Source organism: Equus quagga, chromosome 10, assembly GCF_021613505.1.
Source record: "Equus quagga isolate Etosha38 chromosome 10, UCLA_HA_Equagga_1.0, whole genome shotgun sequence".
Lineage (NCBI taxonomy): Eukaryota > Metazoa > Chordata > Mammalia > Perissodactyla > Equidae > Equus > Equus quagga.
The window spans coordinates 29,947,139-30,091,317 of NC_060276.1; positions in this window are offsets into that span (position 1 = coordinate 29,947,139).

Below are 144,179 nucleotides of genomic sequence, written 5' to 3' on the forward strand. Positions count from 1 at the left end.
ACCTAGAGTCCTAGAAAATCTGGTTTCTGCTTTGATTTTGTTCACTGATTTTTAAGTCCAAGTAGGGTCTCACACAGCCTCTTTCCCTATTCTGCTTCGCCATCGATTCTGACTCAAACAGCGTGACTTATGCTCTGAAAGAAACTATCAGGACTTTCTCAAGGTTCTGTGCACACATCCACTCCCGGGCAGTTTCTGAGTATGGAAGTTGCCTGAGCTGTCTTATTCATAACTATGTCCCCAAGACTAATGACAATGCCTGGCAGAAAATGAACAATAAATATTCGCTGAATGAATAGAAATGAGTGGTTTATCTCCACTGACACACATATTTCCTTTAGTTCATGTCCTTCCCTTCTCTGTTGCCCAACTTTGTGCTTAATTTTCTTCTCTTTTACTCTTTTAGTGAACTTATTACCACTCAGTCTCTCCACTAATAGTGATTTGTCCAACGTTTCTTTAATTGCCCTCTTTAGTACTGAACGTTGTTAGAACTGTTCATGCCCAGAAATCCTATTTCTACCCAAGAAGATTCCATCAGCATCTCCAAAGCTTGGTTTGCCATGTACACAATTAACATACTAAAGAAACTCTCAATTGTGTCGACACAAATAATCCATAACCAATCTATAAATGAAAATTTTGGTGAGTTTATTATGAGCCAAAATGTGAGGACCATGGCCCAGGGCCTTTCTTCCCCAAGGAAGGAAGGACACCAAAGAAGTAGAGTTTACAGAGTGATTATATGCCCTCAAAGAGGATGTTTCACATATGATTGAAATGTCTCTTTTACAATAGTCACGAGACTGCTCTGTGGGCACAGCGATTGATGGACACAGCGGGTAGGTCTGTCTCAGTGGACACAGCAGGGTGGCAGGTCTGTTATCTCAAGCTGGGTGGTCACAGGTGAGCTGGGTGGTCACAGGTGAGTGCAGCAGTCAGTTCCCAGCCTAGGGAAAGAGGCTTATCCTTAAGGAAATGCTGATGTGGGGGGAAGTTGCACCTTTATCTTAAGGGCATTTGTTCTTCCCACAGCAAATGCTTAAAGCAGACATACAATGCATGCTCAATGGCCATGTCAGGCCCTTTTGGAAAAACAAAGTCAGGCCGAATTAGATTTACACGAAATGGCTTCCTCATATACCCTGATATATCCTATTGCTTGCCATTTCTATTTGTCAATTGGTGCACTACACTTTAATTCCAGGCCAAGTTATCTATTTATAACCAGGCTAAAATCCATTATGACCCTTAGGGAAAGGATATTTATTACAGAAGGCAACTCCATGATGAACAATTGCTATCTTTGTCTCAAGTCCCTATTTGCCTATCAACCCATAATGCAAAAAACATTATCTCATTAATACTTAATGATCAGTATCCCAAGTAATGGAGGGAAATGCCAATACAATTGTATGGAGGACAAAGCCAGATTTGGGACACACTGGATGACATTAAATAAGAAAGTAACTGGAAGCTGCAGAGCAGTTTTTTAGGTGTTTCACATGACAGGTTGGTGGAGAGCCTCAGTTTGTGTCTTGAGGAAAAAGAGCAGCTAATAAGTGTCACATGGAGTCAGACAGGAGATTCATCCCATCCAATACTGAATCTCTGAAGTCTTATGGGGAATTGCCTTCAATGGATAGGCCCAGTCCCAAATTAGTGGGCCAGAATACCCTGCAGAGGCTTCAGAAAAAGGGTACTCAGCTTAGATGGCAGAGGTGGCATGAGTGGAGATTTCCACTGACTACTCATAAAGCAGATTTGACCAGATTTACTTATTCATCTAACATTTCCGTGTGGGTTACCTATAATGCCAAATCTTTTTTTTTCTTTCCAAAAGTTCTTGCTTTTTTATAGTCTAGATAGTTTAAAACATCTTCTGTAACTTTGATGAGGCATTACATTCCTTTTTTAGAAAGTGAAATTGCTGTTCTCAAATGGAAACAAATTTTACATCAAAGAGCTTGAATTCAATGCAGAGGGGAAAAAAGCCAAATATGTAAAGCATTCTAGCAGCTGGCACTGATACTGGCAAAGGCTGTCTCTAAACACGCAAAGTGAAGAGATATGAGGTGGTTTTTAAATAATTCCAGAAATTTCACGCCTTCATGGTAATTATGTGAACATTCAAAGTAAGGTGTATCTTAGCCCACGTGACATGGAGACCTAAGTCAAACTTCGCCTTAACTTTAGAGAAAGGCAGACCCTATCTGTGATACTACACACCCAGATGTTTAGAAAAATCTAGATAATTGATCGTATTTTTGTTTCTTCATCCAGATGGAGCCAAGACTAAGGCCAGTCAGAATATTTGTAATCTTTTCCAAAGGGCACAGAAAATTGTTCTCAAAATATTTTGTGATGAGAGAGAAAGAATGAGGTGGTGCCCGCCTAATACAATTACAGAGGTAGGGTACCAAGAGGCATAAAGCTGCCTGGATACCCAGAGCCTCAGTGAACTCTTAGAGATGCAGCTAAGATCCTCTTACTATGCTCTGTAATTACTGTGGCTACCTCTTTGTCAGCAAATATTAGCTCGGTTAGAAGGTCACATTTTGCGTAAAAGATGATTAGCAAAATGAAAGGGGTATTAGCAATGTTTCTTGAAAAATTGCCTAAATTCTCATGAAAGCAGAAAAATAGGAAGCTGTAGCTTTTTAGAATTAAACTCTGACTTGATAACTGAAAGAAAAAAAACCAGACCCTGATTCAGTAGGCAATGAGATTCTCAAAGCATTCAATCTCAACATTCCCCATGACTAACTCTACTGATATTGTTTCTACGCGTAAGTGATTGCATAGGAGGACACAGAGGGAGAAGCAGGGCCATGAGAGAGTGAGAGGAAGGAAGGGAGGGGTGGGAATGGGAAGGAAGAGAAAGAGAGGCCAACAGAGTGACAGAAAGAAAATGTTCATTCAAACAGGAAGACCTCCATTTCAGTATGGCAGAGAAAACCAGTTTAGGTATTTTCAGGTAGCTCAGGCTTTCTGTTAGGGCTGTCTGCTTGTGGTTGGGTGTAATTAATAGATATGTCTGGCTCCCATCCTCACCCAGACAGGGTTGCTATGGGGAAGGGAGGCCTGGAAGGATCTACCCTTCTCCAAATATGGGTTGGCTAGCCAGCCCTTTTCTGCAAGTTGATGGCAGTCTCCAGGAGTCCAGTCAACTGAATCAACCACTCCCATTGTGCAGACGGCCACCCACCAAAGCACTAATTTGACCCAAAAGTCTTTTTTTTTTGGTTGCTAAGGAAATGAGTGCCATAAAATGCCTCCTTCATATGGACAAGATTCTCATAGCTGAGCAGGAATGAGGGGCAGACTGTATCTTTTCATTTTTCATAGGGAAACAATGAGACTTCATTGGTAAGGATGAAACAGAACTCTTTGCCAGTGATGTAACAGCCAATGTAGTTGAGAAAGGGTATCTGATAATAGAGAAGGAAAGAAATAAATTAAAGAAAATGAGACTACCAGCACAGGATCGGAGTAAGAGTTCAAATTAATGTTGGCAGAATGGAAGAAATAGCAGAAACCTGTGTGACAAACCACATCTATAACAGACTTTGAATAGTCTTTTACGTAAAAATGTTTGGGTGCATAATTTCCCTGTCAAACCAGCTATTCAAAATTCTAAACCAAGATTTTTCTGGTGTGTGAAAATGTAGTTTTCTATTTCCTTTGTGACAACATATATTTGACAGATGGATTAACTCAATAAGACATTTTATTTGGGCAGTTTTTATTCTTTTTTTTGTTCTCTTACTAACAGGATACAGATTAGGGAACCATGAATAATTGTGACCTCAGCCCCATTATTTAAAAATGTAATCCTTGTGATTTCTTTCTGGTTCCATAGGTTATTGGAAAGGAAACAAACTGGTCTTTTTCATGTGGTTTTTAGTTTGAGAAAATGTCTTAAATATAACAATTATGTCTCTTAGAAAAACACTTAATCCATGAACTCTTCAGTCCAGCCACCCAAAAGAAACATTGGGTTAGTTTATTGCTATGCCAAGCACACAAGCTTGTTGAATTTCTTTCTTTTGATCTGCCCATCTGAAAGTCTGTCTTACTTAGAAATCTCCAAGGTGAAGTTTCTTTGATCTCATATGACCATGAGAACTCAGGTTCTCTTTATTTCTGGAAATCTCTTGCAAACAAACTTTTTATAAGGCTTTGTCTATAGGACACTGTCAGAAAAACATAAAAAGGAAGAGCTGTTTAGGCCACACTAAGATACTTCACATCCATGTATTCAATTGTACTTGTTCAAACAAACAAACAAGCTGTGCTGAATGATAAATGCTAATGAGTTTGGCCTAACGCTTCCTCCATACATTGCATCTAGAAAATAATAAGCAATGAATTGATAATGAGATATAGGATGATTGATTTGCTTGGGCACAGAATGATCAACCCTCAGAAATAATAATTAATCACTACGAAGCATGCAGGTGTTATATAGTAAAGATGTTTTTTAAAGAGGAATAGAGGGAGGCAATGCATATCGTGGATCTTCGACAGAGAAACATGTTTTATGCTTTGGCTTGAGAACATCAGTTCATTTAAATTCAAGTGAGTTGACTCTTAAATATAATTGTATAATTCCTAGAAATTTAAAGACTTTAGACTGTCCACTGGGAAAAAACCAATACTGCTCTCTTTGAAATCATAGAAATCTTGCCTCTGTTCAAGAATGTGAAATAGCTTTGAAATTGATGTGTTCGGTCATTAAGCACGAATGCTTGACAAAGCTTCTTTGATTTCATAGATAGCAAATCCCTGCAATGCTGCAAGAAGCCATTTATGAAATTGAGCTATTGATTGTGCTAATCTATACAGTGATTACTAGTGGCAGCCTAATGAGTAGGTGCTGCCTGTATAGTGTGCTTAAGAGGCACCATACAGGGCTACCGTCAAAAAGTTTGTTCCTTTTGAGTGCTGGCCAGGTGACGCAGTGGTTAAGTTCACATGTTCCGCTTCGGCAGCCCGGGGTTCGCCAGTTTGGATCCTGGGTGTGGACCTATGCACTGCTTGTCAAGCCATGCTGTGGCAGGCGTCCCACATATAAAAAGTAGAGGAAGATGAGCACAGATGTTAGCTCAGGGCCAGTCTTCCTCAGCAGAAAAAGAGGAGGATTGGCAGCAGATGTTAGCTCAGGGCTAATCTCCCTCAAAAAAGACCCATTTTTTTTTTTTCCTTTGGGCCTGAGCATTCTGATCTGCCCCAGTTACTTATTAAAATAGCAATCTTCTCCTGTAGGGCCACATCCTAAAACATTTTCTATTCATTAATTTATTCATTTTCAAAAATAAATATATTGAGTTTCTACTAGGCACAATGTACTTTGAGAGGGTTCAAAAGTGAATATGATCTGATCCCTACTTTCAAGAACCTCGTAACCTTGGGAAAGGAAATATGATACGCATACATGTAAGTATGAATTAAATAGAATGGGCAGGGATTAGCTGGCAATTAAGAGGAAGAATGAAAACCAGATTAGGCACCTGGTAGGAAGACAGGCTTAGAAACAGGCATCTCCAAAAAGATGTAAGAGGAAACTGAGAGGAGAGGGAACTAACACATCTTAACTTTGCACATCATAATTATGTTCTTTAATTTTTACTTCCTTGAGTCAGCCAGAAAGATGTGAGAAGGTAGAAAACCAGTTCGGCTTTAAGCATGACCAGCTACTCCTAAGGAAGGCTGTGGGAATAGTGAGAGGACTAACCATGCAGTACAGCTGACAAAAACATCAGCATGGAGGGATGCCATTACAGACATACAAATGAGCAGCTTAGGGCTAGAACTGTTATTGTAATCTGTGTTTATTCCTTAACAGTCTATAAGAGGGAAGCAAAATGAACTGATATGACAAACACATGTAACTTGAAAGAATTGTAAATGAGCCCTAGGTGCAAAAGATGTAATCAGAATTCAGTTTGAAATTCAAACTATACCAGGAATTTACTGTTTTCCATTTCTGTCTTGATAAGACTTTCAATATGTGGGTGTTTGTGACTCAAAGTTCCTCTTTTACAAAACTGCAATATCCACAGAATTTGGCTAAAGGAAGAAATTTAGGAGTTCCTAACAACAGTGACGCCATAACTCAGTAATACTCCAAAGGAAATTATTGTAATGATACCAGGAGAATAATAGCCATCAACATCCTTATGCAGATAGATGATGATGATGATGATTCATAATTCCAAAAAAGGCTTCTTGGAAAGCATTGGCGTAATGTGAAAGATATTCAAATTTATCTACTTTAGCTATAAGATGTGCATCTTTCTTAGATGTAATATCATCTATATACTTGGAAGTTTCCTACAAACAAATATTTCAGCGAGTAGGTCCCTAGGTGGATTGGCTACATTGAGAAGAGCATTACACAGTTCCTAATCTGCAGTCTTAATATATGTACTTTATAGCCAATGTCTAGAATGAACTCCTTCTGGTAGAAAAAAATAGAGGTATTAGATAATAATAATAATTGTTGTTGTTGTTGTTGTTATTATTCCAGGAAACTTTTTTTCTTTTATTTGCCCCTTCGAGGAATTAAAGATTTTCTCAAGGTTTTTGACCTCTGGCTTCCTAACATGCAGTCATCACCCATTGGTCTCGATCACAGGAACTATTATGGATAGTTCTTTCAGGTACTGCAAATTACTGAACAGTGGAAGAAAAGCACTACATAACTGTATTTTTAAAAAATATTATTTGCTTTTGTTTCTTAGAAAATACATTGAAAATTACTTCAGGAGGTGGGGAAGGCAACACCTCAGTGAGTAGCAGTTTGCTTCTGAATAGAAAGCGTGCACCATGCATATAAGGCGGATCTTACTAGGGATTTAGGAAACTGCCTATTCTCTGCCTACGTGTAGTAGATCTAAGCCACCTCACTGAGTGCTACCTGCCCCTTCCTCATTACATGTGTACAATTAATTGTCTAATGGGTAGCCATTTTGTTTCCTTCACATACTCCCATAAAATATCTACTAAACCTCCTCCCAGTCGTGAAAACTCTGTGGTTGGATTTCACTGCCCCAGTCACCCAGAGGCAGTGTTTGTTATTTGTTGATCGAGGTTACAACCTTTTAACAACCTCAACCCTACTGTGCAATCCAAGGTACCAAATCCCAGAATAAAATACTCCAGATCCATGTAAAACATCCCATCCCAATATCCAACACTCCTCTCTCTCCTCATGACCGCCTCACTCCCGTACTCTCACCCACTCCCGCAGCCCCATGTCACAACGCTAGCGATCACAGCTTTGTGCCTGGGGGCAGAATTCATGAAGGGCTTCACAGAGGAGGCTGCATTTAAGCTGAGTTCTGAAGAGTAGGCAACAATATGGACAAAAAGAATGGATAGTTATGTGATAAAAAATGTAGTGCTAGGTGTTCTGTAAACATCATCTCTGTGTTTCTCAGAATGTAGTGGTTTTTAAATATGAAAATTTCTGAGCTCAGCACTAGCTCCAATGGAAAAGAACCCCCTGCATTTTAAGGACATCTCTCAGGAGATTCTGATGTACCTCAGGAGTCTATAATATAGACTCTATAAGGTTAGCCTTGCAAAATCAAAGTCATAAAATTTTGCATGCTCTCAGACATAATGACTCATGATTGCAGTTATGGTGGAAATATATCAACTGGCTCCCACCATTTCTAAGGAAAAGTTGCCTACTCTAATATTTTCCCTGTGTTTTCAAGACATATTTGAGGAAGACAACTTTATGTGCAGTTGAAAAATAAAGGAGGTTGGAAGACGACCGCAAAAGGAGATAAAAATGAATAGTCTTTCAAAGTAGCGTAAGGGGATGGTGAAAACATTTGAAAGACTAGTTTTGGATAGAGAATTTGGTGTAACTTAATTTAATGCTCAAGCTTTGATCTGAGTATGAACATTTACATTGCATATTCCCAATTTGTTTTGGAAGGACCTGTGGCAAAATGACATTAAATAGAAATTCACTATATTTACATAGAATTTGAGATAAATGAAAATTAATTGCCCTTTCAGCTAATTCATAGTGGACTCATAAAAATGCTTTTTTATTCTGTAAGGCCCTTCAATATTCAAATTCCTCCAGCACACCATCTGTTCAGTCTTTCAGTGCATCTGCACGTTCCATCTCAGTGACAGAGGGATCGGAGAGCTGTACAGCTTTAGAATATTTTAAAAAGATTGAAGTATACTACTACTGAAAAGTATCATCATGCTTGTTCCTTAAAATATGGCAATTTGAGTCAATAAAATAAAGTAATATTTGTGCAGCCAATGCAGGCTTTGTCGATGTCATTTGTCTTGATTCAGAAATCAAGGTGGCTACTTTTCTTCATCAGACAGTCTAGTCGAAATTATTGACATACCTTACAGACATCACTGTGGATTTCATCAAAGTTTATAAACTATTAATCAAAAAATCCCAAATATGAGTTGATCTCATGCTCTTATTTGGGGCAGATTCCTTTTCCAATTTTAGATGCCAGTAGAATTTATTTCAATGAATTTCATCATTACGTATAATAGTTCATTAGATATTCAGGAAGCTTTTACAGTTTCAAGTTTAAATGTTCACGTCAGTATTTAGAATCTCTTTTCTTTCCCTCAGAAAAAGGAGAGTATGTTTTTTCAGGAATTAAAAATTCCTCCTAAGGTTTAAATTAATCTGAATCAGAGAAAAGTCTAGATTCTTAAAATCTATTCTCACAAGCTATCTTACTAAGAATTGCAAGTTGTAAAAGTCCCATGACATTTCTCTATATTATGACAACTACAGAATAATTTAATGACAAACAGTAAAACCTATTTTAGCACAACCAGAAGGACCCACAACTAGGCTATACAACTATGTACTGGGGGCTTTGGGGAGAAGAAGAAGAAAAAACAAGACCAAACCTATTTTATTGTTAAAAGTTCAATATTGCAGAACTGACTTATCTATTTATTTACTGATCCTTAATACTAAAACAAAGATGACATCAAGATTGTGTGACACGTACATTTCTTTTCTCCTTGGTGACACCAAGGGAAGACATGCAAATATAATATTCTGGGATTTAAAAGGTGACTTGAGACTCTGTGCTTAGCACAATACAAAAAGGTGAACTCAGGAACTTCATTGCTGCTTCTACTAATTGTTGACCTAATTTATATCGGTTAGTGAAATGAATAGATGTCAATCTTCTTGATCAATGTGATGAATAGAACCCGTGTGTTTCAAAGAACACCTTCTTACAGGAAGGTCAGCAAATTCTTAAGGGAAAATGTTTGATAGATGCTATTAAATGTACAAGGCCTGGGTGTATTGCTTATTGACATGTTCTTAAACTAAATGATTTTCACTCATGCTTGAAGGTCAAACCAGCCACCCTTTGATAAAGCACCCGCGACAAGATCATTCTTGATGAAATGCTGAGCTTTTGGACAGAAAATTAAGAGTTCTTTATAAGGTTAAAATAGGTCTGAGGGCAGAGGAGTGAGAGAAAACAAAAGGATTCCTAGGGAGCTAGAGAGAGAAGTAGTTTCTATATACAGTTGTTTTTCTTCTGGACAATAAAGCAGGAAATGCCTCTCATGGCCACCTAAAGAGGGTATGACAGACTCCAGCCTTCCTAATTTGCATATTCAGACATCATGGCAGTAGTACAGAGCATCACGGTGCTCAAACATCTCCCTGGTAGCTGAATGAGGGTTTCAAAGTGTCCTTGGATCCCAAACAGCTAAAAAGGCATTTGTGAGCAGATGGCAATTGTGTGATGAAAAGTCTAATTGTATTTGCCTTCTCTAATGGAGAGACAGCCAGGACAGTCAGGCAGGTCAAAGCATGTGGGCAGGACTAACATATTGTGTGTGAAGAGAAAACTTGGAAAGCTCAGTTGGAGAGCTAATGAGACAACTTACAGGCCCCCAAGCTGATTCTGTGTCTGCAAAATGATGAAGGAAAGGCAAGAATTGAAGCACTAACCCAGAAAATTCAGGCCCCCGAGCCTCCTGAGCATTTCATAGAACACAGGAGCGTTGAAACCAGACGGAACAGTGGTCTTGAATCCTATCTACGCCATCTAAAAACTGTGTGACACCAGACAGACTAAGTCACCTCTCTAAGCCTTAGCCTTCTCATCTACAAAGTGATGATAATCATAAGCCTGTCATAGATTGCTGTGAGGATTATGTGAAATAATATAAATACAAATAGCACTTAGCATAGCGTTTGGTTCAATATGAGCTCAGTAAATATTATCAATTATTTTTAGCAATTAGATAAATGACGAAGGCAAAAAGTATTTGGGGGACTTTATTATGTTGGGTCCCCTAGAAGCAGAGCCTGAGATAGGGGTTACTTGGAACTAAATACCAGTGGCAATTTCAGGACGACCTCCCCCCATGTTTTAGCAGAATCAGTCAACACTGATCTCAAAAGTGGGTTGTGCACATCTCTTCCCAACTCTGTGTTCAGGGATGTTATGTTGGTAGTTTAAAATCAGCCATGGGAATGGGAGTGTTTATACCATAGCAATCAGCAAATGCTATAATCAGCTTCCCTCACTCCACTCCCTCCAGCTAGTTGTTAAACATTTATCAGCACACCATTGTTTGTAACTAAATAACGGAAAGATTTTTTCAAATGTGATCCCCACATATGATTTCTAAGGTGAGGTAAAGGCTGAACTAGGAAAGGTCCCAAATGTCTAGAAACAGCCAAGATGTTTCCAGATAATGGTTTTGCTTGTACACAAAAATATTCTCCTATATATCTAATTTCATCAACGTTATCACTTTCCGCCATTTCTGTTTTCTTTACTCACACTTTCCCAACTCTCTGCTGATAAATAATCTGGCTCTAGCAACGGAATGAACTACTACAATAACGTGACTCTAATAATAGACCGGGAAGATTCAGCAGGACAAATACACATCACTGAGTCACTTAGCAACCTGAAGTCACTCAGAGGGACAATGCAGTCATTTGCACCACAGTTGATTTCCCCAAAAGGATGCTATATCCTGACCCAAATAGACAGTTTAAAGTTTGTGGTACTACTTCCCAAAACAAGTAATCGAATTCGCTAGAAATGCTTAAGCCATGCCTAGGATCCCTGCAGATCAGTCCACCTCCCCGTCTTGTGGACAGCAGCTATACAGGAACAACTGTAACCTGGCTCAGACTCAGAATGCAGCCAAACGCGGCCCCAAGGACGCCTTTCAGGGCTGGGACACAATAATTTGAAGAAGTTCTCTCCAATCCCCAATCATCGTCTCACCCTTTGGGAAAAACAAAAATGAAGCAAAAGGAAAAAACATTGAAACTTATTTTCCAAATTCACATGTGTTTCTTTAGGGAGTTAAGAGGCATTTAGAAAAAAGGGTTTGATGTCCCCCTGAAGATACCACCCCACCCCACCCCAACTACATGCCAGGCATTCGAAGAGTAAGAAGCTGCCTAGCTTCATCCAACAGTACGTGGTATTGATGGATTGCACTGCCAGGTATCCTAAATCTAATATAAAAAACCCTAAGGAGCAGCTTTTTCAAGTTCCCCTAAAACTTGGGGAGGAACACATCCCGGGCCCACAGACAATCTAACATTTGGATGGGTCCTTAGGTTTACCCATGACATTAGAAAATGGCATCATTATTACACCTTAGAACAATAAATACTGAAGATAAAATAACAAGTATAGTGGGGTTATATTTGTTAATAACTCATTGGTTAAAGATACTTTTAATTATATAAATATAGGCCCACGCTTAAAAAAATTCACGCCGTACAAACAGTTATAATATTCTTGAATTATTCTCATGGCTAGCCATTTCCCGTTCTGTAGGACGCAGCTTCAGTGAGGGAGGCCTTCCTTTTCTAAAGCAGCCCTTTCTGTTTCTCTTGTTCATTCTATCGGTTCCCTTTTTTTTTTGTTTTTTTTGTCTTTATTACACACTATAATTTATGATTATTCACCTATGTAACTTGTAAAACCTAAAACGATATTGTTACAAACTATTATTTTACAAATTAAATTGATACAGTGCTTTCTTATCATATGAATTTTACAATGCTCCCTCTATAATGTGAACTTCATGGGGGCAGGGACCACGTCTGTCTTTATTATTATTGGATTTTCAGTGCCAGCACAATGCCAGGCTCAATAAGTGTTTACTTAATGAATAAATCAGATCATGTTAATCATACTGCTCTGAATCTTCCCAAAGCAGTGCATAGTGATTGTTTTCTTTTTAACAGCTTAATATTATTCCATTGTATTTAGTTAATAACTTGTTTTTTGATGGTCATTAACAATGTTTCCAATTTTACTGCTATTAATGTTCAGTGAACATCTGGTACACACAAATTTGGGTTATTGTGTAAGAATATTTTTAAGATAAATTCATAGAGGTGGAATTATTGGGCCAGATGTGTATGCATTTTTAATTTGGATATATATTGCCAAATACAGGATTTTGTTTCTGTTTTTGAACACACAGCATAGAAGAGACGTTCCGGTAAGAATTATGATTTGAGTCATCTATTTGGAAGAACATCCTTCTCCCGTTATAATTTTTTTACCTATATGTGGGTCCCAACTGGCAACTATTGCTCTAGATTTCTTAGAGACTTGCTCCAATATGTTCTAAGTTTCAGAAATGTCTCTGCCTTGGAGGAGACTAGATAACTCCCACCCCCTTCAGTCTATCCTGCACACCATCACCAGATTAATTTACCCTAAATACTCTTTTAATCATGTTAATCTCTTGTTGGAAAATCTGCATTGGTCTGGAATTAGGTACAATTTTTATGTTCTTCATACTTTTCTATGTTTTCCAAATGTCCTAAAATATATACATATTGTTTTTATAATTGAAGAATGTTATAAGTAAATGGAAGAAAGCAGCAGTCTCTGTTTCTTGAAAACCATTAGCAAATCAACATAAATGTATTTACTTCTCTAAGCAGAAAAATGAAAATACTAAACCCCATGTTTTTTTAATTCCAATGGCTGCCCACTCTGCATAAATTTGTAATCTCAGTCTGGTAATTTGAGGCTGTCTATGATCTGTCCTCAACCTAAATTCTCAAAGTTGTCATTGATCAGTCACCTTTTCGAACTCTTTTTTAAAGATCTTAATCTAAGCATGATCTCTGGAAAATGCTTTCTGTTGTGGCTTTGCTCATATCATTTGCTCACCACTTACAATCTCTGCTCCTTTTCCTCATTGCAAACTCTAAAATTCCCCCAAGGCCAAATCAAATCCTACTTCTTTGGAAAAGACTTCTCTTTCATGAGCTTACTGTGAGAGCTATTTTTTTTTCACTGAGGAAGATTCACCCTGAGCTAACATCTGTGCCGATCTTCCTCTATCTTTTAGTATGTGAGCCACCAGCACAGCATGGCTGCTAACAGAGTGGTGTAGGTCCACACCTAGGAACTGAACCTGCACCACTGAAGCAGAACACACTTTACTTAACCACTAGGCCACCAGGGCTGGGCCCTGAAAGCTATTGTTTTTTATCATGTGAGACGATACTAAGTTGACAACTATTTTAAGCTGATGAATTATTAGTCAGCTTTTCATACATATATATAGTCAAAACAAATAATTTTAGGAACCTAGAATGGCACTGTTCAATAGAGTAGACACAAATGATTATTTAGGTTTAAATTTAAATTAATGTAATTTATTTTAAATTAAACTTATTCGCTGATCACTAAGCTAACCAGAGACTTCAGTAGCCACACATGACAAAAAATGCAGACTTCACAAGATTAGTTCAGAAATACCACTAAATAAACAAACAGCAACAAACAGCAATAACAACAAGCCCTTGGAAGCAGGGAGAATCTGATTTCCAGAGCTGCCACATTATATTATTTAAAATGTCCTATTTTCAACGAAAAATTGGGAGACATCCAAGAAAACAAGAAACTATTGCCCACACATAGGAAATCAATCAGTCAACAGATACTATCCTTTAGGAAGCCCAGACTTTAGACTCACTAGACAAAGATTCTAAATCAGCTATTTTAAATATGGTCAAAGAAGTGAAGGAGATCATGTTTAAAGAACGAAAGGAAAGTATGAAAATAACGTCTTACCAAATAAAGAATATCAAAAAAGAGATAGAAATTATTTTAAAAAGAACCAAGTAGAAATTAAATTCTAGAGTTGAAAAGTATAACAACTGAAGCGAACAATTCACCAGATGAGCCTCAACAGTAGATTTGAGCAATCAGAAGAAAGAAAGTCATCTAGTAAATAAGTGACAGATCTGGAGTTTTAACCAGATTCATGTGGCTTCAGAATCCATGTCACTTCTATCAATCTATATGATCTACATCAGTCCTTTCCATCTTAATGCCATTAACCAAATCAGCCTGGTCTAAATATGACAATGCTTGCCACAGAACCTTGCACATAGTAGGGATAAATACATATTTGATGGGGTTATGCAAATAGTGATTCTTCATACGAAAAATTAAAAAATGTGCATGCAATAAGTCTTAATTTCTCAGTTTCAGGTATGGACGTCCTGTGTGCGGTATAAATACCATCGGAACCAAGAAAGGAAAAAATCAGGAAGCAACATAGGGCCAGGAAGAAGGGAACCCCCTGAGTCAAGCTAAGCACAACCAATAATAAAGACAAAGAGTATTGTTATTTTTATTATTAAAAATATTAGTGCTATTAATTTTGAAAGGTGATAAGCTTCCACTTATTGAGTGGTGAATATATCTCAAAAATTATTGTAAGTTCTTTACATATATTATTTGATTTAATCTCCCCACATTGAAATGTAGGTTAGTCAGTCATTATCACCTTTTTCAAAATGAAAGCTCAAGTACCTTGACCACAGTCAGAGAATAACTCTAGGATTTCTGTAAAGAAGGGGTTTAGGAGTGTTAATAAAGGGAAAAGCCACGGGACTTGTCTTGAAGTTTTGTTGGCTGTGTAAACCGTTATCTTAGATTACGGGGGTGGTTTCAGTGAGTGGTTCATGGGAATTATGGGTGGGGGGAAAGCAGTGATAAAGACACTGCCACCACCAAGCCAGGAAATTGTGTGCTGGGATTTGAATATAGATTGTCTGAATCCAAACTCAGAACAAGAGCACCACTGTATTCCCACTTAAATCTGCATTCCGAACAGGGACTCCAACACTCTGCTCTGGGAGGTGGGCCCTGGGATCTGATCAGGGATTTATCTTCAAGGAACAGATTATTTCAGGAGGAACTTCATCTGGAGTTTCTGTGTTTTAATAAAGCAGTGGGTTTTTTGTTTTTGTTTTTTTCAAAACAATTGACAAGGTCTTTCAGATTTATGTTTGGAAAGATTTTAGGTCATGGTATGCAATGGTTTTTCTTGGCTGCCCACAGGCAGTGAGTGATCTTTGAGGAGGTCTTTCTTGATTCATCCATCAGTGTGACTTATTTCCTGTCTCCTAAGAACATCCAGCCAACCGATAACCTCCACAATGCACGTGATTTCTGTATCTATCAAGAGAACTCAGCAAAAGAAGCGTGAGGCGGCTGCTAAGTTTCTTGATAACTGACCAAATCGCCCATCAATAGTGTCACCTCTCAAGGCAACTATCGAAGAGGACAAATGATGAGAATTTGGAAAAGTTCCTAAGGACAAAAGATACTTGAAGTCCCTAGCTACAGTGATTGTCTCAATTTTCTCTCATCTTACAGACCTGGTGTTCTGTGAGAAGTACCAATGTCCTTAGTGAGCAAGTTATTGTGCAAGGTCTGCCCATTAGCTGATTGCTGAACAAGTAACACAGAACTCCTGTGGGTTTTGGAACTGTGCTGATTTCAGCCTGCCTTTGCACTATAGGACTCAACCTAAAAAAGGCACATGATGACTCAGGTCATATATTAATTTTTATTTTTATATTCACTGCTTACCCAAACATAGAAAAAGCAAATGTGCAAACTCATGCCGCCTGCTTGTGTACCACTGTTGTAAAGCCCAATCAGTATCTACAAAGAGGTGCTACTGCTTAAGGAGGAAGCCCAGAGGATTCAAACTTAGATGGATGCCAATCAATGTTCTAATACGTAATTCAAAGTCTCTTCCTGAAATGTCTGTGGCTCTTAGTGATTCACAATAAGAGAAAGCCACAGCCCCCCTTCAGCAGCTGTTCCTGTTTGGGGAAAGCTAGAGGGCCACAAATCTGCTGTAGAGGAGTGCTTTCACCGAGGTAGAGGGCTTTGTGCTTCCCTGGTGGCTTCTGAGCAGTGTTCACTGTCAGAATGAATGTATAGCCTTTTAGGTCACAAAGGGCCCAGTTGAACAAATCCTGAGTTGTTTATTGAAGGGTACCATGATGACCTAAAAGATCTAGTCATTCTCAAGCATAGATGTCTAGATCCAAAGGAATATTATGGAATCTGGATGATAATTACAGAATAACAGGACTTCCAGACAAAGGGAGGCCTTCTTCAGGCTTCCTTCCTGTGTGAAAAGGATTTGCACTAGACTGGGAAAGCAGGCTTTTTACCCCACAATGTTGCCTCTGCTTCTCTCAGTTTCTCAAAGCTGAGTTTTATGGGTGCTTCCACCAGGCCCAGGTATGCCTCAGCTCCTGACTGAGACGGTTTATCAGTAATCTCAACCACAACAGGCAGTGGGGCTTAGAAGTAAGCTACCAACCCTAGGCTGAATTCCAGTCACAAGTTAGGGGCCCCTAAATTGTTTCCTAGTTCTACATGGCTGTCAAATATGCCTGTGATTTTGTGCCTAAAGACACCTAGATCCCTGACTTGCCCTCAGATTGCAGCTTTCCCTTGCCACGGCCATCCCAGTACTGAGTCCATAGTTTTTGCTTTGGTTCTTAAAGTTTAAGAGCTTGGGATCTAGAATCATAGTTCACGGTTCATATCCTAACTGTGTCACTGACTTGCTATGAAACTTTGTACAAACAACTCAATCCAATGCACAATTCCATGCAGATATGCATGCTTGTAAGGGTATGCATACACTCACACTAAAAGTGAGAGATTAATAGAGATGGTACGTGCAAATGAAAGGGCAGGGAGATGGGGCAGGAAGAGGCAAGGTGAGATGAGGTAGAACTAATGAGAAATTTTTAAATTATGGTTGCTGAAAAATAAAGGCAATGAAATCAAGTGAACAGGGACTGACATAAGGAGAAATGAAATGTCACAGAGCAAAGGAATTAGAACAACCTACAATTTCACACAAACACGTCATAGAGAAACAAGTTAAAGCTTCACCCTAATATATTAATGTTTTGGATATTAAGACATGTTCGATTAAAAGGGCGAGTTCTTCTCCATGTTGACGAATACCATTGGCAGTGCCACAATCTAGCCCAATGGTGTCACTATTTCTAGATAGATAGGTCTATGTGGTTGTGGAAAGAAGAGATTCTTATTAAAAAAATGTATTACTCAACCAAAGATAATGATCACAGAATTCTTTCTGCAACATTTCTGAAAATCACCACTCAACATTTCGAAAATGATGCAAAAGTTGGGTATAAAAATGTATGCAGTGAAAAGTCTGCCCCTCATACCTCTTTTGTTTCCACTCAATTTCCAACCCAGCTTCCAAACAGGTAAATGCTCTTTTTAGTTTCCTGTGTAGCTGCCTGGTGGTTATTTAGGCACATACAAATATCAATAATTATTCTTTTTGCTCTCTTTTTATAAAAATGGCAGCATACTAAACACAATTTTCTGAATCTTTTTTCCCCCTCATTTAACTATATATCTTGGAGATCTTTATCAGTAAATACAGAGCTTCCTCATTCATTTTTTTACAGCTATTTAATAGTCCATTGTATGGATATACCACAATTTATTTAGTCACACCCCCCAATGGTGGACATTTGCATTGCTTTTGGTATTACAAACAATGGTGCAATCAGTAAACAGGTAACATATATCAATACATATTTTATTCTGCACATTGTAAGAGTATATGCATCGATTTTTGAGAAGTAAATGCATTTGAATATTGAGGGATATCACCAGATTGGACTTCATACAGATTGTGCCATTTTGCACTCCCATGAGCAATATGTGAGAGTTCCTGTTTCCCCATGCCACAGTTTAACTAGCCTTTGGATTCATTTCAATCTGAAAGGTGATAAATGGCATCTCAATATAACTTTAATTAGGTCTTTTATAAGTGAATAAGATTAAATCAAACACAAAGGCCGTATGTACTTATTTTTCTGCCAACTATCTGCTCATATCCTTTGTCTACTTTTCTATTAGCTTACTTTTTCCTTATTCATTTGAGGATGTTCTTTATATATTGGAGTGATTAATCCTTTGTATACGAGTTGTCTCATGTCGTCTGGTATGCACTGGGCTATCCATTTCTTACTTCAAAGCTTTTATTACCAACTCTTGCTTTTATGTATACACTCACTCAAACTAGAAATGTTTAGTATTGAGTTTTTTATCTATTTATTTCTAAGGGCAGCTTTGCCTCTACATATGCTCAACAAGGAGGTGCCTATAGCTGCATGATGCTGCAGCTCTGTGTCTCTTTAATCCACATGTGACATGTCTTCAGTCTCTGCAGACTAAATATTCTTCTGTCACTGTGGTGATGGTGGTGTATTATAAACCACTTTTAAGGAGAAAAGTCACTTTTCTTTAGAATATGAGCTGAAAATGGAATCCCTTCTTTACAGAAAAACATGTGAGAATTATGACATTCCCTGTGACACAACATTAAAAATCCACCCTCTATATCATCATCACTGATAGCAGTTGAATATTTTGTACATAACATCACAGATAGTATTGCCGGATAAAATTCAGGATAATCAGTTATATTTGACTTTCAGATAAACAATGAATTTTTTTTAGTATAAGTACATCCCAAATATTACATGGGATAAAAATATACTTAAACATTATTCTTTTTTTATCTGAAATTCAAATTTAACTGGACTTCCTGCATTTTTATTTGGTAAATCTGACAATGCTTATTATATTTTTATATTTTTCTGAGACCAAGATCCCATAGCTATGGTTTGCTGATTTTGAAGCATGTTCCTGACTAATAATACATGAAATTTTGAAACATGATGATAAAAATCTCCAGGATGGCTAAGAATTTTTTTAAGATCATCAAATTCAGCCACACATTTTAAGTGTAAATGCTACCTACAATGTCCTCCACAAGAAGTCATCCATCTTATAACTGGATACTTTCAATAGCAGGAAATTCTCACTACCTAAAAGACAGCTCATTTGATGTCTGCCTCGATCATTTAGTAAACCTTTTCTAAAATTAAGCAAATTCTCTTTTTTTGACACTTTTTTTCTATTCATCCTAGTCTTAGCAGCCACTGAAAAGAAGTTAAATCCCTCTTTCATATGTCAACCCTTCAAATATCTGAAGACAGTAGGCCACTCGAGATTATTTTTTCTCTTTGATAAATATTTTCAGTTCCTTCAACTGCTTTTTATAAAACATTGTTTCAAGTCATCTTGCCCACTACCAAATATTGATTTTTGTACCTTCTATGTGCCAGGCACTGTGCTAGGTGAAATGGCACTGCGATTAACAGTATAAAATTCCCCATCCCTCAGGACACTCTTAGTCCAATGGGGGAAAATGGCAAACATTTACAAACCTCTCTGACAAGTGCTATAATAAAATTATGAACAGAATTCTTTGAGGACACAGAGAAGGGAGTGTCTAAATCTACCTGGAAGGGAGAGGGGAGAATGGGTGACAAGGGAAAGGTTCAGAGAAGGCTTAGCATGTGATGCCTGGGCAGAGTCTTGAAAGTTCCATAGGAATTTTCGATTTGAACAAGGGGATAAGGAGCAGAAGTTGCTGAAATCAATCTATATTTTAACATCTTTATTCTGTGGGAACTTTCTGCCACATCAGAGAAGTTGATCAGTTCCTTCTTGAAACACTAAGTTCCTATTACACCGCACTCTGCTCTAGCCATTCCTTTTCCCTTTCATAGGCTCCTTCTGGTCCTGCCTCTTCCCCTTCAGTGTTGTTCTTCTCCAGGGTTCTGTTCTCTGTACACTGCTCTTCTTATTCTCTCTATATATTTATCTCTAGCAATTTCATTTACTTTTGTGGTTTCCATTACCATGTTAAATGGTGATTATTTCCAAACATATATATATATATATATGCATCCTGGATCTCTCCCCTAGGATTCACACATCCGTGTGAAATGGCTACTTGACACTTCTATCTGAATGAACCACAAGCACTCCTCAAACTCAACATATCCAAACCAAATTCCTCCTCCCGTGTTCATTACTTGGAAGGAACTAGCTCTATCTACAATCACCTATATTAGAACCTAGGGTGGTGTTGTTGCCTTCTCTCCCTTGTTCCACTCATACAATCAGCAAATCCTCCATATTCAATCTCCTCCATCTCGCTCTCAAATCTCTCAAACCATTATCTTTGTCCAGGCTCTCATTATCTGTATCTTGGACTATGTAACAACTGACTCCAGTTGTTTTCATCACCCATCAACTCTACCCACAGCTACCAAAATGGTCCATATCAAATACCAGTCAGGGGGGTTGGCTTCTGGCATGACAGCTTGAGGAGCTCTAGTGATGCACTTGTTAGTGAAACTGGTGAGAAATATAAACAAAAAATATGTATTTAAAGCCTCTGAAAATGGTCCTAAGGGACAAAACAGCAAATGATGAAAAATCTATTCAAGAATATCTATGAAAATTCAGTAAGAAAAGCAAGAGACTGTGGTATTTGAACCAAGATTACATCTTCCCTCTCCATCCCACTCAGCAAGGCAGAGACTCCACTCTAGACTTTTAACCAAGAACACAGGACTCCCTCTCTACCCAGCATCCTGACAGAGGGTCTTCTTCGTGGGAGGAGCAGCATATCAGTGTTTTTCATCCTGTTCCCAGCTACCTGATACTGAAACTAAGTCCCAGGCAAGTGTGGTTAAGAGGTTGGGCTCCCTTCTGCCTGACCCCCACTCGTGGAACAGAGACCCTACCTTGCGTACAGCACACAGAGCTATTGGGCCCTGCCCACTCTTGCTTTAACGTGTGATGTGGTAGTTCCATGCCAGGAGAAGCAAGTTGAAGGAACCTAAGGCTGCTATGCACCCTCTCCACTGATTAGGGATATCACTCAGAAAGAAGCTTGCCATTGTCCCAGCTCCAGAACACTGACTCAGAGATTTAGCCTGGGGGAAGAAACAGGTCATGAAACAGATAACTCCTAATCTCTTTCCAAAGGAATTGACTTCATTCTAAGAGAGAATGAAGATTTTTCAAGTCTAAAAGCACTTTCAAGCACAAAGGAGTCTGTGGTGAAGGGCAACTGAGAGGAGATTAGAAATATAGACTAAACTGGAGGCCAGCTAGTTTGCAGGATAGAATCAAAGAATCAAACATCTAGGGAGAGCCCTCCTCAGGTCTTTATGGTGTCCTTTGAAGCACAAAAGTTTTTAATGTTGATGAAGTCCAACTTATCTATTTTTTCTATTTTTGCTTGTGCTTTTGGTATGCTTTTTTCATAGCAGTTACAATTAATAATACTTACCGAGTAGGGTATATAATAACTCAGGGACATGAAATAATGAGTGACTAGAGTGAGTTTGATCAAGAAAAACTTCTTGGAGGAGGTGAGTTTTAATTTTTTTATAATAATTGTATTATTGATGTACAACCTGGTTTTTTTTAAGATTTTTTTTCTTCTTCTCCCCAAAGCCCCCCAGTACATAGTTGTAGATTCCAGTTGTGAGTCCTCCTGGTTGTGCCATCTGAGACGCAGCCTCAGCATGGCCTGATGAGCAGTGCCATGTGCGCACCCAGGATCTGAACTGGCGAAACCCTGGGCCACCAAGCCGGAGCGTGCAAACTCAACCACTCGGCCACAGGGCTGGCCCCAACTTGATGTTTTGATATACATAGTGAAATGATTACTACAATCAAGCTAATTAACATATCCATCCCTTTACATAGTTACCTTTGTGTGTGTGTGTGTGTTTGTGGTGAAAACACCTGAAATCTACTCTCAGCAAACTTAATATACTCTTAGAAAATTTCTAGTACACAAAAGTAGGTGAGTTTTGAGCAGATTTCCAAAAGAAGGGAAGGACTCAAATTCAAAGACCTCAGTGTAGGTTGAGACTCTGACCAGGAGTGAAACTGGGAGGAATGGGAAGCTGGTTACTGTATTTGGAAGGCTGGAGACAGGAAATAATCTGGTGCTTTTAGAGCTTTGCATCCTGACAGTCATGAATCCTGGGAGGATGGGAGCACTGCAGAGAAGAAGGACTGCAGCGGTTCTGCAGGATGGTTTGGGGAAGGAGAGGCACAGACAATGCTAATGACAAGTTTTAGACTCTCCCAGTGTTGTTGGTTTACAGGGTGCCAAGAAGACAGCAAGATACATTGTTCACTGTGTATCCCCAGGACTTAAAAATGGTGTCTGGTGCATTGAATGCTGAATAAATGAAATGCGAACTAATTTGATGCAGTTATGTGCTTTCAATCTTTCCACCAAGTTCAAATTCCTTATAGCCATTTATGTTCTCACCTTTTCCATGTAAAATAATTCTCACTGACCGAGCACATAGGAGTCAAATAAAAGTTGAATAATTGTGATCTTTTGGCATCTATAAACATTACCTAATGTACCTCAAGCAGCAGAAAGTCTCTCTCTTGACCATTTTATTGTTCTGTACATAGCTTTAATAGGGTGATCAACTCATCCGGGTTTGCTTGGGACTGTCCCAGTCTCAGCATTGAAAGTATTATGTCCTAGGAAACCCCTCAGTCCCGGGAAAACTGGGATGGTTGGTCACCCTAGCTTTAAAAATCCTTACTTATATTCCTAGCATTTGTTGTAGGCCTCAGATAAGTTGGGAAGTTAGCCTCCCAGAATCTTTCTATTGGTCTGTGCTTCTCTCTCCTGTATGGTCTTGTCACTCCCTCATGCAGCATCCCAGGGAACACACCATTTCCTTACTTAAATGTCGTCCATTCATCATTACTGGCATCAGAATTTTAAAGAATTTGTCCTTGCAGGAACTCCATTTTACAAAGCTAAGCTAATCTTCTAGCACTTTAACAGATATCATCACATTGTATCCAGAATCCAAGGAACATAACTGTATTACCTCCCTAGGGCTGCCATAACAAAGTACGACAAACAGGGGGACAGGAAGCAACAGAAATTTATTCACTCACAGTTCTGGAGGCTAGAAGTCTGAAATAAAGGTGTCACCATGCCCATGCTCCCTGCAAAGTCTCTAGAGAAGAATACTTCCTTGCCTCTTCCAGCTTCCGGTGGTTGCCGGCAATCCTTGGCATTCCTTGGCTTATGGTAGCATAGTTTGAATCTCTGCCTCCATCATCACATGGCCATCTTCCCTGTGTGTGTGTCTGTGTCCAAATTTCCCTCTTCTTATAAGGGCACCAGTTGTTGAATTAGGGGCCACCCTACTCCAGTATGACCTCACCTTCACTTGATTACACCAGCAAAGACCTTACTTCCAAATAAGGTCACATTCACAGTTTCCAGTGAACGTGAATTTTGGGGGGGACACTATTCAACCCAATACAATAACTTACAGTAATTCATACAATAAGTATAGCATCAATAGGATGTCAAATTCTTTCTCCATGTCTTCCATTCAATGGTTCTGTATTTATTCTTAATTATACCACTTAATCATAGTCGTGGTTACATTTCTCAGCTGTCTCTCCATTCTTACGGCAGATCCAGCCTTTGGTTTCCAGAAATTCTAAGTTCTGTGATTATCAGTTGAGCATTATACTTTCTTTGCCAATTAAATATTTCTTAAGATTTTGTAGAAATTCAACTGCTGCAATTCAGTACCTGGTATCCTTAATATACAACTCTTGAGTTAGCTGGATACATAGGCTTTTGACCAATTCCAGTGGACTCTGAAGTATAAATAGCTTCAATCATAACATATTATAAGTGAAAAAACAGAAAAAAAAACCCTCTTGGTTCTTCAGCTCTGTCCTCTGCCAATCGACTTTCAAAATAACATCTCATTTCTATATGCTTCAGTGTGTCATGAAAACATTAGATTGCATGTTTTCCCAAGGCCAAAGTCAAAGAGCAATTCTGTGGGCTCTCTAGTCACGTTCTCATATTCAGGATATAAGACAATATCTGATTTTTCTGACTTTTCAATTCACGTCTTTTTACGTGTCTTTCTGCCAGTACTACTCAGTCAAATAATACTCCAAGATAAATCATAGTCATTGGAAGCATGTGTCTTCATATCAGGAAGTTACTTCTACTGATTAAATTCAATTTTGTCTCCTATAAAATACAGTTTTCACAAGACATTTCAAGGTTTTCAAACCTGGTTGTTTCCATCATTTTCATTTTGTTTTGAAAATATACACAGATTTGAATTTTCAGCTGGGGTCCTCCCGTTTTTGTCCTTTCTTCCCATAATTTTTATCCTGATTAGTTGTCTCAGACACAACATAAGACGCAATTTGGCTACACAAAACAAGGCTTAATACAAAGCAAAAGCAATGTGCTTGGGCTGTCAAGGTACAGATCAATTGTCTCATAAATTCTGTCTTCAAAAGTTGTATAACTCTTTAACTCTTTATCTTTACATGATAAATAGGATTAATAGTTCAAGATAGATGACAGGAAATTAATTGCCATCATAACATAAATTTGTATTGTGATGTATTTTTGTCTCCTGAGTGACTAGATAGAAAATACTCCCATGATTGGGAACTTGTAGTTTCTACAGTTAGACCCTGTTGCCTCTTCCAGTCTCTGCTAACCTCTACTCTGACAATAGAGTACTGAAGGCTTGGCTTAAAGTCTGGCTTTAGTCTTGGTTCTGCAAAGACTAACCTTAGGATAATCTCTCCAAGCCCCAGTTTTCAAAATATACAAATGTTAGTGAACAAAAAAACCAAACAAACCCTGCACTGTTTTCCTTACCAAGAAAACGTATAACCAAGAATTTCATAAACCAACAATAAAATCAATGATATTAAACTGCTCACCAGGGGCCAACCTGGTGGCATAGTGATGAAGTTCACATGTTCTGCTTCAGTGGCCCAGGGTTCACAGGTTCGGATCCTAGGCACAGACCTACACACTACTCATCAAACTATGCTATGGCAGCATCCCATATACAAAATAGAGGAAGATTGGCACAGATGTTAGCTTAACGACAATCTTCCTCACGCAAAAAGAGGAAGATTGGCAACAGATGTTAGCTCAGGGCCAATCTTCCTCACCAAAACAAAACACATACAAAAAAAAACTGCTCACCACTGGAGGGAGGCTATGGACAAAAGGTATCAGGCACTGGGACTATTCCCAAAAGGCTATATACATGGGCCAGGACTCCTCAGAGGGGGAAAAATGATTTCCTTCTTGCTGGAAGATTGGATTAACTGAGAGCAGAAATCCAGGCACACTGCTTGGATTCTAAAGTCAGCTTAACTACTTACTAGCTGTGTGAATTTTGATAAGTTATCTAATTCCTCTATACTTCAGTTTCCTCATTTTAAAAACAACAGTGATAATCATAAAACCTAACTCACATTGTGGTTAGGATTAAATGCTATCCTATAGCTCAAGCACTTGGAACAGCACCTGACACAATGTAAGCACTCAATAAATGTTAACTAGTCGTAGTACTGGTGGTGGTATTAGTAATGGTAGAAGTAGTTGTAGCAGCGGTACCAATCATAGGTAGTGGTAGCATAGTATCTTTAGAAGTATTGCCCCAAATTGGCTTCAATCATGACTCAAAAAAGTAAGGGGTACTATTTAGTAATTCTATGTCAATGATTAGGATACTGTCTTAACCCAAACACCTTCCTAAGAAGACAATCTTCCAAACCCATGGTGAAGGATGGCAAAACAGTACCTCCGGGGATTGTTACTTCTCACCTTTCTGAGATAAGGGGAGAGAATTGAGGGAAACCAGGTGCATGTCATTGGAGAGTTTTAGGTCTCAACTTGATTGTTTTATTGTTGGTTATTGTTCTTGTGGTTGCTTTGATGTAGAAAAATGGTGTCTGACCTCTCAGAGAGAGATCAAGTGTGGCAGCAGCCAGGAATGTAGGCTATGGTGGCAATGATGAAAATAGAGGAAGAGGAGGAAGAAGAAATAAAGCCTCAGGGGTGTCCTACAGATGGTGGGGGGGTCTGTATTCTGCCTAAGCTGTGGCCCAACAAGGGAGGGTCACAATACTTTCAGAAGGCGGCACTGAGTAGCTAGACAGACCAAACAGCAGGAGAGAACGGTAAGCAGCGGGTGGAGTTGACTGAATATTCTCTGAGGTTTTTTGGGAGGGAGACAAGCCACGTATAGTCTTCAGTGGAATGAAGGGCCAGACTGAGCTTGCAACTGAGAAGCAATTATCCACATGAGGTTGTGACTGCCCCGGATACAAAGTGAACAGAATTTTCTATTGTGATCCCCACCCCTCAAGTCTGTATCACAGTAAAAAGCTCTGCAAAATATATCATTATTATTGCTATTATATATTGATTACAATTGGAGACAATCAATCACTTCCCCCAAGGTTCTGGACCGGCCTTTCCTGTAGGCAGAGTATACAGCACAACCGTTTAATGGTTCTCAGACCTTACTGCAGCAGAATCTACCTGGGAAGCTTTCTGAAAATATATAACCTTGGATTCTGCCCTGTGGAAATTCTGTTACAGCGGTAGGTTTGGAGTGAGGAGGGTCTCAGGAATGTGCAATTTTGTTTACCGATTCCTTAGGCAAGTCTTATGAAGGCGATCCACAGACCACATTTTGAGAAATAATGCCATATCTGTGATTTCAGGAGTGCCTTGAAATTCCCTAGCTGTCTCAAAATGTTTAAACAATCTGACTGCCACAATGTCTGAAATTTTACCATTAGAGCAATGATTTTCGTTTTTTTTTTTTTTTTTTTTTTGCTCTGTGGCAGCACACTTCCTTTGGGAAATATTTCCGAATTTCCTAGGGATTTTTTCAAATTGCCTCTCTCTGAGACTTTGTCTCATTCCCCTTTATTGAGAATCACTGCCAATTAAGCCACTGTTGCTTATGACTGTATACTGTATCCTTACTTGTGTTAGAGAAGAAAAATGTTATTTGCAGTACTATTATCTGTTTTTGACTACTTAACTGTTGCCAAGCACTGTTATAATCACTTAACATGACATGAGACAGAAACCATCACTATCCTCATTTGACAGATAAGGAAACCAAGGATTTAAGAGGTTAAGGACATGTGCTAGGTACACACTTGTTAGTGATATAGCAGAGATTAGAACACACATCTCTGTGATACAAAATCCTATGTTGTTAACCACACTGCAAGAGAGCTTTGGAGATACATTCCAGTGGGATAAGCAATCCCTCTGCAAAAGCCTCATATAAAGGGCAACGACCCTGAGAAGATGAGCACAATGCATCACTGACACCTCAGGGACCCAGGACAGCAAGTGAGCTGGCCCTGCCAGGTTATTATCTTTTGTAAATAGTGAGTCTTTTCTGCTTGTCTGGGCAGGGTGAACAAGTGAAGGGCAAAACTTGATAGGGAAAAAATAAATGTGCTAATACAACTTGTCTGAAGTTTACATCAAAATTAAAGTTTCAACTTCGAAACAATGGATGTGGGTGCCTCAGAATTTATCAGACACACTCTAATGTCTTGAACAACTGTGAGAAGAGTAAAATGCAGGCTTGGGTAAAAGTCAGTTTCTGAGCCCTGTTTGGAGAGCAGATATGAGCCTTGAGGTTCCCCCTGAACTGACTTGCACTGAAGATGACTAACAACAGAAATCTTTGGGGAAACCATTAAAGGACAGCTGTATGGCACAAATGTCCCTCCACCTCCACTATGTTCAAGAGGTATTTCAGTAAAACCTCATTGAAATCGAATGAGGTTATTCCCATCAATGGAGTCTTCTCCAATAATTGAAGGCTTGCCAGAAAACCTGTTTGGCCTCAGTCTTCATTATAGCACTAATTCTAGAATATACATTGCACTTCCTGACAAAGGATAATACAACAAATACAATAATCTTTCTCTGCTCAGTAAGGATATTCTAGGACACTCATGTGTTGGTCACAAACACTGATGATCACTGTTTTCAGAAGTCCCCCTGAAAAGGTGCCCAATCAATGAAGAGACTGGGACGGTGCCAGGGAATGCCATCTAGTTTCCCAGACAGGTCCTCACCAAGAGGCATCACTGTAAGTTTATCACAGTCCAAGGTTTATTCTCACACTGCCAGGCTTGAAAAAATGATTTTATTCAATTGCAAATGTAAGTAAAACTCTCAAAGTTGGAGTGATAAGCCAATATCATAGACATTGATTTGTATAATCAGAACATCAAAGTATTCATTGTTATTGAAGGATACAGAATGTTCCACCCCAAAATATCCCTTTAGCATAAGAATTATTTTGAGAACCTGTAGACATAGACATTCTGAAAACAGAGTAGAAGTTATCCTTTTGTAAGGGAAATTTACATTTCTAAAGGAAATAACCACTTGTAAGGGTGTCTCCTTATCTGTACCAGGAAGAGAATGATGAATAAATCATGAAGAAAAAAAAAAAATCAACGCCAAAGGCACTGGCTTAAATCTACATAACACATCTTACTCTTGTTTACCATACTCTTCCTGGAAATCTCCCCCGTAACTGGCCTCCCCTCCCACATAACGTTTCTTTTTTTGCCTGTAGCTGAGGTTGGTATTTAAGCCAGAGTTCTAAGCCACCTCTTTGAGTTACTTATTTTTCCCTGGGAATCTCCCATGTATACATGAGGCATACATGTAGTTAACTTCTGCTTGTTTTTCTCTTGTTAATCTGTCCTTTATGACAGAGGTCTCAGCCAAAAACTCAGAAAGGTAGAGGGAATTTTTTTCTCCCCTGCTTTATTTAAAAAGACAAATTGTAACGAAGACCAGAATTTTTCATTGACAAGGCCACTGCTATCAAATCCTGAATAACTAGATGTGTGTCTTTAGGCGAGTCACGTAGCCCACTAAAACCTCAGTTTCCTCATATTTAAAGTGGGGACAACAAGGGTAACTCCCTCTCACAAGGTTCTTGAGAGAACTAAGAAGATAATGCATGTGAAGCTCTCAACACAATGCCCGCACATAGAAAGTCCTCAGTGAGTCCTATCTAGTGTTATTATTACTATAATAAAAACATTGCTTGGTAAGCCTTCTTGTTTTAGGTAAAATCTGATGCTCAGACCTTGGCTCAGCTTTCAATGAATATTTAGCAAAAGCCAAAGCTGGTAAAATGCTCTGGAAACCAAAATCACAAGCCTGCCTATTGTCATATCCTTGGAGATATTTTCACTAATTATAAAACCTCTTATTTTAAAATGGGAATCACAACAATCACTAGATAGTGATTTAAGCAGCATCACTTGAGAGAAGGCAAACACAATGTCCTGATAAACAATAAGCAGACACATGGTACTTTTCTTATTGCCTCTACCCAAACTAGAGACCCAAGGTTTCTACCAATCAGAAAATTGTAAGCCACTTCTTTATTGCAGAAATATTAGGTATTATATTATTTTATTGAATTATTTAGTTCAGAGTATCAAAGAAAGGGATTGTGGAAGTGTCAAGCACCCAAAACAGCAAGGCTGAGGCTAAGGACGATACTTGGCTGATATGGCCAATAAAGATAAAAGGAGCCACCTTTATATTCAGACATGTAGACAAGAAAAGGAAGAGCAGCCAAGGTGCCAGCTCCCCATGATCCTTGGTCTGCACACCAAAAAGACACTGAAACCAAAGGGGTAAGTGACTATGGTGTTGCTGAGGAGCCAGTTCCAGACTGCAGCCAAGAGGTTGCATACTCTGTAGCTCTATTCAGAGGGGCACAGGACTCAAAGTCCCATACCTTGTCAGAACATGGGCGGTGACGTGAAACTGTCTCATGACAGCATTTCAGGGGAGTTAGGTAGGTGAGTGGGAGATGGCAGCTACTCACAGGCCTCTCATATTCTCACGTTTCAGGAGGAAAACAAGATGTTTGCCAAGATTCAGACAAGCTTTGGTATAAGCCTTTGCCTGTGTGGCCTGGGTGGATGCATGATAGGTTGCCAGGGGACCATGGTGTAGCTGTTCCCCTACAGGAACTGGCATTTAAACCTCAGCTGAGCAAAGCCATGCTAAAACAAAGTAAGAGAGCTGAAAATTGGAATAGAAGTTGTCCATAACAACCTGTTCTCAATGACAGAACTGAGAAGGGGATTCAAAAGGGACATCCAAAGGTACCATTGCCTAATTCCAGTTGGTTTTTAACAAGAAAGTCTAAAATTTCAGTTTTCGTGTCCTACATATAAGAAAGTACTCTGAAGGGATCTTTGCACAAGCATTTTTCACACATAGATGCTTTTACCGTGTTATACTATCCCAGTCTGCTATGTTGTTAACAGATGTGTGACCCTTACTACATAGTTATTTCTTTTGAAATGATCTGGCAATGTTACCCAAACGAATATTGGGAAGGGAAAAAGATAACCCAAATGCTTATTTATTGGTAAACTATGGCTCTAAATGGATCTCTCTTTATTTAATGATAAGTAATTCCATCAGAGCCAAACCAAATTAAAAATACCCTAATCTTATATAGAGACTATAAAAACTATTATAGTATCAGAAAAAGTGAACCTTACTGTTAGTTTAAAAGAGAAAAACACTTCTAAAATTACTTAATAGAGAAAACAGGAAATCTAGTTTACTTGTTATTCTCATTAGGATACAAAAACAAATGGCTTTTATGGAGCAAAAATAAAAGAAAACTATAAAATAAACATACTTCTGTAAGATCTTGATTAAAAAAAACAAGGGCACACAACTCATCAAAGTAAAAGTAATATAACCAGAAATTAAAATATAAGCATTATATTTTAAAATTCTAAAAATATAAATGGAGTGATATAACCAAAACAGCAAAATTGGCATTTTCTACTATCTTCCCCCCAAGTAACACCAATTTTGAAAATCACCCATAGACAAAAGTACCTTTGTGGAAGACCAGGATTACAGCAAAGAAGTACCAGCATACTGTTGGTGTGCAAAGAAAATCCAATATTGGACACATTAGACAGGGTAAGAGGAAAAGTTTCACTTTACCCACATAATCCTTTCCACAAGAGAGAACTTCTCAGCCTGTGATTTCTCCCAGGGGGGAAAGGACGAGTATGTGAATGAGTGCCTAACTTCTCCAGCCATGCAGGACACTGACAAAGTGATCCACTTCCTTCTCACCCCATCTAGAATACTGAGGTGTGCTGCATGATTGCGTAGTGGGGAGCAGCTGGGAGAACAGCATCCAAGGCTCTTGGACTGCATCAAGGAGGCATGGATTCAACTATCGCATCTCAGACTCCATAAGGAAGATTGCCTATGAGCCACTGTGGACACCTCACCAATGAGTGCCCCCAAGTAGCCCAGTGCTCCCTGTGTCACATACACACCCAACGACCTCATGGCTGGCTCCCTGCAAATGCCCCTGAGGGTGGTGAGAGAGAGCCTTTGCAAATGTCTCATGAGCATGTGCAGAAACCCAGTCTGATTCTGTGGGATTGGGAGAAGGCACACAAATTTACACATTCAGCAAAAATTTAGGGTAAAGCAAATACAGGCTGTCAGCACCCACCTGCCTTTATAGGATTGAGGAGACAGGCATACAATCTTAAGTGTTCCCCAACAAGAGAGAACAACAACTATGGAGCAGACACATCCATAGAAATTTTTGGGAAAGCCTCAGAATCCCTAACGGGGCTGACAGAAGGTATTTCTCTCCCACAGCCAGTCAGTAAAGCATGGTAAAGACTGGAGAGAATGAGTGCTTCTTCAAATGTGAACACAGCAATGTAAGTCTTCAAGGAACAGGAAAAAATCAAGGAAACGTGACACCACCTGTGGAACACAATAATTCTCCAAATCGATCAGAAAGAAATGGAGATGTAGGGGCCAGCTCCGTGGCCGAGTGGTTATGTTTGTGCACTCCGCTGTGGTGGCCCAGGGTTCAGATTCTGGGTGCAGACATGGCACCGCTCATCAGGCCACGTTGAGGCGGCATCCCACATCCGACAACTAGAAGGACTGGCAACTAAGATATACAACTGTGTACAGGGGGAGGGTCTGGGGAAATAAAGCAGAAAAAAAAAAAGAGTGCCAATCCTTAAAAAAAAAAAGAGGAAGATTGGCAACAGTAGTTAGCCCAGGTGCCAATCTAAAAAAAAAAAAGGTTGACCTAACCCAGGATTTCTCAAATAAATTTGACCATGGAACTCTTTATTAGAAAAAAAAAAGAAAAAGAAATGGAGATGTACAATTTGCCTAATAAAAACCTCAAAATAGTTGTTCTAAGGAAGCTCAGCGAACTGCAAGAAAATGTGGAAAGACAATTCAATGAAATCAAGAAACCAATACACAAAGAAGACAAGAAGTTTCACAGAAAGATAGAAATCATGAAAAAGAACCAATCAGAAATCTTGGAGCTGATGAGTACAATGCATGAAATAAAAAATGCAATAGGCAGCATCAACAGTAGACTAGATCAAGCAGAAGAAACAATCTGTGAAGTAGAAGGTCATAAGAAATCATCTAGTCCAAGGAGAAAAAAGAAATGACAAAGAATAAAGAAAGCCTATGTAAAGTATAGTATGCCATTAAGAGAAACAGTCTATGCACTATCTGAGGCCTAAGAGAAGAAGAGAGGGAGAAAGGGGCAGAAAAGTTATTTAAAGAAATAATGGCTGAAAATTTCCCTAATCTGAGGTGATATTTGGACATCCAAGTTCATGAAGCTCATAGGTCGCCCCAAAATTTCACCTTGAAAAGATCTTCTCCAAGACACATTATAATAAAACTGTGTAAAAGGAAAGACAAAGAGAGAATTTTAAAAGCAGTAAGATAAAAAAAATTCTTCACATACTAGGCAACTCCCATAATGCTATCAGTGAATTTCTCAGCAGAAATCTTACAGACCATGAGAGAGTGGAATGATATATTTAAAATTATGAAATAAAAAAAGACTGCTAGCCAACAGTACTTTGCCTGGAAGGTATTCTTTATAAGTGAAGCAGAGATAGACTTTCCCAGACAAAGAAAAGCTTATGAGTTCATCACCACTAGACCTGCCATAAAAGAAATGTTGAAAGTAGTTCTTAAAGTTGAAAAACAAAAGATGCTAATTCATAAGATGAAAATATAAAACACACTGGTAAAGGCAAGTACATAGTCAAATTCAGAATAATTTGTTAATGGATACACAATATAAAAAGATGAGAATTATGACACCAAAAGCATAAAATGTTGGGGAAGGAATAAAAGGGTAGAGTTTTGGGAAGCAATTGAAGTTAAGTTATAATCAGCTTAAAATGGACTGCTATATCTATAGGATGTTTTATGTAAGCCTCATGGTAACCACAAAGCAAATATGTGCAATAGATACACAAAAGATAAAGAGAAGGGAATCAAAGCATACTACTATGAAGAATCATCAATTCAAAATGGAATACAGCAATAGAGGAAGAAAGGAATAAGAGAACTACAAAACAGCCAGAAAACAATAAGATGGCATTAGTAAGTCCTTACCTGTAAACAATTACTTTAAATGCAGATGGTTTAAATTCTCCAATCAAAAGGCATGAAGTGGGTGAACGGATTAAAGAAAAAAAAAGATCCAACTATATGTTACTTATAAGATAGTCACTTCAGCTTTAAGGACACACATAGGCTCATAGTGAAGGAATGGAAAAAAGATATTCCACACAAGTGGAAACCAAAAGAAAGCAAGATTAGCTATACTTATGTCAGACAAAATAAGACAAAAACTATAAAAAGAGACAAGGACATTATATAATGATAAAGGGGTCAATTCATCAAGAGTACATAACAATTATAGATATACATTCACACAATATTGGAACACCTAAATATATTAAGCAAACACTTATAGAACTGAAGGGAGAAATAGACAATACAATAATAGGAAGGGACTTCAATATCCCACTTTCACCAGACAGAAAATTGATAAGAAAACATCGGACTTCAACTATACTTTAGAGCAAATGGACCTAACACACATATACAGAATATTTCCTCTAATAGTAACAGAATACACATTCTTCTCAAGCATAAACAGAACATTCTCTAAGATAGATCATGTGTTAGGTCACAAAACAAGTCTCAGAAAATTGAAAGTCTAAGAAGATTGAACTCATACCAGATAATTTATCTGACCACAATAGTGTGAAACTATAAATCAATAAAGGGAGGAAAATTGGAAAATTCACAAATATGTGGAAATTAAATAAGGCACTCTTGAACAATCAATGGATCAAAGAAGAAATTAAAAAGGAAATAAAAAAATTTAAAACAAATGAAAATGGAAACACAACACGCCAAAACTTAAGAGATGCAGCAAAGGCAGTCTTAAAGGGAAAATTTATAGCAATAAATGCCTATACAAAGAAATAAGAAAAATCTCAGATAAACAACCTAATTGTATACCTTGAGGAATTATAAAAAGAAGAATACACTAACCCCAAAGTTAGCAGAAAGAAGGAGATAGCAAAGATCAGAGTGGAAATAAATGAACTAGTGACCAGAAAAGCAATAGAAATGACCAACAAAATTAAGAGGTAGTTTTTAAAAAGATAAACAAATTGACAAACTTCCTGTGAGACTAAGAAACAAAGAGTAGTCTCAAACAAATAAAATCAGAACTGAAAGAGGAGATATTACAACCGATACCACAAAAATACAAAGGATCACAAGACACTATTATGAACAATTATATGACAACAAATAGAATAAGCTAGAAAAAATACATATACTCCTAAAAACATACAACCAACCAAGTCTGAATCATAAAGTAACAGAAAATCTGAACAGACTAATATCTGGTAAGGAGGTTGAATCAATAATCAAAAACAACAAATGTTGGAGAGGATATGGAGAAAAAGGAACACTCATACACCGCTGGTGGGAATGCAAACTGGTGCAGCCACTATGGAAAACAGTATGGAGATTCCTCAAAAAACTAAAAATAGAACTACCATACAACCCAGCTATCCCAGTACTGGGTATCTACCCAAACAACTTGAAATCAACAATCCAAAGTAACATATGCACACCTATGATCATTGCAGCACTATTCACAATAGCCAAGACATGGAAACAATCCAAGTGCCCATCAACCGATGATTGGATAAAGAAGATGTAGGATTATACATACAAAAAACACTACTCAGCCATAAAAAAAGACAAAATCATCCCATTTGCAACAACATGGATAGACCTGGAGGGTATTATGCTAAGCAAAATAAGCCAGACTGAGAAAGACAAACACCAGATGATTTCACTTATATGCAGAATATAAACAAACACACAGACAAAGAAAATAGTTCAGTGGTTACCAGGGGAAGGGGGTGGAGGGTGGGCACAGGGGGTGAAGGGGAGCACTTATGTGGTGACAGACAAGAAATAATGTACAACTGAAATTTCACAATGATGTAAACTATTATGAATCTCAATTAAAAAATAGATAAAAAATAATAATAATAAAACTTTTAAAAACCTGTCAAAAAAGAAAAGCCCAGAACTGAATGATTTCACTGGTGAATTCTATCAACAATTTAAAGAATTAATGCCAAAACTTCTAAAACAGTTCCAAAAAATTGAAGGGGAAGGAACACTTCCAAACTCATTTTATGAGGCTAGCATTACTCTGATACCAAAGCCCAACAAAGACACTCCAAGAAAAGAAAACTACAGGCCAATATCCCTGATAAATATGGATGGAGAAAATCTCAACAAAGTATTAAGAAACCAAATTCAAAAGCACATTAAAAAGATCATACATCAGGATCAAGTGAGCTTTATCCCTGGGATGCAAGGAAGGTTCAACATATGCAAATCAGTAAATGTGATACACTACATTAATAGAATGAAAGATAAAAATCAAGATAAAAATATGATCATCTCAATAGATGCAGAAAAAGCACTTGACAAAATTCAAAATCTTTCCATAATAAAAAAAAAAACAGATATGGAATAGAAGGAACATACCTCAACATAATAAAGGCCATGTATGACAAGCCCACAGTTAACATTACATTCAATGGTAAAAGGTTGAAAGCTTTCCCTCTAAGATGAGCTACAAGGCAAGGTTGCCCTCTCTCACCAATTGTATTCAACATAGTACTGAAAATCCGAGCAAGAGCAGTTAGGCAAGAGAAAGAAAGAAAGGGCATTCAGATTGGAAACAAAGAAGTAAAATTGATTCTTTTTGCAGATGACATGATCTTACATATAGAGAATCCTAAAGACACCACCAAAAAACTGTAAGAACTAATCAAGGATTTCAGTCCAGTTTCTGGATAGAAAATCAACATACAAAAAATCAGCTTCATTTCTACGTACTAAAACAAACTATCTGTAAAAGAAATAAAGAAAAGCATCCCACTGTATGATCTCACTTACATGTGTAATGTATCAAAAAAAACCCTCATAGATACAGAGAGCAGATTGGTGGTTGCCAGAGGTAAGGGGTGGGAGGTGGGCAAAATGGATGAAGGTGCTCAAAAGGTACTAACTTCCAGTTATGAGATAAATAAGTCCTGGGGATGTAATGTACAACATGGTGACAATGATTAACAATGCTGTATTGTATATTTGAAATGTTGCTAAGAGAATAGATCTTAAAAATCCTCATCACAAGAAAAACAGTTTGTTAACTATGTGCAGTGATGGGTGTTAACTAAACTTATTGAGATAATCATTTTGCAAAATATAAATACACCAAATCATTGTTATATACCTAAAACTAAAACTAATACAATGCTATATTTAAATTATATCATTAAAAAAGGAAAATAATCCTATTTACAATAGTATCAATAACAATAAAATTAGTAGTAATATATTTCACCAAGGAGTGACAGATCTGTACACAGAAAATTATAAGACATTGAAGACAACATAAACGGAAATATATCCCATGTTCATGGATTGGAATAATTAATATTGTTAAAATGTCCATACTACGCAAAGTCATCTATAGATTCAATGCAATTCCTATCAAAATTCCAAAGACATTTTTCATGCTAATAGAAAAAAATGATCCCAAAATTCGTATGGGATCACAAATTACCATGAATACACAAACTAATCTTGATGAAGAATAACAAAGCTGGAAACATCACACTTTCCAATTTCAAACTATATTACAAAGCTATAGTAATCCAAAAAATATGGTGCTGGCATAAAAACAGACACATAGACCAATGAAACAAAATTGAGAACCCAGAAATACAACCATGTATACATAGTCAACTAATATTTGACAAGAGAGCCAAGAATACTCAATGGGGAACGGATAGTCTTTCAATAAACGGTACTGGGAAAACTGGAAATCCACATACAAAAGAATGAAAGTGGACCCCTGTTTTACACCACTCACCAAAATTTACTCAAAATGGATTAAAGACTTAAATGTAAGACCTGGAACCACAAAACTCCTAGAAGAAAACATCAGGAAAAACCTCCTTGGAATTGGTCTTGGCAACTACTTTTTGGATACTACACAAAAAAGGACAAGCAACAAAAGCAAAAATCAACAAATGGAACTATATCAAACTAAAAACACAGTGAAAGAAACAATCAAAATGAAAAGGCAACCTACAGAATGGAAAAAATATTTGCAAACCATTTATCTGATACGAGGTTAATATCTAAAATATATAAGGAACTCATACAACTCAATAGCAAAAAATACCCAAAAAGATTAAAAAATAGAAAACCCGAATAGACATTTTTCCAAAAAAGACATACAAATGACCAATAGGTACATGAAAAGATGTTCAATATCACTTATCATCACAGAAATGCAAATAAAAATCACATGATATATTACCTCACACCTGTTAGATTGGCTATTATAAAAAAGACAAGAGGTAACACGTTGGCAAGGATGTTAAGAAAAGGTAACCTCTGCACACTCTTGGTGGGAATGTAAATTTGTACAGCCATTATAGAAACTAGTATCGAGCTTCCTGAAAATACTAAAAATAGAACTATCATTTGATCCAGTAATACCACTTCTGGGTATATATCCAAAGGAAACAAAATCAGGATATCACAGAGATATCTGTATTCCCATATTCATTGCAGCATAGCCAAGACGTGGAAACAATCTAAGCATTCATCAACGGATGAATGGATAAACAAGATGTAGTATATGTATATAAACAATGGAATATTATTCGGTCATAAGAAAATGAAATCTTGTACATTTGCAACAACATGGAAGGAACTTGAGGGCATTATGCTAAGTAAAATGTCAGAAAAAGAAAAATATCATATGATCTCACTTATATGCGGAATCAAAATAAGCTGAACTCATAGAAACAGAATAGAATGGTGGTTGCCAGAGCCTAGGGGGTGGGAGGAAAGGGAGAGATGTTGGTCAAAGGGTACAAACTTCCAGTTAAAAGATGAATAAGTTCTGGGGATCTAATGCACATTATGATGACTATAATTAAAAATACTGTATTATATGCTTCAAAGTTTCTAAAAGAGTATGTCTTAAATGTTTTCCCATTAAAAATAGGTAATTATATGAGGTGATTGATGTGTTAATAACCTTATTGTGTGGTAATCATTTCACAATACATGTGTATCTAAACATGACATTATACACCTTAAACTTACACTCTTATATGTTAACTATATCTCAATAAAGCTGGGGAAAAATGTGCCTAAGACCTTAATGGACACCTCACCAAAGAAGACATATAGATGGCAAATAAACTAAAGAAAAGATGCTGCACATCATATGTCGTCAGGGAAATGACAATTAAAACAACAATGAAACACTACTATATACCTACTGGAAGGGCCCAAATCCAAAACTCTTGAGAACACCAAGGATGTGGAACAACAGCAACTCTCATTCATTGCTGGTGGGAATAAGAAATGGTACAGCAACTTTGGAAGACTGTCTGTTGGCAGTTTCTTACAAAATTAAACATACTCTTACCATAAGATCCCACAATACAGTCTTTTGTATCTTTCAAAGGAGTTGAAAACTTATGTCGACACAAAAACCTGCACATGGATGCTTGTGCAGCTTTATTCATAATTGTCAAAACATGGAGGCGACCAAGATGTCCTTCAGTAGGTGAATGGATAAATAAACGGTGGTACATCCAGACAATGAAACATTATTTAGTACTAAAAAGAAATGAGCTATCAAGCCATGAAAAATCATAAAGGAAACTTAAATGCATATTATTAAGAGAAAGAAGCCAATCTGAAAAAGCTATGTACTGCATGATTCCAAATATGTGACATCCTGGAAAAGGCAATATTATGCAGACAGTAAAACAATCAGTATATGCCAGGGGTTGGGGAGGGGGTGAATAGGTGGAGCATAGAGAATATTTAGGGCAGTGAAAATACTTTGCATCATATTATAATGGTGGATACATGTCGTTATACATTTGTCCGAACCCAGAGAAGGTACAATACCAAGAGTGAACCCTAATGAAAACTACGGACCTTGGTTGATGATGATGCATCAATGCGGCTTCATTAATTGTAACAAACATATCTCTCTATCTAGGAATATTGATAATGTGGGAGGTTGTTCATGTATGGCGGCAGGGCATACCTGGGATAGCTCTGCACCTTCCTCCCAATTTTGCTGTGAACCTAAAAATGCTTTAAAAAATAACAAAGTCCCTAAAAAAATAAATAAAACTACAAATGTGAAAAACCCAAATAAATAATTTTCTTACAAAATGGATAACCATAGTTAATTAGTAGAAGAACAAAATACCTGAGAAGATCAATAACCATGGGGAGAAAATGGAAATGTTGTGAAACAGCTATTATCAAAGAAGTTTCCAAGCCCAGATAAGTAATTCTGTAAATTCGAAGTCGCCTATAATTTCCATGGCATAGAAATTATTTTAGACCATAGGTGAAAATGGAAGTTTCTCAATCGATTTCATGAAATTTAGATACCTTGATACCAAAACTTAAATACAGGAGAAACTAGAAATTGCGAAACAATTACACTTAAGGATATACATAAAAATGCTATAAAGTACTAGCAAATAATATCTCTGGCCTGTGTTTATCCAATGACTGTAGATGTGGTTTATTATTAGGTATATATTAATATGATTCACAACATCACTAAGATATAGCAGAAAAAGTAACATGAAAATTTCTATAGCTGCTCAAAAGGTATCTGTTAAAATTCAACACCCATTTCTAACTTAAAAAAATGTTCTCAAAGTTTTGAATAATATAATAAGATGCAAAAAAGCAAACACGAAACTATTGGAAAGGAAATAAATTACCATTATTTATAGATGATGATTACTTACAAAACTAGAGAATCAACAGAATAAATATGAGATGTACCAAGAACTACCCTAGATGATAGAAATAGTCAGAAGATATAGTGAGGAAAATTCCATTCCTTATAATATGAATATTAGTATTTTTCATATATATGATATCCTACTATATACATATTGCATTTGTATATATACATACATATATATATTAAAAATGCATAAAATTAACAAGAAAAGAAGAAAAGTGCAATGGCTACATAAGAAAAACTTCAAATTTTTCCTAAAGGAGATACAAGTTGACTTTAATAAATATTCCTTGAAAAGAAGAATAAACATAGTGAGGATTGCAAATTTTCCAAAATTTAACACATAAGTTCATTCAATTACAATAAAAAGCATGGCTGGGTTTTTTTTTAACTTGAAGAAACAATCCACTTATAAAGATAAATTGAAAAACTGAAAATAAAGTTTGGAAGAAAAGAGTACCAGATCCTAAATATATGATAAACAATTATTAAAATGTATTATATTGATGCATTATGCAGACAATGAATATAAAAGAACTGAGTTTCCCAAAATTGATACATTTGGATGTGTCTATGAGTGTGATGCTGAAGAGATACAGGCATCTTCCATTGAACCTCAGTAATCCATATCCAAAAATCAGATATTCTGTGTAAACACATTTAGCAAGAACTATTTCCAATTATTTAAATGGAAAAAAATTACAGCACAATATACTTTACCTAAAACCCTCAACCAATCTCCTAAAACAAAACTACAAGACAGTAAAACTATCATATTATGATGTAAAATGCTCAAAACATTTCTTCCTAATCACAAAAAAATTATATGATTGATAACAAACCATTGCATTTTATTTAGTGACATGACCTCTGAATTGCCTTTAGATTAACATTTAACTTCAGTCGGTGGCTATGGGATGAGGCTTGGGGACAAAAGTAACAACTGAATTTTTTATAGTTAAAAAGTCATTGTAAATATATGTGTGTATATATAAGCACACACATTAACACACCAGATATATTAAAATTTAATATAATAAATGAAATAAAAAGTAGAATAATAGGTAAAAATATACCTGATTCAGCTTAAGAAAGATTTTTTAAAATATCAAAGCACAGAAAGAAGACATAAAGGGAATGATTCATACACTTGACTGCATTAAAAATGGCAAACTTTTGTACATTAAAACTCCATAAATTGAGAGGCAAATAACAGTCAGGAAAAATATATTTGTTACATACATTACACATAAAGGGATAACCTTCTTTATATATAGAAGGATTTCTAGCAGAAGGTAAGTAAAAACTGAACACTTCAAAAGAAATTTGGAAAAATGTCATGAATAGAATGTTCACAACATAAATACAAAAGGTAAAGAAACACATAAAAGTGTCCAGCCATACCTAAAACATAAATTAAATCAAGACACCAATTTTTCCACCTATGCATCTTGCAAACATGTAAAAACATGTTAGTATCCAGTGTTGTTGTATGTTGGGGACAAAATAGACTTCACATACTGGTTGAGAGTACAAACCATTAAAATCTTTCTGGAGAGAAATTTGTCACTATTAATCAAAAGCATTAAAATTTGCATAATCACTAATCTAAAACCTCTACTTCTGAAAATTTATCTTTTAAGGCAGTCTGGCAATATTTATCAAAAGCTTAACAATGTACATATACATTGACCTAAAAATTCTCCTTCTATAAATATACACTAAGATTTATGGACAAAGATGTTAATCAAAGATTTCTAAATGTAAAAAACTGGAAGGAAGGCAATTTTCCAACAATAAGGAATTGAATAAATAAATTATGTTTCCATACTATGTGCTCCTAAGAAACTTGATTTTTAAAGTATTTTTTGGAAACAGTCTTTACAGAATGTTAAGTAAAATACCATGATATAGATTTATATAATATTGTCTTAATTTTGTAACACTTTTATATGTATTAAACATATACTTCTGCATATCTGGGCAAATATATCTCCATACTAAGTTTTATAGCTCTAAAAGCATAAAATGGGAAAGGAATACATCAAAATATTAGCAGTGTTCATTTCTAGGTGGTAGTCAATTTTTATTTTATTATTTACACTTTTTGTATATGACCTTTATAATGTGCAAACAATTGAATGATAGAACATTAACCAAACAAGTTTACATGGTGAGCATGGACTCAGACAAGGGAAGTTATTTATGGAATTCAAATTACTATGACTTCCTTGCATATTTGCCTCTGTGACTGTTTTGTTTCTAAGCTGATATGGCTGATCGGTCAGTCGCTTTACGATTGACATATTTGGTGGGGGGGCTATACTTATGCATTGAATTCACATTCCTTTCTTTCTGGTCTTGGAGAAATTCTATCTCAAGGTCCTGGAGAGATGAAAGTACAATTCCCTAACTGTGGCCAATATGTTCCATAAACACCCAAACAGTGTCTGGAACTAGAGAGAGAAAAGTAGAGGGGAATTTGCTGCCTCCTGCTGCCAGACCCAGACTGCAGTCTGGTATAAAACCCAATAGTAATAACCTTATTTTTACTTGATATCTTCTTATAACATGAGAGTATTAAAAAAGCTCAATGATATATGTGATGTGTTCCAGTTAAACAAGATTTTTTTTAAGCTTTGCCACTTTCTCTGGCTCCTTTCTACTTAGTTGCTCTATTTGATTTTAAAGCCCAGGCATTGGTTCTGCTCTAATTTCACTTGGACTTAATGACCCAGTCCTCTTCCTTCCTTCGCTTCTGCGAGCTTAGCTTTATCTATTACTGCTCTCTGTCTGCTAAAGCCTCGTGTCATCTTCCCTGCTTGACTCTCAAGATTCCAACACCTTTGTTTGTTAAAAGCAGAAAGATCAAGCTCCACCCATCTATGCCCTACATTTGCACAAGTGAAAACCGCAATCGTGTTTTTCCCAACCCAAAGCTTCGCTTCACCTAACAACCTCTCTAACATTTCCTTTTTCTTCTCTTTGAGTAAAAGGTTTGAAGCTCTCTCCCTCCCAACTGATCAATAGCTTAGCTGGGTCTTATATAAAATAAACTTTGCATTCGATTGTTTCCATAGCAACCATCACACGTAGGATTAGATATGAAACTGCTTTCTGATATGACTGCTTTCTGATAAAGGGCTTAGAGTTGCCAAACTAAGCTTTCTAGAACAAAACTTTCAAAAACACTTTTAAACAGAATTTAGAAAGGTTGTGAAATCATCACAGAGAAAGTTCACTATACTCTGTCAAAATGCAAATAAACTCTAAGGGTATTTGTATTTTAACACCTTAAGCCTTTTAATCTAAGAAAGAATCTGTAGTTTAGAGATGGAGTTGCCCCTACTTTACGGAGGAGATTGAGGCCATCCACCATGAACTCCTGAAAATTGCCTTCCTTCCGCTTTATGTTTTCTCTATCTATCCTTTCCTCTTCCCTGCTATCTTGAAAGACACGTCCTTCCTACATTCCAAGGCTAACCTTTTTGCTGTGCTCTTGTCTCATGTCTTTCTGTGTTTCTGGCACCTCATCTCATCAATCATCTCCATCTTCAATATCTCCATTGATTCCTTCCTCCTAGTTGACAGACATATGCAAATCTTCCTCTAACCTATAAAACTCTTCCTTATCCCTGCTCTTTTTCAAGTTACAGTCCCATCTTTCCACTTCCTTCAACTTTTCTCTTATAATCTGCATTTGCTATCTCCATTTCCTCCCCTCATATTCACTCTGCTAACTTGCAATCTAGCTTCTAATCTCACTAGCTTATTGGATTTACTCTCTACAGAAAAGACCTTCTAATTAATAAATCCAGCAACTTCTCTCTGTCCTCCTTTTGCTTGACCTCTTGACAGCTGTCAGCAGAGATGGCTACCTCTAGTCTCTGCTGCTTCTGTGACACTTAATGCTCCTATTCTTCTGCATCCGGGCCGTATCTTCTCAGCATCCTTGTATTTTAACCTTTACTGTCCCCTCTTTTATCACAGGCATTTCTTAAGGTGCTAATTTATGCTGCCTTCTCTTCTCATTCCACATCTTCTCCACATTTTATCTCCTCTCATAGCTTCAAAATCTCCATAATCTATTTTCTTATCCCTGATTTCTCTGCGGAATTTCAGACCAGTTTATTGAAATACTAGTAAATAGATAGGTCTATATATGTATCCCACAGGCTCATCAAACTCAACATGTACATCTTTGAATTCATCATTTACTCTCATACCCCATCCACCAAACTTGCTTCTCTTATTTTCCTTTTTCAAGTTAGTGCCATTATCATCTTCCCAGGCACTCAGGCAAAAAGTCCTTGGGTTCTCTTCATCTTTCCTCTGCCTATCACCCTCCCCCTTCAATATCCAATCAGTGAAAAAGTATATTCTACCACGGAAGCATGTCCAGCCTCTATCTTGTTCTTTCTACTCCAATTAGGTGGTTCAGATCATTATCTCATGCTTAGACTACTTAAAAATTGTCCTAACATTCTCTGTTCCCTGATTCTTTTCCTCCTGCAATACATCCTATAAACCCCATTCAGATTCATTATCCTAAAGCACATTAATCAATCATTCATCCATTCAAAATATTCATTGAGTGCCTATTAAATCCAGAATGATAAAACTGCACAACTCGTGGGGACATTATTTGTATTGTCGTACATGTGAACGCCACCCACAGAAATTACGCAGGTTATAAACCTCACAGCTGTAGACAGCAGCCCTAATTATGGTCTAAGCAGTAACTGTAGTCACCAGGGGCACAGTAGGGAACCAAGCAGAAAAAACTCCCTGCTGTCTTGGAGTTCTCAATTTAGTGGTGAGAGACAGACAATAAATAAGCAAAAGCATAGATCTGATCATGTCAATTCTAAGCTCAAAAACTGTCAATATTTCCTCACTAAAAACAAAAAACCTAACTCCTCTTTATGATACTGTAGTTAGTCTGGTGTCTGGTTATCTTTCCTGTCTTCTTTCTCTCTGAGTTCCCCTACAATCTAGCCACACCAAACCACTTCAACCCATTCTTCAAAACATTCCTTGTACTACGCTGCTGTCTTTTTGTTTGTCCTCCCACCTTAAATATCCTTCTACTTCAGTCTCTCTGTTAAAGTTCTAGCCATTTTAAAAGCCTGTCTCAAATGTTACCCTTTCCAAAAGCCACCCCACAAAATCTTCATAATCCATCTCTTCTATCCCTCCAAAAGAAGTGACACTATAAGAAACATAGGCCTTAGAATCAGATAGACCCAGTTTTGAATCCTAATTGTTCCAATAATAGCTAAGATCTTGGAAAGGTATTAGACTTCACTCAGAGTCAGTTTCATGATCTGTAAAAATGATGGTGATAATACTTACTTTGTAGAATTGTTATAAAACAAACGTAACTCATATCAAGTGTCTAATAGTACTATGTAGTAGGCATTCAATAAATGATAGCTATCAAAATGTTGTTGACTGTGGGTTTGAATTACTCCCTTTGCTATTTACTAACTATACAATCTTGAGCTAGATTCTCAATCTTCTTGAAACTCAGTTTCCTTCTATGTAAAACAGAGACAATCATAACCAAACCTCAGGGTTGTATTGAGAATAGGTAAAGTGTCCAGTACAGTGCCCGGCCCACAGGAGGAACTTGGACAGATGAGAGTTTCTGCTTACTATGCTCTCACTCCAAGCATGGCATCTATGTGCTCGCATACATGCACACGTCACACTTGGGTCTATTTCTCCCACTAGATTAGGGACTCTTTAAGCCAGGTACTGTGTTTTCTCTCATCCTTCTATTGCCCCCACTACTTTTCACAGTACCTCGAATTTAGCTGGGATTGAACTGCTATTTGCTACATTTCCCTTCCTGTCCTTTAACTCCTCCCTTCCTTCTTTCCTCTTCTGAAATTACAGAACAGCTCATATGTATTTTTCTGTGGCACTATTCACAATCTGCCTCTTGGTGCCCTCGTCTTGTCTTATGTGCCCCCACCACCTCTTTCTCCCCACACCACTGCAAGATAGGTTATAAGGTGCCTGAGTAACAGCAAGATGCTTGAGTGACAGATTCTCCTCTGTGTCACCCCCGAGAGGAGTCTTGAACCGGGCCTTTTATGTAGTAGGAGCTAAACATCTTAGTTAATTTGAATTAAATCCTCACTACCTGGACCATAAAAGCCTTTACTGAGAGCTTTAGCTTGAGTTAATCATGGGAAGTACAGGTTTACCAGACGTTATCCACAGAGTGTATTTGGATCAAACTGATCAATTGTTTGGGCCCAAATATGCTGAGCATCTGTGTGATGAGTGATGCATTTCTTAACTCCCTTATATAGTTCGACCATAAAAATGAATGTTCATGACAATTTTCACAAGCAAGGCCCAGCTGATGCTTTTGACTTTGTCCATTGTATCAGCATTTTGATAAAGTGATACATTACTTGTTGCAATTTCATAAAGATATTCTGAGAACAAATTCATCTTACCAAGACGTCAACTTTAAGTTAAGAAATCACAGTCAGAATTTGATTATGCGACAGTTTTCCTCTGCTTTCTCCCCCATGATCTTTGATCATAGTGTTTTATATTAAGTCCACATCAGAAAGTCACAAAGGTGACAACTTCTCATTTGGGCTTTAAACCTAATATATAGTCATAAACCGCCCTGCTAAGTCACTCTACACAGATCCATTTAAAGTGCTAGGTCTGCCCTGACAGTTGTGCTGACTTCTGGTAAAAACTGCCCGATGGGTTTTGTTTCTCGTTACTTGGTTTCATGTTGGATGATGAAAGTGCACCACTAAGGATGCTGCTTTTGTCAGCTATCAAATTTTTCTTTATATCCACTTTATCCTCTCATAATAAAAATCCAGGAATCATTGTGATAAAAACAAAAATGACCACACTTAGGATTCACAATAAAATAAAGAGTATAAGAAGGCAAAAAGCGGCCCTGGGAGTCCCACAGCAAATTCTTTCCATTTGTCTTTACTTTATAGGCTCTGCACAGAGGGCCTTAGCAAAGCAGTCTATGACTGTATATTAAGTACAAAGCCCAATCTCCAAACAATTGAAGAACAGTTACATATAAATTATAATATGTGTATAAAATACTGTGAAAACATTAAAAAGACCTATCTACATAAAAATGTTCAAAACATTAAATTTAAAAGCAAGAAATAAAACTGCACATATGTATAAAACACACCTCCTGAATTTCCTATTTTTTATTTTTTGTGTGTGTGGCAAGATGGATTATTTCTCCTCACAATGGTCTTCCTGGAGATTACAAAAGCTGGAGGCTATGAAAGGGCCCTTTTGTAACATAACTTGAGGATGCAAAGAAGATAAAGGTTTTTTTTTCTTTTAACATAATAAAGTATAGGAGATAATGCTAAGAGGAGGCTACTCTTCCTAGTGTAGAAGGCCTGGTTTTGTGTTTTCAAGAACACACTTGAAGCACAGACCTCAAGGAGGGCCTGCTCTTGTCCTTTCCTCTCCACTCAAAGATCCAAAGGCCCAGTTCTCCATCCAGCAGTGGAACTGAACGAAACACACAAACTTACTGACAATTTCTACCATATGGCCAGACACAAGGGGCCAGACTTTGTTTGGTTTCAAATGACCAAGGAATCATGAGGGCTGGAAGAAAACAGGTATAACTGAAGTGCGGGACATCATGCACCCCGTGACTCTAGAATTAAGGCTCCACATCCATGAGGCTTAGGGACAAGGTCAATGGAATGAGAAAGTTGCACCTGAATCTCCTACACCTTGTAGATTCTGTGAGATAGACCATACCATTTAAACCAGAGATAAAAAGAAAATATTAAACATTCTTCAGTATTCCAAACACTTTCTTGTTTTGCTGACTATTTTAACACAGACTACAACCATCTCTCCCTTCCTTGATAAAGGACTTAGGATGAGTTAATCACATTTGTAATTACATCTTCCTAGCAAATGAGTGCATTCAGAACTTTGAGAAAAGACTTCATGATATTCTACTGGATAGCCTAATTTACATATTATTGGGCTGTAAGGATGTAAAATGTGGTAGTGGCATCTTGACTTACAGGCGTAGAATGTAGGAGGCTATAAGCCAACTCTATAAGGCTGCATTTAAAACTGCAACTCTAAATGTTCTAGATTAATATTCAGTGAGCAGTATGTACAGTAATGGCTCCCATTTATTACTGAGCACCAGGTTAGCTTCATGCCTACTCTATGAGTACTATGTCCTCAGTTTAGGAATGAAACAAGTGCAGTTTACAGGAATTAAAAATTTTTCCCAAGGTAGCACAGTAAGAGAGAGGCAGAAGTCAATTGCATCTCCAACTCCAAAGCCAGCGCTCTTTTCACAATGCTCAGCTGCCTCACGAAAATAACAAGGAGATCCGTGGGGAGGAGTTAGAGAACTGAGCCCCGTTATCCAGAGGCACTGAAGAAACATAAGAAGCTGGAGATTGGGAGGGAATAGGGGTGGGAGCATGGATGGAAGAGCCAATTAATCCCCCTCATCTAGTGATTAATTTTGACCAAATACACTCCATTTTGATTCTGCAGATCAAAATAAAACCTGCTCTTCTACTTTATAAAATTCTCCTGAGCTCAAGGGCCCATGAGGGCAAGGAGACTATCCAACAATAGTTTACACGACCCTCTTTGGCAGTTGCTTTTTCAGCTCTGCCAAAAGTAATTAATTCCACTCATTCAGGGGTTGATTCAAAGTGATATTTCTTAGGGAACAGGCTATCTTTTTTCTTCCTCAGGGAAGGAAGAAAGTGAAGAGAAAATCTACAAATAAGGTTCCTGATCATATGGCTATAAAAGTAATTTAAAACGTAGGCTGCAAATTTGGATATTATTTGGAATACTGTCCTTTGATCTCAATTTGAGGCCTGTTCTCATCCACTAAAACCTCATTTAAAGCAACTTTAAAAAAATCAGCTTTATTGAGATATAATTCATATAACAAGGAATTCACTCATTTAAAGTATATAATTCAATAGCTTTTAGTACATTCAGATTTGTGCATCCATCACCAAAATCTATTTTAGAACATTTACATTACCACAAAAGAAATAAACCTTACAACCCCAGCCTTAGGAAACCACTAATCTACTTTCTGTTTCTATAAAGTAACTTCCCATTGATAAAATCCTAAACGTTTTCTGGTTTTGAAGACATCAGTCCTATCCTGAAAGCTCTCTGGAGAATATCAAAAGTAGTCAACCTCTGCCAGAAAAAAAAAGGAAAAGGAAAAAAGGGCAACGCCATATTTTCTAGTGTGAAGTCTGCTGTCACTATTTAGTTGGAAACCATTCTATCTGCAATTTGGCTTTCAAGAATTTAAATGCACTCACCAAACACAGGTCTTTCTCCTCCTCATCAGGCAGGGTCCCCTAGGTCTGCTTTCTCAGAACACTGACAGCATACTCAAGTGATGGTCTTCCTCCAGTAAATCTCAGTGAATGGAGCAAGGGCTGCTGGGAGAGAGCTGTACTTTCTGCTGGTTACATCTCCACTTATTGGGGTTTTTTTGGAAACTCCAGGGAACTCAGGAGTTCCCAGTTTATTTCCAGGTATAACAGAAGAAAGGTATCTTCAAAACCCCGACATATTGGGTTTGGCAAAATTGTGATGTGTGTCTTCAAGGGCTATATTCTTCCTCTTTGGGCAGCCCCTTTCTCCCACTTTGGAGACAACATGATGTGGTAGAAAGATCAGATCAGGCACACTTGCTTTGAATCCTAGGTCCATGTATTAGCTATATGATCTTAATCTCTTTGATCCTTAGTTTCTTCATCAGTAAGATAATAATGCTACCATCCAACTGGTAGAGTTATTGTGAGAATTAAATGTAATGACATATATGGAAGTGCCAAGCACAGTGTATTGGAAACTGTTATGCTCAATAAAAATTAGCTCCTTCACTTTTACAGTGTCTTCCCATAAACTCCAGATCCCCACAGTCTTTATTTTCCTCTCTAATTGTCTGGGGCCTGCCCAACATAGAATAAACTTTGTGTTCACCAATAACTGAAGACTTGAGTTTAATTGGTCCATTACTAACAAACTATGACATTAATATAAATTACTTAACCTGTGGCTGCTTTGGTTTTCCATATCTCAGAAGGTGATAGATCACAATGCTTTAAAATTTAATATGCATATGAATCACCTGGGTATCTTGTTAAAAAGCAGACTTTGATTCAGTAAGCAAAATTCTAAGATGGCTTCTAAGATTCCCGTCCCCTTGTGTGCATGCCCTATCTGATCTCCTCCCCTTGAGCTGGGCAAGACCCATGCATATGATGAGATGTCACTCCCATGATTAGGTTATGTTATATGGCAAAGGTGAAGGGATTTTGCTCATGTAATTAAGGTCCTAAATTAGTTGATTTTGAATTAATGGAGGGGAGATTGTCCTGGGTGAGCCTGACCTACTCAAGTGAGTCCATTAAGAGAGTGTCTAAAGGGCAGAAATGGAAGGTCAGAGACTCTCCTTCTTGCTGGCCTTGAAGAAGTAAGTTACTATGAGTTCTATAGTTACAAGGAAATCAATTCTGCCAATAACCATGTGAGCCTGGAAGAGGACTCCTTGCCTCAGATCCGACCCTAGCCCTGGCTGACATCTTGATTACAGCCTTGTGAGATCCTGAGCAGAGGCTGCCCCTACACTGTGCCCGGCTTCCTGACCTACGAAAACTATAAAATAATAATGTGTTGTTTTAAGCTGCTAAATTTGTGGCAGTTTGTTACAAAGCCATATATAACTAATACAGGAGGTCTGGGTGAGGCATTTCTAATAAGTTCCCAGGTGACTACTGATGATGCTGGTGCATGTCCACACTCTGAGTAATAAGAATATATCACATAATCATTCCAAGACTCAGAGTGATAAGGCGTATTGGGGTGAACCATTGAGTGCGCTTTTATGAGTTCTCCAACCTTAAATATAAATATTAATGATTCCTAATCTCTCATTGTAACCTCTATTTTCTCAAGTGGATTCTCATGTGACTTTTGTGGGAAATTCCCTCTTGGACTTCCAGACGTTTATTTCCAACTAGAATCTCATCCCTTTCATTTATTACTCTTGCAAGAAAATGAAAAATATATTCCTTATCACATGCAAATAGTACAACACAGAGAGATAATTATCATTTTATCAATTCAGTCCAATACTCTTTAACCACACTCGGTATTATAAGTAACAAGATCTTAATGATTACACTTGAGAATATTAAACTAAAACTGAGCAAAAACTAATTGTTTCTTGGTTTTGCCAAATACAAGTTATTACTCACAAGATAAGTTTTTCAGCTTACTATCTTATTAAACCATTTTTGATGATTTTCTTGTTTTGACTGTGTGATTGGATACTACTGGGTGTTAAGGAACATCTATTCTACAGAGCCTGACTGATTTACTTGGTCAAACTGTCAGGAGTCTTAGTACTGTAGGATTTATCTGCATAGAACTACAGGTTTCAGAATTCCATTAGCTGACAACTTCATTCGTCACAGTAATTTATCTTGCATTGATGAAGAGTGAAGATCACTGATGGTAGAACCAGAACTCAATCTCTTTTTGGACTTGTGTAAAAAGAGGAAGTCGTTTTCCCTGGACCTTTTCTTCTGCATTTGCTAAATGAATCTAAACCTTCAGTTCAGTTCACTCTAATTGAATTCATTTCAAAAAGTATTTATTTAGTACATTACTGTCCTAGGAACTAGAAGAACAGTATGAATAACTCACAGAGCCTGCCCTTATGCAGTTTATGATCTAGTGGGAAAGAAACAAAACATGCAATTATAATATAGCATGATAACTGTCAAGAGAGGTACAATTGCAATGGACGTAACATTTAATTTTGAATTTGAAGTATGAGCAAGATTTAGTCAAGTAAAGGGAAGAAGGGATTCCTAGCAGAAGGAACATTGTGTAGTACTGGTGAAAGAGCAACAAATAGAAAATTCAGTGTGGTTAGAACATAGCTAAGAGGCAGAAAGAGAGAGAAATCTGGAAAAGAATGCAGAGACCAAAACATGATGGTTAGTGAACTATGTAACATAGTTTGGACTTGAAGTTAAGGCAATAGTTTGCAAAATTTGGTTCTCGGGAAACTGTTATATTCTCAAAAATTGTGGAGGGCCCCAAAGAACTTTAGTTTACGTGTTACATCTATCAGTATTTACCATATTAGAAATTAAAACTGGGAAATTTTAAAATATATATTTATTAAAAGAACAATTAAAAACCAATTACATGTTGACATAAATAAAAAAGATTTTTGCCAATCTCTTCAATGTCTGGCTTATATAGAAAACAGGCTGATTCTCACATCTGACTTCAGCTGATTTATTGTAATGTCCCATGTCATATCACCTCTGGAAAATTCTATTGTACACTCACGAGAGAATGAAGGTGAAAATGACAAATAATATCTCAACATTATTATGAATATTGTTTTGACTTTGCAAATCAAAGGATCTTACAGACCTCTAGGGGTCTCCCAGACCATAAATTGATAGCCACTATCTTAAGAAAATGAGAAAACCTTGAAGGGTTCAAAGAAGGGAGCTAGACATCAGAGCTTCGTTTTTGGAAACTTACTCTGCAGAGAAGAAAATGTGTTGTAGAGGAGTAAAAATAAAATTAGGTAAGCTAGTATGGATTCCAAAAATGTATATCTGATCAAGTCTAGCCCTACTGAGCTACCCAGAATGCATAGCTCATGCCAAATATTTATTACAGAGTTAGACCTCAGTGCTATTACCATAGTAACTGTGATTCATTAGCGCAAAATCCAGTTTAGAACTGGAGTCAGAAACAGAGAAAGCTTGGCAAGAGATACAAATTCCTTGGAGAGTCTCAAGCACTGCAACACAATCAACCAACCGCTCCCTCCCAGTTAGATGCTATTGACCAAAGAAATGGATGAAAGTGAAAATGTGTTTAGTTAAGGACCTGGCAGAGAAAGCCTTGGCTCAAGCATAGCCTATAATCATCATCATCATCATATACTACTAATAAGTAACATTTTTGAACACTTACTATATGCCAGGTGCTATGCTAAGAGCTTTATCATTTTAAATGTAATCCTCACAACAGGATGAAGTAGGTAATATCATCATCATCCCCAGTGGGTGTTATTATTATCATCCCCATATCCAGGAGGAGAAAACTAATGGGAGCAGGCGATGAGATAACTATGACTAGACAAAGGCAAAACCAAGTAACTCATCCAAGGTTATAAAACTAACAAAGGACAGAGCTAGGATTTGAACCTACGTCTGTCTGACTCTAAAGCCTGTGTTTAGCCACTGTGCTATACTGGCACACTGCAAATCACAATGTAAAATACCTCATGAATAAAGCTAGATTCTGTATTAAATAGATACATGTTCATAATTAGTGGTAAATAAATGGTTTATACTGAGACAAATCCTGATACTTGAGTAAAGTAACATTTTTGTCAACCCTAGAAACAAGAGACCTGAAGGAATAGTTTATTGCTGAGAATGGTTGATAAGATTTAGGGTGAAGGTGTACTTTTCTGGGGACCAGACTCACAATAGTTTACATTTTGATTGTCATTTACAAATTCAAGAATCTAGCCATTACTAACTGGGAGGCAGTACAAGAGAGTGGTCAAATCTAATCAGACTGTCGATTTGAATCCCAACTCTACTACTTGCTAACAATATAACATTGGGCAAGTCACTTATCCTACCTATGCATCAGTTTCTGTGGCCCTAAAATAAGGATGATAATAATCCCTAACTTAAATGGTGGCTCTCAGGATTAAACGATTTATGTCAAGTATTGATTACAGAGTATATTACAGATTAAATCTCAAAAAATATTAAATGTCACAGATTCAATGCGCAAAATTATTAACTATTATAATTAAATTCTACCTCAAGAGCTCCTCCTTCACTGTAGTTATTTAGGGTGTTATTTAAACATTTTTAAGGACCTAGATTTTCTCATGTGTAAGTAAAAGTGTACTGATGTGTGAGGGCCCTGCCAGTTTCTAGTTTCTGTGTTATCGTCGGCCTAAAAATCTCACTATTTTTCTCTTCATGCTGCCCCAATGAAGGCTTTGCCAAAATAATCAGTCATGTACTCATTCAAATAGGAAGATTTATAGTTCTAGAATCAAACCAACCAGATTATGGACTGAATTTTTGACAGAATGAATTGGATCTTTTGGCATGTTCTAAATAGAGCCTTAGTTTGCCAAACTTACCATAATTTTTTAAGAACATAAAGTTTAAGTAGAATTGAGTTTACTGAGAGGTAAATAATCTCTAAGTGTAAAGTAATTATAATAATCATTTTACTTACAACATTGAAAAATTTCTTAACTTCCTGTTCTTATAGTAAACCCTTTTTTCTTTTAAGACACACCTATCAATGTAAGGCACATCAACACGGTTTCGAAAGGTTCTTTCTTCTACTTGTGTAAAAACACATACACACCACTTGGCTATATGTTGACCTTTTATTATTCCCTTTTACTTAGTTAAGGACAAACGCTGCCATTTCAGGATTGAAACAGAGTCCTTTTGGCTGCTAGGGAGAGGGCAATAAACATTTTTCTTTATACTACACTGGCAATGCAGTCTTAGAGTGTATTTAGCAATACACTTGAGACAACTGCTATCTCTGAGGGCTGCTTTCTTAAGACTGGGAATCGATGTAGTCATTTTGCTGGTAACCAAGCCACTTGGAATTATTGACATACAAAGATTCAAGTTCTGACTTTACGAGATATTCTCAAAGCTATAAAATTTTTTAAAAAGTGGGCTTGAAGTCTGACCTGGAAAGACAACAGAAAAAACAAACATTCCAGTTTTGCATAACACTTTTTTAATGATAGTCAATCACAGCAGAATCATCTATAAAGATGCTGTAGGATACTGGGGGTAAGGGAGACAAAAGGATTAAGGCAAGGCAGAGGACAGGGAATGAGCTTGTGTTGGGCTTACAAGTTTGTCCACTGGGACATATTCTGTTCTCATATATAAGTAATATCAAGGAGCCATAAAGGAAAAATGCATTCTTCATCTCCCAAACTGAGAGTCAAGGAATAAATAAAGGAATCTTACTTACATATGGAATCTTATAGCTGGAACAGACCTTAAGGACCATCTAGCTTAGTTTCCACATTAAGTGACTTCCCAAAGGTCACACACTTAATGATAGAGCTAGGAACAGAATTCTAGTTTCTTGATTCATGATTTAGTGTTTTTCTTAATATTCTATAAGCCCTCTGTAAGCAGAGTCCATATAAAATGTTTTTTATAATGTACTTATTAAATAAGTTATTTGTAAAGGAAGCTCTAAATTATCAAAATAAGCAAAAGTCCCAGTATGGTAGAAGTGCTTAAGATAACACCCAAATCAATTCCTAATAGACAAAATTCGCTGACTGGTAAATCTATAGAATGCCAAACTAAAAAGAAAGCTGTACCCATCGAGATGCATTATAAACAGAAAAATCTCCACGCCCCCTCAAAAAAAAAAAAACACAATAAAAACAGAGAAGAGCAGTCAGAAGTAAAAACAGGAAAATTTTGCTCAGCCAGTAATAGGTCACGAAGACTAAAGAAGGGCAGCTATGAATGTGGGAGATATATTTCCAAACACCTTGCCTCCTGCTTTGTCCCTTCTTGACTTCAGTTCTTAGGCTAAAATCCTCAACTCTCACAACTCTCACTTTATCCTTTCCCTGTCTTTCCTCTTCAGGCCCACAAAGGATTTGTGCTGGCAGTTGGTGTTCATTTAACCATCAAATTCCATTCTCCTTCCCACACTCTTGCTTATAAAAGTAGGAGAAGTGAACATAAATGTATGAGTTGGCATTCTGATGGATAACAGCTACTACAAAATAGCTACTACACAGTTGATACCCAATGAATATCCAATAAATATTGCTTACTTGTATGCATTCTACTACTAGAGATAAAGCCCTATGAATCTTAGAGGCTCTGCAATCTTCTAGAATCTCAATGATCATGAAAATGACTCAGGAAAATATCACACCCTCAACTTTTATCAGATGAAATTTTAAGAAAGTTATTTATTCGTAGCTTCTGAGAGTAAGATGCTAGAATCGGGATACCTGAGATAGGGATTGGAAAAGGAGGGAGAAGATTATGAGGTAGAAAAAGGACCAAAAAAGAAGATTAGGAGAATACAAAAAGCAAACTTCAGAATTCCATTTCCAGCTATGTTGACGTAATTGGTACCAGACTTGCCCTCCCACTGTAAACAGTAATAAAAATAATCAAAGCATATGAAGCAATTGTTTGCAGGCCTCGGACAAAAAGTAACACAGGATGAAACACTTGAAAGAAGAACAACAGCTAAGATGAGCACCATGTTCACTAGGCTCTCTACTAGTGCACAATCTCAACCGCAAGAGAGAGAGGTAGAGTCCAAGCAAAGCATAACAGAGTCAATAGAGAAAATGAAATGGAATACTAAAAAATATTTGATTAACCCAAAAGAAAGCAAGAAAAGAGGAATGGATGAAGAAAAACACATAAAACAAATCAAATACAACAAGCAAATGATAGAATTAAAATGAACCATATTGATAAATACATTTAATATACATAGAAGAAGCACAGTAAGAATCATTTATTATCAAATTGGATAAATATGAGACCCAAGTATATACTGTTCACAGGTGTTGCACTTTAAATACAAAGACACAAATAGATTGAAAGTAAAACAATGCAAAAAGAAAGTGTCCGCATTAATATGAGACAAAGAAGATTATGAAACAAAAATTATTCTCAAAGACAAATAGCAATGCTGCAAGCAATAAAAAGGGCACTTCAAGAGGAAGACATAATAAGCCTAAGTGTACATGTCCTAATAACAGATTTACAAAATACATGAAGTAAACACTGACGGAACTAAAAGAAGAAATTGAGAAAGCTACAATATTTGTTGGAGATTTTGCACCCCTTTCTCAGTAAGTTATAGAAGTTGAAAAAAACTACTAAAACACAGAAAACCTGAACAATACTATCAACAAATTGGACCTAAACGACATTTATAGAATATTACACTTAGTAACATCAGATTTTGTTTACTCTTTAACTTCATATAGAATATTCATCAAGGTAGACCATATGCTAAGTGATGAAATATATCTCATTAAATAAAAATGTTTGAGATCTTACAAAGTGTATTATCTGATATCAATGGAATTCAATTAGAAATTAACAATGAGATGTTTAGAAAGCTTTCAAATGTTTGGAAATCAAATATCACACATCTAAATAACTGATAGATCAAAAAGGAAATAAAAGGAAAATCAAAAATACTTCAGCTGAAGGATAATGAAAACACAATCTATCAAAATCTGTGGGAAGCAGCTAAATCAGTTATTAGAGAAAAATTTTAGCATTAAATGCCTATATTAGTAGAAAATAAAGATTTGAAATCAATTATATGTTTTTGCCCTAAGATTATAAAAAAGAAAACTTATTATCAACAAAATAAAAGAAAAAATTTTAAGAAAAGTGCACAATTCAATTAAATAGAAGAAGAATCAGAGAGGAAAATTAAAGTTCTTTGAAAAAGTTAATAGAAACAATAAATCCTTAGCAAGACTGATCAGAATAAAAGAATTTACTAATATTAGAATTGAAAGGGGGAATATCATTACAGATCCTACAGACATTAAAAGGATATTACCAGGAAAAACTTTAGGCCAATTAATTCAATATATTGGATGAATGGACAAATTTCTTGAAAAACATTACTTAACAAAACTGACAGAAGAAACATAAAATTTCAATAGAATTATATTTATTAAGGGTATATAATTAATAAAAAAACCTTCAAACAATATTTAGTCCCAGGCAATTTCACTGGTGGATTGTATCAAACATTTAAGAAACAAATAATATCAAGTTTACATAAAGCTCATCAGAAAAATAGAGGCAGAGAGAACTCTTAACAACTGATTTTATGAGGTCAGCATTACCCTAATACTAAAACCTGACAAACACAGTACGAGAAAACTACAGATCATTACCTCTCATGAAAAGACATGCAAAAATCCTTAACAAAATGTTAGCAAATAGAATCCAGCAAATAAAAATGTTTAATGCATCAAAAACAAGTTTAACCCAAGAATGTGTGATTTATTCAATATTTTATTATCAATTCATATAATATACTACATTAAGTAAAAATAGCAGAAATATATGATCTTTTCAATAAATTCAGAAAAAGCATTTGACAAAATTGCCACCCATTCATGCTATAGAAAACTCAGCCAAATGTGAAAACAAGGGAAATTTCTCAAGCTGACCAAAGAGAAATTAGCAGATGGCATCATAATTAATGGTGAAACATTAAAACTTTTACCCTCAGATTGAGAGTAAGGCAAGGATATACACTTTCATTTATATTTATATTCAGCATTATACTGGATGTTCTAGCCAGTGCAATAAGGTAAGAAAAAGAAATAAAAACCAAAAGTTGGAAATGAAGTTAAAAAACTCTCTCCTCACAGATGATTGTTTAATTATTGTACAATATAAATATCAGAATTAATAAGTGAGATTACAAGCTTGGAAGATATAGGCCAATATAAAAAGAAATTCAATTGTATTGCTCAACACTATCAACAAACATTTGGAAAATGAAATGCAAATAAAAATCCAATTTATATAAGTATCGAAGAACATAAAATAATTAGAAATAAAATTAGAAAGGTATTGGGATAGTTCACTATATTGTAGTATTTCTGAACACAAAGAGATAATTTTAACAAAATATGTCCAAGACTTGTACATAGCAAACTACAAGCATTACGGGAAAAATTTAGGAAGTCCTAAATAAATGGAGAAATAGAATATTCTTGGCTCAGAGAATCACTATGCTTAAGATGTGAATTTTCCCCAGAGATTCAATGCAATTCCAATCAGAATCCCAGCAGGCTTTTTAACTAAAAATTAACAACTTTGTTCTAAAATTTATCTGAAAATGTAAAACCAACCTAAATAACCATGCTGGTTTTGGAATAACTTGAAAGAGATTAGAAAATAAGTTTAAAAAGAAAAAAAATGGAGGACTTACACCACCTGATTTTAAGGCTTTTAATAAAAGATAAAATAATCAAGACAGTGTGGCATTATCCTAAGGATAGACAAATATCAATAGAACAGAATAGAGAGATCTGAAATACATCCATACATATACAGACTCTCCAAAGGCACTAAAGATACTCAACGGGTAAGGGATAAAATTTTCAAACATAAAGCTGCAATAACTGAATAACCATACGGGAAAAAAAGTACCTCAATTCTTACTACACAACAAACACAAAAATAAATGACTCAAAATAGATCATAGTCTTAAATGTGAAAGCTACAATAATAAAACTTCTAGAAGATAACATAAGAGAAAATCTTCTGCGTATTATAGTAGGCAGATTTTTTAGATAGAACCAAAAAACATGAACCATAAAAGTAAAATTGATAAACTGGCTTCATTAAAATTAAAACCTACTGTTCTTTGAATGACATCCCCAGGGAAATAAAAAGGGAAGCCTCAGACCAGAAAAAAATATTCACATTACATATCTGACACAAGACTTGCATACAGAATATATAAAGATTCTTACATCTGAATAATAAGACAAACGAATTAAAAATCAGGCAAAAATACTTGAACAGATACTTTTCAAAAGACTATACAGTATAAGAGTGCAAATAAACAAATGGAAAAGATGCTCAACATCATTAGTCAAGAAAGAAATGCGTATTAATGCCTCAATAAGATAACAATTAGTCTAATGAATACAATTAAAAATACTGACAATCCAATTATTGGAGAATATGTATAACAACTGGAACTTTCATATATTACAGGTAGGCATGTAAAATTATATGACACTTTGGCAAACATTTGACATTTAAGTCAGACAAACACTTATCATATAACCTAAAATTTTCTCTCCTAGATATTTTTTAAAGATATATTTTCAGAGCAGTTTAGGTTCACAGCAAAATTAAGACTAAAGTACAGAGATTTCTCATAGACCCCTAGTCTCTATACATGCATAGCCTCCCATAATATCAACATTCTCCAACCAGAGTGGTATATTTGCTACAACTGGTAAACCTACATTGACACATCACAATCACCCAAAGGACACAGTTTACATCAAGGTTCACTCTTGGCTCATTCTATGGATTTTGACAAATGTATAATGACATGTGCCCACCACTGTAGTATTATACAAAGTATTTTGACTGGCCTAAAAATCCTCTGTGCCCCACCTATTCATCCCACCCGTGGTAATCACTAATCATTTTACTGTCTCTCTAGTTTTGCCTTTTCCAGAATGTAATAAAGTTGGAATCGTACAATACATAGCCTTTTCAGATTGGCGCCTTTCACTTAGTAATATGCATTTAAGGTTCCCCCATGTCTTTTCGTGGCTTGATAGCTCATTTCCTTTTATTATTTTTATTTTTTTATTGTGGTAACATTGGTTTATAACATTATATAAATTTCAGGTGTCCATCATTATATTTCGATTTCTGTATGGATTACCTCATGTTCACCACCCAAAGACCAATTGCAATCCATCACCACACACATGCCTAAGACCCCTTGCATGCTCCTCCCTCCCCTTACCCTCTGGTTCATTTCTTTTTAGAGTTGAATAATATTCTTCTGTCTGGGTGTAGTTTATCCATTCACCTACTGAAGGACATTTTGGTAGTTTCAAAGATTTGGCAATGATAAACAAAGCTGCTGTAAACATCTGTGTGCAGATTTTTTGGGCAGACATAAGATTTCAACTCCTTTGAGTAAATAGTAAGAAGCATGATTCCTGGACTGTATGGTAAGAGTATGTTTAGTCTTGTAAGAAACTGTCGGTCTTCAAAAGTGGCTGTACCAGTTTGCATTCTCACCAGCAATAAATGAGAGTTCCTGTTGCTCCACATCCTCATCAGCATTTGGTGTCATCAGTGCTCCGGATTTTGGCCATTCTAGTAGATGTGTAGTAGATCTCATTGTTATTTTAATTGGCATTTCCCTAATGTCATATGATATGGAATATCTTCTCTTATGCTTATGTGCTATCTGTATATCTTTTTTGGTGAGATGTCTATTAAGGTCTTTGGTGCACTTTTTAATTAGGTTGTTTGTTTTCTTTTTGCCAAGTTTGAGCATTCTTTGCATATTTTGGATAACAATGCTTTATCAGATATGTGTTTTGCAAATATTTTTTCCCAGTCTGTGGTTTGTCTTCTCATTCTCTTGACATACTCTCTCACAAAGCAGAAGATTTTAATTTTAAAGCAGTCTAGATCATCAATTCTTTCTTTCATGGGTCATACCTTTGGTGTTGTACAAATATATTTTTTTAATGTTTTCTGTGGAAAATATAACTTGTTTCAAAATATTTACATATTTATATCTTTAAATAGTTGCATATTTGCAGTGCTTTTTCTATGTTGATTTTACTTTTAATAAAAGGCACAGAATTAGTAGGAGTATGAATGTACTTTGAGAAAACATTTACATCATGACAATCTATTTGGAAAATTGTAAGTCAAACCAAAGTGGACAGGAGTCACACATTCTGCTCAGATCTCTGAAATGTGGCTAAACTGTGCCTGAGGTTGTTCACAGTGTCCCATGATTTTAAAAAAAAATTCTGCTGCATCTATAGTCATTTCTAATATTTTTTTAATTCCCCTTCACTTTTTTTATTAATTCTGCTAGATTTGGCTATTTCACTAGACTTTTTAAAAACTCTGACTTCTGTTTTAATAAATTCATCTTTGTTTCATATTTCATTAGCTACTATTTTACCATTTATTATTCCTTTCTGCTTTGTGTTTATTCTATAGTGGGGTTTTTTTGGAATGAAATGTTTAACAGCTTTATTGAGATATCTTTGACATACAAAAATTGTATATATGTAAGGTGTACAGCTTAATGGCTTGATATATGTATACATTATGAAAAGATCACCACTGGCAAGCTATATAACATATCCATCACCTTTACAGTCACCATTTTTGCATATGCATGTGTGGCAAGAAGATTTAAGATCTAGTCTCTTCGCAAATGTCAAGTATACAAAACAGCATTGTTTACCATCTTCATCTTGGATCTCTAAAATTTACTCATCTTGCATAACTGAAACTTTGTAACCTTTCACTAACATCACTCCAGTTTCCCCTCCTCTCAGTCTCTGGCCATGACAATTCTACTCTGTGCTTCTATGAGTTTGACTATTTTAGATTGCACATATAAGTGAGATCATACAGTATTTATCTTTCCGTGTCTTGTTTATTTTGCTTAGCATAGTGTCCTACAGCTTCAGCCATGTCGTCAAAAATGGTAGGATTGGGGCTGGCCCCGTGGCCGAGTGGTTAAGTTCGCACGCTCCGCTGCAGGCGGCCCAGTGTTTCGTTGGTTTGAATCCTGGGTGCGGACATGGTACCGCTCATCAAACCACGCTGAGGCAGCGTCCCACATGCCCCAACTAGAAGGACCCACAACGAAGAATATACAACTATGTACCGGGGGACTTTGGGGAGAAGACGGAAAAAAATAAAATCTTTAAAAAAAAAAAAAAAGGTAGGATTTCCTTAGGTCGAATAATATTCCGTTATATGTGTGTGTATATACGTATGTATATCACATATTCTTTATCCTTTCATCTGTCTAAATACATTTAGGTTGTTTCTCTATCTTGTCTGTTGTGAATGATGCTGCAATAAACAACAGGAGTGCAGATATCTCTTCGAAATCCTGATTTTATTTACTTTGCACATAAACAGAGAAGTGGGATTGATAGCTCATCTGGTAGTTTAAATATTTAGTTTTTTGAGAAATCTCCACACTGTTTTACCTAATGGCTGTGCTAATTTATGTTTCCACATCAGTGTACAAGGGTTTCCTTTTCTCTTTATCCTCACCAACACTTATTATGTTTTTTTTTTTAAAGATTGGCACCTGAGCTAACAATTGTTGCCAATCTTCTTTTTTTTCTGCTTTTTCTCCCCAAATCCCCCCAGTACATAGTTGTATGTTTTACTTGTGGGTCCTTCTAGCGGTGGCATGTGGGATGCTGCCTCAACATGGCCTTGTGAGCAGCGCCACGTCTGCGCCCAGGATCCAAACCGGCAAAACCCTGGGCCACAGAATTGGAGCACGCAAACTTAACCACTTGGCCACGGGGCCAGTCCCTGTTTTGTCTTTTTGATAAGAGCAATCCTAACAGAGGTGAGGTAGTATCTCATTATAATGTTGATTTGCATTTTCCTGATAATTAAAGATGTTGAGCATCTTTTCATATGTCTATTAGCCATTCGGATTTCTTATTTTGAGAGGTATCTATTTAGGTCCTTTGCCCATTTATTAATTGGGTTGTTTGTATTTAGGTATTGAGTTGTATGAGTTCCTTGCACATTTTGTATATTAACCCACTACGCAATACAGGCATACCTCAGAGATATTTCGGGTTTGGTTCCAGACTACCACAGTAAAGTGAATATCACAGCAAAGAGAGTCACATGAATTTTTTGGTTTCCCAGTGCATATAAAAGTTACGTTTACACTATACCGTAGTCTATTAAGTGTGCAAGCATTATGTCTAAAAATAAAGTACATACTTTAATTAAAAAACACTTTATTGCTAAAAAATGCTATCTATCATCTGAGCTTTCAGCTACTCATAATCTTTTTGCTGGTGGAGGGTCTTGTGAAAAATCTGTAAAGTGCAATAAAGTGAAGCACAATAAAACTAACTATGCCTGTATATGGTTTGCAAATATTTTCCCCCATTCTGTAGGTTGCCTTTTCACTCTGTTTCCTTAGCTGTGCAGAAACTGCTTAGTTTCAGGTATTGCCACTTGTCTACTTTTGCTTTTGTTGTCTGTGCTTTCGGTGTCATACCCAAAAGTGTATTGCCAAGTCAACACCAAGAAGGTTTTTCGTTATGTTTTCTTCTAGGAGTTTTACAATTTCAGGTCTTATATTTAAGTCTTTAATCCATTTTGAGTTAAATTTTGTGTATGGTGTGAGACAAGGGTCCAATTTCATTCTTTTATATGTAGATATCCAATTTTCCCAACATCATTTGTTGGAAAGACTAATTATTCCCTATTGTGCATTCTTGGCACCCTGGAAGATCAGTTGACCCTAAATGCATGGGTTTATTTCTGAGTTCTCTATTTAGTTCCATTGGTCTATATATCTGCTTTTATGTCAGTACCATACTGTTTTGATGACTATAGCTTTGTAATGTAATTTGAAGTCACAAAGTGTGATGGCTTCAGCTTTATTCTTCTTGCTCAAGATTGCTTGGCTATTTGGGGTCTTTTGTGGTTCCATATGAATTTTAGGATTGTTGTTTTCTATTTCTATAAAAGACATCACTGCAATTTTGATAGAAATGTATTGAATTTGTAGATTGCTTGGGTATTATAAACATTTTAACAATATTATTTCTTGCAGTCCACGAACATAGGATGTCTTTCAATGTATTTGTGTCTTTTTACATTTTCTTTATCAATGTTTTATAATTTCAGCATGTCTTTCACCTTTTTAGTTAAATAATTACTAAATATTTTGTGATTTTTGTGACTAATGTAAATGGGATTGTTTTCTTAATTTCCCTTTCAGATAGTTCATTGTGTATAGAAACACTGATTTTTGTATCAGAACTTAGAAGAAGGGGCCAGCTCCATGGCTGAGTGGTTAAGTTCGTTCGCTCCGCTGCGGCGGCCCAGGGTTCGCATCCTGGATGCGGACATGGCACGGCTCATCAGGCCACGTTGAGAAGGCATCCCACATGCCACAACTAGAAGGACCTGCAACTAAAACATACAACTATGTACAGGGGGGTTTTGGGGAGATAAAGCAGAAAAAAAAAATCTCATTGAAGAAACAGAAATGTCTTCCTTCTACAGATGTTTCTTAGAAAAAAAAAAAGAACTTAGAAGAAAACCTTTCCATTTTTCCGTTATTATGATGTCAGCTATGGGTTTTTCATATATGGCCTTTACTGTATTGAGGTATGTTCCTTCTAAACCTAATTTGTTGGGAGGTTTTATCATGAAAGGATGTTCAATTTGTCAAATGCTTTTTGTACTTCTATTGAGATAATCATGTGGTTTTTATTCTTCATTCTATTAATGTGATGTACCATAGTTATGATTTGCATAAGTTAAACAATCTTTTCATACCAGGAATAAATTCCAGTTGCTTCTGGTTTATAATCCTTTTAATGTGCTGTTGAATTTGGTTTGCTAGTATTTTATTGAATTTACTTGCGTCTATATTTGTCAGGGATATTGACCTATAGTTTTCTTTTCATGTGTTATATTTGGAAACTTGGTGATGCCGGCCTCATAAAATAGGTTTGGGAGTGTTTCTCCTTCCATTTTTTTTTTTTTTGGAAGAGTTGAAGAAAGGTTGGTATTAGTTCTTTGTATGTTTGGTAGAATTCACTTGTGAAGTTATCTTGTTGGGCTTTTCTTTCTTGGGAGGTTTTTGATTACTGATTCAATCCCTTTGTTATTAGTCTGTTTTGGCTTTCTATTTTCTCTTCATTCAGTCTTGGTAGGTTGTATGTTTCTAGGAACTTATTCATTTCTTCTAGGTTATCTAATTTTTTGCATATATGCATAAGGATCTCTTATGATCTTTTTTATTTCTGTATCATCCATTGTAATATCTCCTCTTTCATTTCTGGTTTTTTTTTTTAAAGATTTTATTTTTCCTTTTTCTCCCCAAAGCCCCCCAGTACATAGTTGTATATTTTTAGTTGTGGGTCCTTCTAGTTGTGGCATGTGGGACACCGCCTCAGCATGGCTCAATGAGTGGTGCCATGTCTGCGCCCAGGATCCGAACTGGTGAAACCCTGGGCCACCAAAGCAGAGCATGTGAACATAACCACTCGGCCATGGAGCCGGCCCCCGTTTCTGGTTTTATTTATTTGAATCTTCCCTCTTTTTCTGGGTTAGCCTAACTAATGGTTTGTTGATTTTGTTTCTTTTTAAAAAACCAACTCTGGGTTCTGTTGATTTTTTTCTATTATTTTTCTATTCTCTATTTCACTTATTTCTGCTAGAATCTTTACTATTTCCTTCATTCTGTTAATTTTGAGTATTTTTCTAGTTCCTTGAGTTGTAAAGTTGGGTTGTTTAATAGAGATCTTTCTTCTTTTTTAATGTAGGCATTTATCACTATGAACTTCCCTCCTAGTACTGCTTTTACTGCATCCCATAAGTTTTGGCAAGTTGTATTTTTGTTTTCATTTATCTCCAGGTATTTCTAAATTCCCTTTTGATTTCCTCTTTGCCTAATGGCTGTTCAAGAGTATGTTATTTGGCTTTCACATATCTGTGAATTTTCCTGTTTTCATTCTGTACTTGATTTCCAGTTTTATTCTACTGTGGTCTGAGAAGACACCTGGTATGATTTCAATCTTTTTAAATATGTTAAGACTTGCTTTTTTACCTAACACATGACCTATCCTGGATAAGGTTCCATGTGCACTTAAAAAGAATGTGCTTTCTGCTGCTGTTGAGTATAAAGATCTGTATATGTCTGTTCTGTACATTTGGTCTACAGTATTCAAATCTGTTTCCTTATTAATTTTTTTCTGTCTGGATGTTTTATCTAGTATCAAAGATGGGATATTGAAGTCTCCTATTGTTTTTTTATTGCTGTCAATTTCTCCCTTCAGCTCATTCAATATTTGTTTTATATATTTAGTTACTCTGATGTTGGGTGCCTATATATTTATAGTTATACGTTTGTGTTGAATTGGCCCTTTAATCATTATATAATGACCTTCTTGTCTTTAGTGACAGTCTTTAACTGAAAGTCTCTTTTGTCTGATATAAGTATAACCACCCCTGTTCTCTTTTGGTTACCATTTTTATGGAATGTGTTTTTCATCCCTTTACTTTCAGCCTATGTATGTATTTACACCTAAAGGGAGTCTCTTGTAGACACTATATCACTGATCCACTGATCTTTTTTTTAATCTATTCTGTCACAGAAAACCATCTCTGATTGTAGATAATATGAGCTTATATATAGACAACCCTAAAGACTCCACCAAAAAGCTATTACAACTAATAAATGAATTCAGTAAAGTTTCAGGATACAGAATCAACACACAAAATTCAGGTATGTTTCTATACACTAACTATCTGAAGAGAAAACAATACCATTTACAATAGCATAAGAAAATACTTAGGAATAAATTTAACCAAGGACGTGAAAGATCTGTACACTGAAAATTACAAGACATTGATGAAAGAAATTGAAGAAGACACAAATAAGTGGAAAGAGATCCCCTTTTCATGCATGAGAAGAATTAATAATAAAATGTGCATACTACCCAAAGCCATCTATAGATTCAATGCTATCCCTATCAAAATTCCAATGACATTTTTCACAGAATTAGAAAAACAATCCTAAAATTCATACGGAACCACAACAGATCTTGAATAGCCAAAGCAATCCTGAGAAAGAAGAACAAAGCTGGAGACATCACACTTCCTGATTTCAAACTTTATTGCAAAGCTACAGTAATCAAAACAGTATGTTACTGGCATAAAAATAGATACACAAACCAATGAAATGGAATTGAGAGCCCAGATATAAACACACACATATGCAATCATCTAGTATTTGACAAGAGAACTAAGAATACTCAATGGGGAAAGGATAGTCTCTTCAAAAATGGTACTGGGAAAACTGAATAACCATATGCAGAAGAATAAAATTGGATGTCTATCATACACCACTCACAAAAATTAACTCAAAATGGATTAAAGACTTAAGTGTAAGATGCCAAACTCTAAAACCGCTATAAGAAAACATAGACGAAAAGCTTTTTGATATTTGTCTTGGCAAAAACTTTTTGCATATGACACCAAAAGCCAAATGACAAAAGAAAAAAATAAACAAGAGAGACTATATCTAACTAAAACGCTTCTGTGTAGCAAAAGAAACAATCAACAAAACGAAAAGGCTGTCTACAGAATGGTAGAAAATATTTGCAAAGCAAATATCTGATAAGGGGTTAATATCAAAAATATATAAGGTACTCATACAACTCCATAGTAGAAAAAACAATAGAGATTAAAAAATAGGCTAGGGACTTGAATAGACATTTTTCCAAAGAGGACATACAAATGGCCAACAGGTACATGCAAAGATGTTCAACATCACTAATCATCAGGGAAACACAAATCAAAACCACAATATCACCTCACACTTGTTAGAATGGCCATGAGCAAAAAGACGAGAGGAAAGTATTTCAGAGGACGTGGAGTAATGGACCCTTGTGCACTGTTGGTGGGAATGTAAATTGGTGCAGTCACTATGGAAAACAGTATGGAGGTTCCTCAAAAAATGGAACTACGGCATGATCCAGCAATTCCACTTTTGAGTATATATCCAAAGGAAATTAAAACACTACCTCAAAGAGATATCTGCACGTCCATGTTCATTGCAACATTATTCACGATAGCGAAGGCATGGAAACAATGTAAGTATCCATTAACAGATGAATGGATAAAGAAAATATGGTGTATATATGTATATATACACACACAAACATACATACAGTGGAATATTATTCAGCCATAAAAAGAAGGAAACCCTGCCTTTTGCTAGAACACAGATGGACCATGAGGGGCATTATGATAAGCGAAATACGTCAGGCAGAGAAAAATAATTACTGTATTGTATTGTTCCCACTTATATACAGCATCTAAAAAAGCCAAACTCATAGAAATAGAGAGTAGAATGGTGATTGCCAGGGGCTTGGAGGTGGGGGAAATGGGGAGATGTTGGTCAAAGGGTAGAAATGCCCAGCTATAAGATGAATAAGTTCTGGGGATCTAATGTACAGCATGCTGACTATAATTAACAATACTTGAAAGTTGTTAAGACTAAATATTAAATGTTATCACCGCATACGCAAAAACACGGTAATTATAAGAGGAGATGGAAGTGTTAACTAACATTGTGCCAATCATTTTGCAATATATACATATATCAAATCATCACAATGTACACCTTAAACTCACATGTTATGTGTCAATAATATATCAATGAAGCTGTAAGAAAAAAAGAAAAGATGCTCAAAAGCATTAGTCATGAGGAAAATGAAAATTAAAAACACAATCTCATAGCACTAGTAGGGTGAAAACACCTACTCGAACAGCTCAAATGTAAACGTCTCTAATACCAAATTCTGGCAAGGTTGTTGAGCAACTAGAACTCTTATACATCACTTTCGGGGGAGTAAAATGATACAATTACATTGAAAAATGATTTGGCGGTTTCTTATAAAGTTAAGCACACATACACCTTCTTAAGTTTTAAGTATTTACCCAACAGAAATGAAAACATATGTCCACCAGAATACTTGTGCAAGAATGTTCATAGCAACTTTAGTCAAAAAAGTCAAAACTGGAAAGAACCCAAATGTCTATCAACAAGAACACGGATAAACAAATTCATACAATGGAATACTATTCCAAAAGGAACAATCTAGGGGCCAGCCCGGTGGCGCAGTGGTTAAGTTCCCATGTTCTGCTTCAGTGGCCCGGGGTTCCCCAGTTCGGATCCTGGGTGCGGACATGGCACCGCTTGACAAGCCATGCTGTGGTAGGCATCCCACATATAAAGTAGAGGAAGACGGGCATCGATGTTAGCTCAGGGCCAGTCTTCCTAGGCAAAGAGAGGAGGATTGGCAGCAGACGTTAGCTCAGGGCTAATCTTCCTCAAAAAAAAAAAAAAAAGGAACAATCTATACTTGCAACAACATGGATGAATCTCACCAACATTTTGCTGAGTGACAGAAGCCACATACAAAAGAAACAGGCTGTGTGATCGCATTTATATAAAGTCTTAGAACAAGCAAAATGAGTTTATGGTAAGAGGTCAGATCAGAGTTTGGGAGAGGGTGGTCTCACAGGTATGGAATTTGTCAAAATTAATTGAACTGTACACTTAAAATCAGTGCACTTTATTGTATGGAAATTATACCTCATTAAACAAACAAAGGAAACCTCATGGAATTTAAAATGTTGTCAAACACCAGCAGTATACTCTTGAGGTTCAGTGTTTTGCAACTCTATTTGCACATGAGAAGCACCTGGGATTTTTTTCAATATACAATTCTATGACTCATTACCAAATATTGAGAACCCACGATCTGCCTTGAAAACCGTTCCTATATCAACCGGGAAGTTGCTACTATAATAGTTGGATTCTCACAGCATCTTTTAGTACAGAGATCCGTCCCCGTGCCCAAATGAACGAGCCCATGCCTGCTTGGAGCTGCAAATTGTTGGTACACGAACATGGCCACAATATTAACAATTATGTCACACATTCCAGAAACCGATTTCACTTGCCATGAAGCTGTCAAAAGAGGGCTTCCATTTGTTTTATTTTTCTTCTAAGTGCACATGGAGGGAAAAAACCTACAGAAACCAAAATCATGTCGTTACATGCTATTGAACTACAGATGGTTCTGTAAATCCAGCCATCTCCTCAGATCCTGTACACCACTCTAAAACACCTCTCATTAGCAGGCTTGTTTCTCCGAAGTGACAACGGAAGTCTCTTCAAGGATCTATAGTCCAGTGGTAGACATTAGCAACAGTACCTTAAATAGAAAGAAAATTTTGCAAAATATAATGCGCCCCAGAGAACAGAAAATGAGAATCCCACTAGAGGAGGAAATAGAAGCAATAGGAAACTGGCTTGGAAGGCAATAAAAAAACCTTTTCCACTTTAGGACGACAGCCCCAGGAATGAGATTCAGAACTCATTTCTAACACAAACCAAACTGTACTGCCAAAAGCAATACAATTTAAATAAGTAGTGCAGAGGAAAGAATCTCTGACTAATCCTCTGGTAACCTAAATCACAGGCTAATTCAATTGACTTTTGGAAATTTCCTTTCCCTCTCCAAGTGGTTTTACCTTGTATGAAGTGAAGGGTTAGGATTACATAACTTCCAAGCCTGGTCTACTTCAGCTGTTGTGATTAAGCTTCAACTCCAGTATATACTATCTTCAAGGATGTGAATACACTTGCAGGATAGGAGGCCATTCCTCGGGTCCCAGTAGCAGAGAGGCAGAACCATGGGCTTTGCTTTGATATGGTGTACGAGAGAGGTTAAACAGCAACTGAACAAATCAGTGCCAACTCCAGTTCAACTGGATTGTTCCCCATCTTTCTCTGCATCTCGCACCTGTAAATCTCTCAGTACAAAAACTGTAGTCATCCTCTGTTCTGTGTTAAAGCAGTGCCCAATTTATGACTTCTGCCTGCACCTTTCTCTGAGAGAATGATTGTTATCTGAAGAGGAGTGACACTGCATTTTCATTAGAGATAAGAATTTCAAGCAATGCATTGGGTGTGGGTTTAGCATTGTGGTCTTATTTGGTGCATTGAATTCTCAGGCGTGCACTTAGACTTGGAACATCAAGCAGAATTGTGATGAATGTTGAACTTTAGGGAGGAATTATGTATGCAGACAAATGACACACAGCAACGAAAAACATTCTATTGTTTTGAAATGATACGGGGTGCTTACGTTTGTAGGTTCAGTCAGAAGCTTCACATCAAAAGACCAGAGTTGTTTGTGGTCAAATTATTAACAGTTGTGCCCTTTAAGTCACCAAAAATGAGTTCTTGCCTAGGGAGAGCAGCAAGCTAATTAGCTTCTCAGCTGGTAATCTTAACTCAAAAGAGAAAACAACTTGTCCAAGAATAAATCTCTCTTTATATATGAAATCCCATACAAGTCAATAATAACGCAGACAACATTCTCTAAAACTGGGCAAAGAAATCAAACAAAAAACTCACAAAAGATTATGTACAAAAGGCCAATAAGCCCACATGAAAACATACAAAACATCATTATTCTCTCACACACACAGAGAAAAGAAAACCCCCAATAATTACAGTGTTAAAATGGAGGGCTCTTAACTGGGCATATAGAGGGCCAGGGGAAAACTATTGAGGGCTAAACCATTGGTGCCCAGGAGGAAATTCTCCACTAGTGCATGGATGGCTGGTGGGGAAACCCTGGGCAGTGAATGCACCATGGTCCAGGCAGAGAACTCTCACCCAGCAAGTAGTCTGGGGAGGAAATCGTGGCCTACATGGACCAGCACGAATTGGTGCACCTGGTAGGGCTGGGAGAAACTCTTGGCTAGCATTCTGCAGAGACCAGGGTGTACTCTTTGCTGATGTGCACCCAGAGATCAGCTGGGGCCAGGAAAACTTTTAGCAGATCATGAGGTTGAGGGAAGATCTCTTGGCTGACCAGCCTCCAGGACTGGAAACACTCACCCTGTGCTGGCCTACGTGATTCCACTGCGCTGGCATTAAGGAAGCCTATGTGTTCAGGAGCATGGTTAGATAGAGGGGGATTGTGTTGGAACTGAGGCATCACTCAGACCCTATTTCAGGGAAGGACTTGTTGCACCAGCTGCTGCGAGTGCTGTTTGAAGACCCTTTAGCTGCAGCTTGCCTAATAGCTGCCTCACCCAAGGCCATGCCCCTTCCCAGATGGCCCACATACAATGTATGATTAATGGGGGACATGAAGGAGCAGCAATCTTGGCCAAATTTGGGACAATGATGAAGGATTATTCTAGCTTCAGAGCTCCTTGTAGGATTTTGTTGGTTGTGCATCACAGCTTGACTTCCCCCTTTGCCCAGCACTGCTTCTTTCCTTTCCCTGCCACAAGTGTTGCTACTAATAACAGTCCTTGGTAAACATCCTACCTGTGGAGCTCAACCGGGACTTAGACTGTTTCAGAGGAACCTACCCTGTGTCAGGGATGGAATAAATAAGGAAATGTTGATGATAATAAAAGAAATCAAGATACATTAGATGTGAGGTATCCATTAGACATGAAAATGGACATATTCAGGTAGATAATGGAATATACAAGTACGGAGCTCAGGTAAGAGATGCAGGATAGAGATAGAAATTTGGAAATTCATAGATGTATAGACTACTCTCCCCCACCCGGAGGGATGATGAGTAGCCAATGGAGGGCCAGCAAAGGGGATCTCATCACAATAAGCACCCAGACCGGAAATGGCCTGAGACTCCCCTTCCCTAGCCGGAGACGCAAAGTCAGCATCAGCAAGACAGATCACACCACAACAAGATGCAGACCTGGAAGGCTCTCTTCATCTTCCACAGACAAGGAGTATCCCACCACACCAAGCTCCTGTGCAGGAAGCTCTCTCCATCCCAGTGGGCCAGAGACTCTCTTCCTCCACCTAGAGTCACCAGGTGGCTCAGCCTGGAGAAGCTCATTCCAGCCCCTCAAAGCAGCACCAGCAGAAACCAGTGAGAGCTTTTAAAAATAACTGGCTGTTTTGTAGAAAAAAAATTTTGTTGGGGAAAACACCCAGAAAGGGAGACCTGTTAGGATGCCGTTGTGTAACCCAGATGCACAATGATAGTGGCCAGAAATAGTTGCTGTTGGTAGTTGTGGAGGTGAAGAAAAGTATATGCATTTGTGATATGTTTGGGAGGTAGAAGTAACAGGACATGTTAATGGAGGGGAGGGAAAGAGAGAAATCAGGAGGACTCCCAGGGCTCTGACTGGAATCACTGGGAGGAGGAGGATGCCTTATTTTGAGCTAAGGAAGACCAGGAGAAAAAGAGGTTTAAGGAAGAAATCAAGACATATTAGATTTGAGATATCCATTAGACATTAAAATGGACATATTAAATAGATAATAGAAGATGCAAGTATGGAGTTCAGGTTAAGAGGTGCAGGATGGAGATAGAGAAGGTGTATAAATGGCAGTTAACACCAGGAACTTGATGAGATCACCTAGAAAGAGAGGATTTACAGAGAAAAAAGGAACTAGAACTTGAACCAGGGCAATAATTCGTACAGAGATCGGAAAGAGAAGGAGTATAGCAAAGGGACCTAAGAAGGAAGAGCCAATGAAGTAGGAATGTGAGGTTTCAGAAGATGAATGGAGAAAGTGTTGCAATAAAGTGGCCAATTTTGTCAAGTTTGCTGAAGATAAAGTCAGATGGAAAAGTCGCCAAAGGATTTGGCATCAGGCAGGTCACTGGTGAACTTGACAGGGGTAACCTCAGTGGAGATGAGGGGCGGCTTAAGGTAATAATGCGGAAAGAAGTAGAGACACTAAGCCTTTGGTTTGAAGATGAATAAGATGAGTGCTGGAGGGAGTGGAGCTTTTGAGGCCATAGATTCTTCTGGAAGCGGAATGGTGAATAGAGTCTTTATCACTCCCTCCCCCATCTTTAGGACTCTATAAAAATGCCACTTTATCACAGGCCTTCCCTGACCACCATTTCTAAAACAGCACTCCGACTCTCTCTCTCTCTTACAATATCTTATTTTTTTCACACTTTTTTTTCTCAGCACCAAGCATCACCGACCTGTTCATTTGGTTTTGATCTGCACTCCTGCACTAGAGTGTAAGCTACACGAGGGCAGAGATTTCATTTTGTTTATTGCTTTTTCCCCAGCACCTAGAGCAGTACCTAGCGCATAGTCAGTGCTCAGTGCATATTTGTTGAATGGATGAACGTACGAATGAATGAAGGAATCTTCTCTAAGCTTCAGTTTTCTCTTTCATGAAATGGGGTTAATAATATCTAACTATATGAATTGGTTTTAAGAACTAAAGACACTAACCTATGTGAAAGACCTACCACAGTGTCAGGCACACAGAGGCCCCCAAAGATGATGGTAGCAGTAGCGATTATTGCTGTTATTACTCCAGAGGGATTGAATTTATGCCTAAAAATATGAACAACATGGGGAGAATCTCACCAGGAGTGTATCAATAAGGCAATAAGGATTTGTCACCAACTCTCACAGTAGACACTATTTGGCTCACTAATTGCATTATCCACATTAGCCTTTTTACGCCCAGAACATCATGTCTGGTTCCAGATTAAAAGATGGGCTTTAAATTCTTGCTATCATATATACACAAGTGCTACCAGGGCATTGGAATCATTTCCACAGATAGAAATCGAATCTCTTTCTCTGGATCACCAGGCATGTGGTGTCTGAAGCATCTATCACACTGAAGGAATCCAAGTCCATCAGAGGAGCCTTCCAAAGCACATCTAGTTTGCTCAGTAATGCACATCTTTAGGCAATCTACTGATTCTCAGGGTCTAAGGAATGACTGGTGAAGTGGTGGTTATTATGGTTTAAGTTAATGTGGGTCAGCACTTCACTTCCACACTCTCCTCTCCTTAAGCAGATTTGCTGTTGTGTGTATAGGAGTAAAACATGCTTTTGCATTCCCTTAAACTATGTCTGACATCATAACAGCAAGGCAGTAGAAATCAAGGAGATTTGCAGCACGTAGCAAGTCACCTCCTGATTATTCCTGGACCAGAAAAAATAAAAGATTCGAGCCTACCTCGGATCCTTTACTTCTTTTCTTCCAGGTGCCCATACTTTAGCCCAAGTAGTTCTTAAACCTAATTATACCTCACAGTTGAGGAGGTTGCTAAAAGGCAGACTCCAGGGCCCGTTCCATACTTAAATTTGAGGTTGATTTTTAACACTCTCCCCAAATAAGGTTTTACCAAAGTCTCCAGGTGATTCTGATAACTCAGGTTTCAGAAACATTAAACTATTAGAGATGGTGTCTCTTTCTAGAATATTTTTCACTCTATCGCCGCACGTTGAAATCTAGCTCATACTTCAAGGAACAGTTCAAATTTAGCCACCAATTTGGTGCCTTTCTTGATGGCATAGCTCCCATTGTGGGAGAAGAGATGCATCATTCTCAAGGGACGGGAGGGCACTGGGATGTGACATGGAGGGCAGTAGAGGAAGAACTACATGTTTTACAGTGATATTTCCCACTCGAGTCTGTGCGCTTGGATGCGTGCAAGGGCTAGAGGCTGGGTCCAAATAAAACAAAACAAAGCAAAGTAACCTGCAACAGGCCTCTGATTTATACAGAGACTGGATTCTAACCAGCTGGCAGCATTATTTGGGGAGGAAGATTGGATGCTGCTCCATAATTTGGAATTTATGTTTAAAAGGAGAAAGTGGCTATCAAATAGAGTGCTACACAGGTGCAGTAAATGGGGAGGGGTAAAGTACTGAAGGGGACTTTCCTGTGGTCGAATAAGAGGAGAGCAGAAAGAGGTTGGGACTGGAGGGTTGGTAAGGGCTGTCTTAACATATCCCAGGCGAGTGTTTGGCAATGCGTAGTCCCTAGGTCACCTGCATGAGCACCATTAGGATCCTGAGTTAAATCCCAGATCTACTGAATTAGATCCCTTGGGAGTGAGACCTAAGAACTTGTGGTTTAAGAAACTTCCCAGGTGTTTGTGACAATCAGCCATGTTTGGCTATTACTCGGCTAGAGTGCCCAGGCAGCTTCTCTTCTTTGGTATTAATTCTCTAGTACTCTAGTATTAATTGTTTCATCTCTTATGCATTAGCTTCCATGCATTGTAAGATTCTGTGAACAGAGGCAGTGTTTAGACAGCAGTCTTTAATTCACAAATATCTCTTAGTATCCATCATTGCCCAGCTCAAAAACATACCTGTTAGAAGCAAGAGAGAGAAGCTCCAAATAAGTGATCCCATGCAGAAGAGAGTCCTTTGAATGGCTGAGGCATTCGTGGTTTAGTAGGGCTCCAGCAAGCAGAAGAAATAGCTATACCCACTGGTTCTCTCAAGCCTCACTGAGTTCAGTCTGTATTGCAAATTATTTTATCCATTCTCTCTTTTTTTTTCTTTCTTCTCCCCAAAGCCCCCCCAGTACATAGTTGTATATTCTAGTTGTAGGCCCTCCTGGTTGTGCTATGTGGGACGCCGCCTCAGCATGGCCTGATGAGCGGTGCCATGTTGGGGCCCAGGATCTGAACCCGTGAAACCCTGGGCTGCTGAAGCAGAGCGTGCAAATTTAAGCACTCGGCCACGGGGCAAGCCCCAACCATTCTCTTTCTTTTATTGGCATGAACAATAACGAAATGCCTAGCATAGAGTAGGAATGAAAGATATGTGCTGAATGTAGGATTGCCACATAAAATATGACGCCCAATTATATTTGAATTTCTGATGAACAATGAATAAATTTTAGCATAAGTGTGCCTCATGAAATATTTGAGACATACTTTTATTTAAAAATTTTTGTTTATTTGCCAAACTTGGCAAACCTAGCTGGGAGAGCAAGTGAGAGAATGAGGGAAGAAGTGTGTCTAATTTGTCCCTTCACTAATTTCACCTTAAGCAAGAAAAATAGCATGGTTGAATAGAAAGACTTAGAGTCGAGAAAGAAGACCTTTACTCACATAATAAGTGACTTCAGAAGAGTCCTTCCACTAACTTGACCTCAGTTTCCCCATCTGTGAAATGAGAGAATTTAAAACTAGATGAGTTCCCAGCACCTTTCCTGCTGAGAGTCTGGTGCTTTATCACCTTTGGAAAGGGGTCCATCTACTGTGCTCCCTGGATATATCTGAGAGCCTATATATTTGATACTGCATCTCCAAGTGAGGATGTAGCACACAGGACAGTCTCTATAAAGTATTTGGCGATAGTAGTCATTTCGTCAATAACTCTCATTGTGATAGGTAAGAAACCGCTCTCCACATCACCAATCCTCCTTGAAACTATAACGTGGAAAAGCATATTGGTTCATCAAGACCTCACGGTATATGCGACCCGAGAGAGCACTAAATACAGGCTTTTACCTCCTTCTTCCTTTGTTAGCTTCCACTTTTGCAGTCCCTGCTTCTTTAAAACATTTGCCTTGAGATAAATCATTAGATTGTGCATTTTTTCCTCCCCTCTATTCCAGAACAGGTTTTAACCTAATCCTCCTATTATCTTCTGGGCATGAAAATTACATATTTGCCCTCATCCTAGTAGGAAGTCAAATTAATGAGGAAAGAAGGGTGTCACTTTGCCAGCATTCATTTTTACACCGTCCCTCCAGAGAAGGATATTAGTATTATCATCCTTGGTCACGGATTCGTTTGCATTTCCTTCACCAAAAACAATTTCATTATCTATTACGCCCATGATTTTCAATTCTAGTCTGTGCTAATTGATTTTTCCCTATTTATATCTTCAGCGGCTGGGAGAGCTTTTCTCTAGATAAGGTAGATTTCATTTTCAAGTCTTCATTATATTCAGAACTCCATTCTGTGGGCAAGTTCCTCCATTACAGCTGAAGATCACCGTTCCCTAACTGCTTCCTATTAATTAATCACTATCTTTCAACATGTAATAAATAGTATGACTGCCAGCAAGAAGAAAAGAAGTTTAGTCTTAAAAGACAGGCATTTTTTTCCTTTGAAAACTACTCCAGACAGCATAAATATTGGCCTCACTATGATGTTTTGCCATATAAATAATAGGAATTGTCTTAACTTGTTATTTTCAAGCGCTGGTTGAAAAAAGACAAGACTACAATTGCAAACTGAAACCTTTCAAAGCGAGTGAAGGCTGGATTCAGCTCAAAACGGCACAGTTGTAAGCCCTTTGTTAATTAGCATCCTATCTACACTTGTCATGAATTGCAATCTTTTGTTTCAATGGGAGTGATTTTTATATCTGAGAGGGGGTAATGTTTAATAATAAGCTTAAGTCTGACAAGTCATGAATCGCGTATCTTGCATTTCCTAAGGAGGACCCCTTGGGCTCCATTCGCGTGCAATATTATGCCACAGGCTTGGTTCTCAGAAAGATCCAAGTCTTAACTTAAGCAGATAAATAATCAGGAGCCATGATACAACAGGACACTCATTCATGCATTTTCTGTTAGCTATTACTTATAGATATTAGATGGTGATCTTTAAGTTAACATGGACCTCAAGTGGAAAAAAAAAATCACCATACTAATGGAATGGCTTTGTATGTATGCGTGTGTTTATAATATTTCAGCATCTTCAAATTGATTTAGCCTATAAAAGGTAACTTGATGGAGGGGAAAAGTACAAAAATGAAAATCATAAACCAGAGCTTCCAAATGGTGTTCCTGGAATGGGTTACTAATACACTCTGATTGTTTTCCTCAGCCCTCAGTGCAGCTGGGTGTGATCTGAGGCATCCTTCTCATCACTTCAGTGTACCATACTTTTGTTATCTTTTTCTACCCATGCTGTGATGTGAAAAAGGTTGGGAAGACTTTTTCTATCCCCTAGGGCTCAGATCAGAATTACATTCAGAATTGCTCCGAAACTATGATAATCATTGCCTTAGTGACTCACCGGTACTCATAGGGGTTTATCCTATCCCTCTAATGTGTTATGTTTCAGGCTGGATAAAAGCTTGGGAACAACTGTTTCACAACCTGCATGTGTCTTTGTGTGTGTCGGGGGCATACATGAGAAATCCAAGGAAACATACACTGTAAAATAAAGATATTATGAACGTGTAAATACTCATTTCTGCCTATAAGGCTGTGCCTTATCATTGTTCTGTCTCTTCCTTATCCCAGGTCTGGTCATACACCAGGCATCCAAAGAGACCTTATTATTTAATAGATTGGCTTAAAAATAAGAACCCAGTACCCTACAAAAGGGTGGTGTTGGCTCAGGCAATTTCAGAGACAAATGTGTAGCAGTTGCTGCTTAGGATGCAGGAGATCACTTCCTGACTGAAGGCTTTTGTCTGGACAGGCTGAGGTGGAGATTTAAATCCATTCCTTTCCTAGGTCTCATCTGTCTTTCTTTTCTTTCCCCTGTCTCCACTCCATTTCCCTCGCTCAGCTCTATCCTGCCCTGCCCTTCTTTTTCTCCTTTTCTCCCTCTCTGTTTTCCTCTTACCCTCCATAGAAGGTCTGCATTGGTATTGATAAGGTAGTAACATTCATTAACTGCCTTCTATTACCAAGTAAAAGTCCTTTCCCTGGCTTGTGATTGGGAAGAAATGCAGGCTTGACTAATAAGTGCCTTTTGTGCTATTTCAATAAACAATATTAATGATATTCACTTGTTTTTCTGCATTTAATGCTCTTCCCCCACATATTTGCATGCCTCACTCCACTTTCTTCAGTTCTCTGCTCAACAAAGAAAGCTTCCCTTACTGCCGTATATTAAAACAGCAGCACTTCACCATACGCATCACTCTTCTCCAACTCCTTACCCTGCTTCTTTTTGTTTGTCTTTCTTTTCCTCCCCTAAACCCCAGTACATAGTTGTATATGACAGTTGTTAGTCCTTCTAGTTCTGCTACGTGAGCCGACACCACAGCATGAGTACTGACAGACAAGTGGTGTGGTTCCACACCTGGGATCCAAACCCGGGCCATGCCGAACTTTAACCACTAGGCCATCAAGGCTGGCTCCTTATCCTGCTTCTTCATAGAATTTATCCCAATCTGAAATATTAAATGTCTATTTGTGTATTTCTTTGTTGTCTTTCTCCCTTGAGTGGATTGTAACATGAGCACAAGGCACTTTGTTTCATTCATTATTTTATCCACAGTGGCTAGCATCTCGTTAGCATTCAATAAATATTGGTTGAATGAATGAATGAACTTCCACATTTATAAGCAAGACAATATGTGCACCAAGGTTCTGTTTTAAGAAAACCCCTTAGTCCTTATGAATAATTTGAACTATGCATTTTTTTCTATTTGCATAAGCATTACTAATAAGTGAACTGACAGATAGTCATAGTAGGCGCAAAAATCAGAGAGTGGATTAAAATGTCATCCTGCCCAAGAAGCTTCCCTCAGTATAAGACTCTCCAAAGAGATACTTCCAACTTCTTAATTCATGTAGCAATTTGTACCACTTACAATAAGCTACCTCATACTAGGCATTGTTACACACACATCTGATCTTTTGGCCAGATCACAAGTCTTTTATAAGGACAGAAAGCATGTCTTATACAGTTCCTTATCTTTCACCCTGTAGCACACTGCCATGACTATATTAGACAGTCTCTAAATACGTGATAGTTTCATTGCTTATTTGCTGTTTATTACCCTGATGTGGGTATTGGGGAATGATTCCGTTATCTTGTCTGTCCAATGAGGGGTTGAACTAAATTATTTCTAGGATCTTTCTGGCTCTGATTCTCTATGGTACTAAACTCAATATGCCTTTAAAACATATATCTCTTCTTTAAAAGGCTTTCTTTTACTTCAACTATAATAAGTTGGAAGCATTTGTACTTAATTCTTAACAAAGGACGTTTTGTTAAATTGGTTAAAAATTAGCAACTGTCTGAGATGTCAAGCTGAGTATAATAATGAGCTGAGTTAAAAATAATTTAATGAATTCATGTATCCTTTTAACACATATAATTTAGAATGGGCTAAAAATGACTTCCACGAAAATGGACCATGCTAAAAAATCTCTACCACACAACTGTTAATATTTCTATCTTGTTAGATTAGATCTATACTCCATTACAATGCAACTGCAAAAGAAATAATTTTTTAAATTTATTTTATTGCCGTAACATTGGATTATAACATTATATAGCTTTCAGATGTACATCATTATATATTTCGAATTCTGTATAGATTACATCATGTTGACCACGCAAAAACTGATTATAGTCCATCACCTCACATGTGAGCCTAATCACCCCTTTTGCCCTCCCCCCTTCCCCTAGGTTAACCACCAAGCCAATCTCCATTGCCACGTGTTTGTCATTGTTTCAATCTTCTGCTTATGAGTGAGATCATATGGTATTTGACTTTCTCCCTCCGACTTAGAAATAATTTTTATTTTCTAACTTAATCAGACCTTTTTGATCTTGGAACATGAGCCTGGTTCACCTTCACTATTCTAGAGCCTCCATCTCTGATGCTAAACTATCATTTTATTGAAATATATCTACATTCTCTTCAGTCATGCCATGTTAGTGTGGTTGTATGTTTTCACTCTTAATCTCATTCTCTACTCCTCCTGTGACTCCTGGGCAACCTTCAGGGCCAAAATGAGGGGTTCTCATCCCAATTCTGTAATAAGGAGCCACTGTTAACAATTAAGTCTGCTCCAAGCGTCTCTCTCCTTGAAGGCAGACGCCACACCATCTCTAGGACCAGCTTAATTCATTCTTCTCCACCACCTTGTTAGGGAGAATCAGAATTTCCTCATTTCTATGGGAATGAGAATAATGGACCATATGTCAGGCCACCAGCCCTTCTGTTAAGAGATCCTAGAAGTATCCTAGAAGGCCTCCCTTGATAATTATAATAAAAGTTAAATATTCTAAGCAAATGGGACTTCATCAGACTAAAGAGCTTATTCAAGGCAAGGGAAAACAGGATTGAAACAAAGAAAACAACCCACTAATTGGGAAAAAATATTTACAAGTTATATATCCAACAAAGGGTTAATCTCCATAATATATAAAGAACTCACACAGCTCAACAACAAAAAATCAAACAACCTGATCAAAAAATGGGCAGGGGACATGAACAGACATTTCTCCAAAGATGATATATGGATGGCCAATAGACACATGAAAAGATGCTCATCATCACTAATCATCAGGGAAATGCAAATCAAAACTACACTAAGCTATCACCTTACACCTGTTAGAATGGCAAAAATAACCAAAACAAATAGTGACAAATGTTGGAGAGGTTGTGGAGAAAAAGGAACCCTCATACACTGTTGGTGGGTATGCAAACTATGGAAAACAGTATGGAGATTTCTCAAAAAAGTAAAAATAGAAATACCTTATGACCCAGCCATCCCACTACTGGGTATCCATCCTATGAACCTGAAATCAGCAATTCCAAAAGTCCCATGCACCTCTATGTTCATTGCAGCATTATTCACAATAGCCAAGACGTGGAAGCAACCTAAGTGCCCATCAACCGATGATTGGATAAAGAAGATATGGTATGTATATACAATGGAATACTACTCAGCCATAAAAAAGGATAAAGTCATCCCATTCACAACAACATGGATGGACCTTGAGGGTATTACATTAAGTGAAATAAGCCAGATAGAGAAAGACAAACTCTGTATGACTCCACTCATAGGTGGAAGTTAAACATGTAGACAAAGAGAACTGATTGGTGGTTACCAGGGGAAAGGGGGGTTGGGGGGTGAGCACAAAGGGTGAAGTGGTGCACCTACAACATGACTGACAATAACGTACAGCTGGAATTTCACAAGGTTGTAAACTATCATAATCTTAATACAAAATTTTTTAAAAAGTAAATAAAGTTAAATATTCTTTTGACATGTAAAACTTCATTTCATCCTTATAATAATCCCAAGAGTTATTGCCACTATAATATTATTAGCATCATTTTACAGATGTGGAAACTGTGATGTATAAATATTTATTAAGTGACTTAACTTGTAAGTAACACAGACAGTACTCAAACTCTGCTCTAGCCAAAGCTCATATTCTTTATTACTAAAGTGTATTACCAATTCAGAAGAAGGCCAACACTGGAACACATCCTGAGCAGCCCCTGGACAGATAGTTTTCAAAAGCTCACTGAACACCTACATTAGTTACCTTAACTACTTATCTATTGTTGGAGGAGGTCATCAAGAGGATGTGACTTCCAGTTGACCCTTGAGCTGGACCTGGGCAATGGAAGGCTCCTCACACCCTCCCCTGTCTTTGGAATGTACATTATGCCCACCATTCTGACACTAGGAGCCATTTCAAGGATGCAGCCTCGAGAGAGTAAGGTGTTGTTGAGCCCACCTGGATGGCATACAAGGCTGAACCCAGTTAAGGCCTCTATATACACTTTTAAGATTCTGGTGGGCTAGTGCGGAGATCTACTTGTCTTATGGCTGCCCAAGACAAGCCTTGTATGTAAGTTCCCTCGTTTCTTAAAGCTGCCACTTACCAATCTGGAGTGGTCTGCCTCTTTCTTTGGTCCCCCCCTTGCCCTCCGAGTATATGGGCCAGTTTCAAATTTTGCCTGGGGAACTCCCAAGGTTGTGAACCAACATCTATCATTATAAACTAAAGACATGAGCAAACATTCCTATGGCAAGAGAGAGACTTTGCTTTGCTAAGGAATTTTCCTATATAACAAAGATTTTTAGAGCACTAGAGAGCATTTTATGATTCTTGGAAAACAAAGCAATTTTTTAATACCTAAATGTACACGAATATACACATATGTGCATATTTGGGTATGTGTATATATATGTATCTCACATATATATCACACACATATATATACATACATACATATATATTTTTCATGGGGATATAATTACACGCCAAAATCATAGGTTACTAAATTATTCCACTGGATTACAGTCTAATATGTGTAATATTTTCTGATTTTTCCACATATTTTCCAATTTGACACTTCTATTAAGGGAAAAATAAATCACAGGTTCAATATTTCAGTAAGATTGATTGCTTGATAAAACCTATGATGTTTTTCTGAACTGTATCTGCTATGGAGTTGACTGGCTGTGGAGGTTTGGGAATCGACAGAGTATAACTGCAGCGTTCCACATACGCCGTTTACATATGTGTCCACACTGCTCCCACCCCCATATGGGCCCAGAGCTTTTGTTGTGCCCAGTTCTTCCTATTACATGGTAAAACTTTTTAACATCTTATAATACAAGTATTTCCAGAATGTTTAACATACAAAAAAGAACTATGGAGAAAGGGAAATACTAATCTCAAATGGCAGAATTTCAGACACAGAAAGGGAGGATAATCTTCACACAATCACCCCAAAAACCCCACACGCCGCAACAACCAAACCAGTTCATTGTGACTTATATGTATGGCCACTCCTGGTCTCCTGGTCTATCATGCTATATATGAATACTGATAGCCTGAAACAGTGTTTTTCAAATTTGACTGAACATAAAAATCACCAGAGGAGACTTGTTAAAAATACATATACCTAGACCATTCCTCAAGAGATTCTGATCAGGTTATCTAGGGTAGGTCCAGGAGTCTGTTTGTAAGAAGCATTCTGGATAAATCTAATGTTTAGCCAGCTTTGGGAACACTGACCTTAAGAGAATCGAGTGTGTGACAATAGTTATTGTAAGATATGCACTCAAATTTTTGCCATCACCATTTAGGATAAATGCAATCAGGTAGACGAAATACTTTAAACTTTCAGAGCAATTTTAATTCCTTTCCTGCCCAAGCTGAGAGTGAATCATGCTTCCAATCTGAATTTTGCTCATCTTCATTGGATTGCTGTACTATATTATCAAACATCTCCACTCATATTTTCCGGTGAGAAAGCTGTTCAATATTCGTTTGTCAATAAAAAGCTGCCATTCCTATCGCCATAGCTCACTCAGTATAATAGGAAATGTCCTATCATATGTTTTTAATGAAGTTTAATATAATAAGGAATATTTAATGGCAAGTCAGACATTATTATATTTTATAGTTATATCCTGATTTACCTAAAACTAGTCTAAACTTTAGTTTCACAGGAAAACATTTATTTTATTTTCTGCAGTAGGCACTATTAATGATGTCACAAGTAAAAGCATGCTATTAAGTCAAAATAGCTTTTTTTTTATGAAAGCAAGTTATTAAACCACAGCTATCAATCATAAGCTTATGCTACTATGGCATGCTGAGACAGACTTTGTGCCATCCAAGTGTCTTCCTTTATTCCACCTGTAGGAAACACACACACACAGCACAGAAACTACTTATCTCCAATAACCAGTAACTGCATTATATTTTTAAGTGGAAACCAATAAATAAAGTAGCTTCTACAGTATCTGAATAGTTTTAGATAATGTTGGGGACATAGTAGGTGCTCAATAAATAACAATTTAATAAAGGAAACAAAAAGCATGCTACATTATTATTATTTTTGTTTGATATATTTTGTTTGAGGAAACTCAAGCAAAGCTCAGCAAGAGGGACTCCATTTTGTCTGATCTCTTGGCCACATGCTTTGAACATGAATAAATCAAGTAAAATAATCATGAAAGCTTCCTTTTTCACATTGAAATTCACATAACAAAATCTTCTATGTAAAAATAAATAACCTTAAGGGAATGAGAAAATCATTTTATTCTACTCTTTTTTAATACCTTAATGAATGAATGCTAGGGTTCAATAAAGGTTTATTACACATGTCTTCTTGAGAAAACACTGTGCTAGATACTGGAGAAGGAGGATATATTCGTTGTATTAGTCAGAGTTCTCCAGTGAAACAGAACCAATAGGATGTATGTGTGTGTGTCTGTACAGAGAAAGATTTATTTTAAGGAATTGGCTCATGTGATTGTGGAGCTTGGCAATTTCAGAATCTGCAGGGCAAGCGGGCAAGCTGGAAACCCAGGGAAGAGCTGATATTGCAGCTCAGGTCTGAAGCCCGTCTGGAGGCAGAATTCCCTCTTCCTTGGGAACCTCATTCTTTTTTCTCTTTAAGCCTTCAACTGATTGGATGAGGCCCATCCACATTAGAGAGGATAATCGGTTTTACTCAAAGTCTACTGATTTAAATGTTAATCTCACATAAAAAATACTGTCATGGAGATATCTAGACTAGCGTCTAACCAAATATCTGAGTACCATGGCCTAGCCAAGTTGATTTATAAAATCAACCATCATAGAGAGTTATAGAAATAAATAATATATATAAATGGCCTATGAATTATTCATATTTTTGAACCAGTAACTTTATATTTTAGTATCCATTCTAAGAACTAATCATAGATGTGCATAAAAATTTCAAAACAAAGATATCCTAACAGCTCTATTTTTTATATCAACAAATTAAAACGGCCTAGCTGACCACCAATAGTGGAACAAACAAATAAAATATATTACAGCTATACTATAGAATAATATACACATATTTTTTAAATGCATGTTTTCAATGAAATTTAGGCTTAGGAAACGTGTTAAACCAAACTAGAATCCTAAACTTGATATACACATGATCCCAATTTTGTTTTATGCTCATACAGAGAGAAAAGGACTGGAAAGATAGATGTAACCACAGGACCAGGAACAGAATTTGCCACCCCAAAATACGCCTCTTGGGCATAAGGATTATTTTAAGCTGATGATTATTAAGAAACAGCCAACACAGGAAAAGCTCTGAAAACCTAGTGGAAGTACCCTTTTGTAAGGGAAATTTACATTTATAAGAGAACTCTCCATTTGTAAGGGTGTCTCCCTGTCTGGGCCAGGAAGAGAAGGATGACTCTAAATCTCTAGAAACTCCTATCAATGGAGAAGGCCATGACTCAAATCTGCAGAACAACTTTACCCTGGTTTACGGAGCCTTTCCTGGTAACCTCCCCCATCGTAACAACAGAATGTTGAAGCTATTTTTCAGGGGTAGCGAGCCAGCCAGGAGCATGTGCAGAAGAGGAAGTTTTAGCTTGCCAATTGAAACTCATCCTGCCAGCCTTTCCACCCACCAGTGGGCCCTCTCTGGTCCCTTAAACTTTCCCCCAAACCTTGGATAGATGAGACAGATTTGAGAGCTTGGCCTCCTGTCTCCTTGCTGGTTGACCTCACAGCAAAGCCTCTTTTTTCTCAAAAGCCAGTGTGCCACTTGCCAGCTTCTGTGTGCATCAAGTGGCAAGCCCTCGCTCAGTAATGTAGATACCAAAGCAAAGGTAACAGAGTTTATCTCTGGGTTGTGAGATTGAGTGATATTTTTTTGTATACTTTTTCCCCTCAAGTTTGCAGAAGAAAATAGTTAATAACTTTTTTATTAAAGATAAAATCCTCTGACTTCATAGGCAGGCTGAGTATAGGCATTTATCTCTCCCACCTCCAAAGATCTCATTAAAATGACAAACAATGAAAAACAATGTATATACAAAAAACAGTTAATAGAATACAAGTGAAGATTGGTGGTTACCACAGGGGCAGGGGGTGGGAGAGGGAAAAAGGGGCCAAGGGGCACGTGTATATGGTGACAGATGGAAACAAAACTTTTGGTGGTGTACATGATGCACTCTATACGGAAGCCAAAATACAATGATGTACATATGAAATTTATATATTATTATAAACTAATGTGACCTCAATTAAATACATAAATACTGAAAAATTAAAAAATAAAAAGAATACAAGGGAATAAATGAGTGCCATCAGCAAATGAGCGCTGTCAATAAGTACCTGGAAGCAGAGGAGCGGTAATTAATAAAGCAGGGCTAAATAAACCACTGCCCCGAGAGAGGGTGCTCAACTTGAGCTGCACGCTGGAATCCCATGGTAAACCTTCCCCAACTGCTAATGCCCATCCCTACCCCCAGAGATTCTAGTTTGGTCCAGGGTGAGGCCTTGGCATCCAAATTTTTTAATGCCACCTAGATGATTCTCTAAGAGCAGCTAAGCTTGAGAACCACTGGCCCAGATAAAGCAGTGCTTTTCCAATGTGCTGTCAAATACGTTAATATGCATATGAAACACCTGGGGATCTTGTTAAAATGCAAGTTCTGATGCTGGATGGCTGGGGTGGGGCCTGTGAATCTGCATTTCTATCATGCTCCCAGTTGATGCTGGGTTCTGCTGGTCCATAGACCACACTTTGATTCTCTAGCCTGGTGGTTCTCAAACTTGAGGGTACATCAGAATCCCCTGGAGGGCTTGTGAAAACTCAGATTGCTAGGCCTCACCCCCAAAGTTTCTGATTCTGTAGGTCAGAGGGTAGGGCAGGGCCCCCAGCTTTACATTTCTAACTAATTTCCAGGTGATGCTGAAGCTGCTGCACCCGGGACAACACTTTGAGAACCAGTGCTATGTTCAGCTTAGGAGAAAGCTACTACACCCTCGAAAACTCCGCAGAGGGTGTAATTTCAATAGTTTAATTAAAAGTCTGTATAAATGAGATGCTTCTATCCCTACTTGTCTCTCTCAGACCTCCAGAGAGCCAAGCTTCTCCCTCTCCTGTAAAACTCCGAGAGCTCTTCCCGAAAGAAAATGCACAGTCCCAGCGCAGTCTTCTGAATTCTGGCATTTAACGATCCCCGGTTTTTCGTTTTGTATTTTGAAGTCCTCACTCAACGGCCCTAAAGCGGCAGCAGCTGCGAATCCTCACTGTGCATCGGAATCACAGGGGGAGCTTGAAAAAAACTGAGAAGCTCTTGAAAAAGTACGAGTGGGAAGGACTGCATCCATTTAAATATAGACCCCAGACTCAACAAATATGGGTAATATGGTTTTAGAACGTAATGTTGTCAACCTTGAAAAAGTAAAAATAAAAATTTCAAGGCAGGCTGAGAAAGAAGTGTTAGGGTGCTAATTTCCCCATTTTGCACAGCAGCGAGTTCATACCATTTAGAACTAAAAGGTGAAGTTAAGAAAGAATACAGCGACTTCCTGAACTTCCTAATTTTTTAAATAATTTTTAATAATCTTTTTTAAAACCATAGAGAGATCTTTTGGAAATTAATATATCCTATGCTAAAGAAATATTTACCCGAAACTCAGCAACTATTTGTCTTAGTTTCACTTCAATATGTTTTTCATAAATTCAAGGCATGTGCTTAGGAGTTCGGCTGTCATAGTTAGACTCTTCAGCGGACAGATCATTATGAATGGTGCCAAGATGCCTCTGATACATTAGGCATACACTATATAACATGAGAGACGGACTCAGAGGGAGCTTGGGGGAGGTATGTACAGTAATGGCTCTTTCCTGCAGAAGGCAGAGCCTGAGACTAAGGCACAAGGTGCTTTAGAAACTTGGGGCCAAGTCTTATGCTTCCAACTTTCAGGGTAGCCAGGATCAGGAAGAAAGGCGCTGGTGACACATGGCAAGAAACCACTGGGAAGCAGAGGAGGAAGAAGGCACCAGAGATGGTGCAGGCACTGTGGCACAGGGACAGCCACAAAAGTCTCTGTCATTCAGGGACAATGAAAGCCAGAGTCCCGGAAAAATCTTGGGAGATCACATGGCCCCTGCTCCAGCAGATGGGAATCTGCAGCCTTGCAGGGAAGTGGACAAAAGAGACGGAGATCCTTGATGAGGAACTTAACGCAACCCAGGCCTCAAGACCTGGCCTGTGAATGCCAGGGTTCCCGTCTTAAGAAACTAGCCACCCACAGGATGAGGGAACCACCCAGAGCCAAAGGGCCAAGTGTGCCTCTGGGTAGAGTAGCCAGAATTCTGAGAGCAAGTCTACGTAGCAATACATGGTCATGGACAGGCTGGATGTGGGAAGCAGAAAAGCCAAAGCTGAGTTGAAGTGGGGTGCCCAAGCCATGAGAAGAAGCAATGAAAATGGTCCCTGTGCTTAGCAATTCTGCTATACTCACGGGCACTTTAACTACATCTTCCCCATTGTGGCCCGCTGTGTTCACATGTTCTACTCTTCCTCCCACCCCCTCGACATATACATTCATTCTCATGTTATAAATACCTAATAAATTTTTGATATTGCTAAAAAAATAACTCACGAAAATAGTCTCTGTCTTCATTCCCCGCCTAAATTATGTTCTGATGAACTATGTTGGAACTGTGCAAATCCTTAAAAGGAAGCAGTTTTATGTGTTACTCTGGATTAGTGGTGTTTGCTAAAGCTGAGAAACATTTACTTCATACTTGCGTCTGCTTACCCCAACCCCATTTAACTATGGGCACCGATATCCAGAACTACAGGCTGGGTCCTGCCTCTCCTCTTAGATCATGATTACCATCCCACAAAGAAGTGTCCCTCCTCGTCCCCACTTCAAAAGTCCCAGGAGGCCTCACAGCTGAGTCCATTCAGATTTTTATTTCTTTAATGCAGCTGCTATCAGAGGCTTTAAAATCTACCTTTTTTGCTATTTTTAAGTTTAAAACTGTCATAGGATGTATGTAACAGCATGATTATACCAGTAAATCACAGTGTCCCTTTGTACTTTGGCTTAAGCTTTAAGGTAAAGGAAACGTGCCAGGTCAGAGGGCAGGTGATAGCTACCGTCAAGCTGATCAGGAATACAAAAATAATTCATAGGCAATCATCGGCCCAGTGATATTTGCAGTCATTGCTTAGATCTGGATTTGCAATATGTGCCTTTTAAGGGTCTTTCGCTTCTTCCTGACCTCACTGCTCACAGAACATGCCAGAAGGTAAAGGGTGGTACCAGTCATGTTTACATGATCAAAACTGGGGTTCTCCATAAGCATGAAAAATGGAGTAAAAAAATGTATATATTTAATACTTTCCTCCACAAGTAAGTTTTGTAAAGCAAGCTCTATTTTAATCATACCATCTACTTCAAGAACTAAAAATTTAGAGAAAGATTGCTAGAAATTGACCTTGAGGCAAAATCAGCTTCCTTATCCAACCTAAATTGTTCGCTCTGTTTTATCTAACCTCACTGTCTTAGTCAGCTTGAGCTGCTGTAACCATATACTGTAGACTGGGTGGCTTAAAAATAAGAAACTTATTTCTCACAGTTCTGGAGGCTGGAAGTCCAAGGTCAAGGTGCTGGCTGATTCTGTTCTTGGTGAGAGCCCTCTTCCTGGTTTGCAGACAGTGGCCTTCTTGCTGCATCTTCACATGGTGGGGGGTGGGGTAGGTGAGAAGGGGAAGTAGGTGGGGAGGGGAGCGGGGGAGGGGGAGAAAGGGAGGAAGAGAGAAGGAAGAGGAGAGAGGGTAAAGGAGAGAGAGGAAGAGAAAGAAAGAAACTGCTTTATTCTTATAAGGGTGCTAATCCCATCATAAGAACCCAACCCTCATGACTTTAAACCTAATTACCTCCCGAAGGCCCATCTCCAAATACTACCGCATTGGGGCTCAGGGTTTCAACATACAAATTCTAGGGGGACACAAACATTCAGTCCATAGCACTCGCTGAATTCCATTGCTCTTACACAGGGAAACCCTAAATCCTTCACTGATGCTGCTTCAGATAGCAAGGGACTCTGAACTGAAGCATATATTGGTGCCCAAGCCTCCTGCCCCAGTTCTTCAGGTCCCAGTGCTGCTCCACCCTAAAATGAAGATCCTTTGTTAACAAATACTCTTACTCTGCTCACCAGAGATCAGCTCCTCTCGTGGCCACAGAAAGAGACTGGCTTTCTACGATTTTCCCTTTTTGTTTCTTTTAAAAACACCAACAGCAAAAGAAACATAATAAATGCAAATGTACTCCATGATTGCATACTCCAATCATAATCTTTGCTAAAAGACTCATTTTTTCTGTCCTCAATGCTTAATTTTATTTAAAATTGTAATTTCCACCAAACAGTTAAGGTTATTGATTTGCTACTTGAAAAGGTCTCCCAGTTTCTTTCTAACAGGCTTCTTTTTTGCTGCTGTTTGTTGGAAGAGGTCAAGACAGTTTCCCCTTGTGCTTAATTTTAAGGATCTGTAAGTAATGCAGAAAGGACTCCTGGTCTCAAAATCATCTTAGCCGCTATCCACAGACAACTACACCAACCATACCACCTTTCAATATGCCATACCACAGTAAAGATGGACATTCATTATATGAGTAATCTGTGTGTATTAAATTATTTAGATGTCTATTGTTGACATATAAAATAAAGGAAAATACTATGTTTTGACTGAAGTCATATTATTCTAATTTGAGAAATCACTTTCTTCCATCCTGTATACTTAATTCTGTGGCACTACTGCATTTTATCTTTCTCTACAAATTTATCTGACTTGTTTCATTTTCATCAGGAATTCTTGGCTACTTCTTCTGCCCTCAAATTGAGATATATTTACCTATTACCTGATTTTGGCTTCATGGCATCTAGACTATGAAAGTCTCCAAGAAATGACTCTTTTATGTTTTGAAAAATGGCATATTACTGGGTTGCAGTTAAGTAACAAGCAGAAGTGGGTAAAGTTGCTGGTGGTTGTATAAAATATGAAAAACCCAAAAGAACTGCTTGGCTTTAGTAATTGTTTTCCTTAGAAAATAAAGCTCTACCACTTACTTGTTTAGAGAAAGACATCTCTTGTCACTATTATCAGCACTTGTGATGGAGCCCACCCCAGGATAATCTTGAGGCTTAAAGTGAGAACGCAGGGGAAGAGGCGGCACACTGGCCACATGCAGCCGACGGGGTGATGAAAATGCAGGTGACTGTCTTGTTGCACAAGCAGCACACCATGCAGTTGTTTCTAGTGAGCTCACGCCTTATTTTTATTGCAGGATTACATGGCTATATTCATTTGTCAAAAATTACTTTTCCTCACCAGTGTCATCTATAAAATAAAATTTAAAAATAGCAAAACTGTCCCATTTTCCCCAGCCGCATGTGCTATCGGAGCAAGCAATCACTTGAAAGATTTCTCTATGCAGTGACTCCAATGAGAAAATTCTGAGCAGAGGCAAGATAGTTTAATAAACCCTTCCCTACGGTGCCCTCCAAAAGGAATCAGTGGTCTCTTGCTCAACTAGGCCAGCATTCATTCATGCCTCAAAACCATCAATATAGTTGAAAACTCGGTCTCAAAGCTGTTTTGGCATCATGTCAACCAAAACAGCCATATCAGTGCCCGACTTATCCCCTTTCCTGATGGCAGATACGGTTAGCTTTAAGCATATAGATCAGGACAAAGTAGGAATAATAAATTAGTACATGAGTAAAAAAGAGTGCCATATATATTAAAGTTGTGGGGATCTAGCTATACCTTTGAGCTGGTCCAAAATTAGTTGGCATTCCACTGACACAATTCAAGCTTCTGAAATACAGAGACTCCGTTATCCATTCTAGACATATGCTAATCATCTCGGAACTGTGCTCACTGAGAGCACACCGAGCAGGTCTGGAAACAATCACAGTCTGCCTTACATCAGAGAACTCCCAGATGTTTGCCTGATGTGGGCTTCCCTGGCAGGTGTCACCATAAGAAGGGGTTCCAGCCAGGGTGCTGTCAGCACTGAAAAGTCTTGTCATACACCTTTTCACAGTGGTGGAGAAATCAGCCGTTTCCTCCAGATTGGAAACAAGGACCATATGGCATTTATTTTTAAAGGATGTCACTAAGGTATCTTTCAAGGTTATCAAATGATTCCCCCAGCTCCCTTTTTATAATAGACAGTTGCTAATTCTATCATCTGGGAAGGATGAAGGTAAAGTTTTCTCTCTAATGCTTCATATTTCTTGAATTCCACTCTATATAACAAAGGTCAATGCTTGTGGATCTTACAAGTAGGATTGTTTGAGGCTTTGGTCAAAATATAGGAGGAGGAGGAGGAAAGCAATTTATTTTTTTGAGGAAGATTAGCCCTGAGCTAACATCTGCTGCCCATCTTCCTCTACTTTATATGTGGGACGCCTGCCACAGCACGGCTTGCCAAGTCGTGCGTAGGTCTGCACCCGGGATCCGACCCAGCGAACCCTGGGCCACTGAAGTGGAACGTGCACACTTAACCACTGCACCACTGGGCCAGCCCCAGGAGGAATGTAATTTTTAAGGCAAAGAAAACACGGGAAGCCAAAGAAAGATTTCTCCTCTAACATTGAGCTTTTCATTTAATTTTCGTCTCTATTTTCACTTCGAGTCGCCTACTCAGTAGTGACATCCTAATGATTCTAAGAGCAGGCTGGAGCAGGGACGCATCTCAAAGGGACAGCAAACCTCCTGGTGTTTGTGTACTACCCATGGAAGTGCACATGTCTGTGTGCATGCACACACACTCACACCCCAGTGGACTACAAACTCAAACCCTGTACCTGCAAAAAATATAAAATACTTAACCCAAGGGACAAGATTTAGCGAAAGAATCTGTAATCAGTCTAAGACAGTGTTCCTAAGTCCTTGGGCCACTTGCATTAGAATATCCTGGGGTGCTTGTCCAAAGATATCCAAGTCTGGATAGCTACATACTGATATCTACATTACTGATATTTTGGATCAGAAAGATCCAGATCCTCTGGGGTGAGGCCCATAGATCCTAGGTGATTGCAGGCCCACTTGTAGTATGAGACCACGGCCCTAGGACAACCTAAATGCTGTTGCAGTCAAGTGAAGTTGGGACCCCAGTTTGGTTTTGAATTTCACCTATCTCCTCTATTTTACCCAAAGAACCCAAGGCTTTTCTCATAGATTCACTCACTTAGGGTGCCCCTGGGATTCAAAAGCAGCTAGAGTTCAGAAGCAACTCTTCCAGAACAGTCCCACTGTGGAACAGAACCCAAAGTTACTCTGAGAAAATTTAAAAGCAACCCGAGGGACTGCAGAGGCTGGAAGAGATCTGCTTTTTAATTAATTGGCTCCTAAAGCATCAAGCCCTAGTGCTTTTAAAGGAGCTTAGCAATTTTTAACTGGTGGGAAAAACTCTTCTCCCAAATATTCAAGCTGAAAATCTCAAAGACATATTCTTCTTCTTTAAGCCATTGCTCCCATATTCCAAAACCAAAAAATCTTGCTTCCTCTAGTTTTTAAATACCTCTTCACATGTTTTTCTTTTCAGCTTTACTTCTAAAGACCATAGTGTTGATGTCCATCGTTTTATGTCTGGATTGTCACAATGACCTCCTAACTGCTCCCCTTTTTCTTGTCTCACTCTTTTCCACCATTATACACTACCAGCAGACATGATTTGCTAAAACACAAACCTGCTCAGACTTCTGATGATTCCCTCATTTCTTAAAAGAACGGTCTAGACGCTTGTATCTCACAGTCATGAAGTATCCCAAGTTTTCCCTTTCCTTCTGCCAAAGTAAATCCTCCCCATTCTTTCATGTGGCTCTGGTCTATCCATGTGAAAATGCAAATAATCATACCAAGAAATATGTATCTTTTCTCCTTAATTAGATCCTAAACTCCTTGAGGGCTGAGAGCAAGTCTTTATACCCCTCTCAAACCAAATATATTGCTCAAGTATTTGTTAAATAAATCAAAGAGTGACTGACACTGGATTAAGCCACCAACATTCATTCTCACCTCCTGACCCGAGGTGCCACGGGGCAGTTTGTGAATTTTCCATGTGCTGAGTACGTGGAAGAGTTCAACCCTGTTAGTCACCTCACCATGCACCCTTCAACTGCAAGAAATTGGTCCCAGAAGTTTGGGACCTTTTCCTCACACATGCAAAAACCAAGCAGCTCTGCAAGAATGATTTATGCTGGGAAAACGATACAAATTCTATGTCTAGCTGGTTCCTCGTAATAGTTCCAAATTCCAATGTGTGAAAAAGATTCCAATCTTTACCACAGTGGAAAGTCTGTGATGTGAGAACTACTTGAAGAAATTTTCCATCTCAGTGACAAAGTAGACCATACAAAGTTTTTAGTGGCTACACATGCTACTGATTTAAGGAATTGTAATAATTCCTTCAAAGGCAGTAAGAGCAACCATGTCAAGCAATGTTTTGTGCTAGCATGAGTGAAACCAACTCAAATGCCAAGTTCGTCTGAGTAGCAGAATAGCACGTCGTTTAAAGATAATGCTGCATTTGTTAGGAAAAAAAATTGTGTCAAATAAAATATATTTCTATGGCCAAGCATGTCATTGTACCATTATTATTATTGTCAGAAATTGTGATCAAGAGACCTGGAAAAAGGAGATATGCCTAAAATTTTGTCGGAATATGCATCACTAAACTCAGCATTTGTCTATTTACACTTAGATTATCTCCAATACAAACACACGCACACAGAATTTGCTTAGCACTTAATTTTTTTACTTTTTAAAATTGAAATTAAAACTAAATTAAGTTTCTTTAAAAAATTAAAAATTAAGTTTGAAGCAGAAATGAGGATAGCCCTGGTACAAATCATATGTTACAAATTTATGGAAGGATTTGGAGTTTGGGTTTTAAAACGTGATGCGTAGAATGCTAAACTTTAAATAACATTTTATATATTCTGGCTTGACTGTCATACTTCTAAATTTATCTTTTTACTATTCGTACCCAAGAAAATGATTTCTCTCATGAAGTTTTCAGGAAATTAAAACAGTATTTAAGATAAATACAGTTCTTTTGAAAATATTTTCAAAACAAAATATGTTTGAATTTCACAAATTATCCCAAAAAACTTAAAAAAGTAAATATCTTATAATACCTTGTAAAAAGTTTACTAATTCCTTAAGTAAGCCATTATGTCCTTTAAAGCCATTTAAATAATAGGGGTTAGGTTTGGCAGCTACACCAATGAGCATCCAGATGCTGCCATTTCCTGGATTTAATTTTACATGACGGTTCTGTAACTAAACCCATATTTAGTGTCTTGTGACCTTAACTTTAATTAGGATAAATTCAAGGGGGGAAAAAGCGCTGTCGGACAGAGATTGTTTCCATTGGATACTTCAGAAGCATGAGGAAGGTGGTTACAATTAGGGGAACTGCATCTTTCAAAATGCTATGCAATGGAAGAAAACATAATAAAAGATCTACAAGAATCCTTTGGAATCACTAGTCCAACCCCTTTATCTTATTCATGGGGAAACTAAGTCCAGAGAAGTGAAGTGAATCAAGTGTGGTCAGCCCCCAGGGCAGGATTAATTGTCCCTTCCATTATCTATGCTTTCTCTTAAGGGTAAATTTCTTTTTTTTCTTTTTTTATGCTTTTTGTTGAGGAAGATTGGCCTTGAGCTAACACCTGTTGCCAGTCTTCCTTTTTTTTTTTTTCTCCTGAAAGCCCCAGTACATAGTTGCATATCCTAGTTGTAGTTCATTCCAGCTCTTCTATGTGGGACGCTGCCACAGCACGACCTGATGAGCAGTGTGTAGGTCCACGCCCAGGATCTAAACCAGCGAACCCTGGGCCACCGCTGAAGCGGAGCGCAAACTTAACCACTTGGCCACAGGGCCAGCCCTTAAGGGTAAATTTCTAATTCCGGGTTTGGTTTGCTAGGTGAACTCAGGTACTTGCTGAGCTAAATTTATAAGATAACAGACTATTAGTCTCAGATGGGCACTATAGAGAACCTTTTCTCAACTGTAAAAAAGGGAGAACATTTATAACTTGGTTTCGTTAAAAATATAAAGGAACTAAAAAGCCCTGGTTGTAGAGCTTAAATCTAAAATTCCGAGTCTTAGCTCTTCGAATATCTTTAATTAAGTTTTACACCCATTTCTGAAATGCACCTTTTCCCTATTACAACCATGCCTCCAAACTACTAGTCCAGTTTATTGTCCATAAGTACAACTTACAAAGCAACTAAGAGGGTAGGTTGTGTTTTACCAGAGGGCTCAGAGCAGGGGTCTTTAAAATAGCTTACAATGGGTTTAATTTACAGTAATATAATTTATAAAAATGTATACAGAAAATTTTAAATGAAGACTTATAAAGAAAGTCCCCACCACATCCTCGGTGCCTCTGCATTCCAGCATTATCTTCCAGGCTTTCTGCTAAGCCCAACTCTGCCTCCGCCGACTCCTGTACCAACTGACCTGCCCTAATAAAGTTGCTGAGGAGTGAGAAGATATGGCTGCTCGCACCACCAGGCCTTGATTATTTCAAACCCTTTACACCTGTGTCCCTGGTAAACAGTGAAAGGATGCATTGCTGAGAGCAAGCAAAAGAAAATAGCAACCACCTGAAAGATGACCATAACAAGCCCAAGCCACGTAGCGAGTAGGAAGTGGAAAGTTTGCCTCTCATCTGTGGTGCATACCACAAGGATGGTTGCTGTTTCATTAGAGTAAGTTTTTTTATTGTGGTAAAATTTACATCACATAAAAGTAATCATTCTAAAGTGTATAATTCAGGGCCACTTAGTACATTCAATATGTCGTACAACCATAACCTCCATCTACCTCCAAAACAGTTCAATATTTCTGGACTCTCAATTCCATTCCATTGTATCTATATGTCTACTGTTATGCTGGTACCACATTTTTTTTATTACTGAGGGTTTGAAGCAACTTTTGAAACCAGGATGTGTGAGTCCTATAATTTTTTTCTTCTTTTTCAAGATTGTTTGGTCTATTCTGGGTGCCTTGCATTTCCATATGAATTTTATGATCAGCTTCTTCATTTCTGCAAAAATTATCATTGGGATTTTGATAGGGGTTGCATTGAATCTGTAGATCATCTAACAGTATATTCCCCCCACCCCATCAAAGCCCCCAGTGCATGGTTGTGTATGCTACTTGTAAGTCCTTCTAGTTCTTCTATGTGAGCTCCTGTCACAGGATGGCAACTGACAGACCAGTGGTGTGGTTCTACTACTGGGTAACAGACCTGGCCTGCTGAAGTGGTGAGATCCCCAAACTTTAACCACTAGGCCATCAGAGCTGGCTCTTAACAATATTAAATCTTTGAATATATGAAAATAGATGACTTTCCATTTGTTTAGGTGTTTAATTTCTTTCAGCAATGTTTTACAGTTTTCAGTAAACAAGTCTTACACTTCCCTGGTTGAACTTATTTCTAGTATTTTATTCTTTTTGGTGCTAATATAAATGAAATTTCTTCTAAATTTCCTTTTTGGAATGTTCATTGCTAGTGTATGGATATCTAATTTTTTGTGTGTCTTGTTCTTGTATCCTGCAAATTTGCTGTATTCATTTATTAGCCATAAGTGTTTGTGTGTGCGTGTGTGTGTGAATTTTTTAGTATTTCTATTGGGGAAATTAATAAAAGAAACCTTAACTAAATTGGGGTCAGGAATGCCAGTAGGGGGAGCTCCCACATGCTAGCATATATTGTCAATTACACCAAGTAGGAAGAGACAGGAGACTTGCATCTTGGGCAGGAAATAAAACTACTTTACTACTGAAGGAAGATTTCCCTCCCCACCCAACAACAGCTCAGCCAATGAGAAGCCATTGGCACCCTGAACTGTTGCTTTCCCCAAATTAACTTTCATTTAGAACAGTCCCTCTCTACTTTCCCTTTTTCTCTATAAAAGCAGCTCCCCTCCTTTGTTTGTTGGATTTGCCTATGGTTTGCCATTGCATGCACATCCCAATCTCAATTCTTTTGGCTATTCCTGAATAAACTTGATTCCAGGCTTTTTCACATTAACACTGTGTATAAGATTATATCATATGCAAATAGAGATAATTTTAATTCTTCCTTTCCAATATGGATGCCTTTCATTTCTTTTTACTGCCTAATTGCTCTAGCTAGCACTTCCAGTACAATGTTGAATAAAAGTGGTGAAAGGGGGCATCATTGTCTTCTTCCTGATCTAGAGGAAAAAGTTTCAGTTTTCACCATTAAGTATGGTGTCAGCTCTGGGTTTTTCATAGTTTATCCTTTATCATACTAGGGAAGTTCTCTTCTATTCCTAATTTATTAAAGATTTCTATCATAAAACAAGTATTTGATTTTTCAAATGCTTTTTCTGCATCAATTAAGATGATCATGTGATTTGTTTCCTTCATTTTATTAATGTGGTGTATGTATCACATTAATTTATTTTTTTATATTGAACCATCCTTGGATTCCTGGGATAAATTGCACTTTTTCATGCTGTATAATTCACTTAATATGCTGCTGAATTCAGTTTGCTGGCATTTTGTTGAGAAGTTTTGCATGTACGTTCACAGGAGATATTGGGCTATATATTTCTTGTCATGCTTTTATCTGAATTTGGTACAGGGTAACTCATAGATTTGATAAGGGGTTAATATACAAAATACGTAAGAAACTCATACAATTGAATACCAAAATATGAATAAGCTGAACAGACATTTTTCCTAAGAAAACACACGAATGGCCAACAGGTACATGGAAAGGTACTCAACGTCACTAATCATCAGGGAAATGTAAATTAAAACCACCATGAAATATCACCTCACACTTATTAGGATGGCTATTATCAAAAAGACAAAAGATAACGAGTTGGTGAAAGTGTGGTCCCTCTAGTGAATTTCTTATTTCAGTTATTGCACTTTTCAACTCTAGAATTTCTATTTGATTCCTTTTTTAAATAATTTCTCTCTATTAATATTATCCCTTTGTTGAAACATTATTGTCTTACTTTAATTATTGAGACACGATTTATTTTAATTCTTCCAATATATTCATAATAAATGATTTAAAGTCTTTGTACAGAAAGGCCAGTATCTGGGCCACCTTAGGGACAGTTTCTATTAACTGCTTTGTTTCCTGTGTACGGAACCTAAATTTTCCTGTTTCTATGTGTGTCTCATAACTTTTTGTTGAAAAATGGGTCTTTCAGATAATGTGGCAACTCTTGAAATCAGACCTCACTCCTCAGGGTTTGTTGTTATCACTCTGTTGTTTTTGCTGCTCTTTGTTTAATGACTTTCCTGGGCTAATCCTGTAAAGCCTGCCTTCTTTGTTGTATGTGAGTTTGTGTCCAATATAAGTTCAGCTTTGTTAGGGTACTAGTCAGCTAATTAATTGGGCTAAGATCCTTCCATGCTTGGATCCAGTAAGTCTTCCAGTCTTTGCCAAGGGGCTCTGTGTACACTGGAGCATGCTTTCAAAACTCAGCCAGGTAGTTTACAAATCTGCCCATCCTACTTGTGCAAGGTCTCAAGGTCAGCCAGAGAGGAAAGATTGGCTTCCTCTAAGGTATTTTCTGAGCATGCACACAACTCTGCACATGCATGCGGCCATCTAGATTGCCTGGAAATATTTCAGATTCACCCATAAACATCTTTTCTACACACTAATTTTTTAAGTTTTTTGGTGAGCCTTTTCTTGGCCCCAACTGTTATTGCTGCTTCAAGCAACTGTGATGTTAAACAATTGCCATTGATTGTTTTTGACAGATGCCCTGGGGATAGGACTATTCTGCAAAGTAAGTGCTGAGTCAGGTCCTAATAATGACAACACACTTGGAGTGAGGTTTTTCCAGGTAGCTGTGAAAGACAGGTTAAACAGTGGCAAAGCTCTAGAAATGGGAATGCTCTGGGAATGGGACTTTTGTTTTTTCTTGCTGAGGAAGATTTGCCATGGGCTAACATCTGTTGCCAATCTTCCTCTATTTTGTATGTGAGCCAGTGTTACAGGATAGCCACTGACAGACAAGTCATGTAGGTCCACACCCAGGAACTTAACTCAGGCTGCTAAAGTGGAGCATGCCAAACTTAACCACTAGGTCACAGGGGCTGGCCCAGGAATCGGACTATTTGAGGAGCTCTACACCCAGTCTGCCCCCTCCTGTGACTGCAAGCCTGCTGATTTTCATAGTGCCCAATATTGTGAGGCTTCTGATTTTCAAGGCTACTGCAGAGCTGTAAAGAGGGAGATGGAGAGTAGGCTAAACTACAAGACCAGAAACCCTGCTTTTCTTAACAACTTTCAGAGTTATTCTTAAAATAAATGATCCTCAGATTGTTGCAAGCCTTCAGTTAATTTCCAGAGTTCTGAAAAAGTTAATTTTGGCAATTTTGCCAGACTTTTTGTTGCTTTTATGGAGGGGCACATTTATGAAGGTCTTTATCATCCAGAAGTTCTACAGTAGTCCACATCTGTGGCAGTTATTATTCAGTGCTCTTGCATGACTTGACTCTTCTATTCTTGTAATAAGCCCTATCTTTTTGTCTCCACACTAGATAAAAAAAAGATATTAATGTAATCGAAATATTAAATGTAACCTAGGAATGGTAGCATAGTTACTGATGGGACAGTCCTGTGAAAGATCCCTCTCTCTCATGCACCTACTAAATACTATCCTCTGTATACTGAAGTGATGCTACTAATGCAACACCAACAAAGCTTGTTAATGTAGTAAGGGTGATGAATCTACACCTATTCATCCACACTTCCGTATCCAGTCTCTTCGTGATAAACAGAACATAGGTGTCAGGAAAAGGGATTTAACTAGTCTACTGAGAATAGAACCCAAAACTTTGGCCTCCATTGCATGGTGGTCTGAGGTAATTAATCCAACACTAACTCTATGATGTTAGAGTAAACTCTGTTATTCCTGCAAGGATGGAGCACGGATGAAAGAAAAAATAATCTTCATTTGGACAAGGGTTTCAACATCCCCTAACAAATATTTGGCCAAATCCTCAAGTTTTTTTCACATAGTTATCTTCTGATAAAAAAAGCTAACAAAGAGAGAAGCAAACACACTTACCAAATAATTGGTTATTGGAAAACTGAGAACTGACATTAAGAAGCTACATACATTTTGGGGGATCACTCATTTGACAGATACCATTTAAAGGAATAAACTGGAAGATTATTCCAGTTTCTTATAGACAAGAGGGACAATTGCTTTTGTAATTAGATGTTTACAAGTATAGAGTCCCCTTAACTAAATTGCCTTTCAATCTCACAAATTTGGGGGAAAAAACTGCATCTTCTTTGGCTTTATAATGAAACAAATAAAAATAGCTCAATAAACCTCATTTGAACTTAGCTATAGTTGTTGAAGCAGTTTTATTCTTCTTACTTCAGGATTACAAAAGCACTTAAGATATGCTCTACATAAACTGATCCCTTACCTACGCACTCCTGTTACATCTCAGAGCAGCCTACATAATTGGAAATATAGAAATGGTGGCACATATGTGCCACAGGGAAATTTAGAGACACGTTAAGCAATGAACTACAGCATGTTATAAAGGAGTGCATCTCAAACTTTCATATGAATGCAAATCACTTGGGGGAAATTGTCAAAACAGATTCTGGTACACGCATTCTGGGGTGGAGCCTGAGATTCTGCTTTTCTAACAAATTCTCATTGTGAGGCTGAGGCTGATGTTCTGTGGACCACATTTTTTGTGCAATAAGAAAATGACTAAATCTGGGTTCTTTTTTTTTTCAAATTGAGGTAGTATTGGTTTCTAAGATTATATAAATTTCAGGCGTACATCACTATAATTTTGATTCCTACGTAAGCTACATCATGTTCACCACCCAAAGACTAATTACCATCTGTCACTGTACACATGTGCCCCACCCCCTCTTTCACCCTCCTCCTTTCCCCCTTCACCTCTAGTAACCACCAATCTCTGTATCTATGTGTTTGTTTGTTGTTGTTGTTTTTATCTTCCACTTATGAGTGAAATCAGATGGTATTTGACTTTCTCCCTCTGACTTATTTCACTTAGCACAATACCCTCAAGGTCCATCCACGTTCTGGGTTCTGGTTTTGACTCTACTGTAACACAACATGCTTGTAAGTTGTATTTTTCTTTTTTATTATATGGTTGTTACTAGTTATCTCAAGTCTTTCCTGGGACTAGGAAAGACACAAAAATGGGAAAATATCAAATTACCAAAAGCAGAAACAAAAATAATATATCTAATGAATCAAGTAAGACACGTTCGCACAATTCAAAAACTGAGGAAATATGTCAAAATATCTAAAAGATAATACAGCCAGCTGATTTAAAAGTAGCAGAGACGCTATCCCAGTTTTGCTTAGAGCTTTACAAAGAGACCCCTGGATTCCACGTGAGGAATCCAGAGTTATGGCATGGGTTCTACCTTAACTAGCTCTCCGTGGGAGACCTTAGGCAGTCTGTTAGCCTCCTTTTCGTCGGATCCAAAAGAAAGGCTTTGGAATAGTTGCTCTCCAAGTTCTCTTGTAGCTCTAACACTTTTTTCTCTGCTTCTCTTATGAAACACTTGGCCAATGTGGATGATTTTCTCCCCTTTCAAGTCTGTTTCAGCAAGTTTTTTCCAAAATCTGCGCGATGCCATAATTCCTTTAGGTTTAAGGAAAATCTCAAGTTACTTTAAGGTGGATAACTAAACCATTCCAGGTTTCCATCCAGGCAGCATTCATTTGCTGGCCTTGCAAGTCTCTGGTGAACCCAATGGGCTTTACTCCCCCTGACAGAGTATCAACTCAGCTGGACTTTGCCCAAGGCCACAGTTCCAAGTGGGGGTTCTGCCAAAGGCCAACATCCGAGTTGAGAAAAAAAATCTACCGGCACCACTTCCCTGGCTCCTCAGTCTGGATTGTTAATTAATTACAGATGAAGTTTTCTGCCCATTTTTGTCCATGACAGGCCAAAAGAAAGACCAACCAAATCCTTCCGAGATTTCACGGCGACCACTACTGCAGGGAGATCGCTTGGTGGGTTCGGTGATAATGCATCTGCAGAACTGACCCTTCAGAGCAGTGTGGGAAACTGTCATACAAGTGTAAAGGTATTGTTTTCTTCCAAGGATAGTTGAGAAGCAGTGAAGTGTTCTGGTTACGAGGATGGGATAGAGTTGGAATCTTCATTCTGCCACCGTATGATAATAGGGCAAATTGGCCTTTCCCTACCTCGGTTTCCTGCTCTGTACAATATGTTTTGTCTTAAGGATTAAATGAGGTCATCTATGTCCTTCCTATTCTAAGTGTAGCCCACGGACCATCAGCATCAGCACCACCTGGGAATATGTTGGAAATGCAGACTCTCAGGCCCCTCCCCAGACTTATTGAATCAGAATCTTCAGTTTAAACAAGATTCCCCTATGCTAAGCATTCAGTAGAGGGCCTGCTTCATAGTAAGTATTCACTAATCAGAGGTCATTGTTATTACGATCTTCATTCTCACTTCATCCTCACCACCATTCTGTGAGGGAAGCATGGTAGTTACTTCTAGCTTGCTTGGCTCTTTGCATTCATTAACAGAGCCCACCACTAGCCTCCTCATCACTATAAGGCCATCTGGCTTTCTTCTGCTGTATTGCTTCAACTCCCTTCCATCACTCCTAGTTTTTGAAGGTTTGAAGGTCCATTTTAAGGAACACCACACTGCCCAACATATGGTGATTCCTTCCAGATTTTACACACATCATATATTTACTCTCTGGATTCAATCATGTCATGTTTGAGTTCATATTTTAGTTATTTTAATACATTTGTTGACATGGGCTCTGAAGGTAAAATTCTGTCTCTGCCACTTACTAGCTTTGTAATCTTGGGAAAGTCACTTAACTTCTTTGAGCTTCTTATGTGAAATGTAATTTAAATGTGGTAATGTAGGTAAAGCATGCCATAGTAAGTGCACAATAAATGATAGCTCTTAGTATTATCATTACCGTGTTTCTTGTTATTTTCAAAATCACATTGTCTCTGTCACTTCATCCACACAAAAACAAGACAAGTAGTCTGGCACCTACTTTCAGACAAAGAAATGTGAAGTGATAGCTCACTAAAGCCATACAGTTAATTTGTATGGAACCAAGTTTAGAACTCAGCCTGCCTTCCCACTGTATCACACTACTTCACAGGGTGAGTAACGTGGAACTTCAGAAAGGATTCCGGGTCGGGCCATGAGGATAGGATGGAGAATGCCAAATGAGGGTATAACCAATTGTCAGTCTGGGGAAATGGCCATTGCTTTAATCCAAGTGTATCCAAATCAACTAAACTACGGTCCAAATTATAAGCCTAAAATTAGATGCCAGAAAAGGATTCGAAATCAAACAGCCACCCCCACAAGAACAACTTCAGGAATACCCCAGAGATTACTGCCTAAGCCAACAAAGCTTCTTTCTCCTTTGCCTTGTTTAGAGGACCACCCACCTACCACTGGGCCCTTTGAGTATGGTCAACCCCATGAGGTAAGGTGAGTTAATGAAGAAAGCGTTATTGGCAAGTCCAAAGTGCCTAACTCCTCTGCTGGGAATGACCTTTAAAAAATCATTTAATGTGGATTGAAAGGGAAGGGACGTGAACACAGGTGGAGCCAGGTTAAGTTCTGAACAGAAGAATAGTTACTTGGTCCTTGAGAGACCAAAGGGACAGGGCAGGAGACGTGTTTGGAAAAGTGTTGATAGTTGAGGGTGTGCCTCCTGATGATCTCATTATTGCTAATGGCAGTGAAAATTGATACAGCCCCTCTGGAGAACAATTTTGCAATATGGATCAAGAGCCTTAAAATGCCTTTGACCCTGTAATTCTACTTCAGGGAATCTGTCCTAGAGAGATACTACGAAATAGAGGGGGGAAATTTTTTATTCTTAACAAAGGACCTATGACAGATCTGGCAATCTTGGGAGCATGATTGATGAATGTGAAGCTTGAAAATGTTTTTCCTCTTCAGGCTCCAGTGGTCATGCTGGAAAAGGGGTCTAATCTGGCAAGGACTTTACCACTTCTTATTTGTGTTACAGAAACATGAACCACTGATTTGAACATTTTACAAGTGCCCTCACACTAAGAAAGGCTGGGATTAATCACTTTATGAAAGACTTTGATGCAGATTTTCTTAAATATCAAGTGCTATTCAGCATATTTATCTAGTTCTTTACAGAGAAATTTTAAGCTGAAAAGTCCTACCCTCTGCAATTTCCTCCATGGAATAGAGCATAGGCAGCCCTGCCAATTGAAAATCAACCAGCACTGTTATTCCAAAGCTATTTTGTCCTTAAGGAAAATAGATTTCTAAGTAACTTTTCAGGAACATAGCTATTTCATAAAGTTGAGTACATCTGGGGTTCTTTTCCTGACTTGGATCTATTCTCCACAGCAAGATTTAATGCAAATTCTCTGCTCATTTTACCTCGAACACAGATCTGAATACAGAGCACCTTCTTGGCCATTACTAAAAGGTCTGAAATTTTAAAGGTTACAATAGGATGAATAGGTTTGGAAAGGCCAGAAAAAGTTGCACACTAAGCCCCTATAATGTTAATGGTCAGAGAATATTAGAGACTACTGCGAACTGGTAGTTTTATAACAATAGTCTCTTACCTTTACTATCTGAGAATATCCTTAGGTTCTAGGATAAAAGTGATTTTTAGTTGAGCATCTGTTTATGTAATTAGTGTAATTATGCTTTATTGCATAATTAGTGTTAAGTGACTGTAATCAGCTATAACATGTAATTACTTAATTGAGTCATTGTAAAAAAAATCCTTGTGAAACTGAATATAATCCTTTGTACATCTGCAAAGGAGAAATACTTTTATTTTTTAATTTTGATTAGTTAAAATTAGTTTTTGTTTGCTTTTGGAGCATTTACTTTGTTCAAGTGTGAAGAGATTCCACATAACATTTCAAAGAAATTACTACTCTTTCAGTTCCCCATCTTCCAAATTTCATGGTGAAAATCACCCTGTGCTCCAAATCCATTATTTATCTCATGCACACTAGGTCCTTTAAAAACAGCTCTCTGTACAAAGTTTGGAGCCCTGCCTGAGGATGCTCAGGTGTAAGAGAAGATAATACTAACAAGAGACAAATAACAATGCCTTTCAAATCCCTTCACACATGCCTACAACTGAAAGTTATCATCATCACAACTCAAGATACCAGATTTGAGTTCTTCAGGTTTTTAAATAATCTAATGGAAAAGAAATTTATTATGTTCTTTGCCTATAAAGAAAGTTTGAGATGGGAATTTTTCAATTGTACCTTGTCCAACTTTTTTTGCTTCCAGCTCATATAAACGTGAATTAAATTGGTGTTTACAGGTAATGGTTAATTTTTTTTAATTAAAAAAATTAATCTGGGGGCTGGCCCCGTGGCATAGTGGTTAAGTCCAGGGCACTCTGCTTAGGTGGCCCAGGTTCGCGGGTTTGGATCCCAGGCATGGATCTACACTACTCGTCAAGCCATACTGTGGTGGAGACCCACATATGAAAAAAAAAGGTGGAGAAGGATTGGCACAGATGTTAGCTCAGGGCTAATCTTCCTCAAGCAAAAAAAGAGGAAGATTGGCAACAGATGTTAGCTCGGAGGGATTCTTCCTCACCAACAACAACAAAAAAAGAAATCTGTCCTGATCTAAAGAATAAAGCTGGGTTTTATTTTTTTGAAGAAGAAGTGAGTTTCTGATCACTAAAATTATTCAAGCAAAGGTGCTCTTTGAGAATGTCTTAAATGAAATCCTTGCATGTAATTATAAATTTTATTAGGTGACCCTTGAAATCTCCTCCAAGTCTTGGATTCTACAGTGTCTGTTTTTATAAACCCAGGCAAATGAAAAACTCAGTTTAGCTATAATGAAGAGGAAAGCATCACATGGCTACAAATGTGTCTGCAGTCAGGGAACAGATGACTGTTCTAAGCCCATTGGGAAAGCCATCAATGAGCAAAACGGAATAAGGCAAAGATGATCTTTGCTTATTAATATCACTTTAAGTAAAAATAACTGTGAACCCATATTCATCTCTGACTTGTACCAGCTCCCTTATTAAATGTTTTTACGTGTTTTATCTCATTGAATCTCCCCAACACCTTGTGAGAAGGGTATTATTTCTATTTTATTGATGTCTAAACTGACACTTTTAAAACACTGCTTATCTAATGTGAAGTAGCTAGAAGGAGTGGAGCCAGGATTTCAACATCCATGTATCTGAGTCCAGTTTCTGGGCTCATAGCTACTCTGCCACATTGCTCCCCTCCCTAGACATTTGGTCTTCTCCCTCTGCCATCTAACTCGAGGGTCCAGCGCACTCCCACTCCCCTCTACTGTCAGGTAGAAAGAAGGAAGTTGATAAACTCACACAGGTCCATTTAAGCACCGCCTTTGATTTACATTGCTCATCACAGTGGTTTTTAATCCCTGTTGCGTGTTAGGTCACCAGGAAAATTTGAAAAAACAAGTCAGTGCACAGTCCCCAGTCCATATTAATTAAATTAGAAATTTGCTGGGTGGGACTCAGGCATCAGTATTGTTGAAAACTACTGGCCTACAGAATACATTTCCAAACACTAAAGCCCCTTAAAACTTGGACACTGCCTGTATTTCCACTCTCATGGCCCCCAGCACTCAGACCTATCCGACAAGCTGACAACCATCCAATCGCACACCTTGGTCTCTTTAAAGTGACTCATGCATTCCCTTCACCTGGAGTGTCCTTTTGGCCTTCTTTAGCTGGTTGTCTCAGGCATCTTCAAGTGCCTGTTTAAAAGTTATTCCCCTCACCTGTGAAATCTTCCTTACCGCCCTATGTTGAACTAGTTGTTCTCTCTCCTCACAGCAATTTATGCATCTAGTTCAACACTTCCCATTAGCGCTGTCCTGTCTCCTTTACTAGATTGTGCGTTCTCTGAGGTCACAGATTGGGTAATCATTATACCCCAGGTGACTAACATAGTGAGCCTCTAAATTTTTCCCATTTTTAAGGAATGAATGTGTAAATACATTAATTAATGAATTCAAGAAAGGTCTTTATGATTTTGTATATTTCTCTTCCCAGTAACACTTTTATTTAAAATGAAGCCTGCGTGGAAACAGTTGTATTTAAAATAAAGAAATGGTTCATTAATGGTGGAATTCCAGGCATCAGTAGGGAAGATTTTTATCCTCAGAGTCTTATTATATGATACCATTAACATGCATAATTATTCTCCTTAGGTGTAAATGTAAGACCACAGGAGAAAATAGGCTTCTATGTCAGATTACATATTCCTTCTCAGCTCCAGCAGGTAAGACGTGCCAAGCATGTATAACCGCTTGCAAATGGCTCAGCGCCCAGGTCTCCCCAGTGCTTCTCGTGTGCTTGTGATAAAGTCCGGGTGATCTCACCGGTGCAATCTCATCTGTCTTTTTGCAGGGCCATTAGCAGCTGAGAGAAGACAGGAGGTCACCAAATCACAGTGCTAGGTGGTCACTATCATTTCCCCACTGCTGTACACAATCCCTTCCAGCATGGATTACTGATCCTTGTATCACCATTTCATATAAGAGAAGCAAATAGTGTTGGAGTCATTAGCTTTTATGTTTCTCAGGAATTTTTCAACTGTATTTTCCGTGAGGTATTTTCTACAATGATATTATATTATACAATCGGCCGTCTACGACAGCCAGTCTTTCTGGTTTAGTTTGGTTATGCACTTATTTTTACAGAAGCAAACTTGAAAAGGATCAACAATAAGCACAGAAAACTCCCTAATACTTCAGTGACATGGATTTTGACAACATCAAAGATAAAGAGGGGCAATATAGAGAAAATTAAGATAGACCAGGAAACAAAATAAGACAGTTGGCACGTTTTGTGGCGAATCAAATAGTATCACGTGCAGGGCAAGTTCTCCCACCACCACACTCCTCACCCGCCTTTTATGATCCTCTTTCAGACACTAGTAAGGCTTGAGGCATAACAGAATGTAGTACCTTCCTATGATCTGCAGGAGCCAGCAGAAATCCAGGATATAACAAGTCACTACTAAGCCCAAGGATCCTAGGTTGAAGGGGTAGTTCAAATATAGAATTCAACTGAGGGGAGAGCGTTGAGGTTCACTCTGGAGAAGACCTGGCCTGACCTCCGACTATCCCGGACCAATGGAAAACTCAAATGTACCTGCTATTTGGGGAGGATCTAAAGCCGTGGCCATGTCTAAGGAATCAACAATCTTTGGGAATTATCACATATATTTTGAGGGCATCAAAGGTGAAGCTGCGCTTCAGAATGGAGTATAAATATCTAAGCCAAGTGCAGAAGCCCTTAGGGAGGACAGGAGCATTCCTGGGGGCCCAAAGGTAGTAGCACAACACTTGAAAAGAATGGTAAGGCAGACAGAGGGGATTCCAGAAGTAGCACTGGGAATGTTGATGATCAGATTCTCTCACTTCTTTTCCCTGTTACCCACAGGAAAAAAATCTCAGCAATTTTGCCCCAACACCAGAGAACTGGCAGGGAGAGAGACTTCCACAGAACCAGTAGAAGGAGCCAAGGAATTAGGATAAGAGCATGGAAGTGGTGAGGCAATGAAGATGGATGGGAAAACACAACATGGCTTTCAGGCTTCTTAGTAGAGCAGTGAGAACAAACAATGGAGGAGACAGGAGCTGTAAGGCCTGGAAGCACAACTGAGGCACATAATATGACTACAGGCTGTAAGTTGTAGATCAAAGAAAGCATAGTAGATGGTTCGTGTCAAACCTTACTACTTTTGTTCAAAATAAAAATCAGTGTACCTTTATTTTTCTCTAAACGTAAAGGTAATAGATACTATGGTTAAAAACTTAAGCAACGTGGAGCAGTTTAAAGAAAACAATTAACCCTGCCACCTCCAAAAAACAAAATCACCCCAAACTTAAGTGCCTAGAGATGGTCACTGTGAACATGTCAATGAACATACTTCCAACGTCTCTCTAGGCATGTATACAAAGGCATTTTTAAAAAGTGATTACCCTATGCATGCTCTTTTATAACCTGATCTTTCCCTCAATAATATATTATGGACATTTTTTCTATATCAGTAAATATCAATCATTTTAAGTAGATATTATTCCATTTAAGAACAACCATAATTTATTTCACTAATCTGTTAAAGAATATTTAGGATGTTTCCTGTTCCCGACTTTCCTCTATTATAAACAAAGTATGAAACATATCTTTACACAAATCTTTATGCACCTAATTCATTCTTTGGGATAAATCTTAGAATTGAAACTGCTGGGTCAAAGTGTACACACCTTATAATTTTTTATTATACCATCACACTGCTCCCTATCCCCACCAGAAAGGTTGCACTAATTTATTCTCCTATCTTAATCTGTCTCAATTTGATGAGTACTTAATGATATCTTATTTTTTGTTTGCACTCCTTTGATTTCTAATGAACTGGTCATATTTCTGTGTGTTTTTTGGTTGTTTATATGCTCTATACTGAGTGACAGTATAGAAATCAGTCAGCCAAATAGAGGCCATGGGCCAAAATCAGCCAGTGTGCCAACCCTGGCCTGCCACCCTGGACTGCATGGCCTGCAAGCTGAGAACGGTTTTTATGTTTTTCAATGGTTGGTAAAAATATCCAAAGAAGAAGAATATTTTCTGACACATGAACATTATGTGAAATTCAAATTCCTATGTCCATTAATAAAGTTTTATTGGAACACAGTCGCATCTATTCTTTTGCATAATACCTCTGGCTGCTTTCTCACCACAACAGCAGAGTTGAATAGTTTTGATAGAGACTGCGTGGCCAGAAAGGTCTAAAATATTTGCTATCTGGTCCTTACAGAAAAAGTTTTGTGAAACTGTGGTAGAAAGCAAAGATTGAGAGGACAGATTTCAGAGCCAAGGCACCCTGGTTTCACATTCCTGCTCCACCATCTGCTATTTATTTGACAGCAGACACTTTAGTTAATTCTCTCTGCCTCAGTTTTTATTCATCTGTATAATGGAGAAAATAATAGTACTCAACTTAAAATGTTTTAATTTAGCACTTAGAATAGTGCCTAGTATAAGTGCTATATAAATATTAGCTATTATTTATAGTCTTTTTAGTATAAATTATCTTCAGTATAAATTATATTTAGTATAATTATCTTCTTTAGTATAAATTATTTTTTGCCTATCTTTCCTTGCATTATTTGTTGTCGTTAAATTAAGAAAGCTAACAAACACTGAGGGATCTCATCAAGATGGCAGTGTAAGCAGACTCTGAACTCATCTCCTGCCACGAACACAACCAGGCTACAACTATTTCTGGAAAAATTACCCTGGAGAGAAAACTGAAAACTGGATAAAAAGAACCCCCACAATGAGGGACAGTCTTGACTCAGGTGGAAGAGGCAGAAATTCCTGCTGGAGAGGAAAAAAGCCACCTTTGGGAGCAGCAGAGCTTCTCAGCTGGCCAGGCGGGAGCCACCCTAAGGTATGCAGCCCTCCCTGGAGGAGTGAGGACCACAAGCATCCTTCAGACTCAACCCAACTGAGATGAGGGTCTTACAAGTCTGGCTTCGCTGGCTATTAACTGCAGCAGGGACACCCCCAGAAAAGCTATCGGCCAAAAGCCAAAAAGACCCAGGTCTTAAAGGGCCCACGCACAAACTCACTCATTGCAGCAACCTAAAATCACCAGAGAGAAGGCTGACAGTCCTTTGGTGAAACAAGACTCACCTGGTGGGCTCTGGGGGCATCTTGGTGAGAGGAGGGACCTCTCCGGAGACTGAGACATTGGTGGGGGCCATTGTTCTGAGCTGGTCCTGGCGTGCTGACACAGACCCCGGTGGGCGCCATTGAGGTTCATCCCTTGGCCTCTTAGCCAGGGGTCTGCCACGCCCACCAGAGGACAGATTTAATCCAGTTCAGCCAAGGCAGGCAACCGGCCCTAGGGACTTTTCCGTCAACAAGCCCTCAGGCTACTTTTCTGTCTGCATTGACTTTGTGCCTTGATCCTCTACAGGTAGGCAAGGGTGTCTGTCTCTGTGGGGCAGGGCCTGTGTGAGGACCAGGTGAACTGTGGGGGGCATTGGTGGAGAGGTGGGGGCCTCTGCAGTGCAGCATCAGAGTATACTCCAGGGGGTTGAGAAGTGTGCATGGACCAGGACTGTGTTGATGGTGTGTGTGGTCCTGGGGGTGGGGAGGATTATCAGTGGCAGAAGACCTGTGCTTCACAAATAGCCATAAAAAGGATGAGCCCCACCTTCCAAAGCCTCAAACAGTAGAGTGCTGCCATGCCTAGGGCCAGCCCCACTCATCTGCACTCCTAAGAGAACTGACGACAGCCTTGTAGGCCTGAGGCCTATCACAACTGTAAGCCCCTGAGCCTAGCAACCAGTTACACTGGGTACCAACCCAATTAAGAGGACAACTACAATAGGAGTGTGCTGATAGACTTTGTAGCCAATGGTGGTGCTGATGCTCCCCAAACCAGATTTACAAACAGCTGGCCAAGGAAGGAAAGACTAGACTCCTTGGGTTGCTGCAGTGGGAGCAACCCTGCCACAGCAGAACGACACAAGGAGCCCACAAAGGGGTTATACCTGGATCTTCTGGACTGGTGGCAAGAGGCAAGCACACTGCTGGGCCTCATAAGGCATCTCATACATAAGCCCACTTCTCCAAGATCAGGAGAGATAGCCAACTCACCTAATACATAGAAATAAGCACAGAGAAAGAGGCATAATGAGGAGACAAAGGAATACTTTCCAAGCAAGGGAACAGGACAAAACCCCAGAAAAAGGACTAAAAGAAACAGAAATAAGCGACCTACTCAACAAAGAGTTCAAACAAAATATCATGAGGATGCTCACAGATATGGGGAGAAGCCTGGATGAACACAGTGAGCACATCAGCAAAGAACTGGAAAATATAAAAAACAACCAATCATAAATGAAGAATACAATACTGGAAATGAGAAATTCACTAGAGGGACTCAATAGCAGACTAGAGGATTCAGAAGAAGGGATCAGCGAGTTAGACAAAAGATTAGAGGAAATCACCCAAGCAGAACAGAAAAAAAGAATTAGACAGAATGAGAACAGTCTAAGGGATCTCTGGGAGAATATCAAGCATGCTAACATTGAGATTATAGGTGTCCCAGGAGGAGAAGAGAGAGACAAAGGGACAGAAAATTTATTTGAAGAAATAATAGATGAAAATTTTCCTAATCTGAGGAAGGAAACAGACATCCAAGTTCAGGAAGCACAGAGAGCTCCAAACAAGATAAGCCCAAAGATGCCCACACCAAGACATATTATAATTAAAATGTCCAAAATTAAAGACAAAGAGAGAATCCCAAAAGCAGCAAGAGAAAGGCCACAAGTGACATATAAAGGGAAGCCCATCAGGCTGTCAGCAGACTTCTCAGCTGAGACCCTATAGGCGAGAAGAGAATGGCTCAACGTATTTAAAGTGCTAAAAGGAAAAAACCTATAGCCAAGAATACTCTATCCATCAAGGTTGTCATTCAGATTGGAAGGAGAGATAAAGAGCTTCCCAGACAAGCAAAAATTAAAGGAGTTTATCAGCAAGAAAAGAGTTCTACAAGAAATGCTGAAGGGACTTATTTAAGTGGGAAAGCAATGACCACAAATAGAGATAAAAAAAAAAATTATCAAAAAAAACAAAACAACAAAAAAGCCAGGCAATAAAATCACTTGTAAAGGTAAAAATATAGTAAAGGCAGCAGATCAACTACCTGTGAAGATAATATAAAGGCTAAAAGACAAATGTACTAAAGTCACCTATTTCAAAGATAAGAGGGTAATGGATAGACACACACTAAAAGAGACTATATATGATTTGAAAAACATAAAATGTGGGAGGAGGGGAGTGAAAAAGTAGAGCATTTAGAAAGAGGTCAAGCTAAAGAGTCTATGACTCGATATAGACTGTTATATACATAGAATATTAAATGGGATCCTCATGGTAACCACAAATCAGAAACCTATAATAAGCAAGCAAGAAAGTACGACAAAAGAAAGCAAACATATTACTAAAGATAGCCATCAAACCACAAGGGAAGAGAGCAAGAGAAAAAGACAGGAACAGAGAAGAACTACTAAAACACCCAGAAAAAAAAGAGTAACAAAATGGCAATAAATACATATTTATCAATAGCTACTTTAAACGTCAATGGACTAAATGCTCCAATCAAATGCCATAGGGTGGCCAATTGGATAATAAAACAAGACCCATGTATATGCTGCATACAAGAGACACACTTCAGAACTAGACACTCACAAACTGAAAGTGAAAGGATGGGAAAAGATATTCCATGCAAATGGCAAAGAAAAGAAAGCGGGAGTAGCAATACTTATATCAGACAAAATAGACTTTAAAACAAACACTGTAACAAGAGACAAAGACAGGCACTATATAGTGATAAAGGGAAGAATCCAACAAGAAAATATAACACTTGTAAGTATCTATGCACCCAACATAGGAGCACCTAAATATGTAAAGCAATTATTAACAGACATAAAAGGAGAAATAGTAATACAATAATAGCAGGGGACTTTAACACTCTACTTACACCATTGGATAGATCATACAAACAGAAGATCAATAAGGAAACACTAGCCTTAAAGGACACATTAGACCAGATGGACTTAGTGGATATATACAGAACATTCCATCCAAAACCCACAGAATACACATTCTTTTCAAATGCACGTGGAACATTCTCCAGGATTGATCACATATTAGGCCACAAAACAAGTCTCAATAAATTTAAGAAGATTGAAATAATACCATGCATCTTTTCTGACCACAAAGGTATGAACTAGAAATCAACTACAGGAAGAAAACCAAAAACGCCATAAAAATGTGGAGATTAAACAAAATGCTACTGAACAACAATTGGGTCAATGAAGAAATCAAAGAAGAAATCAAAAAATTCCTGGAGACAAATGAAAATGAAAATACAACATGCCAAAATCTGTGGGATACAGCAAAAGCAGTTCTAAGAGGGAAGTTTATAGCAATCCAGGCCTACCTCAACAAAAAGGAAAAATCCCAAATAGACAATCTAAAAGCACATCTAAAGGTACTGGAAAAAGAACAACAAACAAAGCCAAAAATTAGCAGAAGGAAGGAAATAATAAAAATCAGAGGAGAAAAAAAGAGACAAGGCTCAAATAAATAAAATCAGAAATGAAAGAGGAGAGATTACAACGGACACCTCAGAAATACAAAAGATAATAAGAGAATACTATGAAAAGCTATACACCAACAAACTGGATAATCTAGAAGAAATGGACAAATTCTTAGAAACATACAACCTTCCAAAACTGGACCAAGAAGAAGTTGAAAATTTGAATAGACCAATCACCAGTAAGGAGATCAAAACAGCAACCAAAAACCCCTTAAAAAATAAAAGTCCAGGACCAGATGGCTTCCCTGGTGAATTCTACCAAACATTCAAAGAAGACTTAATACCTATCCTTGTCAAACTCTTCCAAAAAATTGAAGAGGAGGGGAGGCTTGCTAACTCATTCTACGAGGCCAACATTATCCTAATACCAAAACCAGATAAGGACAACACAAAAAAAAGAAAATTACAGGCCAATATCACTGATGAACATAGAAGCAAAAATCCTCAACAAAATACTAGGAAATCAAATATAACAATACATTAAAAAGATCATACACCATGATCAAGTGGGTTTCATTCCAGGGATGCAGGGATGGGTTCAACATCTGCGAATCTATGAATGTGATACAACACATTAACAAAATGAAGAATAAAAATCACATGATCATCTCAATAGATGCAGAGAAAGCATTTGACAAGATACAGCATCCATTTAAGATAAAAACTCTAAATAAAATGGGTATAGAAGGAAAATACCTCAACATAATAAAGGCCATATATGACAAACCCACAGCTAATATCATTCTCAATGGAGAAATACTGAAGGCTATCCCTCTAATAACAGGAACCAGACAAGGATGCCCACTGTCACCACTCTTATTTAACATAGTATTGGAAGTCTTAGCCAGAACAATCAGGCAAGAAAAAGAAATAAAAGGGATCCGTATTGGAAAAGAAGTGAAACTGTCACTCTTTGCAGACGACCTGATTTTATATCTAGAAAACCCTAAAGAATCCACTAAAAAACTTTCAGAAACAATAAAGGAACACAGTCAAGTCACAGGATACAAAATCAACATACAAAAATCGGTTGTGTTTCTATACACTAACAATGAAGTAGCAGAAAGAGAAATTAAGAATACAATCCCATTTATAATTGCAACAAAAAGAATAAAATACCTAGGAATAAACCTAACCAAAGAGGTAAAAGATCTATACACCGAAAACTATAAAACATTGTTGAAAAAATCGGAGAAGACACAAAGAAACGGAAAGATATTCTGTGCTCTTGGATTGGAAGAATTAACATCATTAAAATGTCCATACTTCCTAAAGCAATCTACAGATTCAATGCAATCCCTATCTAAGTTCCAACAACGTTTTCACAGAAATAGAACAAAGAATCCTAAAATTTATATGGAACAACAAAAGACCCCGAATAGCCAAAGGATTCCTGAGAAAAAAGAACAAAGCTGGAGTTATCACACTCCCTGATTTCAAAATGTACTACAAAGCTATAGTAACCAAAACACCATGGTACTGGCACAGAAACAGACACACAGATCAATGGAACAGAATCAAGAGCCCATAAATAAACCCACACATTTATGGACAGCTAATATTCGACAAGGGAGCCAAGAGCATACGATGGAGAAAGGAGAGTCTCTTCAATAAATGGTGTTGGGAAAACTGGAGAGCCACATGCAAAAGAATGAAAGTAGACCATTCCCTTATACCATGCACAAAAATCAACTCAAAATGGATTAAAGACTTGAATGTAAGACCCCAAACCATGAGACTTCTAGAAGAAAACATAGGCAGTATGCTCTTTGACATCGGTCTTAGCAGCATATTTTGAAGTACGATGTCTGACCTGGCAAGGGAAATAAAAGCAAAAATGAACAAATGAGACTACATCAAACTAAAAAGCTTCTGCACAGCAAAGGAAACCAACAAAACGAAAAGACAACCTAACAACTGGGAGAAGATATGTGCAAACGATAAATCAGATAAGGGGTTAATATCCAAATTATACAAAGAACTCATACAGCTCAATAACAAAAAACCAACAACCCAATTAAAAAATGGGCAAAAGATCTGAAGAGAGATTTTTCCAAAGAAGATATATGGATGGCCAACAGGCATATGAAACTATGCTCAACATCATTAGCTATCAGGGAAATGTAAATCAAAACTACAATGAGGTAACACCTCACTCTGGTTAGAATGGCTATAATTAACAAGAAAGGAAACAACAAATGTTGCAGAGGATGTGGAGAGATGGGAACCCTCGTACACTGCTGGTGGGAGTGCAAACTGGTGCAGCCACTATGGAAAACAATGTGGAGATTCCTCAGAAAATTAAGAATAGATCTACCATATGATCCAGCTATTCCACTGCTGGGTATTTATCCAAAGAACTTGAAAATGCAAAGGCACAAAGATACCTTCACCTCTATGTTCATTGCAGCGTTATACACAATAGCCAAGACGTGGAAGCAACCTAGGTGCCCATCAAGGGACGAATGGATAAAGAAGATGTGGTATTTATACACAATGGAATACTACTCAGCCATAAGAAATGATGAAATCCGGCCATTTGTGACAACATGGATGGACCTTGAGGGCATTATGCTGAGGGAAATAAGTCAGAGGGAGAAAGTCAAATACCGTATGATCTCACTCATAACTAGAAGATAAAAACAGCAGCAAACAAACACATAGCAACGGAGAATGGATTGGTGGTTACCATGGGGGAAGGTGGGGGAGGGCAAAAGTGGTGATTAGGCTCACATGTGAGGGGATGGACTATAATTAGTTTTTGGGTGGTGAACATGATGTAATCTACACAGAATTCGAAATATATTTTGATGTACATCCAAAAGGTGTATAATGTTATAACCCAATGTTACTGCACTTAAAAATAAATAAATAAATAAAATTGAAAAAAAGAAAGAAAGCAAAAAAAACAAAAAAAAATGTAAAATAAATTAAGAAAGCTTTTGCATAGTAGAGATTTTAGCTCTTATCTATGATGTATTATAATTATTTTTCCAGTTTGCTAGCGATTTTTCAACCTTGAAGCTGACTTCAATTTACTCTAAGAAAGCGTTCTTACAAGTCCCTACATTAATTCTAGTTGTAATTTTATAAAATTTTAGTAAACAAATGGGGTCAAAATGAAATTGTCTAGTCTAACTACCCTTCTCAAGCTGAATTGTCCCCCTAAAATATCCAGATGTAGTTAAGAATTCACTACCTCTTAGTGAGTTGGGACCTCCCACTGCTCCCAATTTTAATTGAGGGTCACAAATGACAAATTTTATCCCTGTTCCTTATGTAAAACCTCCAAACATGGGAAAATAACTATCCTCTCACCTTCGCCTTTAACTTCGTCCACCCACACCTCCATTTCATGTCTTCATGTTTGCATGCTGAACCTGTCCAAGGCCTTCGAATGATTGCCCTGTGCCATGGACTCACTGATTCCATTCACCATTCCAGTCTTTCCTCATAGAAAATCCAATTTGTCGTTATGCCTTTTGCTTTGTGCCTTATTCTGCAACGTGAAAACATAAGGTTTAACATAGTCTTGCAATTAACTTCTAATATCTCATCACATATAGTACCCTATTAGGGCTTAGGGAGTTCACAGCTCCAAATTCTAGAAGCCTCTCTCCTTTATTGATCAAATCATTTATATTTTGAATTGCTTGCTCCTGGGAATCATCCAGACATCCACGTAGCACACATTATGTAAAATGGAATGGCGAGACATTGTATATATTAAATAAGTACTTGTGGGACCTTTGGCCTTCATGATATTTGGCACCAGGGTGAAAAGCATACTTACTGCTGCCTCTAATAACTTGGGGCACTGGCACACCTTCTCATGAGCATAACGATGCTTTAGGCTTTGATGTACACAGCTCAAACTTAGAACTGGGATATGCCTATATTCATATAATGATATAGAATCTTTATCTCTAAATATATACGTATAAAGATACATATATACTTATATATACACATATATAATATATATTTATATATAAATATATTTTATATGTATATATATGTATTTATATATTTACAAAAATAAAGATGTATCAGATATATATATATAAAAAGATGTATCAGAGCTGGGTTTATTTCCTTCTAGAATCTCAAAGAAAACTAGCATGCATTTCCCAGTGGCCAAGAAATCTAAGATCTCACAGAATACATTTCAGGTATAAAAATGTTATTTATCCTGACCAACCATAAATAAAATTTACCAAAATATATTAATAACTTTCCCTTGCCATCCAAATGGCATTGGAGTCACGTTTCTGACTTCATAAAGCTACCCTTTAAGGTGGAGCTAGTCCAGCAGTAGACAACTTTGTGATTATTAAAGTGACTTGGAGTAACAGTTGTTTTTCTGGCCCAATTGCAATGAAGTAAACATTCAACTCTCCAGCAGATGTAATTAGATATGTTACATAAAGCAAGGTCATCTACACAGTAAGAACATAGTCTAAAAAAAAGTCATGGAAAATGTCTTTTGCTTTCCTGTTTTATGAAATTATAAAACTTTAGGATTTCACACCCTTCCTAAATACACATTAGCACTAATGCTTACTGAATAATAAAATAGAGAGGTTTAAAAATAAAAAACGCTGCAGCTGAATCAGTCCCGTGGTCTTATCTATTACCAGTATGGAGTCCCCATATTCTGTGGCTGTTGCCCCTTAGTGGTCCTCTGACACCTCTGTGAAGCCAGACACCACTTTGGCTGGCAGGATCAGAAGAGCTTTTTAAAAATGTATAAATATAAAGCTGTACCTATTTAATGTCCACATCTCAATGAGTTTGAGGATAAGCATATACCTGTGAAACTATCACCACTATCAAGGCTATAGCCATATTCATCTCTTCCCAGAATATCCTCCCACCCCTTTTATTATTTTTTTTTCAGAAAAGCTTTTAATTGACATTTTTCCTGTCTTGCCATCAGAGTAAATTAGTCTCCTGCCCGGCTTCAAACCTCTCTTTTGAAAAAGGCTTATATTCAAGAAAACGTCCTGTTCCCATTGTAAAATTGCATAACCTCCTTCCAGGTCAGCGCCTTCCTATCACCATAACAACCAGTAGGGTAAAAGGGAGGATTTATGACCCTCCGTGCTGTGCTGACCTTCAATTCAGTCTGGATAGCTGGTCCTGAGGGAGGCCCTTCTTATCTCTTTGTGTACTCCAAGCACCTTGTTAACAATCTGCTGAACATCCTCCCGTTTGCATTCCTCTCATTCGTCAAGAATCAATAGATCAAACAAATACTCTCGGATTAAATAGATCCTACTTATACACTGGAAGGAAAGTGAGAAGCATTTTAAAGCGATAAGAAAGTACAATCTACTGATAGCAGCTTGGCTTAATGAAATAGGAAACTCTACATGAGCTGTATAACGTGACCCAGTGTTAGGGAACAATGGGGAAGCGTTGCTAAACTGAGCAAGTTTGCGTCTAGACCCCTGCTATTTGAGGGGGGAAACCAGTATACCACCCTTGATTTCAAATGAAGCCATTCTCTTTACAGGTATAGGAATGAGGTTTCCAGAGCAAGAAGGGGTCTTACAGAAAATAAAGTAACGTCTTGTCTTGCCCCTCTGAGTTGAAAGCTGTGAGCTTTGACATGTGTGTGTGTATGTTCATAAAATCCTGTATGTACATACACTGAAGCCAATTCCCTACACATTCATCCTCTGTCTCAGTAAAAGCACAGCATGGGTCTCCTTCCTAAGTGGGTGAAATGAGTAATGTAAGGGCTGAAAGGGGGGGAAAATGTTTTGTACAAAGATGATTTGTAGAAAAGAATCAACTCTTTCCTCCTGAATCTTTACATGTCTAAATATAATAACCATCAGATTTTTAAAATTCGAAAACAACTTCTACAAAATAGTATATTTTGTTTTATACCTGAAGATAAGCACCAAAAATAATTGCAGTAAAACGCTGTACAAATTCAAATAAAACACATCTGGTGATTACCTTCTGCCCTCTGCCAGTCCCTGTTTTCAGAGGGGGTCGGGCTAAAATCCTTATTTTCTGCGAGAGATGGGCAGTGCCGTCAACGTGGAGAGGAGGGGAGAACAAGCACATCCCCTTTTATGTCCCACAGCGACGTGCTCACGGGGGAGAGAGTTCTGCGTGATTATCAATAAGTTCCAGACTTCCCAAACTGGATTGCCCCTCTGAATCACTTAGGGAGCTTGTATTTTTCTCCTAACTATGCATTCATGAGCCCCACCTCTGCCTGCTAAATTAGAATATTCAATTACCTAGCAATTTGTTTGTTTATTTGTAATAAGCAACGTATCAATATGGCTCTCAATTCAGAAGTCACACGTGCAGTCATCGATATACAATAAGAAGTAATCTTCTAGTTCACTCCTCGCCTCTAGTTCCGCTATGCTGTTAGTGGTAACATGAAACCACTGTTACCAGTTCAGTGAGTATACTGTTACCAGTTTCTTGAGTATTTTATGAAAACAACTTATAGGGGCCGGCTCCATGGCCGAGTGGTTAAGTTCGCGCGCTCTGCTGCGGTGGCCCAGGGTTCAGATCCTGGGCACGGACATGGCACCACTCGTCAGGCCACGTTGAGGCGGCGTCCCACATCCCACAACTAGAAGGACCTGCAACTAAGATATACAACTGTGTACAGGGGGGGTTTGGGGAGATAACGCAGAAAAAAAAAAAAAAAGATTGGCAACAGACAGTTGTTAGCCTAGGCGCCAATCTTTAAAAACAAACAAACAAACAAAAAAGCAAGGAAGTACTATAGGCATAGTGATAAAAATTGTCTAGGGTAGAGTGAGGGCACAAAGGCAGATGTGGTCATTTCTTGAAAAAAGACAACTTATATATCTGCATGCAAATGTGCATATATATCATTTTGTTAAAAGAGTAACAAGCTATACATACTGATTTGTACCTTCCTTTACCCACTTCCCATAATATTTTGAAATTGTTTCATATTATTTCACAAAAGAATGCCACGGTTTTTGGTTTGTTTTTTTAGTTCACAGCCTTCCATTGTCTGGATAAGCAACAATATATTTAAACAGTCTCCTACTGCTGGCGAATTAGATTTTCTTCCCCACTTTTGCTATTACAAACAATGCTACAGTGAATATTCTCACACTTATGATATTTGCACAGATGCAAGTATCTACATAGTAGAAATTCCCAGAAAGAGAATTTTCTGATCCAAAGGTATGTAACTTTTTTATTTTAATGGGTATTGCCAAATACCCCTCCACAAAAAATGTGCCAATTCTCATTAGGCATTTGGAAATTTGATAAAATCCTCAAGCACTTCTAGTGATCACACCAGATTAGAGACCAGTAATCTAGAATATTAGCTAATGTGTTAAGCTTGGATTTGTAGATTGAATCCTTTGCCTATTTTTCTGTAGATCCACTTCTATGAAGCTTTCCCTGTATCATCTGGCCAAATACTCCTCAAACTTAAACGTGCGTATGAATCATTGGGAGTATGGTGGATCTTGTTAAAAGGCAGATAACTTGAAATTCTCTATTTCTAACAAGCTCCTAGGTGAGGCTAATGCTATTGGTCCGTAGATCACACTTTTGAGTAGCAGTGTCCAAAGGGACTGTCACAGTCAGCAGCACACAGATTAGCGCTTAGATTGTACTGTTTAGTGCAGTGGTGCTCAATCTCTTTGGTCTCATGACCCCTTAAAACTCTAAAATTATAAAGGGCCCCTCCAAAAAAGGCTTTATGTGGGTTAGATCTTTTGATATTTACCATGATTGAAATTAAAACTGGAATTTCTTAAAATGTCTATTTTATTTCCTTTCAAATAACAGATAATAAACCGATTGTATGTAACATAAATAACATTTTTATGAAAAAACTTTCCAAAATAAAGAAAGTTAGTGAGAAGAGTGGTATTGTTTTACATTTTTAAAAATCTCTTTGATATCTGGCTTGATAGAACACAGCTGGACTCTTGTATATGTTTCTGCGTGTAATCTGCTGTGTGTTGCACGTCATGTAGCCTCTGGAAAACTCCATCGTACATTCATGACAGATCAAGAATCAAAAAAAGAAAAGAACATTTTAGTATTATAATGAAACTAGTATTGACTTTTTAGATCCCTCAAAATATTCTTGGGGCTCCCCAGACCATGCTTTGAGAATCACTGGTGTAGTGTGCATTCCTTCTGTCACACCATAAAGACTATAAACTTCTTAAGAATACAGACCATATCTTATTCTTGTCCTTTATTTCCATAGAGCTATCTCAGATTAAGTGCTGAATCAATGTTTCTTGATTTGCTGATCATGAGAATCAGATTTTGCAGTGTACTCTCATCCCATTTCCTTGGCGTGGGCAGTTGTGAACTGGACCATGGGGCTATGGGTAGAGGGGGAATAAGTCTCCTTTCACTCCCCCCCGAAAGGCTTGCAGTGAAAGACATGAAGCTCACCTATAAAGAAAATAATTCCATCATGGTATTATTATGAAGTGCTTTTACATCAATTCTTTTATTTGATACTAAAAATACACCTGTAAGCTGGGTAGAACAGTTGTTATTACCCTCATTTTATAGACAATGAAACTGAGACTCGAACTAATTTGCCCAAGTTTTTATAGCTAGTATGTCATGGCTGAGCCAGGGTTGAGAAAACAGAACTCAACCTCTGATCATGAATAGGTTGAAGGAATGGTTTAATGTATTTTATTGTGTATTTTTTTTTGGTGTCATGGGATAAGAATACCATTCAAGATTGAGAATATTTACAACAAGGCGCCTTTATGGTGATCAAATGTTTTCAGTTCTTTGGGGGCATTCAATCACCTGCTAAAGCTGTTTATTGCCTGACGCTTGACAATGAACATTATCCTTCAAATTGCTTCCTATTATAGTGTTGTTGCATAATTAGGTTTTCCAAGAAGTCTGTCTTAGTGTCATCATAATTTTCATTAGCATAGTGAGTAATGACAGTTTCTTCTGCTACCAGACCGATGTAGTTATTTCTTAACAAGCCTGGTATGTTACCTTCCGAAGGAGAAGACTAAGGTGGCAATTCAGGAGCTCAGAGTCCCTGTAGACAGCAAGGGCAATTTCTGCTTGGAAAGGATAGGTAATAGTAGGAAGGTCTATAGTCATTGAAGAAACTTTAGAAGCATGTTCTGGAGTGCTGATCCTTTCAATCCCAGCTCCAATTCCCAAATCCTAAAAATTGGAATCAGAGTCCTATTGTATTATTCCTGGGTGGATACTGGCATACTTTGGCCATGTTGAATACTTCGGGCTCTAAAATCTACAGTAAAAACTGCCAGGAGGCAGGAAGTGGAGTGGAGACTAGGATGCTCTTCTAAATATGCCTCGAAGTTCACCCCAGGGGTCTGTCAGTTGCAACATAAAAATGATTACAGTTAACTGGCAAATGTTGGTTCTATATGATTCAGATTTGGTTGTTTTCTGAAAAAATCCAATTAGAAAATCTGGTGGCTAATCTTAGACAAAATATATATACTCAGGCTATGCGTATGTGTGTGTGTGTGTGTGAGACAGAGAGAGAGAGAGAGAGATTTAAATCTAGCCATTTGGTATCATCCAGAAATCGCCATTATCAAAAATCAATTAATAAAAACTCTTTCCAAGAGCCGGCCAGTGGCATAGCAGTTAAGCTCACACATTCTGCTTCGGTGGCCTGGGGTTCGCCAGTTCAGATCCGGGTGGGGACCATGGCACCGCTTGGCGTCCCACATATAAAGTAGAGGAAGATGGGCATGGATGTTAGCTCAGAAACCAGTCTTCCTCAGCAAAAAGAAGAGGATTGGCAGCAGTTAGCTCAGGGCTAATCTTCCTCAAAAACGAAAAAACAAAAAACAACTCTTTCCAGTTTTGAATGCATTATTTTCATTTAGTTAAACCATAGTTGGGGATATAACTAAAAAGAAATACTTGGGAAGAGATCAGCAGGACTTTTTTATTATAACATCCATAAAACATGGAGCGTCACAAATGATCCTCCAGTTTAAGAACTGATGACAACGAATAGCTGTGAGTACGTGTGTGTTTTCTTTTACTGAGGATAAATCTCCTGGCTTATTAAATAGCTCACTTTGCAGTGAAATTGGTTCATATGATGCTTTTCTATATAGACAAAGCAATTGTCTCTTTTTTTGGTGACAGATATTTTCTTACCGATCTTTCTCTTAAGCGTCATGTACTCAGTGTTACAAGTGTCCAATGACAAAATAGGATTTGTCCTTTACTCATTAAGTTTTTTATTGGGTGGTGGGGATTATGTATTCTGCTGAGCAGAAAAACACAGCAGATCCTTGAAAAATAATGTAGTAAAGTGTGTGAAATAACTACCATTGGGAGATAATCTGCTTTGTCACTTAGAATCCACTGCATAAATAAGACTAAGGTACTTTTCTAGAGTTATTATGCACGACAAAAAATTCCATAATTGTGGACCAAGCCATAGACAAGTGATCAATGCAGGATTCATGCAGCCCGCATGCAGCAGAAATCAGGGCAGAGGGAATGGAGATGATTCAACTTAACCATCATTAACAAACACAAAGAACCATGAGAAATACGTTTTGTTTGATAGAATCTAAAGAGATTAAAAGAAAATTACCAGTTTATCTATAACATGGAAAACTAGGCTTCAGAATCAAACCTCTAATATTGTCTCTGCTCTTTATTTTCTCTCTTCAATTCTCACCGAATATTTGTCACCATCAACCCTCTTGAGGTCACTGTCTTTTACTAAATCAGTGTTTATTGAGCGCTGAGAATGAGCAGATAGATCACTATACAGCTCAGAATAGGTGGTTATAAAAAAGTGGAGGATGGAGGCTTTGCCCTGATGGCTCCTATAATCAATGAGAAAGACAAACAAATAAAATAATCGTACCAGAAATACATAAATGCATATATGACTACCCATATGGAGAAGCTATCCTGCTTCTAAACAAGACAGACTATCTGTAAATTTTCAACCAGCACTTGCTTAAGTACAAAGAAAGGTTGATTCAGAGCTTAATACAAAAACTGATTTTTTGAGTACAAAATTTTAATTGACAACACAATTGGAATCATTGCATAAAGGGTTTTCATCTGCATCTGTACAAGTCATGTTTGGCAGCAATTTGTAAATGGATTATTTGAGAATGAGTATTTCCTCATTATATTATTTAAGCACCTACTATATATCCAACAATGAGCTACACTTTCTCATAGACAGGCAAACCAGGAAGGAGGGTAGAAGATGTAAAATATTTGGAGAAACTACAGGTCCCTCCAGCTCCAACGTTATGTGTCTGTACATAATGTGAGCATTATTTCCACGCCAGTATGGGCAGTTCTCAGGGAAAATAGAGATCAATATCCTTCAGTTGAATATAAAAATTTGAGAGCATCTAGTATGCCCAAGCTCTCCGCACATTGTTCGGGGGTGTATGAAGATGAGTAATTCTCAATCCCTGCCCTCAAGGAACTTATAGGCAATTACAGAAAGAGCTCCAGTTTGAAGCCAGATGTTGTTAGTAACATTAGAGAAGACCACCCAAGGCGCTATGGGGCCTTACAGTAAGGACAGGAAGAACACGTCATCTTGTGTGGAAGAAAGGCTTCACAAAAAGAAGCAGGACTGAAGACAGACTTTGAGAGATGGCTAGGATTTCAGAGCAGTATTGGCAACCGTGCAGAGGCTGGAAAGCTAAGGATGAACTCACAGGTTAAGGATTTGTCTATTTTATCTAGAAGAGAATAGGGACGGAGGGAGTTAGTGGAGTACACGGACAAACGTGGAATTCGGACCATTGTGGCCCTTCACTTTTACTCGTATTGTGGTCCCTGGATGAAATGTTCCCCTCTTCCTTTTAAACTTCCCACTCCACTCGATTCCTCACCTTCCTTCAATTACTGGCTTAATTTTTTACTTCCTTAGGCTTCCTTTGACTACTCCAGTCCTTCTCTGATCAATCATAGCCCTTAATATGTATCATACAATTTAGCACTTAATGAACTACTGTCTTCTATTGTTCACAGTCACAGCTGTTACACTGGCCATGAACATACCAAACCCCTCCTGGCCGGCTTTACCACCTCCAAGCCAAAGTCAGCTTAATCATTAAAGGCCAGGCCTACTTCTTCTAGTTTGTTTCCTCTAATCAGAGGCAGGGTGCTCTTATTGACTGCTCCGCATCCCCCTGGAACCAAAGCAGAAGTATAGTCAAAAGTGCTATGGGCTCAGGGCTTAACACTACCTTCAAAATAAAGAGTTACTAACATAGTATCTGCACTTTTCCAGAATTTTCTACATGATGCTGCTCTTAATGGGCATCTCACCATATACCAGTACCATATAACAAAAATAATGTCATCACCCTCGTTGTGCCTGTAATTTTAATAGCAATAAATATTCACTGAGTGTTTTATGTGTGTCAAAGGTTATGCCAGGTGCTTTGTATGTTTTATTTCATCAAATTGTTGCAGCAACCTGGTGAAGCTGGTACTGTTAATAATCCCATTTCATAGATGAAGAAATTGAGGTTCTTAATTTATTAATAGTAGCCCTGAAGTTGGAAACACTTTTGACTCGAGGGCCCTTGCTCCTTATGTCCTGCTTTACTGCCTCTTGTGCACAGGTGAGCTCCAGTCAGTGCTTCTTCAGTATGCATAACATTTTACAAACCATTAAATAAAACATGGCAGGAATCTGATCTGCATGCCTGAAAACTTTACACACACATGAAAGACTCTCTTCTGAATAGTACGATGGCTGATCCTGTGGGAACAGCAACTTCTTCAAAGTACCACGAGAGCTAAAGTTCTTTTTCAAATATTCTCCTATTAAAGTGTCAGCTTAGAATGGTGCCAGCCTTCAGGCAAAGTTTGCTGGTTCGTCAATCCCGGTTAATATTTTTTTTTTTTTTTTAAGATTGGCACCAGAGATGACACTTGTTGCCAGTCCTTTTGGGTTTTTTTCTCCTCCTTCTTCTTCTCCCCAAAGCCCCCCAGTACATAGTTGTATATTCTAGTTGTAGGTCCTTCTGGCTGTGCTATGTGGGACGCTGTCTCAGCATGGCCAGATGAACAGTGCTAGGTCTGTGCCCAGGATCCGAACCAGTGAAACACTGGGCCACCGAAGCAGAGCATGTGAACTCAACCACTAGGCCACGGGGCCGGCCCCTGCAGCTAACAGTTTGTCTGTTTTCGTTGCACACGTCATCTCAACTTCTGAAGATAAAACTCTAAAGATACATGTGTAAATAGAGCATAAGAAGGCTTGTACTAAGAGCTATAAAATGGTTTCTCCATTTGTGTAAAATAGAAACGTATATCCCCCATTAACCTCTTAGCTATGAAGACTAAAATGGTAGCCATTTGGGAGAGGTGCTTCATATAAACTAAAGTTGGGATAGCATTCTGAGCATGTTGGTGCCCTATGAGTATCTAGGGAGTCATGGGACATATTCAGAGTAAAGTAGGGTATTTTTTTTCCTGTGGCTGGCTGCTGTAACAAATTACCACAAATGTGGTAGCTTTAAAATAAAAAGAAATTTATTCCTTTACAATCCTGGAGACCGAAAGTCCAAACTCAGTTTCACTGAGCCAAAATCAAGGTAAGGCAGGGCCGTAGTCCCTCCTGAGGCTCTCAGGGAGAATCTGTTCCTTGCCTTCTCCAGCTTCTGGTGGCTGCTGGCATTCTTTGACTTGTGGCCACATCACTCCAATCTCTGCCTCCATGGTCACATTGTCTCCTCCTCTTCTGTCTATAATCTCCCTCCGGTTCCCTCTTATAAGGATATGTGGGATTTCATTTAGGGCCCACCCAGCTAATTCAGGACAATCTCTCCATCTTAAGATCCCTCATTTAGTCACATTTGCAAAGACTCATTTTCCAAATCAGGTAACTCTTACAGGTTCCAGATATTAGGACCTCATATCTCTGGGGGTGTTATCCAACCTACCACAGATAGAAAAATAGTCAAATAAAGCACCTTGTTGATTTAACCGTGTTTATATGGACGATATGTCCCATTTGTTCACAGACATCTTCCTATAAGAACAGTGACCTCCTTGCCTTCAGTTATTCCTCTCCTTCTCTAGCCAAGCATTCTCTACATTACACCCAGTGTGGTCTTTCTGAAATACTTATTACTTCCATGACTCCCCACTGCCTAAAGGAATATAACATACAAACCTGTTGTTGTTACACAAACCAAAGTGGGTTCCCTCCTGGCGAGTTAAATCAGACTCTCCACCAGAAGTAGTTGTCTCACAAAGTAAAGTATATTTGCGGCAAATAGGAGACCAAAGTCATGACGTCCCCGAACAAAGGGAAGCAGGGACATTTATTTCAGATGTGGAATGAATATTCAAAAGAGAGAGGTGGATATTTGCTTGCGCAGGCTCAGTTGGAAAACATGCTTCCACATACATGCGGGTTACAGTAATAAGGCCTAAGCTCCTCCTGGAGAGATCTTAGCATTAAAAATAAGGCAAAGGTCACAGACATAGCTCCTGTGATGAGGCTTGGTCCGGTTCAGGGAGGTTGGTGATTGTACCTCCTTAACGTAACAAAAGGAAAAAGATCAATGTGGAAAAACAGTTAAAATATCCAAACCCACCCGTGAGTTCCTTGGGGTAGCTAGTCAATGACATTATTATGGCATGTGGGTACAACTCCTTCTTCACCTCGCCCCAACTCTTTCCTTTCTGACCTCATCCTCTGTCATTGCATTGCATGTCTCCAAACCTCAGTCATACTGAACTGGTCTTTGCTGCCTGAGAAAGTCATGCTTTTTCAAGCCTGGTTCTCCCTCCGCCTCCCATATCCTTTCCTTCTTCACTTACTCAACTTTTCATCTTCTTTTAAGACTCAATGGAACCATCTCTTCCTGTGTAAAGTACTTCCCCGGGGCAGAGTCTGATGTTCTCTATCCTGTGTTCCTGCAGAAACTAGTGCAGACATCATCTTAAAATTAATCACATTTATTACAAAAAGCTGTTTAATGGCTATCATCTAACACCATTTTATGAACTAGTGCAAGGGCAGGAGTACGGTGGTAGGCTGAATAATGCTCTCCACCAAATGTCCATATTCTAATCCCCAGAACCTTTGAATATGTTACCTTGCATGGCAAAAGGAACTTTGTAGATGTGCTTAAGGTTGTGGGCTTTGAGATAGGGAGGTTATCCTGGATTATCCAAGTGGGACCAATCCAATCACAAGCATCCTTATAAGAGAGAGACAAGAGGGTCAGATACATAGAGAAAGAAGATGTAAGTGTGGAAGGAGATGTCAAGTAGGAAAGAAGAAGCTATGCTACTAGCTTTGAAGATGGAGAAAGGGGCCATGAGCCAAGGACTATAGGTGGCCTCTAGGAGCTAGGAAAGGCAAGGAAATAGATTCTCCCCTAGAACCTCTAAAGGAACACAGCCTTGCCAAGATCTTGGTTTTTAGGACTTCTGACCTCCAGAATCCTAAAATAATAAATACACTTGAGATCACTAAGCTTGTAGTAACTTGTTACAGCAGCAACAGAAAATGAACATAGGCACTGTCCTACGTCACTTTGACTCCAAGCATAGTGCCTGGCACATAGTGGGTAGTCAATTTGTTTGCTGAATGAACGAACAAAGGCAGTGATTGCTATACTGGTGGGGGATTCCACTGAGATAGTCCGTCAACATTGTAGGTCCTAATACCACTGGAGCGAGGAGCATAATGTTACCCCTAGTAAGCTCTCTGACTCTTAGCTCAGTGATCTTCTAACTAGAATTTCAGAAGACACTGAAAAACATTTGTGAGAAACAGGCGTGGTTGAAGTGTTCCTGTTGTTTCTACCTTCCCACACCCCAGTCCTAGTACTCAGACCAGAAGTGTATAAAAGACAACCAAACTTTTTAGATTTTATCTTTGCCCCATAGGTAAAAAAATGCATGCAGCAGCAAGAGCATAAAATACTTCCACATATCCCTTTATGATAATCTAGTGTGAAGAAACAAAACAGTACAGGAAACATTTCAAAGGCATTAGGACTTTTTTTCCCCCAGAAAAATCCCATCGGGGACTACCGTAGTCATCTGACCACCTCTCCCATGCCAGCAGCAGGCTGCAGAGTAAGTTTCAAAGATCACATCCAATGGTCCTCTCAAACTGAAAGCAGTAGTTTTAGTCCACAACCCAATACCATTCAAGGGATACAGGGCCTCTCTTCTGGAATCCACAACCTTGGCCTAAGCCTTGCCTTTTACTATTTCTAAGTGCCCATCTACCCCCAGTAAACCACTGAGTTGCATACACTCGTCCCACCAATTAAAGAGCAAAACTATGGCCACAAATCTAATTACAAAGATTAGAGCTCAATTTGTCAGAAACTGCATTCTTAGAGGTGGATATAACATAGGCAGTGAGGGTTTCATTTGAGGATATCAGATAAGGATGTATAAAATACTTATTAATTAAATACTTCCTAAACCGCAAAATGCCAGAAAATATGAAATATGCATCTGGGAGTCTTAGAGAAGAGGGAAAATAAGGGATAACTGGCTTATATTCAGATGCTGCCAGGGAGAAATGTACTAAGGCAGGCAGACTTCTGGTTTTAAAAGCCAAGGACAAAGGCTGCATGCTTCTCTGACGTCAGCACCTACCAGAAAGAGCTGGGCTGACCAGGAGCTCATTCCCTCCTGGGGGCTGCATATTGGAAGAGATGATGGGGTATTCTTTCTCAACTCTTCTCCCTGCACCAGTTTCCTAAGAGGACTCATTACAGAGCCAGCAGAGGAGGTAGGCCTCATGAGACTGCTGGGGCCCCAATTATTCAAAATCCATCTCTTCACCTGCTTGCTGAGGCCTAAAATGCCTTTAACATGGAAAAACCTTATAGGCCACAAATGGAGCTAAATGACTTAGAATTTGAATGCCTGATTGAGGCCGCAAAGGAGCTAAAATCAGCCACTCAAATCATCAAGAGTCAGTACCATCATTGAAACTTTCCTTGGTCTAGTAGGAAAGAGGAGAAAAGAGCAGGAAGACACTGGGCAGAGAAAAGGATGCACGAAGAGGAGGTTACAGATGCTGAAGATGTAGTTATTCCTATTTACCTCTTCTAGGTGGGACAAATTGCAGAGCATTTTTGACATGGCTGCTTGCAAAGATAAAGGTACACTGCTCTGCTTTGCATGTTTAATGAAGTGTTGGTGTTTTTCAGCGAAAGGAGAAGAAAAATAAGACAAACCTCCCTAAGGTTTGTTCTAGCCTTGAGGTAGAAAGCCATACTTGAAAAGTTTCTCTCTTTCTGGTTAAAGAAAAACCATCATTTCAAATTTCTGTTTGTTCTTTGAGTCGCTAAAGATCGAGGCCTGAGGTAAATGGCTCTTGTTTGGAAAAGTTCATACCTGGGTCTTTTTGTTTCTGCAAAAGTAGGTCTGGTCTGGGACAAAACTTGAGTTGAAATGGAAGAGTAATTTGAAGGTTTGGCATGGCATCCATGAGGAAGAATAAGACAAGGCTGATTGCAGGAGGAAATCGGATCCAGAGAAAGAGGTTTCTTGTTTCTTTGTTTATTTGTTTCCACAGCCCCTCAAAGAGGATCTATTAGATGGAGCACTTCTATTCTTTCATACATTGGTAGGTAAAGATGCCACATAGAGGTAGCCTGTGAGGCCAACATTCAGCATAGCGTCAAGGTCCAACATATCTAGATGAAGACACATTATTCCCTCACAGTATTCGGGCTTGCATTCTTCCCTCTCTCTTTTTCTCCCTTTCCTTTTTTCTGTCCTCATTTATCTATCCACCTGATCATTTAACAAATATTTATTAAGCATCTATTGTGTGACAGGTGCCAGGCTATGCACTTGGTCTACATATTTGAAGTTCACAGTCTAGTGGAGGTCAAGGACAAGTAAACATACTTTCTGGAAGGCATTTGAAAAATTTGCATCAGATGACCTTAAAGGTGAACAGCTTTGACCCAGAAACTGCACTTTATAACAAATAATAAGACAAGGATATTCAGTAAAGCATTTTTATAGTGGTTGAAGAATTTTAAAAAGTTAAATATTGAACAACGGAGGATTGGTTATATTGTGCAGCTTTTAAATCATGTAAACCAGCAATATTTAACTACATGATGGCATTTTTACAATATATTAAGTGGAAAAAACAAGATGCAATACCACATATATATATTATGATTAAAAATGCATATAAAATATACAAAGAGAGAAATAAGCAAAAAATGGGAAGACTACATACAAAAATGCTATCAGTATTTATATCTTTGAGTGATAAGATCAGGGGGGATATTTTAAAATTTTGTACGTTCTATATTTTGACATTTCCCTAAATTTTGTAAATACACATGTAGTACTCTTAAAATCACTTTTAAAAAACAATTCTGTGCCAAATGATTTCATTCTTTAGTGTTATTAAGTGAAGTCTTCCAATCACTATTTTTTTCATTAGTAGACTACCCAGAAGGTACTAACGGTGTCTTTAGGTGATCTGAGGTCTCCATGGAGACCCCAAATCAATAGAAGTAGTGTGAATGCAGGAAAAGCATAAAATATGGAGTCAGGATATAGTTGGGCTCCACTGCCCAGTGAATGATTGTTATCCTTCTGAGGAAGGGGATATAGGATAGCAAAGGTGCCTGCGTAGCAGAACCCCTGTAAGGATTTATTTAGACAGTTACATGAAATGCATTATGAAAACATAAAATGTCATATTGATCTTATCAGTATTGTTCCTCAATCATTAAATAAGAACAAAGAAAAAAATAGACAATAATAAAATTCCTGATATTTATCTGATCTCTAGGTTTGGAAGGCCTATCTAAGCATTATACAAGGTCATAAATTCATGATTGAAAATATTTGCCGCAGATATCGTAGAAAAAGGGTTAAAGTCTCTAATATAAAATGGATGGAAAAATCAATAAAATTTGAACACTTTCACAGGGAAATAGGCAGAGTTTTGCACAAGTAGTTTGTAAAAGAAGAAATACAAATGGGAATAACAAATGAAAAATGGTTTCAAAATCACTAGTAAGCCAAAAAAAGAATATTAATAAAGGAAGTTTTGCCTACTAGATTGGTAATGTTTTAAATGATAACATCCACTGTTGATAATAATTTGAGAAAGCTGACATTCTTAAAAACAGCTATTGTTTCTTTATAGTTTCCAGGTTTTGCTCAATGGGAACTTATTAATTTTGGAATGAGAATATAAATGTTTTCCTAAAAAACACATCAACATACAATTTAAGTATAAAGCAGCCATACACATACCATACAATTTGAATATAATGTAGTGATGAATATTTTATGTTTAAAAAACCTGAAAAATTTTGCATATAATACAATTTTTTCACAAATCCAATCATACTGAAAATTAACTGGGAAATATGCTTGAAGAAATCCCATGGAAAATCTATATATAAATATATATGGTGTTATAAAACAAATCATAATAATCATTCGACCTATCTTCTCACAATAAACATTATAGAAATATGTATGTGTATTATTAGTAGTACAAATAAATATCTTGTATGATTTCATTTTCACATATTAACTTTCCCAAGAGTAAAGTCCACTTGTAATTATTCACCTAGCTTCCTGTTGTTACTACAGATGCTTGTCCAAGCCACTAAAATATAAATCAGCCTTTCAAGGTGTTGATTTAAAAATTCACCCAGGCATATGCACTGAAAAATGCTTCTTTCCATCCAAAATTATTTGAAAAATATTGTCCCGAGAATTGTTGATCACATCTTTGGACATTTTCTAGGTTCTCTATCAATTAGCTACTGTGCTTTAGGTTTTAAATACGCTGGACTCTTTCACAAGTCAAACCCCTTGTAGGGGAAGTTTGCTTTTTTCTTTTCTTTCTTTACATTTTAAACAAATGCAAAGCTGCACATCCTACACAGCATTCTTAAAAGTCCCTTCAGGACAAACTGTCTCAGGACTGAGAGCTGGTACTCAGGTTGGTTTCCTAATTTCTTCCCCATGATGATAGTTATGAATTTCTAAAGACCTCAGGCTGGTGCCTGTAATGGCTATCTTGTTTCTCCCAACAACAGACAGAGCAGCGGCAGGTGAGCTCTCCACTCTGCCTCCTGCCAACATACCTCTGCCCTCCCCAAAGGCACAGTGCTCTCCGCCTGTCAGTCCTTGATCTCCTGGCTGAAACTGCCTACCAGGATGCCAATTAGTGCCAATATGGCTGTGGGTGCACGTGCACACACAGACTCACAGCAAAGAACAGGTGGAAAAAGCCAATGATTTGTTTTTAGTATCATCTAGATATACTGCGCTGAAACAGACTTTCTATTCAAACTCAGCTTTTTAGTCTGCTTAAAACACCTCCCTCTAAATTAAAGTGATTTCTCATCACAATGCCGTGGGATGATATATCCAAGAACACCTTAACTGATTGTACTGTCAACATTATCACTGCCACTTTATTGTTACCAGCATTTCTAGTGCAATGAAAGGAGCCAGCGTTTGGGGTAGGCACCTATGTAAACTTCATTTATTCACATAGGCACATACATACAGAGTACAAGGCAGACAGGAAGGATGCAACAAGTGTTTGATTGAATTATCTCATTTAATGCTTACAAATTCTCTGTGAGATATGTATTATTCAATTCATTTTACAACTGAGGAATATGAGGCACAGAGGGATGAAGTCATCTGTCCGTGATCACACATTCTGTACATGGCTGAACGCAGAATTAAAATCAGGGCTATCTTAAAAATCTCCAGACTTTAACTTTCTTGTGGTCTGTTTGTGTGCCTATTCCATCTCTATGCCCACAGTACTGTTACACTTTGGGTATTGCAGGTGCTCAATAAAAGTTGTGTCATCAAATTTATATGCCAAACAGATGCTCGACAGTATTAGTCATTAGGGAAGTGATACCAACTCACACCTACCAGGATGTCTATAATCAAAAAGACGGACAAAAACAAACTCTGGAGAGTAATATATGGAGAACGGGAACCCTCACACACTGCTGGTGGGAATGTAAAATGATGCAGCTGCTTTCGAAACAGTCTGGCAGTTCCTTACATTGTTAAACATACAGTTACCATACGACCCAATGATTCCACTCCCAAAGAAATGAAATTTCTCTCAAGAGAAATGAAAACAAATGTCCACACAAAAACTTGTACATGAATGTCTGTAGCAGTATTATTCATAATAGCCAAAAAGTGGAATCAATCCGAATGTCCATTCCCTGATGACTACATAAACAAAATATGGTAAATGCATATGATGGAATATTATTCAGCCACAAAAAAGAATGAAGTACTGATTTATGCTACAACATGGGTAAACGTAGAAAATATTATGCTAAGTGAAAGAAGCCAGAGATAAAAGGCAATATATGATTATATTTCTATAAAATGTCCAGAAATCTATAGACAGAAAGTAGATTAGCAGTTGCCTAGGGTTGGGGTGGGAGTGAGGGACGATGAGAGGATTGGTGGCTGAAGGTTAAAGGGTACCGAGTTTCTTTTGGGGATGATAAAAATGTTCAAAAATTGACTGTGGTGAGGGGCCAGACCAGTGGTGCAGTGGTTAAGTTCACACGTTCCGCTTTGGCAGCCCAGGGTTCGCCGGTTTGGATCCTGGGTGCGGACGTGGCACCACTTGGCAAAGGCATGCTGTAGTAGGCGTCCCACATATAAAGTGGAGGAAGATGGGCACGGATGTTAGCTCGGGTCCAGACTTCCTCAGCAGAAAGAGGAGGATTGGCAGCAGATGTTAGCTCAGGGCTAATCTTCCTCAAAAAAAAAAAATTGACTGTGGTGATAGTTGCACATATCTGTGAATATACTAAAAACCCTCACTTTAAATGGATGAATTGTATGGTATGTGAATTTTATCTTAAGAAATCTGTTATTTTTTTAAACCAAGCGTTAGAATAATGCATGTACTATGAGCACACCATGCATATAATTAGTCCATATGTGTATGCATACATGTGTTTGTCTGTATGTGTGTTAATATAAGACGTTCATTTCAAAGGTTTCCTGAAGCCATTGTATTTTTGTACCTGCTTTTTAAATCTAAAGGTACTCAAAAAACAACTATGTGGTAAGCCATCTAAAATGTGTAGGTCAGAAATAGCTGCCCTCAAAAAAGCTTGATTGGAGGAAGGAATGAAAATACCATCTGTTAGGCACCTGAGATGGGCCGAGCACCATACAAGTTATTTACACACAGTGTTTCCCTTGGTAAATGAGTGATACGGTAAAAATAAACAATGGAAAGAGAGGTGAAAATATATTCCTCTAACATCTTTTAAATACTGCTTAAGATAGTGTCCTATAGTAGATAAAGCACATACTTTGTGATCAGGTCCTAGTTCAAAAACACAGTTCTTCCATTGGTTAGCTGTAGAAACACAAGCAAGTTACTTGAGCCCCAGGAGTCTCACCCGTAAGACTAGAAGGCTGTTATTTCTGCTATTGTGTTTGCTATAAGAATTAAATGGGAAATCTAGAGTATGCTTGTCATTAGAGAGCAACTTCTCATCAACGTGACTTTCTTTTCCCTTTCCTTGATTCAGGTCCCCTTCAAAAGTGGTGTGTGTTTGTGTGCGGGATGGTGGTGGTGGCTTGGAATTTGTTATCTCCTAATATATCTGAACTCTTGAATTAAGGTGATATCTACAACATCACTGTCAATATGACAGTTTGCTTATTTTTTTATTATTACTTTATTGAGGTTGTAATAGTTTATAACATTGTGAAATTTCAGTTGTACATTATTATTTGTCATTCACCATATATATGTGCCCCTTTACCCCTTTTGCCTACACCCCAAACCTCCTTCACCTCTGGTAAGTGCTAATCTGTTTTCTTTGTCCATGTGTTTATTTATCTTCCACATATGAGTGAAATCATGCAGTGTTGGTCTTTCTCTGTCTGGCTTATTTTGCTTAACATCATACCCACAAGGTCCATCTGTGTTATTGCAAATGGGATGATTTCGTCTTTTTTTATGGCTGAGTAGTATTCCATTGTATATATATACCACATCTTCTTTATCCATTCATCAGTTGATGAGCACTTGAGTTGCTTCCATATCTTGGCTATTGTTAATAATGCTGCAATGAACGCGGGGTGCATAAGTCTCTGAATTGTTGACTTCAAGTTCTTTGGATAAATACCCAGTAGTGGGATTCCTGGGTCACGTGGTGTTTCTATTTTTAATCTTTTGAGAAATCTCCATACTGTTTTCCATACTGGCTGCACCAGTTTGCATTCCCACCAGCAGTGTATGAGGGTTCCCTTTTCTCCACATCCTCTCTAACATTTGTTATTTTTTGTCTTGGTAATTATAGCCATTCTATCAGGTGTAAGGTAATATCTTACTGTAGTTTTGATTTGAATTTCCCTAATGATTAATGATACTGAACATCTTTTCATGTGCCTGTTGGCCATCTGTATATCTCTTTGGAAAAATGTCTATTCATGCCCTCTGCCCATTTTTTGATCGGGCTTTTTGTTGTTGTTGAGTTCTTTATACATTTTGGAGATTAACCTCTTGTTGGATATATGATTGCAACTATTTTCTTCCAGTTGGTGGGTTGTCTTTTCATTTTATTCCTGGTTTCTTTCACCTTGCAGAAGCCCCTTGACGTTAGCCCCTCATGCAAGTGTAAGCCCTAGATAATAGCCTGTAGAGTCACAAGTAAATTTAAGTTCCTCATATTACTCCCCCTATGGCCCTTGTGATAAACAGTCTGCCTTGCCTCTCAGGGCCTTCCCCTTTCCATCCTTTAGGTAAGACCCCTGCAAAATTTCCAAAAACCCAATATTTTTGCTTTGAATTGGCCAACCTGACCTTAGCCCAAGAATCCCAAAGCAGTACACCCACAGACCCTAATAAAGGCGTGTACCCCAGGTCCTTCCACTCTCTCTACCTGCACATCTGCCTTGACCTCCTCGTGTGGCCACTCGAGGCATGCTGTGTACTTCCTCCAGGACCTGTGAGTAATAAACTTTTCTATTTCAATTCCCCTGTGGTCTTTTGTTGAGCCAAGTTTCACCATCTGATAGTCCAGGACTCTAATTAACGAATGTTGATTTAATAAAATTACAACAGTATACCTTGTGAAATAATAGCCACAATCAAGGTAATTAACATATCCATCACCTCACACAATTACCACTTTTGATCTGTGGTAAGAACACTTAAGATCTACGCTCTTAGCAAATTTCAAGTATAAAGTACAGTATCGGTAACTATATGGTCATGTACCACATAACGTTTCCATCAACGACAGACCCCATATGCCACGGTGGTTCCATAAGATTAGTACCATATAGCCTAGATGTGTAGGAGGCTGTATCATCCGGATTTCTGTAAGTACATTCTATGATGTTTGCACAATGACAAAAATCACCTAATGATGCATTTCTCAAGAATGTATCCCCGTCGTTAAGCAATGCATGACTGTAGTCACATTGCTGTGCATTAGATCTTCAGAACTTATTCATCTTGCATAACTGAAACTTTGTACCCCTTGACTAAACTCTCCTCATTTACCTCTCTCCTCAGCCCCTGGTAACCACCATTCTACTCTGCTTCTATGAGTTTGACTATTTTATGTTTCCCATATAAGTGAAATCATGAAATATTTATCTGTCTGTGTCTGGTTTATTTCATTTAGCATAATGTCCTCCAGCTCCATCCATGTTGTCACAAATGGCAGGGCTTCCTTTTTCTTAAGGTTGAATATTATTCCATTGTATACATATACTACATCTTCTTTATCCATTCATCCATCGATAGGCATTTAGGTTATTTCCATATCTTGGCTACTGTCAATAATGCTGCAATGGACTTGACAGGTTAGGTATCCCTTTGAGATAGTGATTTAATTTCCTTTGGATGTATATCCCAAAGCGGAATTGCTAGATCATATAGTAGTTCTATTTTTAATTTCTTGAGGTACCTCCATGCTGTTTTCCATGTGGTTGTGCCAATTTACATTCTCACCAACAGTGTACAAAGTGCTCCTTTTCTCCACATCTTCATCAACACTTGCCATCTTTTGTCATTTTGGTAATAGCCATCCTAGCAGGCATGAGGTAGTATTACATTTTGGTTTTGATTTGCATTTTCCTAATGATTAATGATGTTGGGCGCCTTTCCATAGACCTGATGGCCATTTGTATGTCTTCTTTGGAAAAATATCTAGTTAGGTCCTTTGCCCATTTTTAAATCAAGTTATTTATATTTTTGCTATTGAGTGGTATGAGTACTTTATATATTTTGGATATTAACCTCTTACCAGATATATGGTTTGCAAATGTTTTCTCCCATTCTAGAGGGAGTGTTTTTCACTCTGCTGATTGTTTTCTTTGCTGTGCAGAAGCTTTTTGATTTGATGCAATCCCACTTGTCAATTTTTGCTTTTGTTGCTTGTGCTTTTGGTGTCATATCCAAAAAATCATTGCCCAGACCAATGTAAAGAAGCTTTTCCCCCGTGTTTTCTTCAAGTATTTTTATGGATTCCAGTCTTATGTTTAAGTCTTTAATCCCTTTTGAGTTGATTTTGTGTATGGTGTGAGATAGGGGTCCAATTTCATTCTTCTGCATGTGGTTATCCAGTTTTCTTAACGCCCTTTATTGAAGAGACTGTCCTTTCCCTATTACGTGTTCTAGGTACCCTTGTTGATGATCAGTTTACCATATAAGCATGGGTTTATTTCTGAGTTCTCTATTCTGTTCCATTGGTCTATATATGTCCGTTTTTATGCCAGCACCTACTTATTTGATTACTGTAGCTTTGTAATATAGTTTGAAATTAATAAATGTGATGCCTTTGCCTTTGCTTTTCTTGCTCAAGATTGCTTTGGCTATTTGTTTTTCTGTGTGTGGTGTGTGTGTGTGTAGTTCCATATGAATTTTAGGATTTTTCTTTTCTATTTCTGTGAAGAATGCCATTGGAATTTTGACAGGGATTGCACTGAATCTATAGATCACTTTGGGGAACATGGACATTTTAACAATATTGATAACGTTAAAATGGTATAGCCACTTTTGAAAACAGTTTGGCAGTTCCTCAAATGGTTAGACATAGTTACCATATTACCGAGCAATTCCAGTCATATGCATATACCCAAGAGAATTGAAAGCATATGTCCACAAAAAACATTTACAAAATATTCATAGCAACATTTTTCATCATAGTAAAAAAAGTATAAACAATCCAAACATCTAGCAATTAGTGAATAAACAAATTATGATATATCCATGCAATGGAATATTTTTACCCATAAAAAGGAATGAAGTACTGATACGTGTTACTACATGGGTGAACCTTGAAAACGTTATGCCAAGTGAAATAAGCCAGAAACAAAAAAACTGTGTATTGTATGAATACTTCTATATAAGGTTTCCAGAATAGACAAGTCCACAAAGAGAGAAAGTAGAGTTGTGATTCTGGAGGGTTTGGGGGAGAGAGGAATGAGAAGTGACTGCTAATGGGTACAGAGTTTCTTTTTGGAGTGATGAAACATTCCGGAATTAGTGGAGATGGTTATACAACTCTGTGAATATACGATACAGTATGAAAAAAAAAAGAGTGAACTGGAAAAAATGATTTAGTAAAATCTTACATCAGTTTTCTAAAACCAAATTGTTACTGCTTTC